The sequence below is a fragment of the Petromyzon marinus genome, unplaced genomic scaffold (genome assembly GCF_048934315.1).
Source record: "Petromyzon marinus isolate PM22_M1 ecotype Great Lakes invasive population unplaced genomic scaffold, UKy_Petmar_22M1.pri1.0 PM_Scaffold_6, whole genome shotgun sequence".
Lineage (NCBI taxonomy): Eukaryota > Metazoa > Chordata > Hyperoartia > Petromyzontiformes > Petromyzontidae > Petromyzon > Petromyzon marinus.
This window is the reverse complement of record NW_027423612.1, coordinates 1730956-1875134: the sequence shown is the minus strand read 5'-3', so window position 1 is coordinate 1875134 and position 144179 is coordinate 1730956.

The following is a 144179-nucleotide window of genomic DNA, read 5'->3' as shown; positions in this document are numbered from 1 at the left end:
AACCCTGTGGGAATCTCACTGATTAACACTGAACCCTATGGGAATCTCGCTGATTAACACTGAACCCTATGCGAGTCTCACTGATGAACACTGAACCCTATGGGAGTCTCACTGATTAACACTGAACCCTATGGGAGTCTCACTGATTAACACTGAACCCTATGGGAGTCTCACTGATTAACACTGAACCCTATGGGAGTCTCACTGATTAACACTGAACCCTATGGGAGTCTCACCAATTAATACTGAACCCTATGGGAGTCTCACTGATTAACACTGAACCCTGTGGGAATCTCACTGATTAACACTGAACCCTATGGGAATCTCGCTGATTAACACTGAACCCTATGCGAGTCTCACTGATTAACACTGAACCCTGTGGGAGTCTCACTGATTAACACCGAACCCTATGGGAGTCTCACTGATTAACACATGAACCCTGTGGGAGTCTCACTGATTAACACTGAACCCTATGGGAGTCTGACTGATTAACACTGAACCCTAAGGGAGTCTCACTGATTAACACCGAACCCTATGGGAGTCTCACTGATTAACACTGAACCCTATGGGAGTCTCATTGATTAACACCGAACCCTATGGGAGTCTCACTGATTAAAACTGGGCCCTGTGGGAGTCTCACTGATTAACACTGAACCCTGTGGGAGTCTCACTGATTAACACTGGACCCTGTGGGAGTCTTACTGATTAACACTGAACCCTGTGGGAGTCTCACTGATTAACACTGAACCCTATGGGAGTCTCACTGATTAACACTGAACCCTATGGGAGTCTCACTGATAAACACTGAACCCTGTGGGAGTCTCACTGATTAACACTGAACCCTATGGGAGTCTCACTGATTAACACTGAACCCTGTGGGAGTCTCACTGATTAACACTGAACCCTGTGGGAATTTCACTGATTAACACTGAACCCTGTGGTAGTCTCACTGATTAACAATGAACCCTATGGGAGTCTCACTGATTAACACTGAACCCTATGGGAGTCTCACCGATTAATACTGACCCAATGGGAGCCTCACTGATTAACACTGAACCCTGTGGGAGTCTCACTGATTAACACTGAACCCTATGGGAATCTCGCTGATTAACACTGAACCCTGTGGGAGTCTCACTGATTAACACTGAACCCTATGGGAGTCTCAATGATTAACACTGCACCCTGTGAGAGTCTCACTGATTAACACTGGACCCTATGGGAGTCTCACTGATTAACACTGAACCCTGTGGGAGTCTCACTGATTAAAACTGAACCCTATGGGAGTCTCACTGATTAACACAGAACCCTGTGGTTGTCTCACTGATTAACACTGAACCCTGTGGGAGTCTCACTGATGAACACTGAACCCTGTGGGAGTCTCACTGATTAACACTGAACCCTATGGGAGTCTCACTGATTAACACTGAACCCTATGGGAGTCTCACTGATGAACACTGAACCCTGTGGGAGTCTCACTGATTAACACTTAACCCTATGGGAGTCTCACTGATTAACACTGAACCCTATGGGAGTCTCACCAATTAATACTGAACCCTATGGGAGTCTCACTGATTAACACTGAACGCTGTGGGAATCTCACTGATTAACACTGAACCCTATGGGAATCTCGCTGATTAACACTGAACCCTGTGCGTGTCTCACTGATTAACACTGAACCCTATGCGAGTCTCACTGATTAACACTGAACCCTGTGGGAGTCTCACTGATTAACACTGAACCCTATGGGAGTCTCACTGATTAACACTGAACCCTGTGGGAGTCTCACTGATTAACACTGAACCCTGTGGGAGTCTCACTGATTAACACTGAACCCTATGGGAGTCTCACTGATTAACACTGAACCCTATGGGAGTCTCACCGATTAATACTGAACCCTATGGGAGTCTCACTGATTAACACTGAACCCTGTGGGAATCTCACTGATTAACACTGAACCCTATGGGAATCTCGCTGATTAACACTGAACCCTGTGCGTGTCTCACTGATTAACACTAAACCCTATGCGAGTCTCACTGATTAACACTGAACCCTGTGGGAGTCTCACTGATTAACACTGAACCCTATGGGAGTCTCACTGATTAACACTGAACCCTATGGGAGTCTCACTGATGAACACTGAACCCTGTGGGAGTCTCACTGATTAACACTGAGCCCTATGGGAGTCTCACTGATTAACATTGAACCCTATGGGAGTCTCACCAATTAATACTGAACCCTATGGGAGTCTCACTGATTAACACTGAACCCTGTGGGAATCTCACTGATTAACACTGAACCATATGGGAATCTCGCTGATTAACACTGAACCCTATGCGAGTCTCACTGATTAACACTGAACCCTGTGGGAGTCTCACTGATTAACACTGAACCCTATGGGAGTCTCACTGATTAACACTGAACCCTGTGGGAGTCTCACTGATTAACACTGAACCCTGTGGGAGTCTCACTGATTAACACTGAACCCTATGGGAGTCTCACTGATTAACACTGAACCCTATGGGAGTCTCACCGATTAATACTGAACCCTATGGGAGTCTCACTGATTAACACTGAACCCTGTGGGAATCTCACTGATTAACACTGAACCCTATGGGAATCTCGCTGATTAACACTGAACCCTGTGCGTGTCTCACTGATTAACACTGAACCCTATGCGAGTCTCACTGATTAACACTGAACCCTGTGGGAGTCTCACTGATTAACACTGAACCCTATGGGAGTCTCACTGATTAACACTGAACCCTGTGGGAGTCTCACTGATTAACACTGAACCCTGTGGGAGTCTCACTGATTAACACTGAACCCTATGGGAGTCTCACTGATTAACACAGAACCCTGTGGGTGTCTCACTGATTAACACTGAACCCTGTGGGAGTCTCACTGATTAACACTGAACCCTATGGGAGTCTCACTGATTTAGACTGAACCCTATGGGAGTCTCACTGATTAACAATGAACCCTGTGGGAGTGTCACTGATTAACACTGAACCCTGTGGGAGTCTCACTGATCAACACTGAACCCTATGGGAGTCTCACTGATTAACAATGAACCCTGTGGGAGTCCCACTGATTAACACTGAACCCTGTGGGAGTCTCACTGATTAACACTGAACCCTGTGGGAGTCTCACTGATTAACACTGAACCCTGTGGGAGTCTCACTGATTAACACCGAACCCTGTGGGAGTCTCACTGATTAACACTGAACCCTATGGGAGTCTCACTGATTAACACATGAACCCTGTGGGAGTCTCACTGATTAACACTGAACCCTATGGGAGTCTGACTGATTAACACTGAACCCTAAGGGAGTCTCACTGATTAACACCGAACCCTATGGGAGTCTCACTGAATAACACTGAACCCTATGGGAGTCTCACTGATTAACACTGAACCCTATGGGAGTCTCACCGATTAATACTGAACCCTATGGGAGTCTCACTGATTAACACTGAACCCTGTGGGAATCTCACTGATTAACACTGAACCCTATGGGAATCTCGCTGATTAACACTGAACCCTGTGCGTGTCTCACTGATTAACACTGAACCCTATGCGAGTCTCACTGATTAACACTGAACCCTGTGGGAGTCTCACTGATTAACACTGAACCCTATGGGAGTCTCACTGATTAACACTGAACCCTGTGGGAGTCTCACTGATTAACACTGAACCCTGTGGGAGTCTCACTGATTAACACTGAACCATATGGGAGTCTCACTGATTAACACAGAACCCTGTGGGTGTCTCACTGATTAACACTGAACCCTGTGGGAGTCTCACTGATTAACACTGAACCCTATGGGAGACTCACTGATTTAGACTGAACCCTATGGGAGTCTCACTGATTAACAATGAACCCTGTGGGAGTGTCACTGATAAACACTGAACCCTGTGGGAGTCTCAATGATTAACACTGAACCCTATGGGAGTCTCACTGATTAACAATGAACCCTGTGGGAGTCTCACTGATTAACACTGAACCCTATGGGAGTCTGACTGATCAACACTGAACCCTAAGGGAGTCTCACTGATTAACACCGAACCCTATGGGAGTCTCACTGATTAACACTGAACCCTATGGGAGTCTCATTGATTAACACCGAACCCTATGGGAGTCTCACTGATTAACACTGGGCCCTGTGGGAGTCTCACTGATTAACACTGAACCCTGTGGGAGTCTCACTGATTAACACTGGACCCTGTGGGAGTCTTACTTATTAACACTAAACCCTGTGGGAGTCTCACTGATTAACACTGAACCCTATGGGAGTCTCACTGATTAACACTGAACCCTGTGGGAATTTCACTGATTAACACTGAACCCTGTGGTAGTCTCACTGATTAACAATGAACCCTATGGGAGTCTCACTGATTAACACTGAACGCTATGGGAGTCTCACCGATTAATACTGACCCAATGGGAGTCTCACTGGTTAACACTGAACCCTGTGGGAGTCTCACTGATTAACACTGAACCCTATGGGAATCTCGCTGATTAACACTGAACCCTGTGGGAGTCTCACTGATTAACACTGAACCCTATGGGAGTCTCACTGATTAACACTGCACCCTGTGAGAGTCTCACTGATTAACACTGGACCCTATGGGAGTCTCACTGATTAACACTGAACCCTGTGGGAGTCTCACTGATTAACACATGAACCCTGTGGGAGTCTCACTGATTAACACTGAACCCTATGGGAGTCTCACTGATTAACACTGAACCCTATGGGAGTCTCACTGATTAACACCGAACCCTATGGGAGTCTCACTGATTAACACTGAACCCTATGGGAGTCTCACTGATTAACACCGAACCCTATGGGAGTCTCACTGATAAACACTGAACCCTATGGGAGTCTCACCGATTAATACTGAACCCTGTGGGATTTTCACTGATTAAAACTGAACCATGTGGGAGTCTCACTGATTAACACTGAACCCTGTGGGAGTCTCACTGATTAACACTGAACCCTATGGGAGTCCCACTGATTAACACTGAACCCTATGGGAGTCTCATTGATTAACACTGAACCCTGTGGGAGTCTCACTGATTAACACTGAACCCTGTGGGAGTCTCACTGATTAACACTGAACCCTGTGGGAGTCTCACTGATTAACACTGAACCCTGAGGGAGTCTCACTGATTAACACATGAACCCTGTGGGAGTCTCACTGATTAACACTGAATCCTATGGGAGTCTCACTGATTAACACTGAACCCTATGGGAGTCTCACTGATTAACACCGAACCCTATGGGAGTCTCACTGATTAACACTGAACCCTATGGGAGTTTCACTGATTAACACCGAACCCTATGGGAGTCTCACTGATTAACACTGAACCCTATGGGAGTCTCACCGATTAATACTGAACCCTGTGGGAGTCTCATTGATTAAAACTGAACCCTGTGGGAGTCTCACTGATTAACACTGAACCCTGTGGGAGTCTCACTGATTAACACTGAACCCTATGGGAGACTCACTGATTTAGACTGAACCCTATGGGAGTCTCACTGATTAACAATGAACCCTGTGGGAGTGTCACTGATAAACACTGAACCCTGTGGGAGTCTCAATGATTAACACTGAACCCTATGGGAGTCTCACTGATTAACAATGAACCCTGTGGGAGTCTCACTGATTAACACTGAACCCTATGGGAGTCTGACTGATCAACACTGAACCCTAAGGGAGTCTCACTGATTAACACCGAACCCTATGGGAGTCTCACTGATTAACACTGAACCCTATGGGAGTCTCATTGATTAACACCGAACCCTATGGGAGTCTCACTGATTAACACTGGGCCCTGTGGGAGTCTCACTGATTAACACTGAACCCTGTGGGAGTCTCACTGATTAACACTGGACCCTGTGGGAGTCTTACTTATTAACACTAAACCCTGTGGGAGTCTCACTGATTAACACTGAACCCTATGGGAGTCTCACTGATTAACACTGAACCCTGTGGGAATTTCACTGATTAACACTGAACCCTGTGGTAGTCTCACTGATTAACAATGAACCCTATGGGAGTCTCACTGATTAACACTGAACGCTATGGGAGTCTCACCGATTAATACTGACCCAATGGGAGTCTCACTGGTTAACACTGAACCCTGTGGGAGTCTCACTGATTAACACTGAACCCTATGGGAATCTCGCTGATTAACACTGAACCCTGTGGGAGTCTCACTGATTAACACTGAACCCTATGGGAGTCTCACTGATTAACACTGCACCCTGTGAGAGTCTCACTGATTAACACTGGACCCTATGGGAGTCTCACTGATTAACACTGAACCCTGTGGGAGTCTCACTGATTAACACATGAACCCTGTGGGAGTCTCACTGATTAACACTGAACCCTATGGGAGTCTCACTGATTAACACTGAACCCTATGGGAGTCTCACTGATTAACACCGAACCCTATGGGAGTCTCACTGATTAACACTGAACCCTATGGGAGTCTCACTGATTAACACCGAACCCTATGGGAGTCTCACTGATAAACACTGAACCCTATGGGAGTCTCACCGATTAATACTGAACCCTGTGGGATTTTCACTGATTAAAACTGAACCATGTGGGAGTCTCACTGATTAACACTGAACCCTGTGGGAGTCTCACTGATTAACACTGAACCCTATGGGAGTCCCACTGATTAACACTGAACCCTATGGGAGTCTCATTGATTAACACTGAACCCTGTGGGAGTCTCACTGATTAACACTGAACCCTGTGGGAGTCTCACTGATTAACACTGAACCCTGTGGGAGTCTCACTGATTAACACTGAACCCTGAGGGAGTCTCACTGATTAACACATGAACCCTGTGGGAGTCTCACTGATTAACACTGAACCCTATGGGAGTCTCACTGATTAACACCGAACCCTATGGGAGTCTCACTGATTAACACTGAACCCTATGGGAGTCTCACTGATTAACACCGAACCCTATGGGAGTCTCACTGATAAACACTGAACCCTATGGGAGTCTCACCGATTAATACTGAACCCTGTGGGATTTTCACTGATTAAAACTGAACCATGTGGGAGTCTCACTGATTAACACTGAACCCTGTGGGAGTCTCACTGATTAACACTGAACCCTATGGGAGTCCCACTGATTAACACTGAACCCTATGGGAGTCTCATTGATTAACACTGAACCCTGTGGGAGTCTCACTGATTAACACTGAACCCTGTGGGAGTCTCACTGATTAACACTGAACCCTGTGGGAGTCTCACTGATTAACACTGAACCCTGAGGGAGTCTCACTGATTAACACATGAACCCTGTGGGAGTCTCACTGATTAACACTGAACCCTATGGGAGTCTCACTGATTAACACCGAACCCTATGGGAGTCTCACTGATTAACACTGAACCCTATGGGAGTTTCACTGATTAACACCGAACCCTATGGGAGTCTCACTGATTAACACTGAACCCTATGGGAGTCTCACCGATTAATACTGAACCCTGTGGGAGTCTCATTGATTAAAACTGAACCCTGTGGGAGTCTCACTGATTAACACTGAACCCTGTGGGAGTCTCACTGATTAACACTGAACCCTATGGGAGTCTCACTGATTAACACTGAACCCTATGGGAGTCTCATTGGCTAACACTGAACCCTTTGGGAGTCTCACTGATTAACACTGAACCCTGTGGGAGTCTCACTGATAAACACTGAACCCTGTGGGAGTCTCACTGATGAACACTGAACCCTGTGGGAGTCTCACTGATTAACACTGAACCCTATGGGAGTCTCACTGATTAACACTGAACCCTATGGGAGTCTCACCAATTAATACTGAACCCTATGGGAGTCTCACTGATTAACACTGAACCCTGTGGGAATCTCACTGATTAACACTGAACCCTATGGGAATCTCGCTGATTAACACTGAACCCTATGCGAGTCTCACTGATTAACACTGAACCCTGTGGGAGTCTCACTGATTAACACCGAACCCTATGGGAGTCTCACTGATTAACACATGAACCCTGTGGGAGTCTCACTGATTAACACTGAACCCTATGGGAGTCTGACTGATTAACACTGAACCCTAAGGGAGTCTCACTGATTAACACCGAACCCTATGGGAGTCTCACTGATTAACACTGAACCCTATGGGAGTCTCATTGATTAACACCGAACCCTATGGGAGTCTCACTGATTAAAACTGGGCCCTGTGGGAGTCTCACTGATTAACACTGAACCCTGTGGGAGTCTCACTGATTAACACTGGACCCTGTGGGAGTCTTACTGATTAACACTGAACCCTGTGGGAGTCTCACTGATTAACACTGAACCCTATGGGAGTCTCACTGATTAACACTGAACCCTATGGGAGTCTCACTGATAAACACTGAACCCTGTGGAAGTCTCACTGATTAACACTGAACCCTATGGGAGTCTCACTGATTAACACTGAACCCTGTGGGAGTCTCACTGATTAACACTGAACCCTGTGGGAATTTCACTGATTAACACTGAACCCTGTGGTAGTCTCACTGATTAACAATGAACCCTATGGGAGTCTCACTGATTAACACTGAACCCTATGGGAGTCTCACCGATTAATACTGACCCAATGGGAGCCTCACTGATTAACACTGAACCCTGTGGGAGTCTCACTGATTAACACTGAACCCTATGGGAATCTCGCTGATTAACACTGAACCCTGTGGGAGTCTCACTGATTAACACTGAACCCTATGGGAGTCTCAATGATTAACACTGCACCCTGTGAGAGTCTCACTGATTAACACTGGACCCTATGGGAGTCTCACTGATTAACACTGAACCCTGTGGGAGTCTCACTGATTAAAACTGAACCCTATGGGAGTCTCACTGATTAACACAGAACCCTGTGGTTGTCTCACTGATTAACACTGAACCCTGTGGGAGTCTCACTGATGAACACTGAACCCTGTGGGAGTCTCACTGATTAACACTGAACCCTATGGGAGTCTCACTGATTAACACTGAACCCTATGGGAGTCTCACTGATGAACACTGAACCCTGTGGGAGTCTCACTGATTAACACTTAACCCTATGGGAGTCTCACTGATTAACACTGAACCCTATGGGAGTCTCACCAATTAATACTGAACCCTATGGGAGTCTCACTGATTAACACTGAACGCTGTGGGAATCTCACTGATTAACACTGAACCCTATGGGAATCTCGCTGATTAACACTGAACCCTGTGCGTGTCTCACTGATTAACACTGAACCCTATGCGAGTCTCACTGATTAACACTGAACCCTGTGGGAGTCTCACTGATTAACACTGAACCCTATGGGAGTCTCACTGATTAACACTGAACCCTGTGGGAGTCTCACTGATTAACACTGAACCCTGTGGGAGTCTCACTGATTAACACTGAACCCTATGGGAGTCTCACTGATTAACACTGAACCCTATGGGAGTCTCACCGATTAATACTGAACCCTATGGGAGTCTCACTGATTAACACTGAACCCTGTGGGAATCTCACTGATTAACACTGAACCCTATGGGAATCTCGCTGATTAACACTGAACCCTGTGCGTGTCTCACTGATTAACACTAAACCCTATGCGAGTCTCACTGATTAACACTGAACCCTGTGGGAGTCTCACTGATTAACACTGAACCCTATGGGAGTCTCACTGATTAACACTGAACCCTATGGGAGTCTCACTGATGAACACTGAACCCTGTGGGAGTCTCACTGATTAACACTGAGCCCTATGGGAGTCTCACTGATTAACATTGAACCCTATGGGAGTCTCACCAATTAATACTGAACCCTATGGGAGTCTCACTGATTAACACTGAACCCTGTGGGAATCTCACTGATTAACACTGAACCATATGGGAATCTCGCTGATTAACACTGAACCCTATGCGAGTCTCACTGATTAACACTGAACCCTGTGGGAGTCTCACTGATTAACACTGAACCCTATGGGAGTCTCACTGATTAACACTGAACCCTGTGGGAGTCTCACTGATTAACACTGAACCCTGTGGGAGTCTCACTGATTAACACTGAACCCTATGGGAGTCTCACTGATTAACACTGAACCCTATGGGAGTCTCACCGATTAATACTGAACCCTATGGGAGTCTCACTGATTAACACTGAACCCTGTGGGAATCTCACTGATTAACACTGAACCCTATGGGAATCTCGCTGATTAACACTGAACCCTGTGCGTGTCTCACTGATTAACACTGAACCCTATGCGAGTCTCACTGATTAACACTGAACCCTGTGGGAGTCTCACTGATTAACACTGAACCCTATGGGAGTCTCACTGATTAACACTGAACCCTGTGGGAGTCTCACTGATTAACACTGAACCCTGTGGGAGTCTCACTGATTAACACTGAACCCTATGGGAGTCTCACTGATTAACACAGAACCCTGTGGGTGTCTCACTGATTAACACTGAACCCTGTGGGAGTCTCACTGATTAACACTGAACCCTATGGGAGTCTCACTGATTTAGACTGAACCCTATGGGAGTCTCAATGATTAACAATGAACCCTGTGGGAGTGTCACTGATTAACACTGAACCCTGTGGGAGTCTCACTGATCAACACTGAACCCTATGGGAGTCTCACTGATTAACAATGAACCCTGTGGGAGTCCCACTGATTAACACTGAACCCTGTGGGAGTCTCACTGATTAACACTGAACCCTGTGGGAGTCTCACTGATTAACACTGAACCCTGTGGGAGTCTCACTGATTAACACCGAACCCTGTGGGAGTCTCACTGATTAACACTGAACCCTATGGGAGTCTCACTGATTAACACATGAACCCTGTGGGAGTCTCACTGATTAACACTGAACCCTATGGGAGTCTGACTGATTAACACTGAACCCTAAGGGAGTCTCACTGATTAACACCGAACCCTATGGGAGTCTCACTGAATAACACTGAACCCTATGGGAGTCTCACTGATTAACACTGAACCCTATGGGAGTCTCACCGATTAATACTGAACCCTATGGGAGTCTCACTGATTAACACTGAACCCTGTGGGAATCTCACTGATTAACACTGAACCCTATGGGAATCTCGCTGATTAACACTGAACCCTGTGCGTGTCTCACTGATTAACACTGAACCCTATGCGAGTCTCACTGATTAACACTGAACCCTGTGGGAGTCTCACTGATTAACACTGAACCCTATGGGAGTCTCACTGATTAACACTGAACCCTGTGGGAGTCTCACTGATTAACACTGAACCCTGTGGGAGTCTCACTGATTAACACTGAACCCTATGGGAGTCTCACTGATTAACACAGAACCCTGTGGGTGTCTCACTGATTAACACTGAACCCTGTGGGAGTCTCACTGATTAACACTGAACCCTATGGGAGACTCACTGATTTAGACTGAACCCTATGGGAGTCTCACTGATTAACAATGAACCCTGTGGGAGTGTCACTGATAAACACTGAACCCTGTGGGAGTCTCAATGATTAACACTGAACCCTATGGGAGTCTCACTGATTAACAATGAACCCTGTGGGAGTCTCACTGATTAACACTGAACCCTATGGGAGTCTGACTGATCAACACTGAACCCTAAGGGAGTCTCACTGATTAACACCGAACCCTATGGGAGTCTCACTGATTAACACTGAACCCTATGGGAGTCTCATTGATTAACACCGAACCCTATGGGAGTCTCACTGATTAACACTGGGCCCTGTGGGAGTCTCACTGATTAACACTGAACCCTGTGGGAGTCTCACTGATTAACACTGGACCCTGTGGGAGTCTTACTTATTAACACTAAACCCTGTGGGAGTCTCACTGATTAACACTGAACCCTATGGGAGTCTCAGTGATTAACACTGAACCCTGTGGGAATTTCACTGATTAACACTGAACCCTGTGGTAGTCTCACTGATTAACAATGAACCCTATGGGAGTCTCACTGATTAACACTGAACGCTATGGGAGTCTCACCGATTAATACTGACCCAATGGGAGTCTCACTGGTTAACACTGAACCCTGTGGGAGTCTCACTGATTAACACTGAACCCTATGGGAATCTCGCTGATTAACACTGAACCCTGTGGGAGTCTCACTGATTAACACTGAACCCTATGGGAGTCTCACTGATTAACACTGCACCCTGTGAGAGTCTCACTGATTAACACTGGACCCTATGGGAGTCTCACTGATTAACACTGAACCCTGTGGGAGTCTCACTGATTAACACATGAACCCTGTGGGAGTCTCACTGATTAACACTGAACCCTAGGGGAGTCTCACTGATTAACACTGAACCCTATGGGAGTCTCACTGATTAACACCGAACCCTATGGGAGTCTCACTGATTAACACTGAACCCTATGGGAGTCTCACTGATTAACACCGAACCCTATGGGAGTCTCACTGATAAACACTGAACCCTATGGGAGTCTCACCGATTAATACTGAACCCTGTGGGATTTTCACTGATTAAAACTGAACCATGTGGGAGTCTCACTGATTAACACTGAACCCTGTGGGAGTCTCACTGATTAACACTGAACCCTATGGGAGTCCCACTGATTAACACTGAACCCTATGGGAGTCTCATTGATTAACACTGAACCCTGTGGGAGTCTCACTGATTAACACTGAACCCTGTGGGAGTCTCACTGATTAACACTGAACCCTGTGGGAGTCTCACTGATTAACACTGAACCCTGAGGGAGTCTCACTGATTAACACATGAACCCTGTGGGAGTCTCACTGATTAACACTGAACCCTATGGGAGTCTCACTGATTAACACTGAACCCTATGGGAGTCTCACTGATTAACACCGAACCCTATGGGAGTCTCACTGATTAACACTGAACCCTATGGGAGTTTCACTGATTAACACCGAACCCTATGGGAGTCTCACTGATTAACACTGAACCCTATGGGAGTCTCACCGATTAATACTGAACCCTGTGGGAGTCTCATTGATTAAAACTGAACCCTGTGGGAGTCTCACTGATTAACACTGAACCCTGTGGGAGTCTCACTGATTAACACTGAACCCTATGGGAGTCTCACTGATTAACACTGAACCCTATGGGAGTCTCATTGGCTAACACTGAACCCTTTGGGAGTCTCACTGATTAACACTGAACCCTGTGGGAGTCTCACTGATTAACACTGAACCCTATGGGAGTCTCACCGATTAATACTGAACCCTGTGGGAGTCTCATTGATTAAAACTGAACCCTGTGGGAGTCTCACTGATTAACACTGAACCCTGTGGGAGTCTCATTGATTAACACTGAAACCCTGTGGGAGTCTCACTGATTAACACTGAACCTTATGGGAGTCTCAGTGATTAACACTGAACCCTGTGGGAGTCTCATTGATTAACACTGAAACCCTGTGGGAGTCTCACTGATTAACACTGAACCTTATGGGAGTCTCAGTGATTAACACTGAACCCTATGGGAGTCTCACTGATTAACACTGAACCCTATGGAAGTCTCACTGATTACCACTGAACCCTGTGGGAGTCTCACTGATTAACACTGAACCTTATGGGAGTCTCAGTGATTAACACTGAACCTTATGGGAGTCTCAGTGATTAACACTGAACCCTGTGGGAGTCTCACTGATTAACACTGAACCCTATGGGAGTCTCACTGATTAACACTGAACCCTGTGGGAGCCCCACTGATTAACACTGAACCCTATGGGAGTCTCACTGATTAACACTGAACACTGTGGGAGCCTCACTGATTAACACTGAACCCTATGGGAGTCTCACTGATTAACACTGAACCCGATGGGAGTCTCACTGATTAACACTGAACCCTATGGGAGTCTCACTGATTAACACTGAACCCTGTGGGAGTCTCACTGATTAACACTGAACCCTATGGGAGTCTCACTGATTAACACTGAACCCTATGGGAGAACGGAGACGAGAGACAGGGGAGTGGAGCCCTCACCTGCAGCGCGAGGCGTGTGGGCCCTGAGTTCCGTCCCGTCGCGATGCACTGGAACGTCGCGTTCTGCCCCGCGTTCACCTCCACGTTCCCCAACCGCAGGAAGTGGGGGGCCTTGTCTGTATGTGCGAGAGTGGGGGGGGGCAAGAGTTGGAGATGTGTGATCATCATCAGCCACAATTTATCCACTGCTGGACGAAGGCCTCCCTCAAGCCGTCGCCATGGTTCACGGTCCTGCGTTCCAACGATCCACCTGTAGTGTTGAGTCTATGGGTGGTAGTGTTGAGTTATTGTTAAATGAGAATCGCAGTTCCTATGATTACTGTTGTAAAATAGTTTTTTGAGCTTTTTTTTGGTGATTTCGAAAACATAGGGTTAATCTATCTTATGGTTGGTATTGTTTGACATGCATCACACTGGGATTTGAGCATACAGCGTTGTAATACTTTTTTTTAAGATTTGCTGGTTTATCCATCATCAACACCATCACCCATCATCAACACTCCGGTAATCAATAAATGTTCTTATGGAACATTCTTAATCTATAAGTAAATTAAATGTATATCCTTAGTTTTTTCGGTAAAGTCACGTTGAAAAAACTAAGAATATGAATTACTGCAGTCACGAAAGCTTTAAATCAAAATTTAAATTAAACGTAATTGAGGATTCAGGCTTTGCCTAGAAACAGGTTAGTAGGCCTCAAGCATTAGGCCTAACGGTTTAAACTTTAATTTGGCTACCCAACTAAGGTGTTTCAAAACTTAATTGCAGAGATCGATAGGTTGCAGATCTTCAGTCACCCCTAAATCTGTTAGTGCATTTTTAACTAATTTGAGGATTAATTCTCACGCCGCAGGCTTCGTCTATCGTCAGTGTGTGTGAGTGTGAGGTTGTCAGTGTGTGTGAGGTTGTCAGCCTGTGTGAGTGTGAGGTTGTGAGTGTGTGTGAGATTGTCAGCCTGTGTGAGTGTGAGGTTGTCAGTGTGTGAGTGTGAGGTTGTCAGTGCGTGAGTGTGAGGTTGTCAGTGTGTGTGAGATTGTCAGCCTGTGTGAGTGTGAGGTTGTCAGTGTGTGTGTGAGGTCTTTGCGTGGGAGCGGTTGGCACCACGCGGGCTAGGCCGCAGGCTTTCGGCCGTCTGCTCCCTTTGAGTCGCTGCGATTTTTTATTTTATTATTTTTAATCGTGATTTAGTGTGCCGTGTGTATAATGTGTACACGTGTGTATAATGTATGTGTGTAATGTGTACAAGTGTGTGTATAATGTATGTGTGTAATGTGTACAAGTGTGTGTATAATGTATGTGGTAATGTGTACAATTGTGTGTATTATGTATGTGTATAATGTGTACATGTGTGTTTAATGTGCGTATAATGTGTTCGTGTGTATATGTGTATCATGTGTATAAGTGTGTGTATAGGTCTATGTATAATATATGTGTGTATATGAAGTGTGTGTATATTGCGCACTGTGTTGGTGTGTACTGTTGAGAAGAGTTGAATGGACTTAGTGTGTCACTACCCAACCACGTGTCTCTCTCCCCGTGTCCCTCTCCTTGTGTCTGTGTCTCCCCGTGTCTCTCCTCGTGTCTGTGTCCTTGTGTCTCTCTCCAATAGTGTCTCTCCCCGTGTCTCTGTATCCTAGTTGTCTCTGTCTTTTTCCCGTGTCTCTCTCCCCGTGTATGTCTCCTAGTGTCTCTTTCCCGTGTCTCTCCTTGTGTTTCTCTCCCCGTGTCTCTCTCCCCTTGTGTCTCTTCCTCCAAACACGAACGATACAACACGACGTTCGGAGTGCAAAGTTGAGAGAGAGAGAAATGAGCATTTTCCCGGCAGGCGTAACTGGGTGGGGCCGTGGGCTTCCAGTTATTGTAGCGGCCTAGTGCGTGCTCCGTCCACTGCTACTGTTGAGAAGAGTTGAATGGACTTAGTGTGTCACTACCCAACCACGTGTCTCTCTCCCCGTGTCCCTCTCCTTGTGTCTGTGTCTCCCCGTGTCTCTCTCCTCGTGTCTGTGTCCTTGTGTCTCTCTCCAATAGTGTCTCTCCCCGTGTCTCTGTATCCTAGTTGTCTCTGTCTTTTTCCCGTGTCTCTCTCCCCGTGTCTCTCTCCCCGTGTATGTCTCCTAGTGTCTCTTTCCCGTGTCTCTCCTTGTGTTTCTCTCCCCGTGTCTCTCTCCCCTTGTGTCTCTTCCCCCAAACACTAACGATACAACACGACGTTCGGAGTGCAAAGTTGAGAGAGAAATGAGCATTTTCCCGGCAGGCGTAACTGGGTGGGGCCGTGGGCTTCCAGTTATTGTAGCGGCCTAGTGCGTGCTCCGTCCACTGCTACTGTTGAGAAGAGTTGAATGGACTTAGTGTGTCACTACCCAACCACGTGTCTCTCTCCCCGTGTCCCTCTCCTTGTGTCTGTGTCTCCCCGTGTCTCTCTCCTCGTGTCTGTGTCCTTGTGTCTCTTTCCAATAGTGTCTCTCCCCGTGTCTCTGTATCCTAGTTGTCTCTGTCTTTTTCCCGTGTCTCTCTCCCCGTGTCTCTCTCCCCGTGTATGTCTCCCCGTGTATGTCTCCTAGTGTCTCTTTCCCGTGTCTCTCCTTGTGTTTCTCTCCCCTTGTGTCTCTTCCCCCAAACACGAACGATACAACACGACGTTCGGAGTGCAAAGTTGAGAGAGAGAGAAATGAGCATTTTCCCGGCAGGCGTAACTGGGTGGGGCCGTGGGCTTCCAGTTATTGTAGCGGCCTAGTGCGTGCTCCGTCCACTGCTGCCCTGAGGGAAAGCCGCGCTCTCTCCACTTCTGCCCTGGGGCAGAGCCGTGCTCTGTCCACTGCTGCCCTGGGGTGGGGTCGTGCTCTCTCCGCTGCTGCCCTGAGGGAGAGCCGTGCTCTCTCCACTGCTGCCCTGAGGCAGGGCCGTGCCCCGTCCACTGCTGCCCGGAGGGAGCCCCGTGCTCTCCACTACTGGCTTGAGGGAGAGCCGCGCTATCTCCACCGCTGCCGTGAGGGAGCCAGACTCTCTCTCTCCTCTGCTGCCTTGAGGCAGGGTTGTGCTCCATCCACTGCTGCCCTGAGGGAGAGCCGTGCTCTGTCCACTGCTGCCCTGAGAGAGAGTCGCGCTCTCTCCACTGCTGCTGCCCCGAGATGTCGCGGGCGCTGCCCCAGAGCAAGGAGGTGCTGCTGCAGTCGTTCAACAAGCGGCTCAAGGACGACGTGCGCTCCATCCTGGACAACTTCACGGAGATCATTCGAGACGGCCGGGGGCTGTTAAACCCTAGCACATGGGCGAGAAGCCGTGCATGTGTGACGAGTGCGGCAAGACGTTTTTCTCACCCTCGGCCTACAAGTATATAATTTTCTATTTCCACTTGTGTGTAAATCTGTGTATACCCCGGATATTTTAGAGATGGCAATTCTCCTGCTGTGTATCCTACTGCTGTCCCTCCCGGCCATATCTAGTGCCACACTCAACTCTACAAACGGCTACCCTCGTTATTTTGCGTCAATACTTGTTGCTCGATTTGCCACTACACCTGCAAATGAAACAGCTTATAGACACTTCTACACTCCATCATTGTATCCTTTTAAACCCTATCTCTGTCCCATTACTTCACCAGCACTCCTTCCAAACTTCATTCTGCTCTTAAAAATAACACCATCTGCGAGCTGCTGCTATTCGTCCAAGGTTCGCCGCTCTTCATCCTTTCACAGAAAATACTTATGCAAACTGTTAATTCTACTTTTCTTATTCCTGGGTGGCATTGAGCTTCATCCTGGCCCAAATGAAAAGAGCTCGTATAATTCTGTAGATTTTTCTGGCAGGAAAGGTGTTGGTGTTCTACATGTCAACATCAGAGGGCTTGTGATTAAGTCAACTAAAATTAGAAGTGGCAAATCTTGACCCGGACATTTTTTGCCTAACAGAAACATTTCTCACTCCTGCCGTCAATGACTTGCAGATTTCGATTGAAAACTACAACCTTTTTCGGCTTGACCGAGGATCTAAAGGAGGTGGAATTGCCATCTATGTTCGTAACACTATTGCATGTTCACCAGCTCACTCCTTGTTTAAAAATTTTTGCTTTGAAGGTCTGGCTCTCAGAATAACTCTCACAAATAATCAACAGATATTGGTAGTGTGCTGCTATAGACCGCCTTGTGGGAAGGATGTTGAAGCTGCATCGGCACTGAGAGAGCTTTTTGGGGGCCTCCCTAAAGGTGAAATAATTTTAGTGGGTGATCTAAATTGGAATTGGCTAAACCCGTCAGCCGTGGCCACAAATTTTACAGATGAATTTAACTTGTTTCAATTAATAAATGTCCCCACAAGACCCAACCTAAAAAATCCGGGACAGTCAACTCTGCTTGACGTCCTATTGACAAATGCCCCTCACAATTTCGCACTGACTGGTGTTCTGGGTAATAACCTTAGTGATCACTCCTTCATTTTTGGTGTGAGATCATCAGCCAGACCCAAAGCCCCCCCTAAAATTGTTGAGAAGCACTCTTTGAGGCACTTCAGCACTCAGGCATTTACAAATGATGTGCTTCACTCGGATATTGATAACGTCTGTGATATCCCCAACCTGACTACGGCTTGGGAGACTTTCAGGTACACGTTTCTCCAAATTTTTAACAAACATGCTCCGTTGGTTAGATTTAAAACTAAAGGCAACCGCCCACCATCCTTTGATTACAAAGCTCATGAAAACTAGGGACAAGGCTTGGGCATGTGCTCAGAAAAGTAATTTGGTAAATGACTGGCTAGAATACAGGATTTTAAGGAATAGATGCGTAAAAAAAGTACGGCATGCAAAAAATGCCTATTTTTCCTCCACTCTCCTGGAATCACATGGAAATGCCAGGATTTTTTGGAAAACAATCAAATCTATCGAAAAGGCATCCAAAACAGAAAATCTGCCCGTTGAGCTTCACAGAAATGGGGAATATTTTTCAGATCCCAAAAAAATAGTTGACAATTTTAACCTTCATTTTTCTGAAGCTGGTAATTTTTTTGATAATGTATTGGGAGTCACCCCTGCTCCTGCAAATTCCTACACCCCTGTCCAAACATTAAACAAATTTAGTTTCCAACCAATCCACGAAAGTAATGTTCTGAAACAACTGTCCTACCTCAAAGGGTCCTCTACCGGAGCAGATAGTTTTCCCGTCTTTGCTCTACTAACTGTTGGTCACCTAATATACAAACCTATAGCCCATATTTTCAACCTGTCCATCAAAGAAGCATCAGTTCCTCTGGAATGGAAACATTCCTATGTCCGTCCACTTCACAAAGGGGGCCCTAAAGATGATCCCAATAACTACCGACCTATCTCAATTTTGTCCCCATTGATGAAAATTTTTGAAAAATTATTGAACTACCAAATTAGCAGTTTCCTGTCCACCAACAATCTACTACATCTAAAACAATCTGGGTTCCGGAAAAAATACAGCACCACATCTGCTGCATTAGACTCTTTGAATCAAATTTACAATAGCCTTGATAATAAGCAGTACTGTGCCTGTCTTTTTCTTGACCTGTCCAAAGCTTTTGATACAGTTGACCACAACACCCTGCTTAGTAAACTAAATTGCCTCGGTTTTTCCGAGAACACAGTACAATGGTTAAAAATTACCTCTTTTCTCGCACCCAAACTGTATTCACAGATGGTTGAGGTCAAACAGTGTTAAGATAACAAAAGGGGTTCCACAGGGTTCCATCCTCGGCCCCCTCTTGTTCTCTCTTTATGTCAATGACTTGGGCACTGAACTGGATCATTCCAGGGTAAATCTTTTTGCAGATGACACGATACTGATTACTGCTGGCCGCTCTCCGGATGACGTGATTGCTAAGCTCCAGGGTGATTTCAACAAACTACAACATCAGCTAGTTTCTCTTAAATTAGTCCTGAATACCTCCAAAACCAAGGTGCTATGCTTCTCTCCGGGACTAAAGCAGGAAGTTATTTTTCCCCAATTACATTCCTTGAATAATTATCAAATAGAGCAAGTCAAGATCTATAAGTATCTTGGGGTCATCCTGGATTCAAAACTTAGTTTTGAAGATCACATTGATTATATTGGTAAAAAGACAAAAAAAATTGGTTTTCTGTATCGACACAAGCACTGCTTCCCCCCAATGTTCCGTTTGGAATTGATAAAAGCTACCATACTGCCTCTACTTGACTACTGTGACATCGTGTATAAATCAGCCTCAAGTACTGTACTGAAGAAGCTTGATTCCATCTATCACTCGGCCTTAAGATTTGCATTGAACTGCCCATATAGGACTCACCACTGTGATCTCTACATTGGGTCAAACTTAACATCTCTTAATGTTCGACGGCTTGTGCACCAGATCTTATTTATTCACGATGTACTTACAAACAATTCCACAGACAACCTACTGGATCTCCTCTCTGTTTCAAAGAACAAATTTGACCTCAGGTCTTCGCTCATTTACCAGCTTCACATTCCCTATTGCCATACAAAAACTGGAGGAAGGGCCTTTGCTATTGATGCCCCCAGGGTCTGGAATGTTATTGCCAATAAACTGCAACTTGAATCACTACCTATGAGATCTTCACTCAAAACTGCTCTAGAGGAGTTGTACAACCCTAGCTGCCACTGCTATTCAGTGGCCTAAAATATGGCTCTAGATTTTGGTGTTATAATTTATTTATGTAGTTTATTGTTAAAAATTCGGTCACAGTCCCTATGATCACTATTACATTGGATTTATGGCTTTTATTTTAGTGATTTCGAAAAGTTTTTTTTTGGCCATGTTTTTGTTTATTGTAGTACGGAGTTAGACTGATGGCCTTAATCTTAGTTGTCTTGTGGTTGTTGTTGTTATTTGACTTGCATCCCACTGGGATTTTTGCACACAGCGTTGGTGTACGGTGCTATTTCAGGAATATTTTGATATTTTTTTCCTGTATTTTCTGTTTGCACAGTCACATAATCACTTTAAGATGTTTTCTTGTTCATGTTTTTTGTTTGTTGCGGTTGCACCCGATTCAAGAGCCGAATGGCTCACAGGGCTATACCAAATAAATGAACTATGAAATAAATGAACTATGAACTGTGGGAGTCTCACTGATTAACACTGAACCCTGTGGTAGTCTCACCAATTAACACTGAACCCTGTGGGAGTCTCATTGATTAACACTGAACCCTGTGGGAGTCTCACTGATTAACACTGAACCCTGTGGGAGTCTCACTGATTAACACTGAACGCTATGGGAGTCTTACTGATTAACACCGAACCCTTTGGGAGTCTCACTGATTAACACTGAACCCTATGGGAGTCTCACTGATTAACACTGAACCCTGTGGGAGTCTCACTGATTAACACTGAACTCTATGGGAGTCTCACTGTTTAACACTGAACCCTATGGGAGTCTCACTGATTAGCACTGAACCCTATGGGAGTCTCACTGATTAACACTGAACCCTGTGGGAGTCTCACTGATTAACACTGAACCCTGTGGGAGTCTCACTGATAACACTGAACCCTATGGGAGTCTCACTGATTAACACTGAACCCTATGGGAGTCTTACTGATTAACACTGAACCCTGTGGGAGTCTCACTAATTAACACTGAACCCTATGGGAGTCTCACTGATGAACACTGAACCCAATGGGGGTCTCAATGATTTACACTGAACACTATGGGAGTCTCACTGATTAGCACTGAACCCTATGGGAGTTTCACTGATTAACACTGAACCCTGTGGGAGTCTCACTGATTAACACTGAACCCTGTGGGAGTCTCACTGATTAACACTGAACCCTGTGGGAGTCTCACTGATTAACACTGAACCCTATGGGAGTCTCATTGATTAACACTGAACCCTATGGGAGTCTCACTGATTAACACATGAACCCTGTGGGAGTCTCACTGATTAACACTGAACCCTATGGGAGTCTCACTGATTAACACTGAACCCTATGGGAGTCTCACTGATTAACACTGAACCCTGTGGAAGTCTCACTGATTAACACTGAACCCTATGGGAGTCTCACTGATTAACACTGAACCCTATGCGAGTCTCACTGATTAACACTGAACCCTATGGGAGTCTCACTGATTAACACTGAACCCTATGGGAGTTTCACTGATTAACACTGAACCCTGTGGAAGTCTCACTGATTAACACTGAACCCTATGGGAGTCTCACTGATTAACACTGAACCCTATGCGAGTCTCACTGATTAACACTGAACCCTATGGGAGTCTCACTGATTAACACTGAATCCTATGGGAGTCTTGTGGGGGCTACCGTCCCCCGCCATCACTGAATTGTTGGGGCCGCTGCTCACCGACTCCCCCGTTCCACTCACACCGCTACCCCCCGGCTACTCCGTCAGGTCCAGACTAATGACCCCTAACGTCTCGCCCCCCTGTACCTCTGCCTGGGATGTAGACCGCGTTTGCATAGTTTAATTAGCGGCTCGTACGCTCCGCGCTTGCGATGCGTTACACTGCAAAGGCGGGGTGGGGCTGTAAGCGCGCTCACCAGTAAATCTCCGTCCCGCCCGTAAACAAACAGGCGCGGCGCGTGTTTCCCTCCCACCCGCGCTCCACGTGTGCCGACAATAACAAACACGCCCCTACCCTCTGCCCGTAAACAGACCAATCGCACACGAAGGGGTTGGAGCCGGGGGACGGGCGGGCGAGGTTTCTGCCGTGCGCGCGCCGCTGATTGGGGACGCTCGCTTGGCTCTGAGTTAAAGGTCCCGCTCAAACAGTCGCGCGAATACGCGCACGCTCGGCACTCTAACTCGCTATCTCGCGACCAGACCCGTGTGCGGGTGCGTGACCGCGGCACCGCCACCCAGGTACGCGATCGCTAAGCACTATGGTGGGCAATCGTGCGGGCACGTAAACACCACCCGCTTCGTCTCGAGGTGCACAGCCGCGCATACACGTAGACACCCAGCGCACACTGCCCTCCACTTCACGCTCCCAAAAGACCACGCAACACAGTTGTTTTTCCCCCCACTAGCGAATTTTATTTACCTGTGATGGTATGGTCAGTGGACGTTAACCTATCCCTCGGAGGTCTACGAGTCGATTTCCCCTACCGCTCGCCCCGCTCTCTATCCTGGATGTAAAACGGCTGAACTTACGCCTCTCTCACTCATACTTACTTCTCCCCGATGTACTGACCGCTGTGAGGGAATGAGGCGACGAGCCTGCCGATGCTGGAGTACGTCTCACGGACGTCTCGGATGGCTGACTCTCCTGCTCCCGGGACCGCGATGATCTTGAACCAGAAAAAACCCCCTTGCTACCCCGATCCCCCCCCTTTTTATCCTACCTACAACAAAGGAATGTTTGCTCTTTCAGACCCTTGGCCTCCCGTCCAATCAGGGGCTCGATTTCTCCCGCCCTTTCGATGTCCGGATCCCAGCTCAGATGACGTCGCCGCAGTGATCTCACCGACGTCCGCTCTCTGTTCTCCCGCTACCAGTCCACTGACCCGTGCATGTGTGAGGCTCCACTCGCGGTGGTTCGATGGCCCTTGCCGCGACCATGCAACTTTAATATCAGGTTGCGGCGCCGCAGTGCATGTCAGCTACAGGGGGGAGGATCGCCCAATTTCCCGGCCGCAGGAAACCATGAAGTTCGATCCCACTAGGGACTTCTGGACAAAAACCTATCAGCCGGGTGACCTCCCCTCCTGGCTCTACGTGGGGCGTGTGTACGTTCGTGTGTGTGGGGGGGGGGGGGGGGTGGTGAGGGTGCGCAGCGTCGGCGTCGACATCCCCCGGTGGCGGCTTTGCAGCGGTGGGCACGACCTCGGCAGAGTGGCCCTGCTGCAGCGGCCTCACGACTGTGCAGGGGCCAAAACGCGGACGTCTGAGAAGGCACCGGCCCCGGGAGAGTGGCGGGAAATCCGCGGCATAGGTGATGGCGCCGCGGTAGTGGGCGCGGTTCCGCTGGAGCGGCTCCACTGCGGCGGCACCACAGTCTCACTGATTAACACTGAACCCTATGGGAGTCTCACCGATTAACACTGAACCCTATTGGAGTCTCACTGATTAACACTGAACCCTATGGGAGTCTCACTGATTAACACTGAACCCTGTGGGAGTCTCACTGATTAACACTGAACCCTGTGGGAGTCTCACTGATTAACACTGAACCATGTGGGAGTCTCACTGATTAACACTGAAACCTATGGGAGTCTCACTGATTAACACTGAACCCTATGGGAGTCTCACTGATTAACACTGAACCCTGTGGGAGTCTCAGTGATTAACACTGAACCCTGAGGGAGTCTCACTGATTAACACTGAACACTGTGGGAGTCTCACTGATTAACACTGAACCCTATGGGAGTCTCACAGATTAACACTGAACCCTGTGGGAGTCTCACTGATTAACACTGAACCCTATGGGAGTCTCACTGATTAACACTGAACCCTATGGGACTCTCACTGATTAACACTGAACCCTATGGGAGTCTCACAGATTAACACTGAACCCTGTGGGAGTCTCACTGATTAACACTGAACCCTATGGAAGTCTCACTGATTAACACTGAACCCTATGGGAGTCTCACTGATTAACACTTAACCCTATGGGAGTCTCACCGATTAACACTGAACCCTATTGGAGTCTCATTGATTAACACTGAACCCTATGGGAGTCTCACTGATTAACACTGAACCCTGTGGGAGTCTCACTGATTAACACTGAACCCTGTGGGAGTCTCACTGATTAACACTGAACCATGTGGGAGTCTCACTGATTAACACTGAAACCTATGGGAGTCTCACTGATTAACACTGAACCCTATGGGAGTCTCACTGATTAACACTGAACCCTGTGGGAGTCTCAGTGATTAAGACTGAACCCTGAGGGAGTCTCACTGATTAACACTGAACACTGTGGGAGTCTCACTGATTAACACTGAACCCTATGGGAGTCTCACAGATTAACACTGAACCCTGTGGGAGTCTCACTGATTAACACTGAACCCTATGGGAGTCTCACTGATTAACACTGAACCCTATGGGAGTCTCACAGATTAACACTGAACCCTGTGGGAGTCTCACTGATTAACACTGAACCCTATGGGAGTCTCACTGATTAACACTGAACCCTATGGGAGTCTCACTGATTAACACTTAACCCTATGGGAGTCTCACTGATTAACACTGAACCCTGAGGGAGTCTCACTGATTAACACTGAACCCTATAGGAGTCTCACTGATTAACACTTAACCCTATGAGAGTCTCACTGATTAACACTGAACCCTGTGGGAGTCTCACTGATTAACAATTAACCCTGTGGGACACTCACTGATTAACAATGAACCATGTGGGAGTCTCACTGATTAACACTGAACCCTATGGGAGTCTCACTGATTAACACTGAACCCTGTGGGAGTCTCACTGATTAACACTGAACCCTGTGGGAGTCTCACTGATTAACACTGAACCATGTGGGAGTCTCACTGATTAACACTGAAACCTATGGGAGTCTCACTGATTAACACTGAACCCTATGGGAGTCTCACTGATTAACACTGAACCCTGTGGGAGTCTCAGTGATTAACACTGAACCCTGAGGGAGTCTCACTGATTAACACTGAACACTGTGGGAGTCTCACTGATTAACACTGAACACTGTGGGATTCTCACTGATTAACACTGAACCCTGTGGGAGTCTCACTGATTAACACTGAACCCTATGGGAGTCTCACTGATTAACACTGAACCCTATGGGAGTCTCACTGATTAACACTGAACCCTATGGGAGTCTCACAGATTAACACTGAACCCTGTGGGAGTCTCACTGATTAACACTGAACCCTATGGGAGTCTCACTGATTAACACTGAACCCTATGGGAGTCTCACTGATTAACACTTAACCCTATGGGAGTCTCACTGATTAACACTGAACCCTGAGGGAGTCTCACTGATTAACACTGAACCCTATAGGAGTCTCACTGATTAACACTGAACCCTATGGGAATTTCACTGATTAACACTGAACCCTGTGGGAGTCTCACTGATTAACAATTGACCCTGTGGGACACTCACTGATTAACAATGAACCATGTGGGAGTCTCACTGATTAACACTGAACCCCATGGGAGTCTCACTGATTCACACTGAACCCTGTGGGAGTCTCACTGATTAACACTGAACCCTGTGGGAGTCTCACTGATTAACACTGAACCCTGTGGGAGTCTCACTGATTAACACTGAACCATGTGGGAGTCTCACTGATTAACACTGAACCCTGTCGGAATCTCACTGATTAATACTGGACCCTGTGCGAGTCTCACTGATTAACACTGAACCCTGTGGGAGTCTCACTGATTAACACTGAACCCTATGGGAATTTCACTGATTAACACTGAACCCTGTGGTAGTCTCACTGATTAACACTGAACCCTATGGGAGTCTCACTAATTAACACTGAACCCTATGGGAGTCTCACCGATTAATACTGACCCAATGGGAGTCTCACTGATTAACACTGAACCCTGTGGGAGTCTCACTGATTAACACTGAAACCTATGGGAATCTCGCTGATTAACACTGAACCCTGTGGGAGTCTCACTGATTAACACTGAACCCTATGGGAGTCTCACTGATTAACACTGAACCCTGTGAGAGTCTCACTGATTAACACTGGACCCTATGGGAGTCTCACTGATTAACACTGAACACTGTGGGAGTCTCACTGATTAACACTGAACCCTATGGGAGTCTCACTGATTAACACAGAACCCTGTGGGTGTCTCACTGATTAACACTGAACCCTGTGGGAGTCTCACTGATTAACACTGAACCCTATGGGAGTCTCACTGATTAACACTGAACCCTATGGGAGTCTCACTGATTAACACTGAACCCTATGGGAGTCTCCCTGATTAACACTGAACCCTATGGGAGTCTCACTGATTAAAACTGAACCCTATGGGAGTCTCACTGATTAACACCGAACCCAATGAGAGTCTCAGTGATTTACACTGAACACTATGGGAGTCTCACTGATTAACACTGCACCCTGTGGGAATCTCACTGATTAACACTGAACCCTGTTGGAGTCTCACTGATTAATACTGAACCCTGTTGGAGTCTCACTGATTAACACTGAACCCTATGGGAGTCTCATTGATTAACACTGAACCCTATGGGAGTCTCACTGATTAACACATGAACCCTGTGGGAGTCTCACTGATTAACACTGAATCCTATGGGAGTCTCACTGATTAACACTGAACCCTATGGGAGTCTCACTGATTAACACCGAACCCTATGAGAGTCTCACTGATTAACATTGAACCCTATGGGAGTCTCACCGATTAATACTGAACCCTGTGGGAGTCTCATTGATTAAAACTGAACCCTGTGGGAGTCTCACTGATTAACACTGAACCCTGTGGGAGTCTCACTGATTAACACGGAACCCTATGGGAGTCTCACTGATTAACACTGAACCCTATGGGAGTCTCATTGATTAACACTGAACCCTGTGGGAGTCTCACTGATTAACACTGAACCCTGTGGGAGTCTCACTGATTAACACTGAACCCTATGGGAGTCTCACTGATTAACACTGAACCCTATGGGAGTCTCACTGATAAACACTGAACCCTGTGGGAGTCTCACTGATTAACACTGAACCCTATGGGAGTCTCACTGATTAACACTGAACCCTATGGGAGTCTCACTGATTAACACTGAACCCTATGGGAGTCTCACAGATTAACACTGAACCCTGTGGGAGTCTCACTGATTAACACTGAACCCTATGGGAGTCTCACTGATTAACACTGAACCCTATGGGAGTCTCACTGATTAACACTTAACCCTATGGGAGTCTCACTGATTAACACTGAACCCTGAGGGAGTCTCACTGATTAACACTGAACCCTATAGGAGTCTCACTGATTAACACTGAACCCTATGGGAATTTCACTGATTAACACTGAACCCTGTGGGAGTCTCACTGATTAACAATTGACCCTGTGGGACACTCACTGATTAACAATGAACCATGTGGGAGTCTCACTGATTAACACTGAACCCCATGGGAGTCTCACTGATTCACACTGAACCCTGTGGGAGTCTCACTGATTAACACTGAACCCTGTGGGAGTCTCACTGATTAACACTGAACCCTGTGGGAGTCTCACTGATTAACACTGAACCATGTGGGAGTCTCACTGATTAACACTGAACCCTGTCGGAATCTCACTGATTAATACTGGACCCTGTGCGAGTCTCACTGATTAACACTGAACCCTGTGGGAGTCTCACTGATTAACACTGAACCCTATGGGAATTTCACTGATTAACACTGAACCCTGTGGTAGTCTCACTGATTAACACTGAACCCTATGGGAGTCTCACTAATTAACACTGAACCCTATGGGAGTCTCACCGATTAATACTGACCCAATGGGAGTCTCACTGATTAACACTGAACCCTGTGGGAGTCTCACTGATTAACACTGAAACCTATGGGAATCTCGCTGATTAACACTGAACCCTGTGGGAGTCTCACTGATTAACACTGAACCCTATGGGAGTCTCACTGATTAACACTGAACCCTGTGAGAGTCTCACTGATTAACACTGGACCCTATGGGAGTCTCACTGATTAACACTGAACACTGTGGGAGTCTCACTGATTAACACTGAACCCTATGGGAGTCTCACTGATTAACACAGAACCCTGTGGGTGTCTCACTGATTAACACTGAACCCTGTGGGAGTCTCACTGATTAACACTGAACCCTATGGGAGTCTCACTGATTAACACTGAACCCTATGGGAGTCTCACTGATTAACACTGAACCCTATGGGAGTCTCCCTGATTAACACTGAACCCTATGGGAGTCTCACTGATTAAAACTGAACCCTATGGGAGTCTCACTGATTAACACCGAACCCAATGAGAGTCTCAGTGATTTACACTGAACACTATGGGAGTCTCACTGATTAACACTGCACCCTGTGGGAATCTCACTGATTAACACTGAACCCTGTTGGAGTCTCACTGATTAATACTGAACCCTGTTGGAGTCTCACTGATTAACACTGAACCCTATGGGAGTCTCATTGATTAACACTGAACCCTATGGGAGTCTCACTGATTAACACATGAACCCTGTGGGAGTCTCACTGATTAACACTGAATCCTATGGGAGTCTCACTGATTAACACTGAACCCTATGGGAGTCTCACTGATTAACACCGAACCCTATGAGAGTCTCACTGATTAACATTGAACCCTATGGGAGTCTCACCGATTAATACTGAACCCTGTGGGAGTCTCATTGATTAAAACTGAACCCTGTGGGAGTCTCACTGATTAACACTGAACCCTATGGGAGTCTCACTGATTAACACTGAACCCTATGGGAGTCTCATTGATTAACACTGAACCCTGTGGGAGTCTCACTGATTAACACTGAACCCTGTGGGAGTCTCACTGATTAACACTGAACCCTATGGGAGTCTCACTGATTAACACTGAACCCTATGGGAGTCTCACTGATAAACACTGAACCCTGTGGGAGTCTCACTGATTAACACTGAACCCTATGGGAGTCTCACTGATTAACACTGAACCCTATGGGAGTCTCACTGATTAACAATGAACCCTATGGGAGTCTCACTGATTAACACTGAACCCTGTGGGAGCCCCACTGATTAACACTGAACCCTATGGGAGTCTCACTGATTAACACTGAACACTGTGAAAGCCCCACTGATTAACACTGAACCCTATGGGAGTCTCACTGATTAACACTGAACCCGATGGCAGTCTCACTGATTAACACTGAACCCTATGGGAGTCTCTCCGATGAACACTGAACCCTGTGGGAGTCTCACTGATTAACACTGAACCCTATGGGAGTCTCACTGATTAACACTGAACCCTATGGGAGTCTCACCGATTAATACTGAACCCTATGGGAGTCTCACTGATTAACACTGAACCCTGTGGGAATCTCACTGATTAACACTGAACCCTATGGGAATCTCGCTGATTAACACTGAACCCTGTGCGTGTCTCACTGATTAACACTGAACCCTATGCGAGTCTCACTGATTAACACTGAACCCTGTGGGAGTCTCACTGATTAACACTGAACCCTGTGGGAGTCTCACTGATTAACACTGAACCCTGTGGGAGTCTCACTGATTAACACTGAACCCTAAGGGAGTCTCACTGATTAACACAGAACCCTGTGGGTGTCTCACTGATTAACACTGAACCCTGTGGGAGTCTCACTGATTAACACTGAACCCTATGGGAGTCTCACTGATTTACACTGAATCCTATGGGAGTCTCACTGATTAACAATGAACCCTGTGGGAGTGTCACTGATTAACACTGAACCCTGTGGGAGTCTCACTGATGAACACTGAACCCTATGGGAGTCTCACTTATTAAGAATGAACCCTGTGGGAGTCTCACTGATTAACACTGAACCCTGTGGGAGTCTAACTGATTAACACTGAACCCTGTGGGAGTCTCACTGATTAACACTGAACCCTATGGGAGTCTCACTGATTAACACTGAACCCTATGGGAGTCTCACTGATTAACACTGAACCCTATGGGAGTCTCCCTGATTAACACTGAACCCTATGGGAGTCTCACTGATTAAAACTGAACCCTATGGGAGTCTCACTGATTAAAACTGAACCCTATGGGAGTCTCACTGATTAACACCGAACCCAATGGGAGTCTCAGTGATTTACACTGAATACTATGGGAGTCTCACTGATTAACACTGAACCCTGTGGGAATCTCACTGATTAACACTGAACCCTGTTGGAGTCTCACTGATTAATACTGAACCCTGTTGGAGTCTCACTGATTAACACTGAACCCTATGGGAGTCTCATTGATTAACACTGAACCCTATGGGAGTCTCACTGATTAACACATGAACCCTGTGGGAGTCTCACTGATTAACACATGAACCCTGTGGGAGTCTCACTGATTAACACTGAACCCTATGGGGGTCTCACTGATTAACACTGAACCCTATGGGAGTCTCACTGATTAACACCGAACCCTATGGGAGTCTCACTGATTAACACTGAACCCTGTGGGAGTCTCACTGATTAACATTGAACCCTGTGGGAGTCTCACTGATTAACACTGAACCCTGTGGGAGTCTCACTGATTAACACTGAACCCTGTGGGAGTCTCATTGATTAACACTGAAACCCTGTGGGAGTCTCACTGATTAACACTGAACCTTATGGGAGTCTCAGTGATTAACACTGAACCCTATGGGAGTCTCACTGATTAACACTGAACCCGATGGCAGTCTCACTGATTAACACTGAACCCTATGGGAGTCTCTCTGATGAACACTGAACCCTGTGGGAGTCTCACTGATTAACACTGAACCCTGTGGGAATCTCACTGATTAACACTGAACCCTATGGGAATCTCGCTGATTAACACTGAACCCTGTGCGTGTCTCACTGATTAACACTGAACCCTATGCGAGTCTCACTGATTAACACTGAACCCTGTGGGAGTCTCACTGATTAACACTGAACCCTGTGGGAGTCTCACTGATTAACACTGAACCCTGTGGGAGTCTCACTGATTAACACTGAACCCTAAGGGAGTCTCACTGATTAACACAGAACCCTGTGGGTGTCTCACTGATTAACACTGAACCCTGTGGGAGTCTCACTGATTAACACTGAACCCTATGGGAGTCTCACTGATTTACACTGAATCCTATGGGAGTCTCACTGATTAACAATGAACCCTGTGGGAGTGTCACTGATTAACACTGAACCCTGTGGGAGTCTCACTGATTAACACTGAACCCTATGGGAGTCTCACTTATTAAGAATGAACCCTGTGGGAGTCTCACTGATTAACACTGAACCCTGTGGGAGTCTAACTGATTAACACTGAACCCTGTGGGAGTCTCACTGATTAACACTGAACCCTATGGGAGTCTCACTGATTAACACTGAACCCTATGGGAGTCTCACTGATTAACACTGAACCCTATGGGAGTCTCCCTGATTAACACTGAACCCTATGGGAGTCTCACTGATTAAAACTGAACCCTATGCGAGTCTCACTGATTAAAACTGAACCCTATGGGAGTCTCACTGATTAACACCGAACCCAATGGGAGTCTCAGTGATTTACACTGAACACTATGGGAGTCTCACTGAGTAACACTGAACCCTGTGGGAATCTCACTGATTAACACTGAACCCTGTTGGAGTCTCACTGATTAATACTGAACCCTGTTGGAGTCTCACTGATTAACACTGAACCCTATGGGAGTCTCATTGATTAACACTGAACCCTATGGGAGTCTCACTGATTAACACATGAACCCTGTGGGAGTCTCACTGATTAACACATGAACCCTGTGGGAGTCTCACTGATTAACACTGAACCCTATGGGGGTCTCACTGATTAACACTGAACCCTATGGGAGTCTCACTGATTAACACCGAACCCTATGGGAGTCTCACTGATTAACACTGAACCCTGTGGGAGTCTCACTGATTAACACTGAACCCTGTGGGAGTCTCACTGATTAACACTGAACCCTGTGGGAGTCTCACTGATTAACACTGAACCCTGTGGGAGTCTCATTGATTAACACTGAAACCCTGTGGGAGTCTCACTGATTAACACTGAACCTTATGGGAGTCTCAGTGATTAACACTGAACCCTATGGGAGTCTCACTGATTAACACTGAACCCTATGGAAGTCCCACTGATTACCACTGGACCCTGTTGGAGTCTCACTGATTAACACTGAACCCTGTGGGAGTCTCACTGATTAACAATGAACCCTATGGGAGTCTCACTGATTAACACTGAACCCTGTGGGAGCCCCACTGATTAACACTGAACCCTATGGGAGTCTCACTGATTAACACTGAACACTGTGAAAGCCCCACTGATTAACACTGAACCCTATGGGAGTCTCACTGATTAACACTGAACCCGATGGCAGTCTCACTGATTAACACTGAACCCTATGGGAATCTCTCTGATGAACACTGAACCCTGTGGGAGTCTCACTGATTAACACTGAACCCTATGGGAGTCTCACTGATTAACACTGAACCCTATGGGAGTCTCACCGATTAATACTGAACCCTATGGGAGTCTCACTGATTAACACTGAACCCTATGGGAATCTCGCTGATTAACACTGAACCCTGTGCATGTCTCACTGATTAACACTGAACCCTATTCGAGTCTCACTGATTAACACTGAACCCTGTGGGAGTCTCACTGATTAACACTGAACCCTGTGGGAGTCTCACTGATTAACACTGAACCCTGTGGGAGTCTCACTGATTAACACTGAACCCTGTGGGAGTCTCACTGATTAACACTGAACCCTATGGGAGTCTCACTGATTAACACAGAACCCTGTGGGTGTCTCACTGATTAACACTGAACCCTGTGGGAGTCTCACTGATTAACACTGAACCCTATGGGAGTCTCACTGATTTACACTGAATCCTATGGGAGTCTCACTGATTAACAATGAACCCTGTGGGAGTGTCACTGATTAACACTGAACCCTGTGGGAGTCTCACTGATTAACACTGAACCCTATGGGAGTCACACTGATTAAGAATGAACCCTGTGGGAGTCTCACTGATTAACACTGAACCCTGTGGGAGTCTAACTGATTAACACTGAACCCTGTGGGAGTCTCACTGATTAACACTGAACCCTATGGGAGTCTCACTGATTAACACTGAACCCTATGGGAGTCTCACTGATTAACACTGAACCCTATGGGAGTCTCCCTGATTAACACTGAACCCTATGGGAGTCTCACTGATTAAAACTGAACCCTATGGGAGTCTCACTGATTAAAACTGAACCCTATGGGAGTCTCACTGATTAACACCGAACCCAATGGGAGTCTCAGTGATTTACACTGAACACTATGGGAGTCTCACTGATTAACACATGAACCCTGTGGGAGTCTCACTGATTAACACATGAACCCTGTGGGAGTCTCACTGATTAACACTGAACCCTATGGGGGTCTCACTGATTAACACTGAACCCTATGGGAGTCTCACTGATTAACACCGAACCCTATGGGAGTCTCACTGATTAACACTGAACCCTATGGGAGTCTCACTGATTAACACCGAACCCTATGGGAGTCTCACTGATTAACACTGAACCCTAAGGGAGTCTCACCGATTAATACTGAACCCTGTGGGAGTCTCATTGATTAAAACTGAACCCTGTGGGAGTCTCACTGATTAACACTGAACCCTGTGGGAGTCTCACTGATTAACACTGAACCCTGTGGGAGTCTCACTGATTAACACTGAACCCTGTGGGAGTCTCACTGATTAACACTGAACCCTGTGGGAGTCTCACTGATTAACACTGAACCCTATGGGAGTCTCACTGATTAACACAGAACCCTGTGGGTGTCTCACTGATTAACACTGAACCCTGTGGGAGTCTCACTGATTAACACTGAACCCTATGGGAGTCTCACTGATTTACACTGAATCCTATGGGAGTCTCACTGATTAACAATGAACCCTGTGGGAGTGTCACTGATTAACACTGAACCCTGTGGGAGTCTCACTGATTAACACTGAACCCTATGGGAGTCACACTGATTAAGAATGAACCCTGTGGGAGTCTCACTGATTAACACTGAACCCTGTGGGAGTCTAACTGATTAACACTGAACCCTGTGGGAGTCTCACTGATTAACACTGAACCCTATGGGAGTCTCACTGATTAACACTGAACCCTATGGGAGTCTCACTGATTAACACTGAACCCTATGGGAGTCTCCCTGATTAACACTGAACCCTATGGGAGTCTCACTGATTAAAACTGAACCCTATGGGAGTCTCACTGATTAAAACTGAACCCTATGGGAGTCTCACTGATTAACACCGAACCCAATGGGAGTCTCAGTGATTTACACTGAACACTATGGGAGTCTCACTGATTAACACATGAACCCTGTGGGAGTCTCACTGATTAACACATGAACCCTGTGGGAGTCTCACTGATTAACACTGAACCCTATGGGGGTCTCACTGATTAACACTGAACCCTATGGGAGTCTCACTGATTAACACCGAACCCTATGGGAGTCTCACTGATTAACACTGAACCCTATGGGAGTCTCACTGATTAACACCGAACCCTATGGGAGTCTCACTGATTAACACTGAACCCTAAGGGAGTCTCACCGATTAATACTGAACCCTGTGGGAGTCTCATTGATTAAAACTGAACCCTGTGGGAGTCTCACTGATTAACACTGAACCCTGTGGGAGTCTCACTGATTAACACAGAACCCTATGGGAGTCTCACTGATTAACACTGAACCCTATGGGAGTCTCACTGATTAACACATGAACCCTGTGGGAGTCTCACTGATTAACACTGAATCCTATGGGAGTCTCACTGATTAACACTGAACCCTATGGGAGTCTCACTGATTAACACCGAACCCTATGGGAGTCTCACTGATTAACACTGAACCCTATGGGAGTCTCACTGATTAACACCGAACCCTATGGGAGTCTCACTGATTAACATTGAACCCTATGGGAGTCTCACCGATTAACACTGAACCCTATGGGAGTCTCACCGATTAATACTGAACCCTGTGGGAGTCTCATTGATTAAAACTGAAATCCTGTGGGAGTCTCACTGATTAACACTGAACCCTGTGGGAGTCTCACTGATTAACACTGAACCCTATGGGAGTCTCACTGATTAACACTGAACCCTATGGGAGTCTCATTGATTAACACTGAACCCTATGGGAGTCTCACCGATTAATACTGAACTCTGTGGGAGTCTCATTGATTAAAACTGAACCCTGTGGGAGTCTCACTGATTAACACTGAACCCTGTGGGAGTCTCACTGATTAACACTGAACCCTATGGGAGTCTCACTGATTAACACTGAACCCTATGGGAGTCTCATTGATTAACACTGAACCCTGTGGGAGTCTCACTGATTAACAATGAACCCTGTGGGAGTCTCACTGATTAACACTGAACCCTGTGGGAGTCTCACTGATTAACACTGAACCCTGTGGGAGTCTCACTGATTAACACTGAACCCTGTGGGAGTCTCACTGATTAACACTGAACCCTAAGGGAGTCTCACTGATTAACACAGAACCCTGTGGGTGTCTCACTGATTAACACTGAACCCTGTGGGAGTCTCACTGATTAACACTGAACCCTATGGGAGTCTCACTGATTTACACTGAATCCTATGGGAGTCTCACTGATTAACAATGAACCCTGTGGGAGTGTCACTGATTAACACTGAACCCTGTGGGAGTCTCACTGATTAACACTGAACCCTATGGGAGTCTCACTTATTAAGAATTAACCCTGTGGGAGTCTCACTGATTAACACTGAACCCTGTGGGAGTCTAACTGATTAACACTGAACCCTGTGGGAGTCTCACTGATTAACACTGAACCCTATGGGAGTCTCACTGATTAACACTGAACCCTATGGGAGTCTCACTGATTAACACTGAACCCTATGGGAGTCTCCCTGATTAACACTGAACCCTATGGGAGTCTCACTGATTAAAACTGAACCCGATGGGAGTCTCACTGATTAAAACTGAACCCTATGGGAGTCTCACTGATTAACACCGAACCCAATGGGAGTCTCAGTGATTTACACTGAACACTATGGGAGTCTCACTGATTAACACTGAACCCTGTGGGAATCTCACTGATTAACACTGAACCCTGTTGGAGTCTCACTGATTAATACTGAACCCTGTTGGAGTCTCACTGATTAACACTGGACCCTATGGGAGTCTCATTGATTAACACTGAACCCTATGGGAGTCTCACTGATTAACACATGAACCCTGTGGGAGTCTCACTGATTAACACATGAACCCTGTGGGAGTCTCACTGATTAACACTGAACCCTATGGGGGTCTCACTGATTAACACTGAACCCTATGGGAGTCTCACTGATTAACACCGAACCCTATGGGAGTCTCACTGATTAACACTGAACCCTGTGGGAGTCTCACTGATTAACACTGAACCCTGTGGGAGTCTCACTGATTAACACTGAACCCTGTGGGAGTCTCACTGATTAACACTGAACCCTGTGGGAGTCTCATTGATTAACACTGAAACCCTGTGGGAGTCTCACTGATTAACACTGAACCTTATGGGAGTCTCAGTGATTAACACTGAACCCTATGGGAGTCTCACTGATTAACACTGAACCCGATGGCAGTCTCACTGATTAACACTGAACCCTATGGGAGTCTCTCTGATGAACACTGAACCCTGTGGGAGTCTCACTGATTAACACTGAACCCTGTGGGAATCTCACTGATTAACACTGAACCCTATGGGAATCTCGCTGATTAACACTGAACCCTGTGCGTGTCTCACTGATTAACACTGAACCCTATGCGAGTCTCACTGATTAACACTGAACCCTGTGGGAGTCTCACTGATTAACACTGAACCCTGTGGGAGTCTCACTGATTAACACTGAACCCTGTGGGAGTCTCACTGATTAACACTGAACCCTAAGGGAGTCTCACTGATTAACACAGAACCCTGTGGGTGTCTCACTGATTAACACTGAACCCTGTGGGAGTCTCACTGATTAACACTGAACCCTATGGGAGTCTCACTGATTTACACTGAATCCTATGGGAGTCTCACTGATTAACAATGAACCCTGTGGGAGTGTCACTAATTAATACTGAACCCTGTGGGAGTCTCACTGATTAACACTGAACCCTATGGGAGTCTCACTTATTAAGAATGAACCCTGTGGGAGTCTCACTGATTAACACTGAACCCTGTGGGAGTCTAACTGATTAACACTGAACCCTGTGGGAGTCTCACTGATTAACACTGAACCCTATGGGAGTCTCACTGATTAACACTGAACCCTATGGGAGTCTCACTGATTAACACTGAACCCTATGGGAGTCTCCCTGATTAACACTGAACCCTATGGGAGTCTCACTGATTAAAACTGAACCCTATGCGAGTCTCACTGATTAAAACTGAACCCTATGGGAGTCTCACTGATTAACACCGAACCCAATGGGAGTCTCAGTGATTTACACTGAACACTATGGGAGTCTCACTGAGTAACACTGAACCCTGTGGGAATCTCACTGATTAACACTGAACCCTGTTGGAGTCTCACTGATTAATACTGAACCCTGTTGGAGTCTCACTGATTAACACTGAACCCTATGGGAGTCTCATTGATTAACACTGAACCCTATGGGAGTCTCACTGATTAACACATGAACCCTGTGGGAGTCTCACTGATTAACACATGAACCCTGTGGGAGTCTCACTGATTAACACTGAACCCTATGGGGGTCTCACTGATTAACACTGAACCCTATGGGAGTCTCACTGATTAACACTGAACCCTGTGGGAGTCTCACTGATTAACACTGAACCTTATGGGAGTCTCAGTGATTAACACTGAACCCTATGGGAGTCTCACTGATTAACACTGAACCCTATGGAAGTCCCACTGATTACCACTGGACCCTGTTGGAGTCTCACTGATTAACACTGAACCCTGTGGGAGCCCCACTGATTAACACTGAACCCTATGGGAGTCTCACTGATTAAAACTGAACCCTATGGGAGTCTCACTGATTAACACCGAACCCAATGGGAGTCTCAGTGATTTACACTGAACACTATGGGAGTCTCACTGATTAACACATGAACCCTGTGGGAGTCTCACTGATTAACACATGAACCCTGTGGGAGTCTCACTGATTAACACTGAACCCTATGGGGGTCTCACTGATTAACACTGAACCCTATGGGAGTCTCACTGATTAACACCGAACCCTATGGGAGTCTCACTGATTAACACTGAACCCTATGGGAGTCTCACTGATTAACACCGAACCCTATGGGAGTCTCACTGATTAACACTGAACCCTATGGGAGTCTCACCGATTAATACTGAACCCTGTGGGAGTCTCATTGATTAAAACTGAACCCTGTGGGAGTCTCACTGATTAACACTGAACCCTGTGGGAGTCTCACTGATTAACACTGAACCCTATGGGAGTCTCACTGATTAACACTGAACCCTATGGGAGTCTCACTGATTAACACATGAACCCTGTGGGAGTCTCACTGATTAACACTGAATCCTATGGGAGTCTCACTGATTAACACTGAACCCTATGGGAGTCTCACTGATTAACACCGAACCCTATGGGAGTCTCACTGATTAACACTGAACCCTATGGGAGTCTCACTGATTAACACCGAACCCTATGGGAGTCTCACTGATTAACATTGAACCCTATGGGAGTCTCACCGATTAACACTGAACCCTATGGGAGTCTCACCGATTAATACTGAACCCTGTGGGAGTCTCATTGATTAAAACTGAAATCCTGTGGGAGTCTCACTGATTAACACTGAACCCTGTGGGAGTCTCACTGATTAACACTGAACCCTATGGGAGTCTCACTGATTAACACTGAACCCTATGGGAGTCTCATTGATTAACACTGAACCCTATGGGAGTCTCACCGATTAATACTGAACTCTGTGGGAGTCTCATTGATTAAAACTGAACCCTGTGGGAGTCTCACTGATTAACACTGAACCCTGTGGGAGTCTCACTGATTAACACTGAACCCTATGGGAGTCTCACTGATTAACACTGAACCCTATGGGAGTCTCATTGATTAACACTGAACCCTGTGGGAGTCTCACTGATTAACAATGAACCCTGTGGGAGTCTCACTGATTAACACTGAACCCTGTGGGAGTCTCACTGATTAACACTGAACCCTGAGGGAGTCTCACTGATTAACACATGAACCCTGTGGGAGTCTCACTGATTAACACTGAACCCTATGGGAGTCTCACTGATTAACACTGAACCCTATGGGAGTCTCACTGATTAACACCGAACCCTATGGGAGTCTCACTGATTAACACTGAACCCTATGGGAGTCTCACTGATTAACACCGAACCCTATGGGAGTCTCACTGAATAACACTGAACCCTATGGGAGTCTCACCGATTAATACTGAACCCTGTGGGAGTCTCATTGATTAAAACTGAACCCTGTGGGAGTCTCACTGATTAACACTGAACCCTGTGGGAGTCTCACTGATTAACACTGAACCCTGTGGGAGTATCACTGATTAACACTGAACCCTGTGGGAGTCTCACTGATTAACACTGAACCCTATGGGAGTCTCACTGATTAACCCTGAACCCTATGGGAGTCTCACCGATTAATACTGAACCCTATGGGAGTCTCACTGATTAACACTGAACCCTGTGGGAAGCTCACTGATTAACACTGAACCCTATTGGAATCTCGCTGATTAACACTGAACCCTGTGCGTGTCTCACTGATTAACACTGAACCCTATGCGAGTCTCACTGATTAACACTGAACCCTGTGGGAGTCTCACTGATTAACACTGAACCCTGTGGGAGTCTCACTGATTAACACTGAACCCTGTGGGAGTCTCACTGATTAACACTGAACCCTATGGGAGTCTCACTGATTAACACAGAACCCTGTGGGTGTCTCACTGATTAACACTGACCCCTGTGGGAGTCTCACTGATTAACACTGAACCCTATGGGAGTCTCACTGATTTACACTGAACCCTATGGGAGTCTCACTGATTAACAATGAACCCTGTGGGAGTGTCACTGATTAACACTGAACCCTCTGGGAGTCTCACTGATTAACACTGAACCCTATGCGAGTCTCACTGATTAAGAATGAACCCTGTGGGAGTCTCACTGATTAACACTGAACCCTGTGGGAGTCTCACTGATTAACACTGAACCCTGTGGGAGTCTCACTGATTAACACTGAACCCTGTGGGAGTCTCACTGATTAACACCGAACCCTGTGGGAGTCTCACTGATTAACACTGAACCCTATGGGAGTCTCACTGATTAACACATGAACCCTGTGGGAGTCTCACTGATTAACACTGAACCCTATGGGAGTCTGACTGATTAACACTGAACCCTATGGGAGTCTCACTGATTAACACTGAACCCTATGGGAGTCTCACTGATAAACACTGAACCCTGTGGGAGTCTCACTGATTAACACTGAACCCTATGGGAGTCTCACTGATTAACACTGAACCCTGTGGGAGTCTCACTGATTAACACTGAAACCTGTGGGAATTTCACTGATTAACACTGAACCCTGTGGTAGTCTCACTGATTAACACTGAACCCTAAGGGAGTCTCACTGATTAACACTGAACCCTATGGGAGTTTCACCGATTAATACTGACCCAATGGGAGTCTCACTGATTAAAACTGAACCCTATGGGAGTCTCACTGATTAAAACTGAACCCTATGGGAGTCTCACTGATTAACACCGAACCCAATGGGAGTCTCAGTGATTTACACTGAACACTATGGGAGTCTCACTGATTAACACTGAACCCTGTGGTAATCTCACTGATTAACACTGAACCCTGTTGGAGTCTCACTGATTAATACTGAACCCTGTTGGAGTCTCACTGATTAACACTGAACCCTATGGGAGTCTCATTGATTAACACTGAACCCTATGGGAGTCTCACTGATTAACACATGATCCCTGTGGGAGTCTCACTGATTAACACATGAACCCTGTGGGAGTCTCACTGATTAACACTGAACCCTATGGGGGTCTCACTGATTAACACTGAACCCTATGGTAGTCTCACTGATTAACACCGAACCCTATGGGAGTCTCACTGATTAACACTGAACCCTATGGGAGTCTCACTGATTAACACCGAACCCTATGGGAGTCTCACTGATTAACACTAAACCCTATGGGAGTCTCACCGATTAATACTGAACCCTGTGGGAGTCTCATTGATTAAAACTGAACCCTGTGGGAGTCTCACTGATTAACACTGAACCCTGTGGGAGTCTCACTGATTAACACTGAACCCTATGGGAGTCTCACTGATTAACACTGAACCCTATGGGAGTCTCATTGATTAACACTGAACCCTGTGGGAGTCTTACTGATTAACAATGAACCCTGTGGGAGTCTCACTGATTAACACTGAACCCTGTGGGAGTCTCACTGATTAACACTGGACCCTGAGGGAGTCTCACTGATTAACACATGAACCCTGTGGGAGTCTCACTGATTAACACTGAACCCTATGGGAGTCTCACTGATTAACACTGAACCCTATGGGAGTCTCACTGATTAACACCAAACCCTATGGGAGTCTCACTGATTAACACTGAACCCTATGGGAGTCTCACTGATTAACACCGAACCCTATGGGAGTCTCACCGATTAATACTGACCCAATGGGAGTCTCACTGATTAAAACTGAACCCTATGGGAGTCTCACTGATTAAAACTGAACCCTATGGGAGTCTCACTGATTAACACCGAACCCAATGGGAGTCTCAGTGATTTACACTGAACACTATGGGAGTCTCACTGATTAACACTGAACCCTGTGGTAATCTCACTGATTAACACTGAACCCTGTTGGAGTCTCACTGATTAATACTGAACCCTGTTGGAGTCTCACTGATTAACACTGAACCCTATGGGAGTCTCATTGATTAACACTGAACCCTATGGGAGTCTCACTGATTAACACATGAACCCTGTGGGAGTCTCACTGATTAACACATGAACCCTGTGGGAGTCTCACTGATTAACACTGAACCCTATGGGGGTCTCACTGATTAACACTGAACCCTATGGGAGTCTCACTGATTAACACCGAACCCTATGGGAGTCTCACTGATTAACACTGAACCCTATGGGAGTCTCACTGATTAACACCGAACCCTATGGGAGTCTCACTGATTAACACTAAACCCTATGGGAGTCTCACCGATTAATACTGAACCCTGTGGGAGTCTCATTGATTAAAACTGAACCCTGTGGGAGTCTCACTGATTAACACTGAACCCTGTGGGAGTCTCACTGATTAACACTGAACCCTATGGGAGTCTCATTGATTAACACTGAACCCTATGGGAGTCTCATTGATTAACACTGAACCCTGTGGGAGTCTTACTGATTAACAATGAACCCTGTGGGAGTCTCACTGATTAACACTGAACCCTGTGGGAGTCTCACTGATTAACACTGGACCCTGAGGGAGTCTCACTGATTAACACATGAACCCTGTGGGAGTCTCACTGATTAACACTGAACCCTATGGGAGTCTCACTGATTAACACTGAACCCTATGGGATTCTCACTGATTAACACCGAACCCTATGGGAGTCTCACTGATTAACACTGAACCCTATGGGAGTCTCACTGATTAACACCGAACCCTATGGGAGTCTCACTGATTAACACTGAACCCTATGGGAGTCTCACCGATTAATACTGAACCCTGTGGGAGTCTAATTGATTAAAACTGAACCCTGTGGGAGTCTCACTGATTAACACTGAACCCTGTGGGAGTCTCACTGATTAACACTGAACCCTGTGGGAGTATCACTGATTAACACTGAACCCTGTGGGAGTCTCACTGATTAACACTGAACCCTATGGGAGTCTCACTGATTAACCCTGAACCCTATGGGAGTCTCACCGATTAATACTGAACCCTATGGGAGTCTCACTGATTAACACTGAACCCTGTGGGAACCTCACTGATTAACACTGAACCCTATGGGAATCTCGCTGATTAACACTGAACCCTGTGCGTGTCTCACTGATTAACACTGAACCCTATGCGAGTCTCACTGATTAACACTGAACCCTGTGGGAGTCTCACTGATTAACACTGAACCCTATGGGAGTCTCACTGATTAACACAGAACCCTGTGGGTGTCTCACTGATTAACACTGACCCCTGTGGGAGTCTCACTGATTAACACTGAACCCTATGGGAGTCTCACTGATTTACACTGAACCCTATGGGAGTCTCACTGATTAACAATGAACCCTGTGGGAGTGTCACTGATTAACACTGAACCCTCTGGGAGTCTCACTGATTAACACTGAACCCTATGCGAGTCTCACTGATTAAGAATGAACCCTGTGGGAGTCTCACTGATTAACACTGAACCCTGTGGGAGTCTCACTGATTAACACTGAACCCTGTGGGAGTCTCACTGATTAACACTGAACCCTGTGGGAGTCTCACTGATTAACACCGAACCCTGTGGGAGTCTCACTGATTAACACTGAACCCTATGGGAGTCTCACTGATTAACACATGAACCCTGTGGGAGTCTCACTGATTAACACTGAACCCTATGGGAGTCTGACTGATTAACACTGAACCCTATGGGAGTCTCACTGATTAACACTGAACCCTATGGGAGTCTCACTGATAAACACTGAACCCTGTGGGAGTCTCACTGATTAACACTGAACCCTATGGGAGTCTCACTGATTAACACTGAACCCTGTGGGAGTCTCACTGATTAACACTGAAACCTGTGGGAATTTCACTGATTAACACTGAACCCTGTGGTAGTCTCACTGATTAACACTGAACCCTAAGGGAGTCTCACTGATTAACACTGAACCCTATGGGAGTTTCACCGATTAATACTGACCCAATGGGAGTCTCACTGATTAAAACTGAACCCTATGGGAGTCTCACTGATTAAAACTGAACCCTATGGGAGTCTCACTGATTAACACCGAACCCAATGGGAGTCTCAGTGATTTACACTGAACACTATGGGAGTCTCACTGATTAACACTGAACCCTGTGGTAATCTCACTGATTAACACTGAACCCTGTTGGAGTCTCACTGATTAATACTGAACCCTGTTGGAGTCTCACTGATTAACACTGAACCCTATGGGAGTCTCATTGATTAACACTGAACCCTATGGGAGTCTCACTGATTAACACATGATCCCTGTGGGAGTCTCACTGATTAACACATGAACCCTGTGGGAGTCTCACTGATTAACACTGAACCCTATGGGGGTCTCACTGATTAACACTGAACCCTATGGTAGTCTCACTGATTAACACCGAACCCTATGGGAGTCTCACTGATTAACACTGAACCCTATGGGAGTCTCACTGATTAACACCGAACCCTATGGGAGTCTCACTGATTAACACTAAACCCTATGGGAGTCTCACCGATTAATACTGAACCCTGTGGGAGTCTCATTGATTAAAACTGAACCCTGTGGGAGTCTCACTGATTAACACTGAACCCTGTGGGAGTCTCACTGATTAACACTGAACCCTATGGGAGTCTCACTGATTAACACTGAACCCTATGGGAGTCTCATTGATTAACACTGAACCCTGTGGGAGTCTTACTGATTAACAATGAACCCTGTGGGAGTCTCACTGATTAACACTGAACCCTGTGGGAGTCTCACTGATTAACACTGGACCCTGAGGGAGTCTCACTGATTAACACATGAACCCTGTGGGAGTCTCACTGATTAACACTGAACCCTATGGGAGTCTCACTGATTAACACTGAACCCTATGGGAGTCTCACTGATTAACACCAAACCCTATGGGAGTCTCACTGATTAACACTGAACCCTATGGGAGTCTCACTGATTAACACCGAACCCTATGGGAGTCTCACCGATTAATACTGACCCAATGGGAGTCTCACTGATTAAAACTGAACCCTATGGGAGTCTCACTGATTAAAACTGAACCCTATGGGAGTCTCACTGATTAACACCGAACCCAATGGGAGTCTCAGTGATTTACACTGAACACTATGGGAGTCTCACTGATTAACACTGAACCCTGTGGTAATCTCACTGATTAACACTGAACCCTGTTGGAGTCTCACTGATTAATACTGAACCCTGTTGGAGTCTCACTGATTAACACTGAACCCTATGGGAGTCTCATTGATTAACACTGAACCCTATGGGAGTCTCACTGATTAACACATGAACCCTGTGGGAGTCTCACTGATTAACACATGAACCCTGTGGGAGTCTCACTGATTAACACTGAACCCTATGGGGGTCTCACTGATTAACACTGAACCCTATGGGAGTCTCACTGATTAACACCGAACCCTATGGGAGTCTCACTGATTAACACTGAACCCTATGGGAGTCTCACTGATTAACACCGAACCCTATGGGAGTCTCACTGATTAACACTAAACCCTATGGGAGTCTCACCGATTAATACTGAACCCTGTGGGAGTCTCATTGATTAAAACTGAACCCTGTGGGAGTCTCACTGATTAACACTGAACCCTGTGGGAGTCTCACTGATTAACACTGAACCCTATGGGAGTCTCATTGATTAACACTGAACCCTATGGGAGTCTCATTGATTAACACTGAACCCTGTGGGAGTCTTACTGATTAACAATGAACCCTGTGGGAGTCTCACTGATTAACACTGAACCCTGTGGGAGTCTCACTGATTAACACTGGACCCTGAGGGAGTCTCACTGATTAACACATGAACCCTGTGGGAGTCTCACTGATTAACACTGAACCCTATGGGAGTCTCACTGATTAACACTGAACCCTATGGGATTCTCACTGATTAACACCGAACCCTATGGGAGTCTCACTGATTAACACTGAACCCTATGGGAGTCTCACTGATTAACACCGAACCCTATGGGAGTCTCACTGATTAACACTGAACCCTATGGGAGTCTCACCGATTAATACTGAACCCTGTGGGAGTCTAATTGATTAAAACTGAACCCTGTGGGAGTCTCACTGATTAACACTGAACCCTGTGGGAGTCTCACTGATTAACACTGAACCCTGTGGGAGTATCACTGATTAACACTGAACCCTGTGGGAGTCTCACTGATTAACACTGAACCCTATGGGAGTCTCACTGATTAACCCTGAACCCTATGGGAGTCTCACCGATTAATACTGAACCCTATGGGAGTCTCACTGATTAACACTGAACCCTGTGGGAACCTCACTGATTAACACTGAACCCTATGGGAATCTCGCTGATTAACACTGAACCCTGTGCGTGTCTCACTGATTAACACTGAACCCTATGCGAGTCTCACTGATTAACACTGAACCCTGTGGGAGTCTCACTGATTAACACTGAACCCTGTGGGAGTCTCACTGATTAACACTGAACCCTGTGGGAGTCTCACTGATTAACACTGAACCCTATGGGAGTCTCACTGATTAACACAGAACCCTGTGGGTGTCTCACTGATTAACACTGAACCCTGTGGGAGTCTCACTGATTAACACTGAACCCTATGGGAGTCTCACTGATTTACACTGAACCCTATGGGAGTCTCACTGATTAACAATGAACCCTGTGGGAGTGTCACTGATTAACACTGAACCCTGTGGGAGTCTCACTGATTAACATTGAACCCTATGGGAGTCTCACTGATTAAGAATGAACCCTGTGGGAGTCTCACTGATTAACACTGAACCCTGTGGGAGTCTCACTGATTAACACTGAACCCTGTGGGAGTCTCACTGATTAACACTGAACCCTGTGGGAGTCTCACTGATTAACACCGAACCCTGTGGGAGTCTCACTGATTAACACTGAACCCTATGGGAGTCTCACTGATTAACACATGAACCCTGTGGGAGTCTCACTGATTAACACTGAACCCTATGGGAGTCTGACTGATTAACACTGAACCCTATGGGAGTCTCACTGATTAACACTGAACCCTATGGGAGTCTCACTGATAAACACTGAACCCTGTGGGAGTCTCACTGATTAACACTGAACCCTATGGGAGTCTCACTGATTAACACTGAACCCTGTGGGAGTCTCACTGATTAACACTGAAACCTGTGGGAATTTCACTGATTAACACTGAACCCTGTGGTAGTCTCACTGATTAACACTGAACCCTAAGGGAGTCTCACTGATTAACACTGAACCCTATGGGAGTCTCACCGATTAATACTGACCCAATGGGAGTCTCACTGATTAACACTGAACCCTGTGGGAGTCTCACTGATTAACACTGAACCCTATGGGAATCTCGCTGATTAACACTGAACCCTGTGGGAGTCTCACTGATTAACACTGAACCCTGTGCGAGTCTCACTGATTAACACTGAACCCTATGGGAGTCTCACTGATTAACACAGAACCCTGTGGGTGTCTCACTGATTAACACTGAACCCTGTGGGAGTCTCACTGATTAACACTGAACCCTATGGGAGTCTCACTGATTAACACTGAACCCTATGGGAGTCTCACTTATTAACACTGAACCCTATGGGAGTCTCACTGATTAACACTGAACCCTATGGGAGTCTCACTGATTAAAACTGAACCCTATGGGAGTCTCACTGATTAAAACTGAACCCTATGGGAGTCTCACTGATTAACACCGAACCCAATGGGAGTCTCAGTGATTTACACTGAACACTATGGGAGTCTCACTGATTAACACTGAACCCTGTGGGAATCTCACTGATTAACACTGAACCCTGTGGGAGTCTCACTGATTAACACTGAACCCTGTTGGAGTCTCACTGATTAACACTGAACCCTATGGGAGTCTCATTGATTAACACTGAACCCTATGGAAGTCTCACTGATTAACACATGAACCCTGTGGGAGTCTCACTGATTAACACTGAACCCTATGGGAGTCTCACTGACTAACACTGAACCCTATGGGAGTCTCACTGATTAACATCGAACCCTATGGGAGTCTCACTGATTAACACTGAACCCTATGGGGGGGCTCACTGATTAACAACGAACCCTATGGGAGTCTCACTGATTAACACTGAACCCTATGGGAGTCTCACCGATTAATACTGAACCCTGTGGGAGTCTCATTGATTAAAACTGAACCCTGTGGGAGTCTCACTGATAAACACTGAACCCTGTGGGAGTCTCACTGATTAACACTGAACCCTGTGGGAGTCTCACTGATTAACACTGAACCCTATGGGAATCTCGCTGATTAACACTGAACCCTGTGGGAGTCTCACTGATTAACACTGAACCCTGTGCGAGTCTCACTGATTAACACTGAACCCTATGGGAGTCTCACTGATTAACACAGAACCCTGTGGGTGTCTCACTGATTAACACTGAACCCTGTGGGAGTCTCACTGATTAACACTGAACCCTATGGGAGTCTCACTGATTAACACTGAACCCTATGGGAGTCTCACTTATTAACACTGAACCCTATGGGAGTCTCACTGATTAACACTGAACCCTATGGGAGTCTCACTGATTAAAACTGAACCCTATGGGAGTCTCACTGATTAAAACTGAACCCTATGGGAGTCTCACTGATTAACACCGAACCCAATGGGAGTCTCAGTGATTTACACTGAACACTATGGGAGTCTCACTGATTAACACTGAACCCTGTGGGAATCTCACTGATTAACACTGAACCCTGTGGGAGTCTCACTGATTAACACTGAACCCTGTTGGAGTCTCACTGATTAACACTGAACCCTATGGGAGTCTCATTGATTAACACTGAACCCTATGGAAGTCTCACTGATTAACACATGAACCCTGTGGGAGTCTCACTGATTAACACTGAACCCTATGGGAGTCTCACTGACTAACACTGAACCCTATGGGAGTCTCACTGATTAACATCGAACCCTATGGGAGTCTCACTGATTAACACTGAACCCTATGGGGGGGCTCACTGATTAACAACGAACCCTATGGGAGTCTCACTGATTAACACTGAACCCTATGGGAGTCTCACCGATTAATACTGAACCCTGTGGGAGTCTCATTGATTAAAACTGAACCCTGTGGGAGTCTCACTGATAAACACTGAACCCTGTGGGAGTCTCACTGATTAACACTGAACCCTATGGGAGTCTCACTGATTAACACTGAACCCTGTGGGAGTCTCACTGATTAACACTGAAACCTGTGGGAATTTCACTGATTAACACTGAACCCTGTGGTAGTCTCACTGATTAACACTGAACCCTAAGGGAGTCTCACTGATTAACACTGAACCCTATGGGAGTCTCACCGATTAATACTGACCCAATGGGAGTCTCACTGATTAAAACTGAACCCTATGGGAGTCTCACTGATTAAAACTGAACCCTATGGGAGTCTCACTGATTAACACCGAACCCAATGGGAGTCTCAGTGATTTACACTGAACACTATGGGAGTCTCACTGATTAACACTGAACCCTGTGGTAATCTCACTGATTAACACTGAACCCTGTTGGAGTCTCACTGATTAATACTGAACCCTGTTGGAGTCTCACTGATTAACACTGAACCCTATGGGAGTCTCATTGATTAACACTGAACCCTATGGGAGTCTCACTGATTAACACATGAACCCTGTGGGAGTCTCACTGATTAACACATGAACCCTGTGGGAGTCTCACTGATTAACACTGAACCCTATGGGGGTCTCACTGATTAACACTGAACCCTATGGTAGTCTCACTGATTAACACCGAACCCTATGGGAGTCTCACTGATTAACACCGAACCCTATGGGAGTCTCACTGATTAACACTAAACCCTATGGGAGTCTCACCGATTAATACTGAACCCTGTGGGAGTCTCATTGATTAAAACTGAACCCTGTGGGAGTCTCACTGATTAACACTGAACCCTGTGGGAGTCTCACTGATTAACACTGAACCCTATGGGAGTCTCACTGATTAACACTGAACCCTATGGGAGTCTCATTGATTAACACTGAACCCTGTGGGAGTCTTACTGATTAACAATGAACCCTGTGGGAGTCTCACTGATTAACACTGAACCCTGTGGGAGTCTCACTGATTAACACTGGACCCTGAGGGAGTCTCACTGATTAACACATGAACCCTGTGGGAGTCTCACTGATTAACACTGAACCCTATGGGAGTCTCACTGATTAACACTGAACCCTATGGGAGTCTCACTGATTAACACCGAACCCTATGGGAGTCTCACTGATTAACACTGAACCCTATGGGAGTCTCACTGATTAACACCGAACCCTATGGGAGTCTCACCGATTAATACTGACCCAATGGGAGTCTCACTGATTAAAACTGAACCCTATGGGAGTCTCACTGATTAAAACTGAACCCTATGGGAGTCTCACTGATTAACACCGAACCCAATGGGAGTCTCAGTGATTTACACTGAACACTATGGGAGTCTCACTGATTAACACTGAACCCTGTGGTAATCTCACTGATTAACACTGAACCCTGTTGGAGGCTCACTGATTAATACTGAACCCTGTTGGAGTCTCACTGATTAACACTGAACCCTATGGGAGTCTCATTGATTAACACTGAACCCTATGGGAGTCTCACTGATTAACACATGCACCCTGTGGGAGTCTCACTGATTAACACATGAACCCTGTGGGAGTCTCACTGATTAACACTGAACCCTATGGGGGTCTCACTGATTAACACTGAACCCTATGGGAGTCTCACTGATTAACACCGAACCCTATGGGAGTCTCACTGATTAACACTGAACCCTATGGGAGTCTCACTGATTAACACCGAACCCTATGGGAGTCTCACTGATTAACACTAAACCCTATGAGAGTCTCACCGATTAATACTGAACCCTGTGGGAGTCTCATTGATTAAAACTGAACCCTGTGGGAGTCTCACTGATTAACACTGAACCCTGTGGGAGTCTCACTGATTAACACTGAACCCTATGGGAGTCTCACTGATTAACACTGAACCCTATGGGAGTCTCATTGATTAACACTGAACCCTGTGGGAGTCTTACTGATTAACAATGAACCCTGTGGGAGTCTCACTGATTAACACTGAACCCTGTGGGAGTCTCACTGATTAACACTGGACCCTGAGGGAGTCTCACTGATTAACACATGAACCCTGTGGGAGTCTCACTGATTAACACTGAACCCTATGGGAGTCTCACTGATTAACACTGAACCCTATGGGAGTCTCACTGATTAACACCGAACCCTATGGGAGTCTCACTGATTAACACTGAACCCTATGGGAGTCTCACTGATTAACACCGAACCCTATGGGAGTCTCACTGATTAACACTGAACCCTATGGGAGTCTCACCGATTAATACTGAACCCTGTGGGAGTCTAATTGATTAAAACTGAACCCTGTGGGAGTCTCACTGATTAACACTGAACCCTGTGGGAGTCTCACTGATTAACACTGAACCCTGTGGGAGTATCACTGATTAACACTGAACCCTGTGGGAGTCTCACTGATTAACACTGAACCCTATGGGAGTCTCACTGATTAACCCTGAACCCTATGGGAGTCTCACCGATTAATACTGAACCCTATGGGAGTCTCACTGATTAACACTGAACCCTGTGGGAACCTCACTGATTAAAACTGAACCCTATGGGAATCTCGCTGATTAACACTGAACCCTGTGCGTGTCTCACTGATTAACACTGAACCCTATGCGAGTCTCACTGATTAACACTGAACCCTGTGGGAGTCTCACTGATTAACACTGAACCCTGTGGGAGTCTCACTGATTAACACTGAACCCTGTGGGAGTCTCACTGATTAACACTGAACCCTATGGGAGTCTCACTGATTAACACAGAACCCTGTGGGTGTCTCACTGATTAACACTGAACCCTGTGGGAGTCTCACTGATTAACACTGAACCCTATGGGAGTCTCACTGATTTACACTGAACCCTATGGGAGTCTCACTGATTAACAATGAACCCTGTGGGAGTGTCACTGATTAACACTGAACCCTGTGGGAGTCTCACTGATTAACACTGAACCCTATGGGAGTCTCACTGATTAACACTGAACCCTGTGGGAGTATCACTGATTAACACCGAACCCTGTGGGAGTCTCACTGATTAACACTGAACCCTATGGGAGTCTCACTGATTAACACATGAACCCTGTGGGAGTCTCACTGATTAACACTGAACCCTATGGGAGTCTGACTGATTAACACTGAACCCTATGGGAGTCTCACTGATTAACACTGAACCCTATGGGAGTCTCACTGATAAACACTGAACCCTGTGGGAGTCTCACTGATTAACACTGAACCCTATGGGAGTCTCACTGATTAACAATGAACCCTGTGGGAGTGTCACTGATTAACACTGAACCCTGTGGGAGTCTCACTGATTAACACTGAACCCTATGGGAGTCTCACTGATTAACACTGAACCCTGTGGGAGTATCACTGATTAACACCGAACCCTGTGGGAGTCTCACTGATTAACACTGAACCCTATGGGAGTCTCACTGATTAACACATGAACCCTGTGGGAGTCTCACTGATTAACACTGAACCCTATGGGAGTCTGACTGATTAACACTGAACCCTATGGGAGTCTCACTGATTAACACTGAACCCTATGGGAGTCTCACTGATAAACACTGAACCCTGTGGGAGTCTCACTGATTAACACTGAACCCTATGGGAGTCTCACTGATTAACACTGAACCCTGTGGGAGTCTCACTGATTAACACTGAAACCTGTGGGAATTTCACTGATTAACACTGAACCCTGTGGTAGCCTCACTGATTAACACTGAACCCTAAGGGAGTCTCACTGATTAACACTGAACCCTATGGGAGTCTCACCGATTAATACTGACCCAATGGGAGTCTCACTGATTAACACTGAACCCTGTGGGAGTCTCACTGATTAACACTGAACCCTATGGGAATCTCGCTGATTAACACTGAACCCTGTGGGAGTCTCACTGATTAACACTGAACCCTGTGCGAGTCTCACTGATTAACACTGAACCCTATGGGAGTCTCACTGATTAACACAGAACCCTGTGGGTGTCTCACTGATTAACACTGAACCCTGTGGGAGTCTCACTGATTAACACTGAACCCTATGGGAGTCTCACTGATTAACACTGAACCCTATGGGAGTCTCACTTATTAACACTGAACCCTATGGGAGTCTCACTGATTAACACTGAACCCTATGGGAGTCTCACTGATTAAAACTGAACCCTATGGGAGTCTCACTGATTAAAACTGAACCCTATGGGAGTCTCACTGATTAACACCGAACCCAATGGGAGTCTCAGTGATTTACACTGAACACTATGGGAGTCTCACTGATTAACACTGAACCCTGTGGGAATCTCACTGATTAACACTGAACCCTGTGGGAGTCTCACTGATTAACACTGAACCCTGTTGGAGTCTCACTGATTAACACTGAACCCTATGGGAGTCTCATTGATTAACACTGAACCCTATGGAAGTCTCACTGATTAACACATGAACCCTGTGGGAGTCTCACTGATTAACACTGAACCCTATGGGAGTCTCACTGACTAACACTGAACCCTATGGGAGTCTCACTGATTAACATCGAACCCTATGGGAGTCTCACTGATTAACACTGAACCCTATGGGGGGGCTCACTGATTAACAACAAACCCTATGGGAGTCTCACTGATTAACACTGCACCCTATGGGAGTCTCACCGATTAATACTGAACCCTGTGGGAGTCTCATTGATTAAAACTGAACCCTGTGGGAGTCTCACTGATTAACACTGAACCCTGTGGGAGTCTCACTGATTAACACAGAACCCTATAGGAGTCTCACTGATTAACACTGAACCCTATGGGAGTCTCATTGATTAACACTGAACCCTGTGGGAGTCTCACTGATTAACACTGAAGCCTGAGGGAGTCTCACTGATTAACACATGAACCCTGTGGGAGTCTCACTGATTAACCCTGAACCCTATGGGAGTCTCACCGATTAATACTGAACCCTGTGGGAGTCTCACTGATTAACACTGAACCCTATGGGAGTCTCACTGATTAACACTGAACCCTGTGGGAGTCTCACTGATTAACACTGAAACCTGTGGGAATTTCACTGATTAACACTGAACCCTGTGGTAGTCTCACTGATTAACACTGAACCCTAAGGGAGTCTCACTGATTAACACTGAACCCTATGGGAGTCTCACCGATTAATACTGACCCAATGGGAGTCTCACTGATTAACACTGAACCCTGTGGGAGTCTCACTGATTAACACTGAACCCTATGGGAATCTCGCTGATTAACACTGAACCCTGTGGGAGTCTCACTGATTAACACTGAACCCTGTGGGAGTCTCACTGATTAACACTGAACCCTATGGGAGTCTCACTGATTAACACAGAACCCTGTGGGTGTCTCACTGATTAACACTGAACCCTATGGGAGTCTCACTGATTAAAACTGAACCCTATGGGAGTCTCACTGATTAAAACTGAACCCTATGGGAGTCTCACTGATTAACACCGAACCCAATGGGAGTCTCAGTGATTTACACTGAACACTATGGGAGTCTCACTGATTAACACTGAACCCTGTGGGAATCTCACTGATTAACACTGAACCCTGTGGGAGTCTCACTGATTAACACTGAACCCTGTTGGAGTCTCACTGATTAACACTGAACCCTATGGGAGTCTCATTGATTAACACTGAACCCTATGGGAGTCTCACTGATTAACACATGAACCCTGTTGGAGTCTCACTGATTAACACTGAACCCTATGGGAGTCTCACTGACTAACACTGAACCCTATGGGAGTCTCACTGATTAACATCGAACCCTATGGGAGTCTCACTGATTAACACTGAACCCTATGGGAGTCTCACTGATTAACAACGAACCCTATGGGAGTCTCACTGATTAACACTGAACCCTATGGGAGTCTCACCGATTAATACTGAACCCTGTGGGAGTCTCATTGATTAAAACTGAACCCTGTGGGAGTCTCACTGATTAACACTGAACCCTGTGGGAGTCTCACTGATTAACACTGAACCCTAAGGGAGTCTCACTGATTAACACTGAACCCTATGGGAGTCTCATTGATTAACACTGAACCCTGTGGGAGTCTCACTGATTAACACTGAACCCTGAGGGAGTCTCACTGATTAACACATGAACCCTGTGGGAGTCTCACTGATTAACACTGAACCCTATGGGAGTCTCACTGATTAACACTGAACCCTATGGGAGTCTCACTGATTAACACCGAACCCTATGGGAGACTCATTGATTAACACTGAACCCTATGGGAGTCTCACTGATTAACACCGAACCCTATGGGAGTCTCACTGATTAACACTGAACCCTATGGGAGTCTCACTGATTAACACTGAACCCTGTGGGAGTCTCACTGATTAACACTGAAACCTGTGGGAATTTCACTGATTAACACTGAACCCTGTGGTAGTCTCACTGATTAACACTGAACCCTAAGGGAGTCTCACTGATTAACACTGAACCCTATGGGAGTCTCACCGATTAATACTGACCCAATGGGAGTCTCACTGATTAACATCGAACCCTATGGGAGTCTCACTGATTAACACTGAACCCTATGGGAGTCTCACTGATTAACAACGAACCCTATGGGAGTCTCACTGATTAACACTGAACCCTATGGGAGTCTCACCGATTAATACTGATCCCTGTGGGAGTCTCATTGATTAAAACTGAACCCTGTGGGAGTCTCACTGATTAACACTGAACCCTGTGGGAGTCTCACTGATTAACACTGAACCCTATGGGAGTCTCACTGATTAACACCGAACCCTATGGGAGTCTCACTGATTAACACTGAACCCTATGGGAGTCTCACTGATTAACACTGAACCCTGTGGGAGTCTCACTGATTAACACTGAAACCTGTGGGAATTTCACTGATTAACACTGAACCCTGTGGTAGTCTCACTGATTAACACTGAACCCTAAGGGAGTCTCACTGATTAACACTGAACCCTATGGGAGTCTCACCGATTAATACTGACCCAATGGGAGTCTCACTGATTAACACTGAACCCTGTGGGAGTCTCACTGATTAACACTGAACCCTATGAGAGTCTCACTGATTAACACTGAACCCTGTGGGAGTCTCACTGATTAACACTGAACCCTATGGGAGTCTCACTGATTAACACAGAACCCTGTGGGTGTCTCACTGATTAACACTGAACCCTGTGGGAGTCTCACTGATTAACACTGAACCCTATGGGAGTCTCACTGATTAACACTGAACCCTATGGGAGTCTCACTGATTAACACTGAACCCTATGGGAGTCTCACTGATTAACACTGAACCCTATGGGAGTCTCACTGATTAAAACTGAACCCTATGGGAGTCTCACTGATTAAAACTGAACCCTATGGGAGTCTCACTGATTAAAACCGAACCCAATGGGAGTCTCAGTGATTAACACTGAACCCTGTGGGAGTCTCACTGATTAACACTGAACCCTGTGGGAATCTCACTGATTAACACTGAACCCTGTGGGAGTCTCACTGATTAACACTGAACCCTGTTGGAGTCTCACTGATTAACACTGAACCCTATGGGAGTCTCACTGATTAACATCGAACCCTATGGAAGTCTCACTGATTAACACTGAACCCTGTGGGAGTATCACTGATTAACAACGAACCCTATGGGAGTCTCACTGATTAACACTGAACCCTATGGGAGTCTCACCGATTAACACTGAACCCTTTGGGAGTCTCATTGATTAACACTGAACCCTATGGGAGTCTCACTGATTAACACATGAACCCTATGGGAGTCTCACTAATTAACACTGAACCTTATGGGAGTCTCACTGATAAACACTGAACCCTATGGGAGTCTCACTGATTAACATCGAACCCTATGGGAGTCTCACTGATTAACACTGAACCCTATGGGAGTCTCACTGATTAACACTGAACCCTATGGGAGTCTCACTGATTAACACTGAACCCTATGGGAGTCTCACTGATTAAAACTGAACCCTATGGGAGTCTCACTGATTAAAACTGAACCCTATGGGAGTCTCACTGATTAAAACCGAACCCAATGGGAGTCTCAGTGATTTACACTGAACACTATGGGAGTCTCACTGATTAACACTGAACCCTGTGGGAATCTCACTGATTAACACTGAACCCTGTGGGAGTCTCACTGATTAACACTGAACCCTGTTGGAGTCTCACTGATTAACACTGAACCCTATGGGAGTCTCACTGATTAACATCGAACCCTGTGGGTGTCTCACTGATTAACACTGAACCCTATGGGAGTCTCACTGATTAACAACGAACCCTATGGGAGTCTCACTGATTAACACTGAACCCTATGGGAGTCTCACCGATTAACACTGAACCCTTTGGGAGTCTCATTGATTAACACTGAACCCTATGGGAGTCTCACTGATTAACACATGAACCCTGTGGGAGTCTCACTGATTAACACTGAACCTTATGGGAGTCTCACTGATTAACACTGAACCCAATGGGAGTCTCAGTGATTTACACTGAACACTATGGGAGTCTCACTGATTAACACTGAACCCTATGGGAGTCTCACTGATTAACAACGAACCCTATGGGAGTCTCACTGATTAACACTGAACCCTATGGGAGTCTCACCGATTAATACTGATCTCTGTGGGAGTCTCATTGATTAAAACTGAACCCTGTGGGAGTCTCACTGATTAACACTGAACCCTGTGGGAGTCTCACTGATTAACACTGAACCCTATGGGAGTCTCACTGATTAACACCGAACCCTATGGGAGTCTCACTGATTAACACTGAACCCTGTGGGAGTCTCACTGATTAACACTGAAACCTGTGGGAATTTCACTGATTAACACTGAACCCTGTGGTAGTCTCACTGATTAACACTGAACCCTAAGGGAGTCTCACTGATTAACACTGAACCCTATGGGAGTCTCACCGATTAATACTGACCCAATGGGAGTCTCACTGATTAACACTGAACCCTGTGGGAGTCTCACTGATTAACACTGAACCCTATGGGAGTCTCACTGATTAACACTGAACCCTGTGGGAGTCTCACTGATTAACACTGAACCCTATGGGAGTCTCACTGATTAACACAGAACCCTGTGGGTGTCTCACTGATTAACACTGAACCCTGTGGGAGTCTCACTGATTAACACTGAACCCTATGGGAGTCTCACTGATTAACACTGAACCCTATGGGAGTCTCACTGATTAACACTGAACCCTATGGGAGTCTCACTGATTAACACTGAACCCTATGGGAGTGTCACTGATTAAAACTGAACCCTATGGGAGTCTCACTGATTAAAACTGAACCCTATGGGAGTCTCACTGATTAAAACCGAACCCAATGGGAGTCTCAGTGATTTACACTGAACACTATGGGAGTCTCACTGATTAACACTGAACCCTGTGGGAATCTCACTGATTAACACTGAACCCTGTGGGAGTCTCACTGATTAACACTGAACCCTGTTGGAGTCTCACTGATTAACACTGAACCCTATGGGAGTCTCACTGATTAACATCAAACCCTATGGAAGTCTCACTGATTAACACTGAACCCTATGGGAGTCTCACTGATTAACAACGAACCCTATGGGAGTCTCACTGATTAACACTGAACCCTATGGGAGTCTCACCGATTAACACTGAACCCTTTGGGAGTCTCATTGATTAACACTGAACCCTATGGGAGTCTCACTGATTAACACATGAACCCTGTGGGAGTCTCACTAATTAACACTGAACCTTATGGGAGTCTCACTGATTAACACGGAACCCTATGGGAGTCTCACTGATTAACATCGAACCCTATGGGAGTCTCACTGATTAACACTGAACCCTATGGGAGTCTCACTGATTAACAACGAACCCTATGGGAGTCTCACTGATTAACACTGAACCCTATGGGAGTCTCACCGATTAATACTGAACCCTGTGGGAGTCTCATTGATTAAAACTGAACCCTGTGGGAGTCTCACTGATTAACACTGAACCCTGTGGGAGTCTCACTGATTAACACTGAACCCTATAGGAGTCTCACTGATTAACACTGAACCCTATGGGAGTCTCATTGATTAACACTGAACCCTGTGGGAGTCTCACTGATTAACACTGAACCCTGAGGGAGTCTCACTGATTAACACATGAACCCTGTGGGAGTCTCACAGATTAACACTGAACCCTATGGGAGTCTCACTGATTAACACTGAACCCTATGGGAGTCTCACTGATTAACACCGAACCCTATGGGAGACTCATTGATTAACACTGAACCCTATGGGAGTCTCACTGATTAACACCGAACCCTATGGGAGTCTCACTGATTAACACTGAACCCTATGGGAGTCTCACTGATTAACACTGAACCCTGTGGGAGTCTCACTGATTAACACTGAACCCTAAGGGAGTCTCACTGATTAACACTGAACCCTATGGGAGTCTCACCGATTAATACTGACCCAATGGGAGTCTCACTGATTAACACTGAACCCTGTGGGAGTCTCACTGATTAACACTGAACCCTATGGGAGTCTCACTGATTAACACTGAACCCTGTGGGAGTCTCACTGATTAACACTGAACCCTATGGGAGTCTCACTGATTAACACAGAACCCTGTGGGTGTCTCACTAATTAACACTGAACCCTGTGGGAGTCTCACTGATTAACACTGAACCCTATGGGAGTCTCACTGATTAACACTGAACCCTATGGGAGTCTCACTGATTAACACTGAACCCTGTGGGAGTCTCACTGATTAACACTGAACCCTATGGGAGTCTCACTGATTAAAACTGAACCCTATGGGAGTCTCACTGATTAAAACTGAACCCTATGGGAGTCTCACTGATTAAAACCGAACCCAATGGGAGTCTCAGTGATTTACACTGAACACTATGGGAGTCTCACTGATTAACACTGAACCCTGTGGGAATCTCACTGATTAACACTGAACCCTGTGGGAGTCTCACTGATTAACACTGAACCCTGTTGGAGTCTCACTGATTAACACTGAACCCTTTGGGAGTCTCATTGATTAACACTGAACCCTATGGGAGTCTCACTGATTAACACATGAACCCTGTGGGAGTCTCACTGATTAACACTGAACCTTATGGGAGTCTCACTGATTAACACTGAACCCTATGGGAGTCTCACTGATTAACATCGGACCCTATGGGAGTCTCACTGATTAACACTGAACCCTATGGGAGTCTCACTGAATAACAACGGACCCTATGGGAGTCTCACTGATTAACACAGAACCCTGTGGGTGTCTCACTGATTAACACTGAACCCTGTGGGAGTCTCACTGATTAACACTGAACCCTATGGGAGTCTCACTGATTAACACTGAACCCTATGGGAGTCTCACTGATTAACACTGAACCCTATGGGAGTCTCACTGATTAACACTGAACCCTATGGGAGTCTCACTGATTAAAACTGAACCCTATGGGAGTCTCACTGATTAAAACTGAACCCTATGGGAGTCTCACTGATTAACACCGAACCCAATGGGAGTCTCAGTAATTTACACTGAACACTATGGGAGTCTCACTGATTAACACTGAACCCTGTGGGAATCTCACTGATTAACACTGAACCCTGTGGGAGTCTCACTGATTAACACTGAACCCTGTTGGAATCTCACTGATTAACACTGAACCCTTTGGGAGTCTCATTGATTAACACTGAACCCTATGGGAGTCTCACTGATTAACACATGAACCCTGTGGGAGTCTCACTGATTAACACTGAACCCTATGGGAGTCTCACTGATTAACACTGAACCCTATGGGAGTCTCACTGATTAACATCGAACCCTATGGGAGTCTCACTGATTAACACTGAACCCTATGGGAGTCTCACTGATTACCAACGAACCCTATGGGAGTCTCACTGATTAACACCGAACCCTATGGGAGTCTCACCGATAAATACTGAACCCTGTGGGAGTCTCATTGATTAAAACTGAACCCTGTGGGAGTCTCACTGATTAACACTGAACCCTGTGGGAGTCTCACTGATTAACACTGAACCCTATAGGAGTCTCACTGATTAACACTGAACCCTATGGGAGTCTCATTGATTAACACTGAACCCTGTGGGAGTCTCACTGATTAACACTGAACCCTGTGGGAGTCTCACTGATTAACACTGAACCCTGTGGGAATCTCACTGATTAACACTGAACCCTGAGGGAGTCTTACTGATTAACACATGAACCCTGTGGGAGTCTCACTGATTAACACTGAACCCTATGGGAGTCTCACTGATTAACACTGAACCCTATGGGAGTCTCACTGATTAACACCGAACCCCATGGGAGTCTCATTGATTAACACTGAACCCTATGGGAGTCTCACTGATTAACACCAAACCCTATGGGAGTCTCACTGATTAACACTGGGCCCTGTGGGAGTCTCACTGATTAACAATGAACCCTGTGGGAGTCTCACTGATTAACACTGGACCCTGTGGGAGTCTCACTGATTAACACTGAACCCTGTGGGAGTCTCACTGATTAACACTGAACCCTATGGGAGTCTCACTGATAAACACTGAACCCTGTGGGAGTCTCACTGATTAACACGAACCCTATGGGAGTCTCACTGATTACCACTGAACCCTGTGGGAGTCTCACTGATTAACACTGAACCCTGTGGGAATTTCACTGATTAACACTGAACCCTGTGGTAGTCTCATTGATTAACACTGAACCCTATGGGAGTCTCACTGATTAACACTGAACCCTATGGGAGTCTCACCGATTAATACTGACCCAATGGGAGTCTCACTGATTAACACTGAACCCTGTGGGAGTCTCACTGATTAACACTGAACCCGATGGGAGTCTCACTGATTAACACTGAACCCTATGGGAGTCTCACTGATTAACACTGAACCCTATGGGAGTCTCACTGATTAAAACTGAACCCTATGGGAGTCTCACTGATTAACACCGAACCCAATGGGAGTCTCAGTGATTTACACTGAACACTATGGGAGTCTCACTGATTAACACTGAACCCTGTGGGAATCTCACTGATTAACACTGAACCCTGTGGGAGTATCACTGATTAACAGTGAACCCTGTTGGAGTCTCACTGATTCACACTGAACCCTTTGGGAGTCTCATTGATTAACACTGAACCCTATGGGAGTCTCACTGATTAACACATGAACCCTGTGGGAGTCTCACTGATTAACACTGAACCCTATGGGAGTCTCACTGATTAACACTGAACCCTATGGGAGTCTCACTGATTAACATCGAACCCTATGGGAGTCTCACTGATTAACACTGAACCCTATGGGAGTCTCACTGATTAACAACGAACCCTATGGGAGTCTCACTGATTAACACTGAACCCTATGGGAGTCTCACCGATTAATACTGAACCCTGTGGGAGTCTCATTGATTAAAACTGAACCCTGTGGGAGTCTCACTGATTAACACTGAACCCTGTGGGAGTCTCACTGATTAACACTGAACCCTATAGGAGTCTCACTGATTAACACTGAACCCTATGGGAGTCTCATTGATTAACACTGAACCCTGTGGGAGTCTCACTGATTAACACTGAACCCTGTGGGAGTCTCACTGATTAACACTGAACCCTGTGGGAGTCTCACTGATTAACACTGAACCCTATGGGAGTCTCACTGATTAACACAGAACCCTGTGGGTGTCTCACTAATTAACACTGAACCCTGTGGGAGTCTCACTGATTAACACTGAACCCTATGGGAGTCTCACTGATTAACACTGAACCCTATGGGAGTCTCACTGATTAACACTGAACCCTGTGGGAGTCTCACTGATTAACACTGAACCCTATGGGAGTCTCACTGATTAAAACTGAACCCTATGGGAGTCTCACTGATTAAAACTGAACCCTATGGGAGTCTCACTGATTAAAACCGAACCCAATGGGAGTCTCAGTGATTTACACTGAACACTATGGGAGTCTCACTGATTAACACTGAACCCTGTGGGAATCTCACTGATTAACACTGAACCCTGTGGGAGTCTCACTGATTAACACTGAACCCTGTTGGAGTCTCACTGATTAACACTGAACCCTTTGGGAGTCTCATTGATTAACACTGAACCCTATGGGAGTCTCACTGATTAACACATGAACCCTGTGGGAGTCTCACTGATTAACACTGAACCTTATGGGAGTCTCACTGATTAACACTGAACCCTATGGGAGTCTCACTGATTAACATCGAACCCTATGGGAGTCTCACTGATTAACACTGAACCCTATGGGAGTCTCACTGAATAACAACGGACCCTATGGGAGTCTCACTGATTAACACAGAACCCTGTGGGTGTCTCACTGATTAACACTGAACCCTGTGGGAGTCTCACTGATTAACACTGAACCCTATGGGAGTCTCACTGATTAACACTGAACCCTATGGGAGTCTCACTGATTAACACTGAACCCTATGGGAGTCTCACTGATTAACACTGAACCCTATGGGAGTCTCACTGATTAAAACTGAACCCTATGGGAGTCTCACTGATTAAAACTGAACCCTATGGGAGTCTCACTGATTAACACCGAACCCAATGGGAGTCTCAGTAATTTACACTGAACACTATGGGAGTCTCACTGATTAACACTGAACCCTGTGGGAATCTCACTGATTAACACTGAACCCTGTGGGAGTCTCACTGATTAACACTGAACCCTGTTGGAATCTCACTGATTAACACTGAACCCTTTGGGAGTCTCATTGATTAACACTGAACCCTATGGGAGTCTCACTGATTAACACATGAACCCTGTGGGAGTCTCACTGATTAACACTGAACCCTATGGGAGTCTCACTGATTAACACTGAACCCTATGGGAGTCTCACTGATTAACATCGAACCCTATGGGAGTCTCACTGATTAACACTGAACCCTATGGGAGTCTCACTGATTAACAACGAACCCTATGGGAGTCTCACTGATTAACACCGAACCCTATGGGAGTCTCACCGATAAATACTGAACCCTGTGGGAGTCTCATTGATTAAAACTGAACCCTGTGGGAGTCTCACTGATTAACACTGAACCCTGTGGGAGTCTCACTGATTAACACTGAACCCTATAGGAGTCTCACTGATTAACACTGAACCCTATGGGAGTCTCATTGATTAACACTGAACCCTGTGGGAGTCTCACTGATTAACACTGAACCCTGTGGGAGTCTCACTGATTAACACTGAACCCTGTGGGAATCTCACTGATTAACACTGAACCCTGAGGGAGTCTTACTGATTAACACATGAACCCTGTGGGAGTCTCACTGATTAACACTGAACCCTATGGGAGTCTCACTGATTAACACTGAACCCTATGGGAGTCTCACTGATTAACACCGAACCCCATGGGAGTCTCATTGATTAACACTGAACCCTATGGGAGTCTCACTGATTAACACCAAACCCTATGGGAGTCTCACTGATTAACACTGGGCCCTGTGGGAGTCTCACTGATTAACAATGAACCCTGTGGGAGTCTCACTGATTAACACTGGACCCTGTGGGAGTCTCACTGATTAACACTGAACCCTGTGGGAGTCTCACTGATTAACACTGAACCCTATGGGAGTCTCACTGATAAACACTGAACCCTGTGGGAGTCTCACTGATTAACACGAACCCTATGGGAGTCTCACTGATTACCACTGAACCCTGTGGGAGTCTCACTGATTAACACTGAACCCTGTGGGAATTTCACTGATTAACACTGAACCCTGTGGTAGTCTCATTGATTAACACTGAACCCTATGGGAGTCTCACTGATTAACACTGAACCCTATGGGAGTCTCACCGATTAATACTGACCCAATGGGAGTCTCACTGATTAACACTGAACCCTGTGGGAGTATCACTGATTAACAGTGAACCCTGTTGGAGTCTCACTGATTCACACTGAACCCTTTGGGAGTCTCATTGATTAACACTGAACCCTATGGGAGTCTCACTGATTAAAACTGAACCCTATGGGAGTCTCACTGATTAACACCGAACCCAATGGGAGTCTCAGTGATTTACACTGAACACTATGGGAGTCTCACTGATTAACACTGAACCCTGTGGGAATCTCACTGATTAACACTGAACCCTGTGGGAGTATCACTGATTAACAGTGAACCCTGTTGGAGTCTCACTGATTCACACTGAACCCTTTGGGAGTCTCATTGATTAACACTGAACCCTATGGGAGTCTCACTGATTAACACATGAACCCTGTGGGAGTCTCACTGATTAACACTGAACCCTATGGGAGTCTCACTGATTAACACTGAACCCTATGGGAGTCTCACTGATTAACATCGAACCCTATGGGAGTCTCACTGATTAACACTGAACCCTATGGGAGTCTCACTGATTAACAACGAACCCTATGGGAGTCTCACTGATTAACACTGAACCCTATGGGAGTCTCACCGATTAATACTGAACCCTGTGGGAGTCTCATTGATTAAAACTGAACCCTGTGGGAGTCTCACTGATTAACACTGAACCCTGTGGGAGTCTCACTGATTAACACTGAACCCTATAGGAGTCTCACTGATTAACACTGAACCCTATGGGAGTCTCATTGATTAACATTGAACCCTGTGGGAGTCTCACTGATTAACACTGAACCCTGTGGGAGTCTCACTGATTAACACTGAACCCTGTGGGAGTCTGACTGATTAATACTGAACCCTGAGGGAGTCTCACTGATTAACACATGAACCCTGTGGGAGTCTCACTGATTAACACTGAACCCTATGGGAGTCTCACTGATTAACACTGAACCCTATGGGAGTCTCACTGATTAACACTGAACCCTATTGGAGTCTCATTGATTAACACTGAACCCTATGGGAGTCTCACTGATTAACACCGAACCCTATGGGAGTCTCACTGATTAACACTGAACCCTATGGGAGTCTCAATGATTAACACCGAACCCTATGGGAGTCTCACTGATTAACACTGGGCCCTGTGGGAGTCTCACTGATTAACACTGAACCCTGTGGGAGTCTCACTGATTAACACTGGACCCTGTGGGAGTCTCACTGATTAACACTGAACCCTGTGGGAATCTCACTGATTAACACTGAACCCTGTGGGAGTCTCACTGATTAACACTGAACCCTGTTGGAGTCTCACTGATTAAAACTGAACCCTTTGGGAGTCTCATTGATTAACACTGAACCCTATGGGAGTCTCACTGATTAACACATGAACCCTGTGGGAGTCTCACTGATTAACACTGGACCCTGTGGGAGTCTCACTGATTAACACTGAACCCTGTGGGAATCTCACTGATTAACACTGAACCCTGTGGGAGTCTCACTGATTAACACTGAACCCTGTTGGAGTCTCACTGATTAACACTGAACCCTTTGGGAGTCTCATTGATTAACACTGAACCCTATGGGAGTCTCATTGATTAACACTGAACCCTATGGGAGTTTCACTGATTAACACATGAACCCTGTGGGAGTCTCATTGATTAACACTGAACCCTATGGGAGTCTCACTGATTAACATCAAACCCTATGGGAGTCTCACTGATTAACACTGAACCCTATGGGAGTCTCACTGATTAACAACAGACCCTATGGGAGTCTCACTGAATAACACAGAACCCTGTGGGTGTCTCACTGATTAACACTGAACCCTGTGGGAGTCTCACTGATTAACACTGAACCCTATGGGAGTCTCACTGATTAACACTGAACCCTATGGGAGTCTCACTGATTAACACTGAACCCTATGGGAGTCTCACTGATTAACACTGAACGCTATGGGAGTCTCACTGATTAAAACTGAACCCTATGGGAGTCTCACTGATTAAAACTGAACCCTATGGGAGTCTCACTGATTAACACCGAACCCAATGGGAGTCTCAGTGATTTACACTGAACACTATGGGAGTCTCACTGATTAACACTGAACCCTGTGGGAATCTCACTGATTAACACTGAACTCTGTGGGAGTCTCACTGATTAACACTGAACCCTGTTGGAGTCTCACTGATTAACACTGAACCCTTTGGGAGTCTCATTGATTAACACTGAACCCTATGGGAGTCTCACTGATTAACACATGAACCCTGTGGGAGTCTCACTGATTAACACTGAACCCTGTGGGAGTCTCACTGATTAACACTGAACCCTATAGGAGTCTCACTGATTAACACTGAACCCTATGGGAGTCTCAATGATTAACACTGAACCCTGTGGGAGTCTCACTGATTAACACTGAACCCTGTGGGAGTCTCACTGATTAACACTGAACCCTGTGGGAGTCTCACTGATTAACACTGAACCCTGAGGGAGTCTCACTGATTAACACATGAACCCTGTGGGAGTCTCACTGATTAACACTGAACCCTATGGGAGTCTCACTGATTAACACTGAACCCTATGGGAGTCTCACTGATTAACACCGAACCCTATGGGAGTCTCATTGATTAACACTGAACCCTATGGGAGTCTCACTGATTAACACCGAACCCTATGGGAGTCTCACTGATTAACACTGAACCCTATGGGAGTCTCATTGATTAACACCAAACCCTATGGGAGTCTCACTGATTAACACTGGGCCCTGTGGGAGTCTCACTGATTAACACTGAACCCTGTGGGAGTCTCACTGATTAACACTGGACCCTGTGGGAGTCTCACTGATTAACACTGAACCCTGTGGGAATCTCACTGATTAACACTGAACCCTGTGGGAGTCTCACTGATTAACACTGAACCCTGTTGGAGTCTCACTGATTAACACTGAACCCTTTGGGAGTCTCATTGATTAACACTGAACCCTATGGGAGTCTCACTGATTAACACATGAACCCTGTGGGAGTCTCACTGATTAACACTGGACCCTGTGGGAATCTCACTGATTAACACTGAACCCTTTGGGAGTCTCATTGATTAACACTGAACCCTATGGGAGTCTCATTGATTAACACTGAACCCTATGGGAGTCTCACTGATTAACACATGAACCCTGTGGGAGTCTCACTGATTAACACTGAACCCTGTGGGAGTCTCACTGATTAACACTGAACCCTATAGGAGTCTCACTGATTAACACTGAACCCTATGGGAGTCTCATTGATTAACACTGAACCCTGTGGGAGTCTCACTGATTAACACTGAACCCTGTGGGAGTCTCACTGATTAACACTGAACCCTGTGGGAGTCTCACTGATTAACACTGAACCCTGAGGGAGTCTCACTGATTAACACATGAACCCTGTGGGAGTCTCACTGATTAACACTGAACCCTATGGGAGTCTCACTGATTAACACTGAACCCTATGGGAGTCTCACTGATTAACACCGAACCCTATGGGAGTCTCATTGATTAACACTGAACCCTATGGGAGTCTCACTGATTATCACCAAACCCTATGGGAGTCTCACTGATTAACACTGAACCCTATGGGAGTCTCATTGATTAACACCGAACCCTATGGGAGTCTCACTGATTAACACTGGGCCCTGTGGGAGTCTCACTGATTAACACTGAACCCTGTGGGAGTCTCACTGATTAACACTGGACCCTGTGGGAGTCTCACTGATTAACACTGAACCCTGTGGGAATCTCACTGATTAACACTGAACCCTGTGGGAGTCTCACTGATTAACACTGAACCCTGTTGGAGTCTCACTGATTAACACTGAACCCTTTGGGAGTCTCATTGATTAACACTGAACCCTATGGGAGTCTCACTGATTAACACATGAACCCTGTGGGAGTCTCACTGATTAACACTGGACCCTGTGGGAATCTCACTGATTAACACTGAACCCTGTGGGAATCTCACTGATTAACACTGAACCCTGTGGGAGTCTCACTGATTAACACTGAACCCTGTTGGAGTCTCACTGATTAACACTGAACCCTTTGGGAGTCTCATTGATTAACACTGAACCCTATGGGAGTCTCATTGATTAACACTGAACCCTATGGGAGTCTCACTGATTAACACATGAACCCTGTGGGAGTCTCACTGATTAACACTGAACCCTATGGGAGTCTCACTGATTAACACATGAACCCTGTGGGAGTCTCACTGATTAACACTGAACCCTGTGGGAGCCTCACTGATTAACACTGAACCCTATAGGAGTCTCACTGATTAACACTGAACCCTATGGGAGTCTCATTGATTAACACTGAACCCTGTGGGAGTCTCACTGATTAACACTGAACCCTGTGGGAGTCTCACTGATTAACACTGAACCCTGTGGGAGTCTCACTGATTAACACTGAACCCTGTGGGAGTCTCACTGATTAACACATGAACCCTGTGGGAGTCTCACTGATTAACACTGAACCCTATGGGAGTCTCACTGATTAACACTGAACCCTATGGGAGTCTCACTGATTAACACCGAACCCTATGGGAGTCTCATTGATTAACACTGAACCCTATGGGAGTCTCACTGATTAACACCGAACCCTATGGGAGTCTCACTGATTAACACTGAACCCTATGGGAGTCTCATTGATTAACACAGAACCCTATGGGAGTCTCACTGATTAACACTGGGCCCTGTGGGAGTCTCACTGATTAACACTGAACCCTGTGGGAGTCTCACTGATTAACACTGGACCCTGTGGGAGTCTCACTGATTAACACTGAACCCTGTGGGAATCTCACTGATTAACACTGAACCCTGTGGGAGTCTCACTGATTAACACTGAACCCTGTTGGAGTCTCACTGATTAACACTGAACCCTTTGGGAGTCTCATTGACTAACACTGAACCCTATGGGAGTCTCACTGATTAACACATGAACCCTGTGGGAGTCTCACTGATTAACACTGGACCCTGTGGGAGTCTCACTGATTAACACTGAACCCTGTGGGAATCTCACTGATTAACACTGAACCCTGTGGGAGTCTCACTGATTAACACTGAACCCTGTTGGAGTCTCACTGATTAACACTGAACCCTTTGGGAGTCTCATTGATTAACACTGAACCCTATGGGAGTCTCATTGATTAAAACTGAACCCTATGGGAGTCTCACTGATTAACACATGAACCCTGTGGGAGTCTCACTGATTAACACTGAACCCTATGGGAGTCTCACTGATTAACATCAAACCTTATGGGAGTCTCACTGATTAACACTGAACCCTATGGGAGTCTCACTGATTAACAACGGACCCTATGGGAGTCTCACTGAATAACACAGAACCCTGTGGGTGGCTCACTGATTAACACTGAACCCGGTGGGAGTCTCACTGATTAACACTGAACCCTATGGGAGTCTCACTGATTAACACTGAACCCTATGGGAGTCTCACTGATTAACACTGAACCCTATGGGAGTCTCACTGATTAACACTGAACGCTATGGGAGTCTCACTGATTAAAACTGAACCCTATGGGAGTCTCACTGATTAAAACTGAACCCTATGGGAGTCTCACTGATTAACACCGAACCCAATGGGAGTCTCAGTGATTTACACTGAACACTATGGGAGTCTCACTGATTAACACTGAACCCTGTGGGAATCTCACTGATTAACACTGAACTCTGTGGGAGTCTCACTGATTAACACTGAACCCTGTTGGAGTCTCACTGATTAACACTGAACCCTTTGGGAGTCTCATTGATTAACACTGAACCCTATGGGAGTCTCACTGATTAACACATGAACCCTGTGGGAGTCTCAATGATTAACACTGAACCCTATGGGAGTCTCACTGATTAACACTGAACCCTATGGGAGTCTCACTGATTAACATCGAACCCTATGGGAGTCTCACTGATTAACACTGAACCCTATGGGAGTCTCACTGATTAACAACGAACCCTATGGGAGTCTCACTGATTAATACCGAACCCTATGGGAGTCTCACCGATAAATACTGAACCCTGTGGGAGTCTCATTGATTAAAACTGAACCCTGTGGGAGTCTCACTGATTAACACTGAACCCTGTGGGAGTCTCACTGATTAACACTGAACCCTATAGGAGTCTCAATGATTAACACTGAACCCTATGGGAGTCTCATTGATTAACACTGAACCCTGTGGGAGTCTCACTGATTTACACTGAACCCTGTGGGAGTCTCACTGATTAACACTGAACCCTGTGGGAGTCTCACTGATTAACACTAAACCCTGAGGGAGTCTCACTGATTAACACATGAACCCTGTGGGAGTCTCACTGATTAACACTGAACCCTATGGGAGTCTCACTGATTAACACTGAACCCTATGGGAGTCTCACTGATTAACACCGAACCCTATGGGAGTCTCATTGATTAACACTGAACCCTATGGGAGTCCCACTGATTAACACCGAACCCTATGGGAGTCTCACTGATTAACACTGAACCCTATGGGAGTCTCATTGATTAACACCGAACCCTATGGGAGTCTCTCTGATTAACACTGGGCCCTGTGGGAGTCTCACTGATTAACACTGAACCCTGTGGGAGTCTCACTGATTAACACTGGACCCTGTGGGAGTCTCACTGATTAACACTGAACCCTGTGGGAGTCTCACTGATTAACACTGAACCCTATGGGAGTCTCACTGATAAACACTGAACCCTGTGGGAGTCTCACTGATTAACACTGAACCCTATGGAAGTCTCATTGATTAACACTGAACCCTATGGGAGTCTCACTGATTAACACATGAACCCTGTGGGAGTCTCACTGATTAACACTGAACCCTATGGGAGTCTCACTGATTAACACATGAACCCTGTGGGAGTCTCACTGATTAACACTGAACCCTGTGGGAGCCTCACTGATTAACACTGAACCCTATAGGAGTCTCACTGATTAACACTGAACCCTATGGGAGTCTCATTGATTAACACTGAACCCTGTGGGAGTCTCACTGATTAACACTGAACCCTGTGGGAGTCTCACTGATTAACACTGAACCCTGTGGGAGTCTCACTGATTAACACTGAACCCTGTGGGAGTCTCACTGATTAACACATGAACCCTGTGGGAGTCTCACTGATTAACACTGAACCCTATGGGAGTCTCACTGATTAACACTGAACCCTATGGGAGTCTCACTGATTAACACCGAACCCTATGGGAGTCTCATTGATTAACACTGAACCCTATGGGAGTCTCACTGATTAACACCGAACCCTATGGGAGTCTCACTGATTAACACTGAACCCTATGGGAGTCTCATTGATTAACACAGAACCCTATGGGAGTCTCACTGATTAACACTGGGCCCTGTGGGAGTCTCACTGATTAACACTGAACCCTGTGGGAGTCTCACTGATTAACACTGGACCCTGTGGGAGTCTCACTGATTAACACTGAACCCTGTGGGAATCTCACTGATTAACACTGAACCCTGTGGGAGTCTCACTGATTAACACTGAACCCTGTTGGAGTCTCACTGATTAACACTGAACCCTTTGGGAGTCTCATTGACTAACACTGAACCCTATGGGAGTCTCACTGATTAACACATGAACCCTGTGGGAGTCTCACTGATTAACACTGGACCCTGTGGGAGTCTCACTGATTAACACTGAACCCTGTGGGAATCTCACTGATTAACACTGAACCCTGTGGGAGTCTCACTGATTAACACTGAACCCTGTTGGAGTCTCACTGATTAACACTGAACCCTTTGGGAGTCTCATTGATTAACACTGAACCCTATGGGAGTCTCATTGATTAAAACTGAACCCTATGGGAGTCTCACTGATTAACACATGAACCCTGTGGGAGTCTCACTGATTAACACTGAACCCTATGGGAGTCTCACTGATTAACATCAAACCTTATGGGAGTCTCACTGATTAACACTGAACCCTATGGGAGTCTCACTGATTAACAACGGACCCTATGGGAGTCTCACTGAATAACACAGAACCCTGTGGGTGGCTCACTGATTAACACTGAACCCGGTGGGAGTCTCACTGATTAACACTGAACCCTATGGGAGTCTCACTGATTAACACTGAACCCTATGGGAGTCTCACTGATTAACACTGAACCCTATGGGAGTCTCACTGATTAACACTGAACGCTATGGGAGTCTCACTGATTAAAACTGAACCCTATGGGAGTCTCACTGATTAAAACTGAACCCTATGGGAGTCTCACTGATTAACACCGAACCCAATGGGAGTCTCAGTGATTTACACTGAACACTATGGGAGTCTCACTGATTAACACTGAACCCTGTGGGAATCTCACTGATTAACACTGAACTCTGTGGGAGTCTCACTGATTAACACTGAACCCTGTTGGAGTCTCACTGATTAACACTGAACCCTTTGGGAGTCTCATTGATTAACACTGAACCCTATGGGAGTCTCACTGATTAACACATGAACCCTGTGGGAGTCTCAATGATTAACACTGAACCCTATGGGAGTCTCACTGATTAACACTGAACCCTATGGGAGTCTCACTGATTAACATCGAACCCTATGGGAGTCTCACTGATTAACACTGAACCCTATGGGAGTCTCACTGATTAACAACGAACCCTATGGGAGTCTCACTGATTAATACCGAACCCTATGGGAGTCTCACCGATAAATACTGAACCCTGTGGGAGTCTCATTGATTAAAACTGAACCCTGTGGGAGTCTCACTGATTAACACTGAACCCTGTGGGAGTCTCACTGATTAACAATGAACCCTATAGGAGTCTCACTGATTAACACTGAACCCTATGGGAGTCTCATTGATTAACACTGAACCCTGTGGGAGTCTCACTGATTTACACTGAACCCTGTGGGAGTCTCACTGATTAACACTGAACCCTGTGGGAGTCTCACTGATTAACACTAAACCCTGAGGGAGTCTCACTGATTAACACATGAACCCTGTGGGAGTCTCACTGATTAACACTGAACCCTATGGGAGTCTCACTGATTAACACTGAACCCTATGGGAGTCTCACTGATTAACACCGAACCCTATGGGAGTCTCATTGATTAACACTGAACCCTATGGGAGTCCCACTGATTAACACCGAACCCTATGGGAGTCTCACTGATTAACACTGAACCCTATGGGAGTCTCATTGATTAACACTGAACCCTATGGGAGTCTCTCTGATTAACACTGGGCCCTGTGGGAGTCTCACTGATTAACACTGAACCCTGTGGGAGTCTCACTGATTAACACTGGACCCTGTGGGAGTCTCACTGATTAACACTGAACCCTGTGGGAGTCTCACTGATTAACACTGAACCCTATGGGAGTCTCACTGATAAACACTGAACCCTGTGGGAGTCTCACTGATTAACACTGAACCCTATGGGAGTCTCACTGATTAACACTGAACCCTGTGGGAGTCTCACTGATTAACACTGAACCCTGTGGGAATTTCACTGATTAACACTGAACCCTGTGGTAGTCTCACTGATTAACACTGAACCCTATGGGAGTCTCACTGATTAACACTGAACCCTATGGGAGTCTCACCGATTAATACTGACCCAATGGGAGTCTCACTGATTAACACTGAACCCTGTGGGAGTCTCACTGATTAACACTGAACCCGATGGGAGTCTCACTGATTAACACTGAACCCTATGGGAGTCTCACTGATTAACACTGAACCCTATGGGAGTCTCACTGATTAAAACTGAACCCTATGGGAGTCTCACTGATTAAAACTGAACCCTATGGGCGTCTCACTGATTAACACCGAACCCAATGGGAGTCTCAGTGATTTACACTGAACACTATGGGAGTCTCACTGATTAACACTGAACCCTGTGGGAATCTCACTGATTAACACTGAACCCTGTGGGAGTCTCACTGATTAACACTGAACCCTGTTGGAGTCTCACTGATTAACACTGAACCCTTTGGGAGTCTCATTGATTAACACTGAACCCTATGGGAGTCTCACTGATTAACACATGAACCCTGTGGGAGTCTCACTGATTAACACTGAACCCTATGGGAGTCTCACTGATTAACACTGAACCCTATGGGAGTCTCACTGATTAACATCGAACCCTATGGGAGTCTCACTGATTAACACTGAACCCTATGGGAGTCTCACTGATTAACAACGAACCCTATGGGAGTCTCACTGATTAACACTGAACCCTATGGGAGTCTCACCGATTAATACTGAACCCTGTGGGAGTCTCATTGATTAAAACTGAACCCTGTGGGAGTCTCACTGATTAACACTGAACCTGTGGGAGTCTCACTGATTAACACTGAACCCTATAGGATTCTCACTGATTAACACTGAACCCTATGAGAGTCTCATTGATTAACACTGAACCCTGTGGGAGTCTCACTGATTAACACTGAACCCTGTGGGAGTCTCACTGATTAACACTGAACCCTGTGGGAGTCTCACTGATTAACACTGAACCCTGAGGGAGTCTCACTGATTAACACATGAACCCTGTGGGAGTCTCACTGATTAACACTGAACCCTATGGGAGTCTCACTGATTAACACTGAACCCTATGGGAGTCTCACTGATTAACACCGAACCCTATGGGAGTCTCATTGATTAACACTGAACCCTATGGGAGTCTCACTGATTAACACCGAACCCTATGGGAGTCTCACTGATTAACACTGAACCCTATGGGAGTCTCATTGATTAACACTGGGCCCTGTGGGAGTCTCACTGATTAACACTGAACCCTGTGGGAGTCTCACTGATTAACACTGGACCCTGTGGGAGTCTCACTGATTAACACTGAACCCTATGGGAATCTCACTGATTAACACATGAACCCTGTGGGAGTCTCACTGATTAACACTGAACCCTGTGGGAGTCTCACTGATTAACACTGAACCCTATAGGAGTCTCACTGATTAACACTGAACCCTATGGGAGTCTCATTGATTAACACTGAACCCTGTGGGAGTCTCACTGATTAACACTGAACCCTGTGGGAGTCTCACTGATTAACACTGAACCCTGTGGGAGTCTCACTGATTAACACTGAACCCTGAGGGAGTCTCACTGATTAACACATGAACCCTGTGGGAGTCTCACTGATTAACACTGAACCCTATGGGAGTCTCACTGATTAACACTGAACCCTATGGGAGTCTCACTGATTAACACCGAACCCTATGGGAGTCTCATTGATTAACACTGAACCCTATGGGAGTCTCACTGATTAACACCGAACCCTATGGGAGTCTCACTGATTAACACTGAACCCTATGGGAGTCTCATTGATTAACACCGAACCCTATGGGAGTCTCACTGATTAACACTGGGCCCTGTGGGAGTCTCACTGATTAACACTGAACCCTGTGGGAGTCTCACTGATTAACACTGGACCCTGTGGGAGTCTCACTGATTAACACTGAACCCTGTGGGAATCTCACTGATTAACACTGAACCCTGTGGGAGTCTCACTGATTAACACTGAACCCTGTTGGAGTCTCACTGATTAACACTGAACCCTTTGGGAGTCTCATTGATTAACACTGAACCCTATGGGAGTCTCACTCATTAAGACATGAACCCTGTGGGAGTCTCACTGATTAACACTGGACCCTGTGGGAATCTCACTGATTAACACTGAACCCTGTGGGAATCTCACTGATTAACACTGAACCCTGTGGGAGTCTCACTGATTAACACTGAACCCTGTTGGAGTCTCACTGATTAACACTGAACCCTTTGGGAGTCTCATTGATTAACACTGAACCCTATGGGAGTCTCATTGATTAACACTGAACCCTATGGGAGTCTCACTGATTAACACATGAACCCTGTGGGAGTCTCACTGATTAACACTGAACCCTATGGGAGTCTCACTGATTAACACATGAACCCTGTGGGAGTCTCACTGATTAACACTGAACCCTGTGGGAGTCTCACTGATTAACACTGAACCCTATAGGAGTCTCACTGATTAACACTGAACCCTATGGGAGTCTCATTGATTAACACTGAACCCTGTGGGAGTCTCACTTATTAACACTGAACCCTGTGGGAGTCTCACTGATTAACACTGAACCCTGTGGGAGTCTCACTGATTAACACTGAACCCTGTGGGAGTCTCACTGATTAACACATGAACCCTGTGGGAGTCTCACTGATTAAAACTGAACCCTATGGGAGTCTCACTGATTAACACTGAACCCTATGGGAGTCTCACTGATTAACACCGAACCCTATGGGAGTCTCATTGATTAACACTGAACCCTATGGGAGTCTCACTGATTAACACCGAACCCTATGGGAGTCTCACTGATTAACACTGAACCCTATGGGAGTCTCATTGATTAACACCGAACCCTATGGGAGTCTCACTGATTAACACTGGGCCCTGTGGGAGTCTCACTGATTAACACTGAACCCTGTGGGAGTCTCACTGATTAACACTGGACCCTGTGGGAGTCTCACTGATTAACACTGAACCCTATGGGAGTCTCACTGATTAACACATGAACCCTGTGGGAGTCTCACTGATTAACACTGAACCCTGTGGGAGTCTCACTGATTAACACTGAACCCTATAGGAGTCTCACTGATTAACACTGAACCCTATGGGAGTCTCATTGATTAACACTGAACCCTGTGGGAGTCTCACTGATTAACACTGAACCCTGTGGGAGTCTCACTGATTAACACTGAACCCTGTGGGAGTCTCACTGATTAACACTGAACCCTGAGGGAGTCTCACTGATTAACACATGAACCCTGTGGGAGTCTCACTGATTAACACTGAATCCTATGGGAGTCTCACTGATTAACACTGAACCCTATGGGAGTCTCACTGATTAACACCGAACCCTATGGGAGTCTCATTGATTAACACTGAACCCTATGGGAGTCTCACTGATTAACACCGAACCCTATGGGAGTCTCACTGATTAACACTGAACCCTATGGGAGTCTCATTGATTAACACCGAACCCTATGGGAGTCTCACTGATTAACACTGGGCCCTGTGGGAGTCTCACTGATTAACACTGAACCCTGTGGGAGTCTCACTGATTAACACTGGACCCTGTGGGAGTCTCACTGATTAACACTGAACCCTGTGGGAATCTCACTGATTAACACTGAACCCTGTGGGAGTCTCACTGATTAACACTGAACCCTGTTGGAGTCTCACTGATTAACACTGAACCCTTTGGGAGTCTCATTGATTAACACTGAACCCTATGGGAGTCTCACTCATTAACACATGAACCCTGTGGGAGTCTCACTGATTAACACTGGACCCTGTGGGAATCTCACTGATTAACACTGAACCCTGTGGGAATCTCACTGATTAACACTGAACCCTGTGGGAGTCTCACTGATTAACACTGAACCCTGTTGGAGTCTCACTGATTAACACTGAACCCTTTGGGAGTCTCATTGATTAACACTGAACCCTATGGGAGTCTCATTGATTAACACTGAACCCTATGGGAGTCTCATTGATTAACACTGAACCCTATGGGAGTCTCTCTGATTAACACTGGGCCCTGTGGGAGTCTCACTGATTAACACTGAACCCTGTGGGAGTCTCACTGATTAACACTGGACCCTGTGGGAGTCTCACTGATTAACACTGAACCCTGTGGGAGTCTCACTGATTAACACTGAACCCTATGGGAGTCTCACTGATAAACACTGAACCCTGTGGGAGTCTCACTGATTAACACTGAACCCTATGGGAGTCTCACTGATTAACACTGAACCCTGTGGGAGTCTCACTGATTAACACTGAACCCTGTGGGAATTTCACTGATTAACACTGAACCCTGTGGTAGTCTCACTGATTAACACTGAACCCTATGGGAGTCTCACTGATTAACACTGAACCCTATGGGAGTCTCACCGATTAATACTGACCCAATGGGAGTCTCACTGATTAACACTGAACCCTGTGGGAGTCTCACTGATTAACACTGAACCCGATGGGAGTCTCACTGATTAACACTGAACCCTATGGGAGTCTCACTGATTAACACTGAACCCTATGGGAGTCTCACTGATTAAAAGTGAACCCTATGGGAGTCTCACTGATTAAAACTGAACCCTATGGGCGTCTCACTGATTAACACCGAACCCAATGGGAGTCTCAGTGATTTACACTGAACACTATGGGAGTCTCACTGATTAACACTGAACCCTGTGGGAATCTCACTGATTAACACTGAACCCTGTGGGAGTCTCACTGATTAACACTGAACCCTGTTGGAGTCTCACTGATTAACACTGAACCCTTTGGGAGTCTCATTGATTAACACTGAACCCTATGGGAGTCTCACTGATTAACACATGAACCCTGTGGGAGTCTCACTGATTAACACTGAACCCTATGGGAGTCTCACTGATTAACACTGAACCCTATGGGAGTCTCACTGATTAACATCGAACCCTATGGGAGTCTCACTGATTAACACTGAACCCTATGGGAGTCTCACTGATTAACAACGAACCCTATGGGAGTCTCACTGATTAACACTGAACCCTATGGGAGTCTCACCGATTAATACTGAACCCTGTGGGAGTCTCATTGATTAAAACTGAACCCTGTGGGAGTCTCACTGATTAACACTGAACCTGTGGGAGTCTCACTGATTAACACTGAACCCTATAGGATTCTCACTGATTAACACTGAACCCTATGAGAGTCTCATTGATTAACACTGAACCCTGTGGGAGTCTCACTGATTAACACTGAACCCTGTGGGAGTCTCACTGATTAACACTGAACCCTGTGGGAGTCTCACTGATTAACACTGAACCCTGTGGGAGTCTCACTGATTAACACTGAACCCTGAGGGAGTCTCACTGATTAACACATGAACCCTGTGGGAGTCTCACTGATTAACACTGAACCCTATGGGAGTCTCACTGATTAACACTGAACCCTATGGGAGTCTCACTGATTAACACCGAACCCTATGGGAGTCTCATTGATTAACACTGAACCCTATGGGAGTCTCACTGATTAACACCGAACCCTATGGGAGTCTCACTGATTAACACTGAACCCTATGGGAGTCTCATTGATTAACACTGGGCCCTGTGGGAGTCTCACTGATTAACACTGAACCCTGTGGGAGTCTCACTGATTAACACTGGACCCTGTGGGAGTCTCACTGATTAACACTGAACCCTATGGGAATCTCACTGATTAACACATGAACCCTGTGGGAGTCTCACTGATTAACACTGAACCCTGTGGGAGTCTCACTGATTAACACTGAACCCTATAGGAGTCTCACTGATTAACACTGAACCCTATGGGAGTCTCATTGATTAACACTGAACCCTGTGGGAGTCTCACTGATTAACACTGAACCCTGTGGGAGTCTCACTGATTAACACTGAACCCTGTGGGAGTCTCACTGATTAACACTGAACCCTGAGGGAGTCTCACTGATTAACACATGAACCCTGTGGGAGTCTCACTGATTAACACTGAACCCTATGGGAGTCTCACTGATTAACACTGAACCCTATGGGAGTCTCACTGATTAACACCAAACCCTATGGGAGTCTCATTGATTAACACTGAACCCTATGGGAGTCTCACTGATTAACACCGAACCCTATGGGAGTCTCACTGATTAACACTGAACCCTATGGGAGTCTCATTGATTAACACCGAACCCTATGGGAGTCTCACTGATTAACACTGGGCCCTGTGGGAGTCTCACTGATTAACACTGAACCCTGTGGGAGTCTCACTGATTAACACTGGACCCTGTGGGAGTCTCACTGATTAACACTGAACCCTGTGGGAATCTCACTGATTAACACTGAACCCTGTGGGAGTCTCACTGATTAACACTGAACCCTGTTGGAGTCTCACTGATTAACACTGAACCCTTTGGGAGTCTCATTGATTAACACTGAACCCTATGGGAGTCTCACTCATTAAGACATGAACCCTGTGGGAGTCTCACTGATTAACACTGGACCCTGTGGGAATCTCACTGATTAACACTGAACCCTGTGGGAATCTCACTGATTAACACTGAACCCTGTGGGAGTCTCACTGATTAACACTGAACCCTGTTGGAGTCTCACTGATTAACACTGAACCCTTTGGGAGTCTCATTGATTAACACTGAACCCTATGGGAGTCTCATTGATTAACACTGAACCCTATGGGAGTCTCACTGATTAACACATGAACCCTGTGGGAGTCTCACTGATTAACACTGAACCCTATGGGAGTCTCACTGATTAACACATGAACCCTGTGGGAGTCTCACTGATTAACACTGAACCCTGTGGGAGTCTCACTGATTAACACTGAACCCTATAGGAGTCTCACTGATTAACACTGAACCCTATGGGAGTCTCATTGATTAACACTGAACCCTGTGGGAGTCTCACTTATTAACACTGAACCCTGTGGGAGTCTCACTGATTAACACTGAACCCTGTGGGAGTCTCACTGATTAACACTGAACCCTGTGGGAGTCTCACTGATTAACACATGAACCCTGTGGGAGTCTCACTGATTAACACTGAACCCTATGGGAGTCTCACTGATTAACACTGAACCCTATGGGAGTCTCACTGATTAACACCGAACCCTATGGGAGTCTCATTGATTAACACTGAACCCTATGGGAGTCTCACTGATTAACACCGAACCCTATGGGAGTCTCACTGATTAACACTGAACCCTATGGGAGTCTCATTGATTAACACCGAACCCTATGGGAGTCTCACTGATTAACACTGGGCCCTGTGGGAGTCTCACTGATTAACACTGAACCCTATGGGAGTCTCACTGATTAACACTGGACCCTGTGGGAGTCTCACTGATTAACACTGAACCCTATGGGAGTCTCACTGATTAACACATGAACCCTGTGGGAGTCTCACTGATTAACACTGAACCCTGTGGGAGTCTCACTGATTAACACTGAACCCTATAGGAGTCTCACTGATTAACACTGAACCCTATGGGAGTCTCATTGATTAACACTGAACCCTGTGGGAGTCTCACTGATTAACACTGAACCCTGTGGGAGTCTCACTGATTAACACTGAACCCTGTGGGAGTCTCACTGATTAACACTGAACCCTGAGGGAGTCTCACTGATTAACACATGAACCCTGTGGGAGTCTCACTGATTAACACTGAATCCTATGGGAGTCTCACTGATTAACACTGAACCCTATGGGAGTCTCACTGATTAACACCGAACCCTATGGGAGTCTCATTGATTAACACTGAACCCTATGGGAGTCTCACTGATTAACACCGAACCCTATGGGAGTCTCACTGATTAACACTGAACCCTATGGGAGTCTCATTGATTAACACCGAACCCTATGGGAGTCTCACTGATTAACACTGGGCCCTGTGGGAGTCTCACTGATTAACACTGAACCCTGTGGGAGTCTCACTGATTAACACTGGACCCTGTGGGAGTCTCACTGATTAACACTGAACCCTGTGGGAATCTCACTGATTAACACTGAACCCTGTGGGAGTCTCACTGATTAACACTGAACCCTGTTGGAGTCTCACTGATTAACACTGAACCCTTTGGGAGTCTCATTGATTAACACTGAACCCTATGGGAGTCTCACTCATTAACACATGAACCCTGTGGGAGTCTCACTGATTAACACTGGACCCTGTGGGAATCTCACTGATTAACACTGAACCCTGTGGGAATCTCACTGATTAACACTGAACCCTGTGGGAGTCTCACTGATTAACACTGAACCCTGTTGGAGTCTCACTGATTAACACTGAACCCTTTGGGAGTCTCATTGATTAACACTGAACCCTATGGGAGTCTCATTGATTAACACTGAACCCTATGGGAGTCTCACTGATTAACACATGAACCCTGTGGGAGTCTCACTGATTAACACTGAACCCTATGGGAGTCTCACTGATTAACACATGAACCCTGTGGGAGTCTCACTGATTAACACTGAACCCTGTGGGAGTCTCACTGATTAACACTGAACCCTATAGGAGTCTCACTGATTAACACTGAACCCTATGGGAGTCTCATTGATTAACACTGAACCCTGTGGGAGTCTCACTGATTAACACTGAACCCTGTGGGAGTCTCACTGATTAACACTGAACCCTGTGGGAGTCTCACTGATTAACACTGAACCCTGTGGGAGTCTCACTGATTAACACATGAACCCTGTGGGAGTCTCACTGATTAACACTGAACCCTATGGGAGTCTCACTGATTAACACTGAACCCTATGGGAGTCTCACTGATTAACACCGAACCCTATGGGAGTCTCATTGATTAACACTGAACCCTATGGGAGTCTCACTGATTAACACCGAACCCTATGGGAGTCTCACTGATTAACACTGAACCCTATGGGAGTCTCATTGATTAACACAGAACCCTATGGGAGTCTCACTGATTAACACTGGGCCCTGTGGGAGTCTCACTGATTAACACTGAACCCTGTGGGAGTCTCACTGATTAACACTGGACCCTGTGGGAGTCTCACTGATTAACACTGAACCCTGTGGGAATCTCACTGATTAACACTGAACCCTGTGGGAGTCTCACTGATTAACACTGAACCCTGTTGGAGTCTCACTGATTAACACTGAACCCTTTGGGAGTCTCATTGATTAACACTGAACCCTATGGGAGTCTCACTGATTAACACATGAACCCTGTGGGAGTCTCACTGATTAACACTGGACCCTGTGGGAGTCTCACTGATTAACACTGAACCCTGTGGGAATCTCACTGATTAACACTGAACCCTGTGGGAGTCTCACTGATTAACACTGAACCCTGTTGGAGTCTCACTGATTAACACTGAACCCTTTGGGAGTCTCATTGATTAACACTGAACCCTATGGGAGTCTCATTGATTAAAACTGAACCCTATGGGAGTCTCACTGATTAACACATGAACCCTGTGGGAGTCTCACTGATTAACACTGAACCCTATGGGAGTCTCACTGATTAACATCAAACCCTATGGGAGTCTCACTGATTAACACTGAACCCTATGGGAGTCTCACTGATTAACAACGGACCCTATGGGAGTCTCACTGAATAACACAGAACCCTGTGGGTGTCTCACTGATTAACACTGAACCCGGTGGGAGTCTCACTGATTAACACTGAACCCTATGGGAGTCTCACTGATTAACACTGAACCCTATGGGAGTCTCACTGATTAACACTGAACCCTATGGGAGTCTCACTGATTAACACTGAACGCTATGGGAGTCTCACTGATTAAAACTGAACCCTATGGGAGTCTCACTGATTAAAACTGAACCCTATGGGAGTCTCACTGATTAACACCGAACCCAATGGGAGTCTCAGTGATTTACACTGAACACTATGGGAGTCTCACTGATTAACACTGAACCCTGTGGGAATCTCACTGATTAACACTGAACTCTGTGGGAGTCTCACTGATTAACACTGAACCCTGTTGGAGTCTCACTGATTAACACTGAACCCTTTGGGAGTCTCATTGATTAACACTGAACCCTATGGGAGTCTCACTGATTAACACATGAACCCTGTGGGAGTCTCAATGATTAACACTGAACCCTATGGGAGTCTCACTGATTAACACTGAACCCTATGGGAGTCTCACTGATTAACATCGAACCCTATGGGAGTCTCACTGATTAACACTGAACCCTATGGGAGTCTCACTGATTAACAACGAACCCTATGGGAGTCTCACTGATTAACACCGAACCCTATGGGAGTCTCACCGATAAATACTGAACCCTGTGGGAGTCTCATTGATTAAAACTGAACCCTGTGGGAGTCTCACTGATTAACACTGAACCCTGTGGGAGTCTCACTGATTAACACTGAACCCTATAGGAGTCTCACTGATTAACACTGAACCCTATGGGAGTCTCATTGATTAACACTGAACCCTGTGGGAGTCTCACTGATTAACACTGAACCCTGTGGGAGTCTCACTGATTAACACTGAACCCTGTGGGAGTCTCACTGATTAACACTGAACCCTGAGGGAGTCTCACTGATTAACACATGAACCCTGTGGGAGTCTCACTGATTAACACTGAACCCTATGGGAGTCTCACTGATTAACACTGAACCCTATGGGAGTCTCACTGATTAACACCGAACCCTATGGGAGTCTCATTGATTAACACTGAACCCTATGGGAGTCCCACTGATTAACACCGAACCCTATGGGAGTCTCACTGATTAACACTGAACCCTATGGGAGTCTCATTGATTAACACAGAACCCTATGGGAGTCTCACTGATTAACACTGGGCCCTGTGGGAGTCTCACTGATTAACACTGAACCCTGTGGGAGTCTCACTGATTAACACTGGACCCTGTGGGAGTCTCACTGATTAACACTGAACCCTGTGGGAGTCTCACTGATTAACACTGAACCCTATGGGAGTCTCACTGATAAACACTGAACCCTGTGGGAGTCTCACTGATTAACACTGAACCCTATGGGAGTCTCACTGATTAACACTGAACCCTGTGGGAGTCTCACTGATTAATACTGAACCCTGTGGGAATTTCACTGATTAACACTGAACCCTGTGGTAGTCTCACTGATTAACACTGAACCCTATGGGAGTCTCACTGATTAACACTGAACCCTATGGGAGTCTCACCGATTAATACTGACCCAATGGGAGTCTCACTGATTAACACTGAACCCTGTGGGAGTCTCACTGATTAACACTGAACCCGATGGGAGTCTCACTGATTAACACTGAACCCTATGGGAGTCTCACTGATTAACACTGAACCCTATGGGAGTCTCACTGATTAAAACTGAACCCTATGGGAGTCTCACTGATTAAAACTGAACCCTATGGGAGTCTCACTGATTAACACCGAACCCAATGGGAGTCTCAGTGATTTACACTGAACACTATGGGAGTCTCACTGATTAACACTGAACCCTGTGGGAATCTCACTGATTAACACTGAACCCTGTGGGAGTCTCACTGATTAACACTGAACCCTGTTGGAGTCTCACTGATTAACACTGAACCCTTTGGGAGTCTCATTGATTAACACTGAACCCTATGGGAGTCTCACTGATTAACACATGAACCCTGTGGGAGTCTCACTGATTAACACTGAACCCTATGGGAGTCTCACTGATTAACACTGAACCCTATGGGAGTCTCACTGATTAACATCGAACCCTATGGGAGTCTCACTGATTAACACTGAACCCTATGGGAGTCTCACTGATTAACAACGAACCCTATGGGAGTCTCACTGATTAACACTGAACCCTATGGGAGTCTCACCGATTAATACTGAACCCTGTGGGAGTCTCATTGATTAAAACTGAACCCTGTGGGAGTCTCACTGATTAACACTGAACCTGTGGGAGTCTCACTGATTAACACTGAACCCTATAGGAGTCTCACTGATTAACACTGAACCCTATGGGAGTCTCATTGATTAACACTGAACCCTGTGGGAGTCTCACTGATTAACCCTGAACCCTGTGGGAGTCTCACTGATTAACACTGAACCCTGTGGGAGTCTCACTGATTAACACTGAACCCTGAGGGAGTCTCACTGATTAACACATGAACCCTGTGGGAGTCTCACTGATTAACACTGAACCCTATGGGAGTCTCACTGATTAACACTGAACCCTATGGGAGTCTCACTGATTAACACCGAACCCTATGGGAGTCTCATTGATTAACACTGAACCCTATGGGAGTCTCACTGATTAACACATGAACCCTGTGGGAGTCTCACTGATTAACACTGAACCCTATGGGAGTCTCACTGATTAACACTGAACCCTATGGGAGTCTCACTGATTAACATCGAACCCTATGGGAGTCTCACTGATTAACACTGAACCCTATGGGAGTCTCGCTGATTAACAACGAACCCTATGGGAGTCTCACTGATTAACACTGAACCCTATGGGAGTCTCACCGATTAATACTGAACCCTGTGGGAGTCTCATTGATTAAAACTGAACCCTGTGGGAGTCTCACTGATTAACACTGAACCTGTGGGAGTCTCACTGATTAACACTGAACCCTATAGGAGTCTCACTGATTAACACTGAACCCTATGGGAGTCTCATTGATTAACACTGAACCCTGTGGGAGTCTCACTGATTAACACTGAACCCTGTGGGAGTCTCACTGATTAACACTGAACCCTGTGGGAGTCTCACTGATTAACACTGAACCCTGAGGGAGTCTCACTGATTAACACATGAACCCTGTGGGAGTCTCACTGATTAACACTGAACCCTATGGGAGTCTCACTGATTAACACTGAACCCTATGGGAGTCTCACTGATTAACACCGAACCCTATGGGAGTCTCATTGATTAACACTGAACCCTATGGGAGTCTCACTGATTAACACATGAACCCTGTGGGAGTCTCACTGATTAACACTGAACCCTATGGGAGTCTCACTGATTAACACTGAACCCTATGGGAGTCTCACTGATTAACATCGAACCCTATGGGAGTCTCACTGATTAACACTGAACCCTATGGGAGTCTCACTGATTAACAACGAACCCTATGGGAGTCTCACTGATTAACAACGAACCCTATGGGAGTCTCACTGATTAACACTGAACCCTATGGGAGTCTCACCGATTAATACTGAACCCTGTGGGAGTCTCATTGATTAAAACTGAACCCTGTGGGAGTCTCACTGATTAACACTGAACCTGTGGGAGTCTCACTGATTAACACTGAACCCTATAGGAGTCTCACTGATTAACACTGAACCCTATGGGAGTCTCATTGATTAACACTGAACCCTGTGGGAGTCTCACTGATTAACACTGAACCCTGAGGGAGTCTCACTGATTAACACATGAACCCTGTGGGAGTCTCACTGATTAACACTGAACCCTATGGGAGTCTCATTGATTAACACTGAACCCTGTGGGAGTCTCACTGATTAACACTGAACCCTGAGGGAGTCTCACTGATTAACACATGAACCCTGTGGGAGTCTCACTGATTAACACTGAACCCTATGGGAGTCTCACTGATTAACAACGAACCCTATGGGAGTCTCACTGATTAACACTGAACCCTATGGGAGTCTCACCGATTAATACTGAACCCTGTGGGAGTCTCATTGATTAAAACTGAACCCTGTGGGAGTCTCACTGATTAACACTGAACCTGTGGGAGTCTCACTGATTAACACTGAACCCTATAGGAGTCTCACTGATTAACACTGAACCCTATGGGAGTCTCATTGATTAACACTGAACCCTGTGGGAGTCTCACTGATTAACACTGAACCCTGTGGGAGTCTCACTGATTAACACTGAACCCTGTGGGAGTCTCACTGATTAACACTGAACCCTGAGGGAGTCTCACTGATTAACACATGAACCCTGTGGGAGTCTCACTGATTAACACTGAACCCTATGGGAGTCTCACTGATTAACACTGAACCCTATGGGAGTCTCACTGATTAACACCGAACCCTATGGGAGTCTCATTGATTAACACTGAACCCTATGGGAGTCTCACTGATTAACACATGAACCCTGTGGGAGTCTCACTGATTAACACTGAACCCTATGGGAGTCTCACTGATTAACACTGAACCCTATGGGAGTCTCATTGATTAACACAGAACCCTATGGGAGTCTCACTGATTAACACTGGGCCCTGTGGGAGTCTCACTGATTAACACTGAACCCTGTGGGAGTCTCACTGATTAACACTGGACCCTGTGGGAGTCTCACTGATTAACACTGAACCCTGTGGGAGTCTCACTGATTAACACTGAACCCTATGGGAGTCTCACTGATAAACACTGAACCCTGTGGGAGTCTCACTGATTAACACTGAACCCTATGGGAGTCTCACTGATTAACACTGAACCCTGTGGGAGTCTCACTGATTAATACTGAACCCTGTGGGAATTTCACTGATTAACACTGAACCCTGTGGTAGTCTCACTGATTAACACTGAACCCTATGGGAGTCTCACTGATTAACACTGAACCCTATGGGAGTCTCACCGATTAATACTGACCCAATGGGAGTCTCACTGATTAACACTGAACCCTGTGGGAGTCTCACTGATTAACACTGAACCCGATGGGAGTCTCACTGATTAACACTGAACCCTATGGGAGTCTCACTGATTAACACTGAACCCTATGGGAGTCTCACTGATTAAAACTGAACCCTATGGGAGTCTCACTGATTAAAACTGAACCCTATGGGAGTCTCACTGATTAACACCGAACCCAATGGGAGTCTCAGTGATTTACACTGAACACTATGGGAGTCTCACTGATTAACACTGAACCCTGTGGGAATCTCACTGATTAACACTGAACCCTGTGGGAGTCTCACTGATTAACACTGAACCCTGTTGGAGTCTCACTGATTAACACTGAACCCTTTGGGAGTCTCATTGATTAACACTGAACCCTATGGGAGTCTCACTGATTAACACATGAACCCTGTGGGAGTCTCACTGATTAACACTGAACCCTATGGGAGTCTCACTGATTAACACTGAACCCTATGGGAGTCTCACTGATTAACATCGAACCCTATGGGAGTCTCACTGATTAACACTGAACCCTATGGGAGTCTCACTGATTAACAACGAACCCTATGGGAGTCTCACTGATTAACACTGAACCCTATGGGAGTCTCACCGATTAATACTGAACCCTGTGGGAGTCTCATTGATTAAAACTGAACCCTGTGGGAGTCTCACTGATTAACACTGAACCTGTGGGAGTCTCACTGATTAACACTGAACCCTATAGGAGTCTCACTGATTAACACTGAACCCTATGGGAGTCTCATTGATTAACACTGAACCCTGTGGGAGTCTCACTGATTAACCCTGAACCCTGTGGGAGTCTCACTGATTAACACTGAACCCTGTGGGAGTCTCACTGATTAACACTGAACCCTGAGGGAGTCTCACTGATTAACACATGAACCCTGTGGGAGTCTCACTGATTAACACTGAACCCTATGGGAGTCTCACTGATTAACACTGAACCCTATGGGAGTCTCACTGATTAACACCGAACCCTATGGGAGTCTCATTGATTAACACTGAACCCTATGGGAGTCTCACTGATTAACACATGAACCCTGTGGGAGTCTCACTGATTAACACTGAACCCTATGGGAGTCTCACTGATTAACACTGAACCCTATGGGAGTCTCACTGATTAACATCGAACCCTATGGGAGTCTCACTGATTAACACTGAACCCTATGGGAGTCTCGCTGATTAACAACGAACCCTATGGGAGTCTCACTGATTAACACTGAACCCTATGGGAGTCTCACCGATTAATACTGAACCCTGTGGGAGTCTCATTGATTAAAACTGAACCCTGTGGGAGTCTCACTGATTAACACTGAACCTGTGGGAGTCTCACTGATTAACACTGAACCCTATAGGAGTCTCACTGATTAACACTGAACCCTATGGGAGTCTCATTGATTAACACTGAACCCTGTGGGAGTCTCACTGATTAACACTGAACCCTGTGGGAGTCTCACTGATTAACACTGAACCCTGTGGGAGTCTCACTGATTAACACTGAACCCTGAGGGAGTCTCACTGATTAACACATGAACCCTGTGGGAGTCTCACTGATTAACACTGAACCCTATGGGAGTCTCACTGATTAACACTGAACCCTATGGGAGTCTCACTGATTAACACCGAACCCTATGGGAGTCTCATTGATTAACACTGAACCCTATGGGAGTCTCACTGATTAACACATGAACCCTGTGGGAGTCTCACTGATTAACACTGAACCCTATGGGAGTCTCACTGATTAACACTGAACCCTATGGGAGTCTCACTGATTAACATCGAACCCTATGGGAGTCTCACTGATTAACACTGAACCCTATGGGAGTCTCACTGATTAACAACGAACCCTATGGGAGTCTCACTGATTAACAACGAACCCTATGGGAGTCTCACTGATTAACACTGAACCCTATGGGAGTCTCACCGATTAATACTGAACCCTGTGGGAGTCTCATTGATTAAAACTGAACCCTGTGGGAGTCTCACTGATTAACACTGAACCTGTGGGAGTCTCACTGATTAACACTGAACCCTATAGGAGTCTCACTGATTAACACTGAACCCTATGGGAGTCTCATTGATTAACACTGAACCCTGTGGGAGTCTCACTGATTAACACTGAACCCTGAGGGAGTCTCACTGATTAACACATGAACCCTGTGGGAGTCTCACTGATTAACACTGAACCCTATGGGAGTCTCATTGATTAACACTGAACCCTGTGGGAGTCTCACTGATTAACACTGAACCCTGAGGGAGTCTCACTGATTAACACATGAACCCTGTGGGAGTCTCACTGATTAACACTGAACCCTATGGGAGTCTCACTGATTAACAACGAACCCTATGGGAGTCTCACTGATTAACACTGAACCCTATGGGAGTCTCACCGATTAATACTGAACCCTGTGGGAGTCTCATTGATTAAAACTGAACCCTGTGGGAGTCTCACTGATTAACACTGAACCTGTGGGAGTCTCACTGATTAACACTGAACCCTATAGGAGTCTCACTGATTAACACTGAACCCTATGGGAGTCTCATTGATTAACACTGAACCCTGTGGGAGTCTCACTGATTAACACTGAACCCTGTGGGAGTCTCACTGATTAACACTGAACCCTGTGGGAGTCTCACTGATTAACACTGAACCCTGAGGGAGTCTCACTGATTAACACATGAACCCTGTGGGAGTCTCACTGATTAACACTGAACCCTATGGGAGTCTCACTGATTAACACTGAACCCTATGGGAGTCTCACTGATTAACACCGAACCCTATGGGAGTCTCATTGATTAACACTGAACCCTATGGGAGTCTCACTGATTAACACATGAACCCTGTGGGAGTCTCACTGATTAACACTGAACCCTATGGGAGTCTCACTGATTAACACTGAACCCTATGGGAGTCTCACTGATTAACATCGAACCCTATGGGAGTCTCACTGATTAACACTGAACCCTATGGGAGTCTCACTGATTAACAACGAACCCTATGGGAGTCTCACTGATTAACAACGAACCCTATGGGAGTCTCACTGATTAACACTGAACCCTATGGGAGTCTCACCGATTAATACTGAACCCTGTGGGAGTCTCATTGATTAAAACTGAACCCTGTGGGAGTCTCACTGATTAACACTGAACCTGTGGGAGTCTCACTGATTAACACTGAACCCTATAGGAGTCTCACTGATTAACACTGAACCCTATGGGAGTCTCATTGATTAACACTGAACCCTGTGGGAGTCTCACTGATTAACACTGAACCCTGTGGGAGTCTCACTGATTAACACTGAACCCTGTGGGAGTCTCACTGATTAACACTGAACCCTGAGGGAGTCTCACTGATTAACACATGAACCCTGTGGGAGTCTCACTGATTAACACTGAACCCTATGGGAGTCTCACTGATTAACACTGAACCCTATGGGAGTCTCACTGATTAACACCGAACCCTATGGGAGTCTCATTGATTAACACTGAACCCTATGGGAGTCTCACTGATTAACACCGAACCCTATGGGAGTCTCACTGATTAACACTGAACCCTATGTGAGTCTCATTGATTAACACCGAACCCTATGGGAGTCTCACTGATTAACACTGGGCCCTGTGGGAGTCTCACTGATTAATACTGAACCCTGTGGGAGTCTCACTGATTAACACTGGACCCTGTGGGAGTCTCACTGATTAACACTGAACCCTGTGGGAATCTCACTGATTAACACTGAACCCTGTGGGAGTCTCACTGATTAACACTGAACCCTGTTGGAGTCTCACTGATTAACACTGAACCCTTTGGGAGTCTCATTGATTAACACTGAACCCTATGGGAGTCTCACTGATTAACACATGAACCCTGTGGGAGTCTCACTGATTAACACTGGACCCTGTGGGAGTCTCACTGATTAACACTGAACCCTGTGGGAATCTCACTGATTAACACTGAACCCTGTGGGAGTCTCACTGATTAACACTGAACCCTGTTGGAGTCTCACTGATTAACACTGAACCCTTTGGGAGTCTCATTGATTAACACTGAACCCTATGGGAGTCTCATTGATTAACACTGAACCCTATGGGAGTCTCACTGATTAACACATGAACCCTGTGGGAGTCTCACTGATTAACACTGAACCCTATGGGAGTCTCACTGATTAACATCAAACCCTATGGGAGTCTCACTGATTAACACTGAACCCTATGGGAGTCTCACTGATTAACAACGGACCCTATGGGAGTCTCACTGATTAACACTGAACCCTATGGGAGTCTCACTGATTAACACTGAACCCTATGGGAGTCTCACTGATTAACACTGAACCCTATGGGAGTCTCACTGATTAACACTGAACGCTATGGGAGTCTCACTGATTAAAACTGAACCCTATGGGAGTCTCACTGATGAAAACTGAACCCTATGGGAGTCTCACTGATTAACACCGAACCCAATGGGAGTCTCAGTGATTTACACTGAACACTATGGGAGTCTCACTGATTAACACTGAACCCTGTTGGAGTCTCACTGATTAACACTGAACCCTTTGGGAGTCTCATTGATTAACACTGAACCCTGTGGGAGTCTCACTGATTAACACTGAACCCTGTGGGAGTCTCACTGATTAACACTGAACCCTATGGGAGTCTCACTGATTAACACTGAACCCTATGGGAGTCTCACTGATTAACATCGAACCCTATGGGAGTCTCTCTGATTAACACTGAACCCTATGGGAGTCTCACTGATTAACAACGAACCCTATGGGAGTCTCACTGATTAACACCGAACCCTATGGGAGTCTCACCGATAAATACTGAACCCTGTGGGAGTCTCATTGATTAAAACTGAACCCTGTGGGAGTCTCACTGATTAACACTGAACCCTGTGGGAGTCTCACTGATTAACACTGAACCCTATAGGAGTCTCACTGATTAACACTGAACCCTATGGGAGTCTCACTGATTAACAACGGACCCTATGGGAGTCTCACTGATTAACACTGAACCCTATGGGAGTCTCACTGATTAACACTGAACCCTATGGGAGTCTCACTGATTAACACTGAACCCTATGGGAGTCTCACTGATTAACACTGAACGCTATGGGAGTCTCACTGATTAAAACTGAACCCTATGGGAGTCTCACTGATGAAAACTGAACCCTATGGGAGTCTCACTGATTAACACCGAACCCAATGGGAGTCTCAGTGATTTACACTGAACACTATGGGAGTCTCACTGATTAACACTGAACCCTGTTGGAGTCTCACTGATTAACACTGAACCCTTTGGGAGTCTCATTGATTAACACTGAACCCTGTGGGAGTCTCACTGATTAACACTGAACCCTGTGGGAGTCTCACTGATTAACACTGAACCCTATGGGAGTCTCACTGATTAACACTGAACCCTATGGGAGTCTCACTGATTAACATCGAACCCTATGGGAGTCTCACTGATTAACACTGAACCCTATGGGAGTCTCACTGATTAACAACGAACCCTATGGGAGTCTCACTGATTAACACCGAACCCTATGGGAGTCTCACCGATAAATACTGAACCCTGTGGGAGTCTCATTGATTAAAACTGAACCCTGTGGGAGTCTCACTGATTAACACTGAACCCTGTGGGAGTCTCACTGATTAACACTGAACCCTATAGGAGTCTCACTGATTAACACTGAACCCTATGGGAGTCTCATTGATTAACACTGAACCCTGTGGGAGTCTCACTGATTAACACTGAACCCTGTGGGAGTCTCACTGATTAACACTGAACCCTGTGGGAGTCTCACTGAATAACACTGAACCCTGAGGGAGTCTCACTGATTAACACATGAACCCTGTGGGAGTCTCACTGATTAACACTGAACTCTATGGGAGTCTCACTGATTAACACTGAACCCTATGGGAGTCTCATTGATTAACACTGAACCCTGTGGGAGTCTCACTGATTAACACTGAACCCTGTGGGAGTCTCACTGATTAACACTGAACCCTGTGGGAGTCTCACTGAATAACACTGAACCCTGAGGGAGTCTCACTGATTAACACATGAACCCTGTGGGAGTCTCACTGATTAACACTGAACTCTATGGGAGTCTCACTGATTAACACTGAACCCTATGGGAGTCTCACTGATTAACACCGAACCCTATGGGAGTCTCACTGATTAACACTGAACCCTATGGGAGTCTCACTGATTAACACTGAAACCTATGGGAGTCTCATTGAATAAAAGTGAACCCTGTGGGAGTCTCACCGATTAACACTGAACCCTGAGGGACTCTCACTGATTAACACTGAACCCTGTGGGAGTCTCACTGATTAACACTGAACCCTGTTGGAGTCTCACTGATTAACACTGAACCCTTTGGGAGTCTCATTGATTAACACTGAACCCTATGGGAGTCTCATTGATTAACACTGAACCCTATGGGAGTCTCACTGATTAACACATGAACCCTGTGGGAGTCTCACTGATTAACACTGAACCCTATGGGAGTCTCACTGATTAACATCAAACCCTATGGGAGTCTCACTGATTAACACTGAACCCTATGGGAGTCTCACTGATTAACAACGGACCCTATGGGAGTCTCACTGATTAACACTGAACCCTATGGGAGTCTCACTGATTAACACTGAACCCTATGGGAGTCTCACTGATTAACACTGAACCCTATGGGAGTCTCACTGATTAACACTGAACGCTATGGGAGTCTCACTGATTAAAACTGAACCCTATGGGAGTCTCACTGATTAAAACTGAACCCTATGGGAGTCTCACTGATTAACACCAAACCCAATGGGAATCTCAGTGATTTACACTGAACACTATGGGAGTCTCACTGATTAACACTGAACCCTGTGGGAAACTCACTGATTAACACTGAACCCTGTGGGAGTCTCACTGATTAACACTGAACCCTGTTGGAGTCTCACTGATTAACACTGAACCCTTTGGGAGTCTCATTGATTAACACTGAACCCTGTGGGAGTCTCACTGATTAACACTGAACCCTGTGGGAGTCTCACTGATTAACACTGAACCCTATGGGAGTCTCACTGATTAACACTGAACCCTATGGGAGTCTCACTGATTAACATCGAACCCTATGGGAGTCTCACTGATTAACACTGAACCCTATGGGAGTCTCACTGATTAACAACGAACCCTATGGGAGTCTCACTGATTAACACCGAACCCTATGGGAGTCTCACCGATAAATACTGAACCCTGTGGGAGTCTCATTGATTAAAACTGAACCCTGTGGGAGTCTCACTGATTAACACTGAACCCTGTGGGAGTCTCACTGATTAACACTGAACCCTATAGGAGTCTCACTGATTAACATTGAACCCTATGGGAGTCTCATTGATTAACACTGAACCCTGTGGGAGTCTCACTGATTAACACTGAACCCTGTGGGAGTCTCACTGATTAACACTGAACCCTGTGGGAGTCTCACTGAATAACACTGAACCCTGAGGGAGTCTCACTGATTAACACATGAACCCTGTGGGAGTCTCACTGATTAACACTGAACTCTATGGGAGTCTCACTGATTAACACTGAACCCTAATGGAGTCTCACTGATTAACACCGAACCCTATGGGAGTCTCATTGATTAACACTGAACCCTATGGGAGTCTCACTGATTAACACCGAACCCTATGGGAGTCTCACTGATTAACACTGAACCCTATGGGAGTCTCATTGATTAACACCGAACCCTATGGGAGTCTCACTGATTAACACTGGGCCCTGTGGGAGTCTCACTGATTAACACTGAACCCTGTGGGAGTCTCACTGATTAACACTGGACCCTGTGGGAGTCTCACTGATTAACACTGAACCCTGTGGGAATCTCACTGATTAACACTGAACCCTGTGGGAGTCTCACTGATTAACACTGAACCCTGTTGGAGTCTCACTGATTAACACTGAACCCTTTGGGAGTCTCATTGATTAACACTGAACCCTATGGGAGTCTCACTGATTAACACTGAACCCTGTGGGAGTCTCACTGATTAACACTGGACCCTGTGGGAGTCTCACTGATTAACACTGAACCCTGTGGGAATCTCACTGATTAACACTGAACCCTGTGGGAGTCTCACTGATTAACACTGAACCCTGTTGGAGTCTCACTGATTAACACTGAACCCTTTGGGAGTCTCATTGATTAACACTGAACCCTATGGGAGTCTCATTGATTAACACTGAACCCTATGGGAGTCTCACTGATTAACACTGAACCCTGTGGGAGTCTCACTGATTAACACTGAACCCTGTGGAAATTTCACTGATTAACACTGAACCCTGTGGTAGTCTCACTGATTAACACTGAACCCTATGGGAGTCTCACTGATTAACACTGAACCCTATGGGAGTCTCACCGATTAATACTGACCCAATGGGAGTCTCACTGATTAACACTGAACCCTGTGGGAGTCTCACTGATTAACACTGAACCCAATGGGAGTCTCACTGATTAACACTGAACCCTATGGGAGTCTCACTGATTAACACTGAACCCTATGGGAGTCTCACTGATTAAAACTGAACCCTATGGGAGTCTCACTGATTAAAACTGAACCCTATGGGAGTCTCACTGATTAACACCGAACCCAATGGGAGTCTCAGTGATTTACACTGAACACTATGGGAGTCTCACTGATTAACACTGAACCCTGTGGGAATCTCACTGATTAACATTGAACCCTGTGGGAGTCTCACTGATTAACACTGAACCCTGTTGGAGTCTCACTGATTAACACTGAACCCTTTGGGAGTCTCATTGATTAACACTGAACCCTATGGGAGTCTCACTAATTAACACATGAACCCTGTGGGAGTCTCACTGATTAACACTGAACCCTATGGGAGTCTCACTGATTAACACTGAACCCTGTGGGAGTCTCACTGATTAACACTGAACCCTATGGGAGTCTCACTGATTAACACTGAACCCTGTGGGAGTTTCACTGATTAACACTGAACCCTGTGGGAATTTCACTGATTAACACTGAACCCTGTGGTAGTCTCACTGATTAACACTGAACCCTATGGGAGTCTCACTGATTAACACTGAACCCTATGGGAGTCTCGCCGATTAATACTGAACCCTATGGGAGTCTCATTGATTAACACCGAACCCTATGGGAGTCTCACTGATTAACACTGGGCCCTGTGGGAGTCTCACTGATTAACACTGAACCCTGTTGGAGTCTCACTGATTACCACTGGACCCTGTGGGAGTCTCACTGATTAACACTGAACCCTGTGGGAGTCTCACTGATTAACACTGAACCCTATGGGAGTCTCACTGATAAACACTGAACCCTGTGGGAGTCTCACTGATTAACACTGAACCCTATGGGAGTCTCACTGATTAACACTGAACCCTGTGGGAGTCTCACTGATTAACACTGAACCCTGTGGGAATTTCACTGATTAATACTGAACCCTGTGGTAGTCTCACTGATTAACACTGAACCCTATGGGAGTCTCACTGATTAACACTGAACCCTATGGGAGTCTCACCGATTAATACTGACCCAATGGGAGTCTCACTGATTAACACTGAACCCTATGGGAGTCTCACTGATAAACACTGAACCCTGTGGGAGTCTCACTGATTAACACTGAACCCTATGGGAGTCTCACTGATTAACACTGAACCCTGTGGGAGTCTCACTGATTAACACTGAACCCTATGGGAGTCTCACTGATTAACACTGAACCCTGTGGGAGTCTCACTGATTAACACTGAACCCTATGGGAGTCTCACTGATTAACACTGAACCCTGTGGGAGTCTCACTGATTAACACTGAACCCTATGGGAGTCTCACTGATTAACACTGAACCCTGTGGGAGTCTCACTGATTAACACTGAACCCTGTTGGAGTCTCACTGATTAACACTGAACCCTTTGGGAGTCTCAATGATTAACACTGAACCCTATGGGAGTCTCACTGATTAACACATGAACCCTGTGGGAGTCTCACTGATTAACACTGAACCCTATGGGAGTCTCACTGATGAAAACTGAACCCTATGGGAGTCTCACTGATTAACACTGAACCCTGTTGGAGTCTCACTGATTAACACTGAACCCTTTGGGAGTCTCAATGATTAACACTGAACCCTATGGGAGTCTCACTGATTAACAAATGAACCCTGTGGGAGTCTCACTGATTAACACTGAACCCTATGGGAGTCTCACTGATTAACACTGAACCCTATGGGAGTCTCACCGATTAATACTGAACCCTATGGGAGTCTCATTGATTAACACCGAACCCTATGGGAGTCTCACTGATTAACACTGGGCCCTGTGGGAGTCTCACTGATTAACACTGAACCCTGTTGGAGTCTCACTGATTACCACTGGACCCTGTGGGAGTCTCACTGATTAACACTGAACCCTGTGGGAGTCTCACTGATTAACACTGAACCCTATGGGAGTCTCACTGATAAACACTGAACCCTGTGGGAGTCTCACTGATTAACACTGAACCCTATGGGAGTCTCACTGATTAACACTGAACCCTGTGGGAGTCTCACTGATTAACACTGAACCCTGTGGGAATTTCACTGATTAATACTGAACCCTGTGGTAGTCTCACTGATTAACACTGAACCCTATGGGAGTCTCACTGATTAACACTGAACCCTATGGGAGTCTCACCGATTAATACTGACCCAATGGGAGTCTCACTGATTAACACTGAACCCTATGGGAGTCTCACTGATAAACACTGAACCCTGTGGGAGTCTCACTGATTAACACTGAACCCTATGGGAGTCTCACTGATTAACACTGAACCCTGTGGGAGTCTCACTGATTAACACTGAACCCTATGGGAGTCTCACTGATTAACACTGAACCCTGTGGGAGTCTCACTGATTAACACTGAACCCTATGGGAGTCTCACTGATTAACACTGAACCCTGTGGGAGTCTCACTGATTAACACTGAACCCTATGGGAGTCTCACTGATTAACACTGAACCCTGTGGGAGTCTCACTGATTAACACTGAACCCTGTTGGAGTCTCACTGATTAACACTGAACCCTTTGGGAGTCTCAATGATTAACACTGAACCCTATGGGAGTCTCACTGATTAACACATGAACCCTGTGGGAGTCTCACTGATTAACACTGAACCCTATGGGAGTCTCACTGATGAAAACTGAACCCTATGGGAGTCTCACTGATTAACACCGAACCCAATGGGAGTCTCAGTGATTTACACTGAACACTATGGGAGTCTCACTGATTAACACTGAACCCTGTGGGAATCTCACTGATTAACACTGAACCCTGTGGGAGTCTCACTGATTAACACTGAACCCTGTTGGAGTCTCACTGATTAACACTGAACCCTTTGGGAGTCTCATTGATTAACACTGAACCCTGTGGGAGTCTCACTGATTAACACTGAACCCTATGGGAGTCTCATTGATTAACACCGAACCCTATGGGAGTCTCACTGATTAACACTGGGCCCTGTGGGAGTCTCACTGATTAACACTGAACCCTGTGGGAGTCTCACTGATTAACACTGGACCCTGTGGGAGTCTCACTGATTAACACTGAACCCTGTTGGAGTCTCACTGATTAACACTGAACCCTTTGGGAGTCTCAATGATTAACACTGAACCCTATGGGAGTCTCACTGATTAACACATGAACCCTGTGAGAGTCTCACTGATTAACACTGAACCCTATGGGAGTCTCACTGATTAACACTGAACCCTATGGGAGTCTCACTGATTAACATCGAACCCTATGGGAGTCTCACTGATTAACACTGAACCCTATGGGAGTCTCACTGATTAACAACGAACCCTATGGGAGTCTCACTGATTAACATTGAACCCTATGGGAGTCTCACCGATTAATACTGACCCAATGGGAGTCTCACTGATTAACACTGAACCCTGTGGGAGTCTCACTGATTAACACTGAACCCAATGGGAGTCTCACTGATTAACACTGAACCCTATGGGAGTCTCACTGATTAACACTGAACCCTATGGGAGTCTCACTGATTAAAACTGAACCCTATGGGAGTCTCACTGATTAAAACTGAACCCTATGGGAGTCTCACTGATTAACACCGAAACCAAGGGAGTCTCAGTGATTTACACTGAACACTATGGGAGTCTCACTGATTAACACTGAACCCTGTGGGAATCTCACTGATTAACACTGAACCCTGTGGGAGTCTCACTGATTAACACTGAACCCTGTTGGAGTCTCACTGATTAACACTGAACCCTTTGGGAGTCTCATTGATTAACACTGAACCCTATGGGAGTCTCACTGATTAACACATGAACCCTGTGGGAGTCTCACTGATTAACACTGAACCCTATGGGAGTCTCACTGATTAACACTGAACCCTATGGGAGTCTCACTGATTAACATCGAACCCTATGGGAGTCTCACTGATTAACACCGAACCCTATGGGAGTCTCACTGATTAACACTGAACCCTATGGGAGTCTCACTGATTAACAACGAACCCTATGGGAGTCTCACTGATTAACACTGAACCCTATGGGAGTCTCACCGATTAATACTGAACCCTGTGGGAGTCTCATTGATTAAAACTGAACCCTGTGGGAGTCTCACTGATTAACACTGAACCCTGTGGGAGTCTCACTGATTAACACTGAACCCTATAGGAGTCTCACTGATTAACACTGAACCCTATGGGAGTCTCATTGATTAACACTGAACCCTGTGGGAGTCTCACTGATTAACACTGAACCCTGTGGGAGTCTCACTGATTAACACTGAACCCGATGGGAGTCTCACCGATTAACACTGAACCCTGAGGGAGTCTCACTGATTAACACATGAACCCTGTGGGAGTCTCACTGATTAACACTGAACACTATGGGAGTCTCACTGATTAACACCGAACCCTATGGGAGTCTCATTGATTAACACTGGACCCTATGGGAGTCTCACTGATTAACACCGAACCCTATGGGAGTCTCACTGATTAACACTGAACCCTATGGGAGTCTCATTGATTAACACCGAACCCTATGGGAGTCTCACTGATTAATACTGGGCCCTGTGGGAGTCTCACTGATTAACACTGAACCCTGTGGGAGTCTCACTGATTAACACTGGACCCTGTGGGAGTCTCACTGATTAACACTGAACCCTGTGGGAGTCTCACTGATTAACACTGAACCCTATGGGAGTCTCACTGATAAACACTGAACCCTGTGGTAGTCTCACTGATTAACACTGAACCCTATGGGAGTCTCACTGATTAACACTGAACCCTATGGGAGTCTCACCGATTAATACTGACCCAATGGGAGTCTCACTGATTAACACTGAACCCTGTGGGAGTCTCACTGATTAACACTGAACCCTATGGGAGTCTCACTGATTAAAACTGAACCCTATGGGAGTCTCACTGATTAAAACTGAACACTATGGGAGTCTCACTGATTAACACCGAACCAAATGGGAGTCTCAGTGATTTACACTGAACACTATGGGAGTCTCACTGATTAACACTGAACCCTGTGGGAATCTCACTGATTAACACTGAACCCTGTGGGAGTCTCACTGATTAACACTGAACCCTATGGGAGTCTCACTGATGAACACTGAACCCTATGGGAGTCTCACTGATTAACATCGAACCCTATGGGAGTCTCACTGATTAACACTGAACCCTATGGGAGTCTCACTGATTAACAACGAACCCTATGGGAGTCTCACTGATTAACACTGAACCCTATGGAGAGTCTCACCGATTAATACTGAACCCTGTGGGAGTCTCATTGATTAACACTGAACCCTGTGGGAGTCTCACTGATTAACACTGAACCCTGTGGGAGTCTCACTGATTAACACTGAACCCTATGGGAGTCTCACTGATTAACACTGAACCCTATGGGAGTCTCACTGATTAACATCGAACCCTATGGGAGTCTCACTGATTAACACTGAACCCTATGGGAGTCTCACTGATTAACAACGAACCCTATGGGAGTCTCACTGATTAACACTGAACCCTATGGGAGTCTCACCGATTAATACTGAACCCTGTGGGAGTCTCATTGATTAAAACTGAACCCTGTGGGAGTCTCACTGATTAACACTGAACCCTGTGGGAGTCTCACTGATTAACACTGAACCCTATAGGAGTCTCACTGATTAACACTGAACCCTATGGGAGTCTCATTGATTAACACTGAACCCTGTGGGAGTCTCACTGATTAACACTGAACCCTGTGGGAGTCTCACTGATTAACACTGAACCCAATGGGAGTCTCACCGATTAACACTGAACCCTGAGGGAGTCTCACTGATTAACACATGAACCCTGTGGGAGTCTCACTGATTAACACTGAACCCTATGGGAGTCTCACTGATTAACACCGAACCCTATGGGAGTCTCATTGATTAACACTGGACCCTATGGGAGTCTCACTGATTAACACCGAACCCTATGGGAGTCTCACTTATTAACACTGAACCCTATGGGAGTCTCATTGATTAACACCGAACCCTATGGGAGTCTCACTGATTAACACTGGGCCCTGTGGGAGTCTCACTGATTAACACTGAACCCTGTGGGAGTCTCACTGATTAACACTGGACCCTGTGGGAGTCTCACTGATTAACACTGAACCCTGTGGGAGTCTCACTGATTAACACTGAACCCTATGGGAGTCTCACTGATAAACACTGAACCCTGTGGTAGTCTCACTGATTAACACTGAACCCTATGGGAGTCTCACTGATTAACACTGAACCCTATGGGAGTCTCACCGATTAATACTGACCCAATGGGAGTCTCACTGATTAACACTGAACCCTGTGGGAGTCTCACTGATTAACACTGAACCCGATGGGAGTCTCACTGATTAAATCTGAACCCTGTGGGAGTCTCACTGATGAACACTGAACCCTGTGGGAGTCTCACTGATTAACACTGAACCCTGTGAGAGTCTCACTGATTAACACTGGACCCTATGGGAGTCTCACTGATTAACACTGAACCCTGTGGGAGTCTCACTGATTAACACTGAACCCTATGGGAGTCTCACTGATTAACACAGAACCCTGTGGGTGTCTCACTGATTAACACTGAACCCTGTGGGAGTCTCACTGATTAACACTGAACGCTATGGGAGTCTCACTGATTAACACTGAACCCTATGGGAGTCTCACTGATTAACACAGAACCCTGTGGGTGTCTCACTGATTAACACTGAACCCTGTGGGAGTCTCACTGATTAACACTGAACGCTATGGGAGTCTCACTGATTAACACTGAACCCTATGGGAGTCTCACTGATTAACACTGAACCCTATGGGAGTCTCACTGATTAACACTGAACCCTATGGGAGTCTCACTGATTAAAACTGAACCCTATGGGAGTCTCACTGATTAAAACTGAACCCTATGGGAGTCTCACTGATTAACACCAAACCCAATGGGAGTCTCAGTGATTTACACTGAACACTATGGGAGTCTCACTGATTAACACATGAACCCTGTGGGAATCTCACTGATTAACACTGAACCCTGTGGGAGTCTCACTGATTAACACTGAACCCTATGGGAGTCTCACTGATGAACACTGAACCCTATGGGAGTCTCACTGATTAACATCGAACCCTATGGGAGTCTCACTGATTAACACTGAACCCTATGGGAGTCTCACTGATTAACAACGAACCCTATGGGAGTCTCACTGATTAACACTGAACCCTATGGAGAGTCTCACCGATTAATACTGAACCCTGTGGGAGTCTCATTGATTAACACTGAACCCTGTGGGAGTCTCACTGATTAACACTGAACCCTGTGGGAGTCTCACTGATTAACACTGAACCCTATGGGAGTCTCACTGATTAACACTGAACCCTATGGGAGTCTCACTGATTAACATCGAACCCTATGGGAGTCTCACTGATTAACACTGAACCCTATGGGAGTCTCACTGATTAACAACGAACCCTATGGGAGTCTCACTGATTAACACTGAACCCTATGGGAGTCTCACCGATTAATACTGAACCCTGTGGGAGTCTCATTGATTAAAACTGAACCCTGTGGGAGTCTCACTGATTAACACTGAACCCTGTGGGAGTCTCACTGATTAACACTGAACCCTATAGGAGTCTCACTGATTAACACTGAACCCTATGGGAGTCTCATTGATTAACACTGAACCCTGTGGGAGTCTCACTGATTAACACTGAACCCTGTGGGAGTCTCACTGATTAACACTGAACCCAATGGGAGTCTCACCGATTAACACTGAACCCTGAGGGAGTCTCACTGATTAACACATGAACCCTGTGGGAGTCTCACTGATTAACACTGAACCCTATGGGAGTCTCACTGATTAACACCGAACCCTATGGGAGTCTCATTGATTAACACTGGACCCTATGGGAGTCTCACTGATTAACACCGAACCCTATGGGAGTCTCACTGATTAACACTGAACCCTATGGGAGTCTCATTGATTAACACCGAACCCTATGGGAGTCTCACTGATTAACACTGGGCCCTGTGGGAGTCTCACTGATTAACACTGAACCCTGTGGGAGTCTCACTGATTAACACTGGACCCTGTGGGAGTCTCACTGATTAACACTGAACCCTGTGGGAGTCTCACTGATTAACACTGAACCCTATGGGAGTCTCACTGATAAACACTGAACCCTGTGGTAGTCTCACTGATTAACACTGAACCCTATGGGAGTCTCACTGATTAACACTGAACCCTATGGGAGTCTCACCGATTAATACTGACCCAATGGGAGTCTCACTGATTAACACTGAACCCTGTGGGAGTCTCACTGATTAACACTGAACCCGATGGGAGTCTCACTGATTAAATCTGAACCCTGTGGGAGTCTCACTGATGAACACTGAACCCTGTGGGAGTCTCACTGATTAACACTGAACCCTGTGAGAGTCTCACTGATTAACACTGGACCCTATGGGAGTCTCACTGATTAACACTGAACCCTGTGGGAGTCTCACTGATTAACACTGAACCCTATGGGAGTCTCACTGATTAACACAGAACCCTGTGGGTGTCTCACTGATTAACACTGAACCCTGTGGGAGTCTCACTGATTAACACTGAACGCTATGGGAGTCTCACTGATTAACACTGAACCCTATGGGAGTCTCACTGATTAACACAGAACCCTGTGGGTGTCTCACTGATTAACACTGAACCCTGTGGGAGTCTCACTGATTAACACTGAACGCTATGGGAGTCTCACTGATTAACACTGAACCCTATGGGAGTCTCACTGATTAACACTGAACCCTATGGGAGTCTCACTGATTAACACTGAACCCTATGGGAGTCTCACTGATTAAAACTGAACCCTATGGGAGTCTCACTGATTAAAACTGAACCCTATGGGAGTCTCACTGATTAACACCAAACCCAATGGGAGTCTCAGTGATTTACACTGAACACTATGGGAGTCTCACTGATTAACACATGAACCCTGTGGGAATCTCACTGATTAACACTGAACCCTGTGGGAGTCTCACTGATTAACACTGAACCCTATGGGAGTCTCACTGATGAACACTGAACCCTATGGGAGTCTCACTGATTAACATCGAACCCTATGGGAGTCTCACTGATTAACACTGAACCCTATGGGAGTCTCACTGATTAACAACGAACCCTATGGGAGTCTCACTGATTAACACTGAACCCTATGGAGAGTCTCACCGATTAATACTGAACCCTGTGGGAGTCTCATTGATTAACACTGAACCCTGTGGGAGTCTCACTGATTAACACTGAACCCTGTGGGAGTCTCACTGATTAACACTGAACCCTATGGGAGTCTCACTGATTAACACTGAACCCTATGGGAGTCTCACTGATTAACATCGAACCCTATGGGAGTCTCACTGATTAACACTGAACCCTATGGGAGTCTCACTGATTAACAACGAACCCTATGGGAGTCTCACTGATTAACACTGAACCCTATGGGAGTCTCACCGATTAATACTGAACCCTGTGGGAGTCTCATTGATTAAAACTGAACCCTGTGGGAGTCTCACTGATTAACACTGAACCCTGTGGGAGTCTCACTGATTAACACTGAACCCTATAGGAGTCTCACTGATTAACACTGAACCCTATGGGAGTCTCATTGATTAACACTGAACCCTGTGGGAGTCTCACTGATTAACACTGAACCCTGTGGGAGTCTCACTGATTAACACTGAACCCAATGGGAGTCTCACCGATTAACACTGAACCCTGAGGGAGTCTCACTGATTAACACATGAACCCTGTGGGAGTCTCACTGATTAACACTGAACCCTATGGGAGTCTCACTGATTAACACCGAACCCTATGGGAGTCTCATTGATTAACACTGGACCCTATGGGAGTCTCACTGATTAACACCGAACCCTATGGGAGTCTCACTGATTAACACTGAACCCTATGGGAGTCTCATTGATTAACACCGAACCCTATGGGAGTCTCACTGATTAACACTGGGCCCTGTGGGAGTCTCACTGATTAACACTGAACCCTGTGGGAGTCTCACTGATTAACACTGGACCCTGTGGGAGTCTCACTGATTAACACTGAACCCTGTGGGAGTCTCACTGATTAACACTGAACCCTATGGGAGTCTCACTGATAAACACTGAACCCTGTGGTAGTCTCACTGATTAACACTGAACCCTATGGGAGTCTCACTGATTAACACTGAACCCTATGGGAGTCTCACCGATTAATACTGACCCAATGGGAGTCTCACTGATTAACACTGAACCCTGTGGGAGTCTCACTGATTAACACTGAACCCGATGGGAGTCTCACTGATTAAATCTGAACCCTGTGGGAGTCTCACTGATGAACACTGAACCCTGTGGGAGTCTCACTGATTAACACTGAACCCTGTGAGAGTCTCACTGATTAACACTGGACCCTATGGGAGTCTCACTGATTAACACTGAACCCTGTGGGAGTCTCACTGATTAACACTGAACCCTATGGGAGTCTCACTGATTAACACAGAACCCTGTGGGTGTCTCACTGATTAACACTGAACCCTGTGGGAGTCTCACTGATTAACACTGAACGCTATGGGAGTCTCACTGATTAACACTGAACCCTATGGGAGTCTCACTGATTAACACAGAACCCTGTGGGTGTCTCACTGATTAACACTGAACCCTGTGGGAGTCTCACTGATTAACACTGAACGCTATGGGAGTCTCACTGATTAACACTGAACCCTATGGGAGTCTCACTGATTAACACTGAACCCTATGGGAGTCTCACTGATTAACACTGAACCCTATGGGAGTCTCACTGATTAAAACTGAACCCTATGGGAGTCTCACTGATTAAAACTGAACCCTATGGGAGTCTCACTGATTAACACCAAACCCAATGGGAGTCTCAGTGATTTACACTGAACACTATGGGAGTCTCACTGATTAACACATGAACCCTGTGGGAGTCTCACTGATTAACACTGAACCCTATGGGAGTCTCACTGATTAAAACTGAACCCTATGGGAGTCTCACTGATTAACATCGAACCCTATGGGAGTCTCACTGATTAACACTGAACCCTATGGGAGTCTCACTGATTAACAACGAACCCTATGGGAGTCTCACTGATTAACACTGAACCCTATGGGAGTCTCACCGATTAATACTGAACCCTGTGGGAGTCTCATTGATTAAAACTGAACCCTGTGGGAGTCTCACTGATTAACACTGAACCCTGTGGGAGTCTCACTGATTAACACTGAACCCTATAGGAGTCTCACTGATTAACACTGAAGCCTATGGGAGTCTCATTGATTAACACTGAACCCTGTGGGAGTCTCACTGATTAACACTGAACCCTGTGGGAGTCTCACTGATTAACACTGAACCCGATGGGAGTCTCACCGATTAACACTGAACCCTGAGGGAGTCTCACTGATTAACACATGAAACCTGTGGGAGTCTCACTGATTAACACTGAACCCTATGGGAGTCTCACTGATTAACACCGAACCCTATGGGAGTCTCATTGATTAACACTGGACCCTATGGGAGTCTCACTGATTAACACCGAACCCTATGGGAGTCTCAAAGATTAACACTGAACCCTATGGGAGTCTCATTGATTAACACCGAACCCTATGGGAGTCTCACTGATTAACACTGGGCCCTGTGGGAGTCTCACTGATTAACACTGAACCCTGTGGGAGTCTCACTGATTAACACATGAACCCTGTGGGAGTCTCACTGATTAACACTGAACCCTATGGGAGTCTCACTGATTAACACTGAACCCTATGGGAGTCTCACTGATTAACATCGAACCCTATGGGAGTCTCACTGATTAACACTGAACCCTATGGGAGTCTCACTGATTAACAACGAACCCTATGGGAGTCTCACTGATTAACACTGAACCCTATGGGAGTCTCACCGATTAATACTGAACCCTGTGGGAGTCTCATTGATTAAAACTGAACCCTGTGGGAGTCTCACTGATTAACACTGAACCCTGTGGGAGTCTCACTGATTAACACTGAACCCTATAGGAGTCTCACTGATTAACACTGAACCCTATGGGAGTCTCATTGATTAACACTGAACCCTGTGGGAGTCTCACTGATTAACACTGAACCCTGTGGGAGTCTCACTGATTAACACTGAACCCGATGGGAGTCTCACCGATTAACACTGAACCCTGAGGAAGTCTCACTGATTAACACATGAACCCTGTGGGAGTCTCACTGATTAACACTGAACCCTATGGGAGTCTCACTGATTAACACCGAACCCTATGGGAGTCTCATTGATTAACACTGGACCCTATGGGAGTCTCACTGATTAACACCGAACCCTATGGGAGTCTCACTGATTAACACTGAACCCTATGGGAGTCTCATTGATTAACACCGAACCCTATGGGAGTCTCACTGATTAACACTGGGCCCTGTGGGAGTCTCACTGATTAACACTGAACCCTGTGGGAGTCTCACTGATAAACACTGGACCCTGTGGGAGTCTTACTGATTAACACTGAACCCTGTGGGAGTCTCACTGATTAACACTGAACCCTATGGGAGCCTCACTGATAAACACTGAACCCTGTGGTAGTCTCACTGATTAACACTGAACCCTATGGGAGTCTCACTGATTAACACTGAACCCTATGGGAGTCTCACCGATTAATACTGACCCAATGGGAGTCTCACTGATTAACACTGAACCCTGTGGGAGTCTCACTGATTAACACTGAACCCGATGGGATTCTCACTGATTAAATCTGAACCCTGTGGGAGTCTCACTGATGAACACTGAACCCTGTGGGAGTCTCACTGATTAACACTGAACCCTGTGAGAGTCTCACTGATTAACACTGGACCCTATGGGAGTCTCACTGATTAACACTGAACCCTGTGGGAGTCTCACTGATTAACACTGAACCCTATGGGAGTCTCACTGATTAACACAGAACCCTGTGGGTGTCTCACTGATTAACACTGAACCCTGTGGGAGTCTCACTGATTAACACTGAACGCTATGGGAGTCTCATTGATTAACACTGAACCCTGTGGGAGTCTCACTGATTAACACTGAACCCTGTGGGAGTCTCACTGATTAACACTGAACCCGATGGGAGTCTCACCGATTAACACTGAACCCTGAGGGAGTCTCCCTGATTAACACATGAACCCTGTGGGAGTCTCACTGATTAACACTGAACCCTATGGGAGTCTCACTGATTAACACCGAACCCTATGGGAGTCTCATTGATTAACACTGGACCCTATGGGAGTCTCACTGATTAACACCGAACCCTATGGGAGTCTCACTGATTAACACTGAACCCTATGGGAGTCTCATTGATTAACACCGAACCCTATGGGAGTCTCACTGATTAACACTGGGCCCTGTGGGAGTCTCACTGATTAACACTGAACCCTGTGGGAGTCTCACTGATAAACACTGGACCCTGTGGGAGTCTTACTGATTAACACTGAACCCTGTGGGAGTCTCACTGATTAACACTGAACCCTATGGGAGCCTCACTGATAAACACTGAACCCTGTGGTAGTCTCACTGATTAACACTGAACCCTATGGGAGTCTCACTGATTAACACTGAACCCTATGGGAGTCTCACCGATTAATACTGACCCAATGGGAGTCTCACTGATTAACACTGAACCCTGTGGGAGTCTCACTGATTAACACTGAACCCGATGGGATTCTCACTGATTAAATCTGAACCCTGTGGGAGTCTCACTGATGAACACTGAACCCTGTGGGAGTCTCACTGATTAACACTGAACCCTGTGAGAGTCTCACTGATTAACACTGGACCCTATGGGAGTCTCACTGATTAACACTGAACCCTGTGGGAGTCTCACTGATTAACACTGAACCCTATGGGAGTCTCACTGATTAACACAGAACCCTGTGGGTGTCTCACTGATTAACACTGAACCCTGTGGGAGTCTCACTGATTAACACTGAACGCTATGGGAGTCTCACTGATTAACACTGAACCCTATGGGAGTCTCACTGATTAACACTGAACCCTATGGGAGTCTCACTGATTAACACTGAACCCTATGGGAGTCTCACTGATTAAAACTGAACCCTATGGGAGTCTCACTGATTAAAACTGAACCCTATGGGAGTCTCACTGATTAACACCAAACCCAATGGGAGTCTCAGTGATTTACACTGAACACTATGGGAGTCTCACTGATTAACACTGAACCCTGTTGGAGTCTCACTGATTAACACTGAACCCTATGGGAGTCTCATTGATTAACACTGAACCATATGGGAGTCTCACTGATTAACACCGAACCCTATGGGAGTCTCACTGATTAACACTGAACCCTATGGGAGTCTCACTGATTAACACCAAACCCTATGGGAGTCTCACTGATTAACACTGAACCCTATGGGAGTCTCACCGATTAATACTGAACCCTGTGGGAGTCTCATTGATTAAAACTGAACCCTGTGGGAGTCTCACTGATTAACACTGAACCCTGTGGGAGTCTCACTGATTAACACTGAACCCTATGGGAGTCTCACTGATTAAAAACGAACCCTATGGGAGTCTCACTGATTAACACTGAACCCTATTGGAGTCTCACCGATTAATACTGAACCCTGTGGGAGTCTCATTGATTAAAACTGAACCCTGTGGGAGTCTCACTGATTAACACTGAACCCTGTGGGAGTCTCACTGATTAACACTGAACCCTATAGGAGTCTCACTGATTAACACTGAACCCTATGGGAGTCTCATTGATTAACACTGAACCCTGTGGGAGTCTCACTGATTAACACTGAACCCTGTGGGAGTCTCACTGATTAACACTGAACCCGATGGGAGTCTCACCGATTAACACTGAACCCTGAGGGAGTCTCACTGATTAACACATGAACCCTGTGGGAGTCTCACTGATTAACACTGAACCCTATGGGAGTCTCACTGATTAACACCGAACCCTATGGGAGTCTCATTGATTAACACTGGACCCTATGGGAGTCTCACTGATTAACACCGAACCCTATGGGAGTCTCACTGATTAACACTGAACCCTATGGGAGTCTCATTGATTAACACCGAACCCTATGGGAGTCTCACTGATTAACACTGGGCCCTGTGGGAGTCTCACTGCTTAACACTGAACCCTGTGGGAGTCTCACTGATAAACACTGGACCCTGTGGGAGTCTTACTGATTAACACTGAACCCTGTGGGAGTCTCACTGATTAACACTGAACCCTATGGGAGCCTCACTGATAAACACTGAACCCTGTGGTAGTCTCACTGATTAACACTGAACCCTATGGGAGTCTCACTGATTAACACTGAACCCTATGGGAGTCTCACCGATTAATACTGACCCAATGGGAGTCTCACTGATTAACACTGAACCCTCTGGGAGTCTCACTGATTAACACTGAACCCGATGGGATTCTCACTGATTAAATCTGAATCCTGTGGGAGTCTCACTGATGAACACTGAACCCTGTGGGAGTCTCACTGATTAACACTGAACCCTGTGAGAGTCTCACTGATTAACACTGGACCCTATGGGAGTCTCACTGATTAACACTGAACCCTGTGGGAGTCTCACTGATTAACACTGAACCCTATGGGAGTCTCACTGATTAACACAGAACCCTGTGGGTGTCTCACTGATTAACACTGAACCCTGTGGGAGTCTCACTGATTAACACTGAACGCTATGGGAGTCTCACTGATTAACACTGAACCCTATGGGAGTCTCACTGATTAACACTGAACCCTATGGGAGTCTCACTGATTAACACTGAACCCTATGGGAGTCTCACTGATTAAAACTGAACCCTATGGGAGTCTCACTGATTAAAACTGAACCCTATGGGAGTCTCACTGATTAACACCAAACCCAATGGGAGTCTCAGTGATTTACACTGAACACTATGGGAGTCTCACTGATTAACACTGAACCCTGTTGGAGTCTCACTGATTAACACTGAACCCTATGGGAGTCTCATTGATTAACACTGAACCATATGGGAGTCTCACTGATTAACACCGAACCCTATGGGAGTCTCACTGATTAACACTGAACCCTATGGGAGTCTCACTGATTAACACCAAACCCTATGGGAGTCTCACTGATTAACACTGAACCCTATGGGAGTCTCACCGATTAATACTGAACCCTGTGGGAGTCTCATTGATTAAAACTGAACCCTGTGGGAGTCTCACTGATTAACACTGAACCCTGTGGGAGTCTCACTGATTAACACTGAACCCTATGGGATTCTCACTGATTAACACCGAACCCTATGGGAGTCTCACTGATTAACACTGAACCCTATGGGAGTCTCACTGATTAACACCGAACCCTATGGGAGTCTCACTGATTAACACTGAACCCTATGGGAGTCTCACCGATTAATACTGAACCCTGTGGGAGTCTCATTGATTAAAACTGAACCCTGTGGGAGTCTCACTGATTAACACTGAACCCTATGGGAGTCTCATTGATTAACACTGAACCCTGTGGGAGTCTCACTGATTAACACTGAACCCTGTGGGAGTCTCACTGATTAACACTGAACCCTGTGGGAGTCTCACTGATTAACACTGAACCCTGAGGGAGTCTCACTGATTAACACATGAACCCTGTGGGAGTCTCACTGATTAACACTGAACCCTATGGGAGTCTCACTGATTAACACTGAACCCTATGGGAGTCTCACTGATTAACACCGAACCCTATGGGAGTCTCACTGATTAACACTGAACCCTATGGGAGTCTCACTGATTAAAACTGAACCCTATGGGAGTCTCACTGATTAACACCAAACCCAATGGGAGTCTCAGTGATTTACACTGAACCCTATGGGAGTCTCACTGATTAACACTGAACCCTATGGGAGTCTCACTGATTAACACCGAACCCTATGGGAGTCTCACTGATTAACACTGAACCCTATGGGAGTCTCACCGATTAATACTGAACCCTGTGGGAGTCTCATTGATTAAAACTGAACCCTGTGGGAGTCTCACTGATTAACACTGAACCCTATGGGAGTCTCATTGATTAACACTGAACCCTGTGGGAGTCTCACTGATTAACACTGAACCCTGTGGGAGTCTCACTGATTAACACTGAACCCTGTGGGAGTCTCACTGATTAACACTGAACCCTGAGGGAGTCTCACTGATTAACACATGAACCCTGTGGGAGTCTCACTGATTAACACTGAACCCTATGGGAGTCTCACTGATTAACACTGAACCCTATGGGAGTCTCACTGATTAACACCGAACCCTATGGGAGTCTCACTGATTAACACTGAACCCTATGGGAGTCTCACTGATTAAAACTGAACCCTATGGGAGTCTCACTGATTAACACTAAACCCAATGGGAGTCTCAGTGATTTACACTGAACACTAAGGGAGTCTCACTGATTAACACTGAACCCTGTTGGAGTCTCACTGATTAACACTGAACCCTATGGGAGTCTCATTGATTAACACTGAACCCTATGGGAGTCTCACTGATTAACACCGAACCCTATGGGAGTCTCACTGATTAACACTGAACCCTATGGGAGTCTCACTGATTAACACCAAACCCTATGGGAGTCTCACTGATTAACACTGAACCCTATGGGAGTCTCACCGATTAATACTGAACCCTGTGGGAGTCTCATTGATTAAAACTGAACCCTGTGGGAGTCTCACTGATTAACACTGAACCCTGTGGGAGTCTCACTGATTAACACTGAACCCTATGGGAGTCTCACTGATTAACACCGAACCCTATGGGAGTCTCACTGATTAACACTGAACCCTATGGGAGTCTCACTGATTAACACCGAACCCTATGGGAGTCTCACTGATTAACACTGAACCCTATGGGAGTCTCACCGATTAATACTGAACCCTGTGGGAGTCTCATTGATTAAAACTGAACCCTGTGGGAGTCTCACTGATTAACACTGAACCCTATGGGAGTCTCATTGATTAACACTGAACCCTGTGGGAGTCTCACTGATTAACACTGAACCCTGTGGGAGTCTCACTTATTAACACTGAACCCTGTGGGAGTCTCACTGATTAACACTGAACCCTGAGGGAGTCTCACTGATTAACACTGAACCCTATGGGAGTCTCACTGATTAACACCGAACCCTATGGGAGTCTCACTGATTAACACTGGACCCTGTGGGAGTCTCACTGATTAACACTGAACCCTGTGGGAGTCTCACTGATTAACACTGAACCCTATGGGAGTCTCACTGATAAACACTGAACCCTGTGGTAGTCTCACTGATTAACAGTGAACCCTATGGGAGTCTCACTGATTAACACTGAACCCTATGGGAGTCTCACCGATTAATACTGACCCAATGGGAGTCTCACTGATTAACACTGAACCCTGTGGGAGTCTCACTGATTAACACTGAACCCGATGGGAGTCTCACTGATTAAATCTGAACCCTGTGGGAGTCTCACTAATGAACACTGAACCCTGTGGGAGTCTCACTGATTAACACTGAACCCTGTGAGAGTCTCACTGATTAACACTGGACCCTATGGGAGTCTCACTGATTAACACTGAACCCTGTGGGAGTCTCACTGATTAACACTGAACACTATGGGAGTCTCACTGATTAACACAGAACCCTGTGGGTGTCTCACTGATTAACACTGAACCCTGTGGGAGTCTCACTGATTAACACTGAACCCTATGGGAGTCTCACTGATTAACACTGAACCCTATGGGAGTCTCACTGATTAACACTGAACCCTATGGGAGTCTCACTGATTAAAACTGAACCCTATGGGAGTCTCACTGATTAAAACTGAACCCTATGGGAGTCTCACTGATTAACACCAAACCCAATGGGAGTCTCAGTGATTTACACTGAACACTATGGGAGTCTCACTGATTAACACTGAACCCTGTTGGAGTCTCACTGATTAACACTGAACCCTATGGGAGTCTCATTGATTAACACTGAACCATATGGGAGTCTCATTGATTAACACCGAACCCTATGGGAGTCTCACTGATTAACACTGAACCCTATGGGAGTCTCACTGATTAACACCAAACCCTATGGGAGTCTCACTGATTAACACTGAACCCTATGGGAGTCTCACCGATTAATACTGAACCCTGTGGGAGTCTCATTGATTAAAACTGAACCCTGTGGGAGTCTCACTGATTAACACTGAACCCTGTGGGAGTCTCACTGATTAACACTGAACCCTATGGGAGTCTCACTGATTAACACCGAACCCTATGGGAGTCTCACTGATTAACACTGAACCCTATGGGAGTCTCACTGATTAACACCGAACCCTATGGGAGTCTCACTGATTAACACTGAACCCTATGGGAGTCTCACCGATTAATACTGAACCCTGTGGGAGTCTCATTGATTAAAACTGAACCCTGTGGGAGTCTCACTGATTAACACTGAACCCTATGGGAGTCTCATTGATTAACACTGAACCCTGTGGGAGTCTCACTGATTAACACTGAACCCTGTGGGAGTCTCACTGATTAACACTGAACCCTGTGTGAGTCTCACTGATTAACACTGAACCCTGAGGGAGTCTCACTGATTAACACATGAACCCTGTGGGAGTCTCACTGATTAACACTGAACCCTATGGGAGTCTCACTGATTAACACCGAACCCTATGGGAGTCTCACTGATTAACACCGAACCCTATGGGAGTCTCACTGATTAACACTGAACCCTATGGGAGTCTCACTGATTAAAACTGAACCCTATGGGTCTCACTGATTAACACCAAACCCAATGGGAGTCTCAGTGATTTACACTGAACACTATGGGAGTCTCACTGATTAACACTGAACCCTGTTGGAGTCTCACTGATTAACACTGAACCCTATGGGAGTCTCATTGATTAACACTGAACCCTATGGGAGTCTCACTGATTAACACCGAACCCTATGGGAGTCTCACTGATTAACACTGAACCCTATGGGAGTCTCACTGATTAACACCAAACCCTATGGGAGTCTCACTGATTAACACTGAACCCTATGGGAGTCTCACCGATTAATACTGAACCCTGTGGGAGTCTCATTGATTAAAACTGAACCCTGTGGGAGTCTCACTGATTAACACTGAACCCTGTGGGAGTCTCACTGATTAACACTGAACCCTATGGGAGTCTCACTGATTAACACCGAACCCTATGGGAGTCTCACTGATTTACACTGAACCCTATGGGAGTCCCACCGATTAATACTGAACCCTGTGGGAGTCTCATTGATTAAAACTGAACCCTGTGGGAGTCTCACTGATTAACACTGAACCCTATGGGAGTCTCATTGATTAACACTGAACCCTGTGGGAGTCTCACTGATTAACACTGAACCCTGTGGGAGTCTCACTGATTAACACTGAACCCTGTGGGAGTCTCACTGATTAACACTGAACCCTGAGGGAGTCTCACTGATTAACACATGAACCCTGTGGGAGTCTCACTGATTAACACTGAACCCTATGGGAGTCTCACTGATTAACACTGAACCCTATGGGAGTCTCACTGATTAACACCGAACCCTATGGGAGTCTCACTGATTAACACTGAACCCTATGGGAGTCTCACTGATTAACACCGAACCCTATGGGAGTCTCACTGATTAACACTGAACCCTATGGGAGTCTCATTGATTGACACCGAACCCTATGGGAGTCTCACTGATTAACACTGGGCCCTGTGGGAGTCTCACTGATCAACACTGAACCCTGTGGGAGTCTCACTGATTAACACTGGACCCTGTGGGAGTCTCACTGATTAACACTGAACCCTGTGGAAGTCTCACTGATTAACACTGAACCCTATGGGAGTCTCACTGATTAACACTGAACCCTATGGGAGTCTCACTGAAAAACACTGAACCCTGTGGGAGTCTCACTGATTAACACTGGGCCCTGTGGGAGTCTCACTGATTAACACTGAACCCTGTGGGAGTCTCACTGATTAACACTGGACCATGTGGGAGTCTCACTGATTAACACTGAACCCTGTGGAAGTCTCACTGATTAACACTGAACCCTATGGGAGTCTCACTGATTAACACTGAACCCTATGGGAGTCTCATTGATTAAAACTGAACCCTGTGGGAGTCTCACTGATTAACACTGAACCCTGTGGGAGTCTCACTGATTAACACTGAACCCTATGGGAGTGTCACTGATTAACACCGAACCCTATGGGAGTCTCACTGATTAACACTGAACCCTATGGGAGTCTCACTGATTAACACCGAACCCTATGGGAGTCTCACTGATTAACACTGAACCCTATGGGAGTCTCACCGATTAATACTGAACCCTGTGGGAGCCTCATTGATTAAAACTGAACCCTGTGGGAGTCTCACTGATTAACACTGAACCCTATGGGAGTCTCATTGATTAACACTGAACCCTGTGGGAGTCTCACTGATTAACACTGAACCCTGTGGGAGTCTCACTGATTAACACTGAACCCTGTGGGAGTCTCACTGATTAACACTGAACCCTGAGGGAGTCTCACTGATTAACACATGAACCCTGTGGGAGTCTCACTGATTAACACTGAACCTTATGGGAGTCTCACTGATTAACACTGAACCCTATGGGAGTCTCACTGATGAACACCGAACCCTATGGGAGTCTCACTGATTAACACTGAACCCTATGGGAGTCTCACTGATTAACACCGAACCCTATGGGAGTCTCACTGATTAACACTGAACCCTATGGGAGTCTCATTGATTGACACCGAACCCTATGGGAGTCTCACTGATTAACACTGGGCCCTGTGAGAGTCTCACTGATTAACACTGAACCCTGTGGGAGTCTCACTGATTAACACTGCACCCTGTGGGAGTCTCACTGATTAACACTGAACCCTGTGGAAGTCTCACTGATTAACACTGAACCCTATGGGAGTCTCACTGATTAACACTGAACCCTATGGGAGTCTCACTGATAAACACTGAACCCTGTGGGAGTCTCACTGATTAACACTGAACCCTATGGGAGTCTCACTGATTAACACTGAACCCTATGGGAGTCTCACCGATTAATACTGAACCCTGTGGGAGTCTCATTGATTAAAACTGAACCCTGTGGGAGTCTCACTGTTTAACACTGAACCCTATGGGAGTCTCATTGATTAACACTGAACCCTGTGGGAGTCTCACTGATTAACACTGAACCCTGTGGGAGTCTCACTGATTAACACTGAACCCTGAGGGAGTCTCACTGATTAACACATGAACCCTGTGGGAGTCTCACCGATTAACAGTGAACCCTATGGGAGTCTCACTGATTAACACTGAACCCTATGGGAGTCTCACTGATTAACACCGAACCCTATGGGAGTCTCACTGATTAACACTGAACCCTATGGGAGTCTCACTGATTAACACTGAACCCTGAGGGAGTCTCACTGATTAACACATGAACCCTGTGGGAGTCTCACTGATTAACACTGAACCCTATGGGAGTCTCACTGATTAACACTGAACCCTATGGGAGTCTCACTGATTAACACTGAACCCTATGGGAGTCTCACTGATTAACACCGAACCCTATTGGAGTCTCACTGATTAACACTGAACCCTATGGGAGTCTCATTGATTGACACTGAACCCTATGGGAGTCTCACTGATTAAAACTGAACCCTATGGGAGTCTCACTGATTAACACTGAACCCTATGGGAGTCTCACTGATAAACACTGAACCCTGTGGGAGTCTCACTGATTAACACTGGGCCCTGTGGGAGTCTCACTGATTAACACTGAACCCTGTGGGAGTCTCACTGATTAAGACTGGACCCTGTGGGAGTCTCACTGATTAACACTGAACCCTGTGGAAGTCTCACTGATTAACACTGAACCCTATGGGAGTCTCACTGATTAACACTGAACCCTATGGGAGTCTCACTGATAAACACTGAACCCTGTGGGAGTCTCACTGATTAACACTGAACCCTGTGGGAGTCTCATTGATTAAAACTGAACCCTGTGGGAGTCTCACTGTTTAACACTGAACCATATGGGAGTCTCATTGATTAACACTGAACCCTGTGGGAGTCTCACTGATTAACACTGAACCCTGTGGGAGTCTCACTGATTAACACTGAACCCTGTGGGAGTCTCACTGATTAACACTGAACCCTGAGGGAGTCTCACTGATTAACACATGAACCCTGTGGGAGTCTCACTGATTAACACTGAACCCTATGGGAGTCTCACTGATTAACACTGAACCCTATGGGAGTCTCACTGATTAACACCGAACCCTATGGGAGTCTCACTGATTAACACTGAACCCTATGGGAGTCTCACTGATTAACACTGAACCCTGAGGGAGTCTCACTGATTAACACATGAACCCTGTGGGAGTCTCACTGATTAACACTGAACCCTATGGGAGTCTCACTGATTAACACTGAAACCTATGGGAGTCTCACTGATTAACACCGAACCCTATGGGAGTCTCACTGATTAACACTGAACCCTATGGGAGTCTCACTGATTAACACCGAACCCTATTGGAGTCTCACTGATTAACACTGAACCCTATGGGAGTCTCATTGATTGACACCGAACCCTATGGGAGTCTCACTGATTAACACTGGGCCCTGTGGGAGTCTCACTGATTAACACTGAACCCTGTGGGAGTCTCAATGATTAACACTGGACCCTGTGGGAGTCTCACTGATTAACACTGAACCCTGTGGAAGTCTCACTGATTAACACTGAACCCTATGGGAGTCTCACTGATTAACACTGAACCCTATGGGAGTCTCACTGATAAACACTGAACCCTGTGGGAGTCTCACTGATTAACACTGGGCCCTGTGGGAGTCTCACTGATTAACACTGAACCCTGTGGGAGTCTCACTGATTAACACTGGACCCTGTGGGAGTCTCACTGATTAACACTGAACCCTGTGGAAGTCTCACTGATTAACACTGAACCCTATGGGAGTCTCACTGATTAACACTGAACCCTATGGGAGTCTCACTGATAAACACTGAACCCTGTGGGAGTCTCACTGATTAACACTGAACCCTATGGGAGTCTCAATGATTAACACCGAACCCTATGGGAGTCTCACTGATTAACACTGAACCCTATGGGAGTCTCACCGATTAATACTGAACCCTGTGGGAGTCTCATTGATTAAAACTGAACCCTGTGGGAGTCTCACTGTTTAACACTGAACCCTATGGGAGTCTCATTGATTAACACTGAACCCTGTGGGAGTCTCACTGATTAACACTGAACCCTGTGGGAGTCTCACTGATTAACACTGAACCCTGTGGGAGTCTCACTGATTAACACTGAACCCTGAGGGAGTCTCACTGATTAACACATGAACCCTGTGGGAGTCCCACTGATTAACACTGAACCCTATGGGAGTCTCACTGATTAACACTGAACCCTATGAGAGTCTCACTGATTAACACCGAACCCTATGGGAGTCTCACTGATTAACACTGAACCCTATGGGAGTCTCGCTGATTAACACTGAACCCTGAGGGAGTCTCACTGATTAACACATGAACCATGTGGGAGTCTCACTGATTAACACTGAACCCTATGGGAGTCTCACTGATTAACACTGAACCCTATGGGAGTCTCACTGATTAACACCGAACCCTATGGGAGTCTCACTGATTAACACTGAACCCTATGGGAGCTCACTGATTAACACCGAACCCTATTGGAGTCTCACTGATTAACACTGAACCCTATGAGAGTCTCATTGATTGACACCGAACCCTATGGGAGTCTCACTGATTAACACTGGGCCCTGTGGGAGTCTCACTGATTAACACTGAACCCTGTGGGAGTCTCACTGATTAACACTGGACCCTGTGGGAGTCTCACTGATTAACACTGAACCCTGTGGAAGTCTCACTGATTAACACTGAACCCTATGGGAGTCTCACTGATTAACACTGAACCTTATGGGAGTCTCACTGATAAACACTGAACCATGTGGGAGTCTCACTGATTAACACTGAACCCTATGGGAGTCTCACTGATTAACACTGAACCCTGTGGGAGTCTCACTGATTAACACTGAACCCTGTGGGAGTCTCACTGATTATCACCGAACCCAATGGGAGTCTCAGTGATTTACACTGAACACTATGGGAGTCTCACTGATTAACACTGAACCCTGTGGGAATCTCAATGATTAACACTGAATGCTGTTGGAATCTCACTGATTAACACTGAACACTGTTAGAGTCTCACTGATTAACACTGAACCCTGTGGGACTCTCACTGATTAACACTGAACCCTATGGGAGTCTCACTGATAAACACTGAACCCTGTGGGAGTCTCACTGATTAACACTGAACCCTATGGGAGTCTCACTGATTAACACTGAACCCTGTGGGAGTCTCACTGATTAACACTGAACCCTGTGGGAATTTCACTGATTAACATTGAACCCTGTGGTAGTCTCACTGATTAACACTGACCCCTATGGGAGTCTCACTGATTAACACTGAACCCTATGGGAGTCTCACTGATTAACACTGAACCCTATAGGAGTCTCCCTGATTAACACTGAACCCTATGGGAGTCTCACTGATTAAAACTGAATCCTATGGGAGTCTTACTGATTAAAACTGAACCCTATGGGAGTCTCACTGATTAACACCGAACCCAATGGGAGTCTCAGTGATTTACACTGAACACTATGGGAGTCTCACTGATTAACACTGAACCCTGTGGGAATCTCACTGATTAACACTGAACCCTGTTGGAGTCTCACTGATTAATACTGAACCCTGTTGGTGTCTCACTGATTAACACATGAACCCTGTGGGAGTCTCACTGATTAACACAGAACCCTATGGGAGTCTCACTGATTAACACTGAACCCTATGGGAGTCTCACTGATTAACACCGAACCCTATGGGAGTCTCACTGATTAACACTGAACCCTATGGGAGTCTCACTGATTAACACCGAACCCTATGGGAGTCTCACTGATTAACACTGAACCCTATGGGAGTCTCACCGATTAATACTGAACCCTGTGGGAGTCTTATTGATTAAAACTGAACCCTGTGGGAGTCTCACTGATTAACACTGAACCCTGTGGGAGTCTCACTGATTAACACTGAACCCTATGGGAGTCTCACTGATTAACACTGAACCCTATGGGAGTCTCATTGATTAACACTGAACCCTGTGGGAGTCTCACTGATTAACACTGAACCCTGTGGGAGTCTCACTGATTAACACTGAACCCTGTGGGAGTCTCACTGATTAACACTGAACCCTATGGGAGTCTCACTGATTAACACTGAACCCTGTGGGAGTCTCACTGATTAACACTGAACCCTATGGGAGTCTCACTGATTAACACTGAACTCTATGGGAGTCTCACTGATTAACACCGAACCCTATGGGAGTCTCATTGATTAACACTGAACCCTATGGGAGTCTCACTGATTAACACCGAACCCTATGGGAGTCTCACTGATTAACACTGAACCCTATGGGAGTCTCACCGATTAATACTGAACCCTGTGGGAGTCTCTTTGATTAAAACTGAACCCTGTGGGAGTCTCACTGATTAACACTGAACCCTGTGGGAGTCTCACTGATTAACACTGCACCCTGTGGGAGTCTCACTGATTAACACTGAAACCTGTGGGAGTCTCACTGATTAACACTGAACCCTGTGGGAGTCTCATTGATTAACACTGAAACCCTGTGGGAGTCTCACTGATTAACACTGAACCTTATGGGAGTCTCAGTGATTAACACTGAACCCTATGGGAGTCTCACTGATTAACACTGAACCCTATGGAAGTCTCACTGATTACCACTGAACCCTGTGGGAGTCTCACTGATTAACACTGAACCCTGTGGGAGTCTCACTGATTAACACTGAACCCTGTGGGAGTCTCACTGATTAACAATGAACCCTATGGGAGTCTCACTGATTAACACTGAACACTGTGGGAGCCCCACTGATTAACACTGAACCCTATGGGAGTCTCACTGATTAACACTGAACCCGATGGGAGTCTCACTGATGAACACTGAACCCTAAGGGAGTCTCACTGATTAACACTGAACCCTATGGGAGTCTCACCGATTAATACTGAACCCTATGGGAGTCTCATTGATTAACACTGAACCCTGTGGGAATACCACTGATTAACACAGAACCCTATGGGAATCTCGCTGATTAACACTGAACCCTGTGCGTGTCTCACTGATTAACACTGAACCCTGTGGGAGTCTCACTGATTAACACTGAACCCTGAGGGAGTCTCACTGATTAACACTGAACCCTGTGGGATTCTCACTGATTAACACTGAACCCTATGGGAGTCTCACTGATTAACGCAGAACCCTGTGGGTGTCTCACTGATTAACACTGAACCCTGTGGGAGTCTCACTGATTAACACTGAACCCTATGGGAGTCTCACTGATTTACACTGAACCCTATGGGAGTCTCACTGATTAACAATGAACCCTGTGGGAGTGTCAATGATTAACACTGAACCCTGTGGGAGTCTCACTGATTAACACTGAACCCTATGGGAGTCTCACTGATTAAGAATGAACCCTGTGGGAGTCTCACTGATTAACACTGAACCCTGTGGGAGTCTCACTGATTAACACTGAACCCTGTGGGAGTCTCTCTGATTAACACTGAACCCTGTGGGAGTCTCACTGATTAACACTGAACCCTATGGGAGTCTCACTGATTAACACATGAACCCTGTGGGAGTCTCACTGATTAACACTGAACCCTATGGGAGTCTGACTGATTAACACTGAACCCTGTGGTAGTCTCACTGATTAACACTGAACCCTATGGGAGTCTCACTGATAAACACTGAACCCTGTGGGAGTCTCACTGATTAACACTGAACCCTATGGGAGTCTCACTGATTAACACTGAACCCAGTGGGAGTCTCAATGATTAACACTGAACCCTAAGGGAGTCTCACTGATTAACACTGAACCCTATGGGAGTCTCACCGATTAATACTGACCCAATGGGAGTCTCACTGATTAACACTGAACCCTGTGGGAGTCTCACTAATTAACACTGAACCCTATGGGAATCTCGCTGATTAACACTGAACCCTGTGGGAGTCTCACTGATTAACACTGAACCCTATGGGAGTCTCACTGATTAACACTGAACCCTGTGAGAGTCTCACTGATTAACACTGGACCCTATGGGAGTCTCACTGATTAACACTGAACCCTGTGGGAGTCTCACTGATTAACACTGAACCCTATGGGAGTCTCACTGATTAACACAGAACCCTGTGGGTGTCTCACTGATTAACACTGAACCCTGTGGGAGTCTCACTGATTAACACTGAACCCTATGGGAGTCTCACTGATCAACACTGAACCCTATGGAGTCTCACTGATTAAAACTGAACCCTATGGGAGTCTCACTGATTAAAACTGAACCCTATGGGAGTCTCACTGATTAACACTGAACCCTATGGGAGTCTCACTGATTAACACTGAACCCTATGGGAGTCTAACTGATTAACACTGAACCCTATGGGAGTCTCACTGATTAAAACTGAACCCTATGGGAGTCTCACTGATTAAAACTGAACCCTATGGGAGTCTCACTGATTAACACCGAACCCAATGGGAGTCTCAGTGATTTACACTGAACACTATGGGAGTCTCACTGATTAACACTGAACCCTGTGGGAATCTCACTGATTAACACTGAACCCTGTGGGAGTCTCACTGATTAACACTGAACCCTGTTGGAGTCTCACTGATTAACACTGAACCCTATGGGAGTCTCATTGATTAACACTGAACCCTATGGGAGTCTCACTGATTAACACATGAACCCTGTGGGAATCTCACTGATTAACACTGAACCCTATGGGAGTCTCACTGATTAACACTGAACCCTATGGGAGTCTCACTGTTTAACATCGAACCCTATGGGAGTCTCACTGATTAACACTGAACCCTATTGTAGTCTCACTGATTAACACTGAACCCTATGGGAGTTGCACTGATAAACACTGAACCCTGTGGGAGTCTCACTGATTAACACTGAACCCTATGGGAGTCTCACTGATTAACACTGAACCCTGTGGGAGTCTCACTGATTAACACTGAAACCTGTGGGAATTTCACTGATTAACACTGAACCCTGTGGTAGTCTCACTGATTAACACTGAACCCTAAGGGAGTCTCACTGATTAACACTGAACGCTATGGGAGTCTCACCGATTAATACTGACCCAATGGGAGTCTCACTGATTAACACTGAACCCTGTGGGAGTCTCACTGATTAACACTGAACCCTATGGGAATCTCGCTGATTAACACTGAACCCTGTGGGAGTCTCACTGATTAACACTGAACCCTATGGGAGTCTCACTGATTAACACTGAACCCTGTGAGAGTCTCACTGATTAACACTGGACCCTATGGGAGTCTCACTGATTAACACTGAACCCTGTGGGAGTCTCACTGATTAACACTGAACCCTGTGAGAGTCTCACTGATTAACACTGGACCCTATGGGAGTCTCACTGATTAACACTGAACCCTGTGGGAGTCTCACTGATTAACACTGAACCCTATGGGAGTCTCACTGATTAACACAGAACCCTGTGGGTGTCTCACTGATTAACACTGAACCCTGTGGGAGTCTCACTGATTAACACTGAACCCTATGGGAGTCTCACTGATTAACACTGAACCCTATGGGAGTCTCACTGATTAACACTGAACCCTGTGGGAGTCTCACTGATTAACACTGAACCCTATGGGAGTCTCACTGATTAACACTGAACCCTATGGGAGTCTCACTGATTAACATCGAACCCTATGGGAGTCTCACTGATTAACACTGAACCCTATGGGAGTCTCACTGATTAACACTGAACCCTATGGGAGTCTCACTGATAAACACTGAACCCTGTGGGAGTCTCACTGATTAACACTGAACCCTATGGGATTCTCACTGATTAACACTGAACCCTGTGGGAGTCTCAATGATTAACACTGAAACCTGTGGGAATTTCACTGATTAACATTGAACCCTGTGGTAGTCTCACTGATTAACACTGAACCCTAAGGGAGTCTCACTGATTAACACTGAACCCTATGGGAGTCTCACCGATTAATACTGACCCAATGGGAGTCTCACTGATTAACACTGAACCCTGTGGGAGTCTCACTGATTAACACTGAACCCTATGGGAATCTCGCTGATTAACACTGAACCCTGTGGGAGTCTCACTGATTAACACTGAACCCTATGGGAGTCTCACTGATTAACACTGAACCCTGTGAGAGTCTCACTGATTAACACTGGACCCTATGGGAGTCTCACTGATTAACACTGAACCCTGTGGGAGTCTCACTGATTAACACTGAACCCTATGGGAGTCTCACTGATTAACACAGAACCCTGTGGGTGTCTCACTGATTAACACTGAACCCTGTGGGAGTCTCAATGATTAACACTGAACCCTATGGGAGTCTCACTGATTAACACTGAACCCTAAGGGAGTCTCACTGATTAACACTGAACGCTATGGGAGTCTCACCGATTAATACTGACCCAATGGGAGTCTCACTGATTAACACTGAACCCTGTGGGAGTCTCACTGATTAACACTGAACCCTATGGGAGTCTCACTGATTAACACCGAACCCAATGGGAGTCTCAGTGATTTACACTGAACACTATGGGAGTCTCACTGATTAACACTGAACCCTGTGGGAATCTCACTGATTAACACTGAACCCTGTGGGAGTCTCACTGATTAACACTGAACCCTGTTGGAGTCTCACTGATTAACACTGAACCCTATGGGAGTCTCATTGATTAACACTGAACCCTATGGGAGTCTCACTGATTAACACATGAACCTTGTGGGAGTCTCACTGATTAACACTAAACCCTTTGGGAGTCTTATTGATTAACACTGAACCCTATGGGAGTCTCACTGATTAACACATGAACCCTATGGGAGTCTCACTGATTAACACTGAACCCTATGGGAGTCTCACTGATTAACACTGAACCCTATGGGAGTCTCACTGATAAACACTGAACCCTGTGGGAGTCTCACTGATTAACACTGAACACTGTGGGAGCCCCACTGATTAACACTGAACCCTATGGGAGTCTCACTGATTAACACTGAACCCGATGGGAGTCTCACTGATTAACACTGAACCCTAAGGGAGTCTCACTGATTAACACTGAACCCTGTGCGTGTCTCACTGATTAACACTGAACCCTGTGGGAATCTCACTGATTAACACAGAACCCTATGGGAATCTCGCTGATTAACACTGAACCCTGTGCGTGTCTCACTGATTAACACTGAACCCTGTGGGAGTCTCACTGATTAAGACTGAACCCTGAGGGAGTCTCACTGATTAACACTGAACCCTGTGGGATTCTCACTGATTAACACTGAACCCTATGGGAGTCTCACTGATTAACGCAGAACCCTGTGGGTGTCTCACTGATTAACACTGAACCCTGTGGGAGTCTCACTGATTAACACTGAACCCTATGGGAGTCTCACTGATTTACACTGAACCCTATGGGAGTCTCACTGATTAACAATGAACCCTGTGGGAGTGTCAATGATTAACACTGAACCCTGTGGGAGTCTCACTGATTAACACTGAACCCTATGGGAGTCTCACTGATTAAGAATGAACCCTGTGGGAGTCTCACTGATTAACACTGAACCCTATGGGAGTCTCACTGATTAACACTGAACCCTGTGGGAGTCTCAGTGATTAACACTGAACCCTGTGGGAGTCTCACTGATTAACACTGAACCCTATGGGAGTCTCACTGATTAACACATGAACCCTGTGGGAGTCTCACTGATTAACACTGAACCCTTTGGGAGTCTGACTGATTAACACTGAACCCTGTGGTAGTCTCACTGATTAACACTGAACCCTATGGGAGTCTCACTGATAAACACTGAACCCTGTGGGAGTCTCACTGATTAACACTGAACCCTATGGGAGTCTCACTGATTAACACTGAACCCAGTCGGAGTCTCACTGATTAACACTGAACCCTAAGGGAGTCTCACTGATTAACACTGAACCCTATGGGAGTCTCACCGATTAATACTGACCCAATGGGAGTCTCACTGATTAACACTGAACCCTGTGGGAGTCTCCCTGATTAACACTGAACCCTATGGGAATCTCGCTGATTAACACTGAACCCTGTGGGAGTCTCACTGATTAACACTGAACCCTATGGGAGTCTCACTGATTAACACTGAACCCTGTGAGAGTCTCACTGATTAACACTGGACCCTATGGGAGTCTCACTGATTAACACTGAACCCTGTGGGAGTCTCACTGATTAACACTGAACCTTAAGGGAGTCTCACTGATTAACACTGAACCCTAAGGGAGTCTCACTGATTAACACTGAACGCTTTGGGAGTCTCACCGATTAATACTGACCCAATGGGAGTCTCACTGATTAACACTGAACCCTGTGGGAGTCTCACTGATTACCACTGAACCCTATGGGAATCTCGCTGATTAACACTGAACCCTGTGGGAGTCTCACTGATTAACACTGAACCCTATGGGAGTCTCACTGATTAACACTGAACCCTGTGAGAGTCTCACTGATTAACACTGGACCCTATGGGAGTCTCACTGATTAACACTGAACCCTGAGGGAGTCTCACTGATTAACACTGAACCCTATGGGAGTCTCACTGATAAACACTGAACCCTATGGGAGTCTCACTGATTAACACTGAACCCTATGGGAGTCTCACTGATTAACACTGAACCCTGTGGGAGTCTCACTGATTAACACTGAAACCTGTGGGAATTTCACTGATTAACACTGAACCCTGTGGTAGTCTCACTGATTAACACTGAACCCTAAGGGAGTCTCACTGATTAACACTGAACGCTATGGGAGTCTCACAGATTAATACTGACCCAATGGGAGTCTCACTGATTAACACTGAACCCTAAGGGAGTCTCACTGATTAACACTGAACCCTGTGAGAGTCTCACTGATTAACACAGGACCCTATGGGAGTCTCACTGATTAACACTGAACCCTGTGGGAGTCTCACTGATTAACACTGAACCCTATGGGAGTCTCACTGATTAACACTGAACCCTGTGAGAGTCTCACTGATTAACACTGGACCCTATGGGAGTCTCACTGATTAACACTGAACCCTGTGGGAGTCTCACTGATTAACACTGAACCCTATGGGAGTCTCACTGATTAACACTGAACCCTAAGGGAGTCTCACTGATTAACACTGAACGCTATGGGAGTCTCACCGATTAATACTGACCCAATGGGAGTCTCACTGATTAACACTGAACCCTATGGGAATCTCGCTGATTAACACTGAACCCTGTGGGAGTCCCACTGATTAACACTGAACCCTATGGGAGTCTCACTGATTAACACTGAACCCTGTGAGAGTCTCACTGATTAACACTGGACCCTGTGGGAGTCTCACTGATTAACACTGAACCCTGTGGGAGTCTCAATGATTAACACTGAACCCTATGGGAGTCTCACTGATAAACACTGAACCCTGTGGGAGTCTCACTGATTAACACTGAACCCTATGGGAGTCTCACTGATTAACACTGAACCCTGTGGGAGTCTCACTGATTAACACTGAAACCTGTGGGAATTTCACTGATTAACACTGAACCCTGTGGTAGTCTCACTGATTAACACTGAACCCTAAGGGAGTCTCACTGATTAACACTGAACGCTATGGGAGTCTCACCGATTAATACTGACCCAATGGGAGTCTCACTGATTAACACTGAACCCTGTGGGAGTCTCACTGATTAACACTGAACCCTATGGGAATCTCGCTGATTAACACTGAACCCTGTGGGAGTCTCACTGATTAACACTGAACCCTATGGGAGTCTCACTGATTAACACTGAACCCTGTGAGAGTCTCACTGATTAACACTGGACCCTATGGGAGTCTCACTGATTAACACTGAACCCTGTGGGAGTCTCACTGATTAACACTGAACCCTATGGGAGTCTCACTGATTAACACAGAACCCTGTGGGTGTCTCACTGATTAACACTGAACCCTGTGGGAGTCTCACTGATTAACACTGAACCCTATGGGAGTCTCACTGATTAACACTGAACCCTATGGGAGTCTCACTGATTAACACTGAACCCTGTGGGAGTCTCACTGATTAACACTGAACCCTATGGGAGTCTCACTGATTAACACTGAACCCTATGGGAGTCTCACTGATTAACATCGAACCCTATGGGAGTCTCACTGATTAACACTGAACCCTATGGGAGTCTCACTGATTAACACTGAACCCTATGGGAGTCTCACTGATAAACACTGAACCCTGTGGGAGTCTGACTGATTAACACTGAACCCTATGGGATTCTCACTGATTAACACTGACCCCTGTGGGAGTCTCAATGATTAACACTGAAACCTGTGGGAATTTCACTGATTAACATTGAACCCTGTGGTAGTCTCACTGATTAACACTGAACCCTAAGGGAGTCTCACTGATTAACACTGAACCCTATGGGAGTCTCACCGATTAACACTGGACCCTATGGGAGTCTCACTGATTAACACTGAACCCTGAGGGAGTCTCACTGATTAACACTGAACCCTATGGGAGTCTCACTGATAAACACTGAACCCTGTGGGAGTCTCACTGATTAACACTGAACCCTATGGGAGTCTCACTGATTAACACTGAACCCTGTGGGAGTCTCACTGATTAACACTGAAACCTATGGGAGTCTCACTGATTAACACTGAACCCTGTGGTAGTCTCACTGATTAACACTGAACCCTATGGGAGTCTCACTGATTAACACAGAACCCTGTGGGTGTCTCACTGATTAACACTGAACCCTGTGGGAGTCTCACTGATTAACACTGAACCCTAAGGGAGTCTCACTGATTAACACTGAACCCTATGGGAGTCTCACCGATTAATACTGACCCAATGGGAGTCTCACTGATTAACACTGAACCCTGTGGGAGTCTCCCTGATTAAAACTGAACCCTATGGGAGTCTCACTGATTAAAACTGAACCCTATGGGAGTCTCACTGATTAACACCGAACCCAATGGGAGTCTCAGTGATTTACACTGAACACTATGGGAGTTTCACTGATTAACACTGAACCCTGTGGGAATCTCACTGATTAACACTGAACCCTGTGGGAGTCTCAATGATTAACACTGAACCCTGTTGGAGTCTCACTGATTAACACTGAACCCTATGGGAGTCTCATTGATTAACACTGAACCCTATGGGAGTCTCACTGATTAACACATGAACCTTGTGGGAGTCTCACTGATTAACACTGAACCCTTTGGGAGTCTCATTGATTAACACTGAACCCTATGGGAGTCTCACTGATTAACACATGAACCCTATGGGAGTCTCACTGATTAACACTGAACCCTATGGGAGTCTCACTGATTAACACTGAACCCTATGGGAGTCTCACTGATAAACACTGAACCCTGTGGGAGTCTCACTGATTAACACTGAACCCTATGGGAGTCTCACTGATTAACACTGAACCCTGTGGGAGTCTCACTGATTAACACTGAAACCTGTGGGAATTTCACTGATTAACACTGAACCCTGTGGTAGTCTCACTGATTAACACTGAACCCTAAGGGAGTCTCATTGATTAACACTGAACCCTATGGGAGTCTCACCGATTAATACTGACCCAATGGGAGTCTCACTGATTAACACTGAACCCTGTGGGAGTCTCACTGATTAACACTGGACCCTATGGGAGTCTCACTGATTAACACTGAACCCTGTGGGAGTCTCACTGATTAACACTGAACCCTATGGGAGTCTCACTGATTAACACAGAACCCTGTGGGTGTCTCACTGATTAACACTGAACCCTGTGGGAGTCTCACTGATTAACACTGAACCCTATGGGAGTCTCACTGATTAACACTGAACCCTATGGGAGTCTCACTGATTAACACTGAACCCTGTGGGAGTCTCACTGATTAACACTGAACCCTATGGGAGTCTCACTGATTAACACTGAACCCTATGGGAGTCTCACTGATTAACACTGAACCCTATGGGAGTCTCACTGATTAACACTGAACCCTATGGGAGTCTCACTGATAAACACTGAACCCTGTGGGAGTCTCACTGATTAACACTGAACCCTAAGGGAGTCTCACTGATTAACACTGAAACCTGTGGGAATTTCACTGATTAACACTGAACCCTGTGGTAGTCTCACTGATTAACACTGAACCCTAAGGGAGTCTCACTGATTAAAACTGAACCCTATGGGAGTCTCACTGATTAACACTGAACCCTATGGGAGTCTCACTGATTAACACTGAACCCTATGGGAGTCTCACTGATTAAAACTGAACCCTATGGGAGTCTCACTGATTAAAACTGAACCCTATGGGAGTCTCACTGATTAACACCGAACCCAATGGGAGTCTCAGTGATTTACACTGAACACTATGGGAGTCTCACTGATTAACACTGAACCCTGTGGGAATCTCACTGATTAACACTGAACCCTGTGGGAGTCTCACTGATTAACACTGAACCCTATGGGAGTCTCACTGATAAACACTGAACCCTGTGGGAGTCTCACTGATTAACACTGAACCCTATGGGATTCTCACTGATTAACACTGAACCCTGTGGGAGTCTCAATGATTAACACTGAAACCTGTGGGAATTTCACTGATTAACATTGAACCCTGTGGTAGTCTCACTGATTAACACTGAACCCTAAGGGAGTCTCACTGATTAACACTGAACCCTATGGGAGTCTCACCGATTAACACTGGACCCTATGGGAGTCTCACTAATTAACACTGAACCCTGAGGGAGTCTCACTGATTAACACTGAACCCTATGGGAGTCTCACTGATAAACACTGAACCCTGTGGGAGTCTCACTGATTAACACTGAACCCTATGGGAGTCTCACTGATTAACACTGAACCCTGTGGGAGTCTCACTGATTAACACTGAAACCTATGGGAGTCTCACTGATTAACACTGAACCCTGTGGTAGTCTCACTGATTAACACTGAACCCTATGGGAGTCTCACTGATTAACACAGAACCCTGTGGGTGTCTCACTGATTAACACTGAACCCTGTGGGAGTCTCACTGATTAACACTGAACCCTAAGGGAGTCTCACTGATTAACACTGAACCCTATGGGAGTCTCACCGATTAATACTGACCCAATGGGAGTCTCACTGATTAACACTGAACCCTGTGGGAGTCTCCCTGATTAAAACTGAACCCTATGGGAGTCTCACTGATTAAAACTGAACCCTATGGGAGTCTCACTGATTAACACCGAACCCAATGGGAGTCTCAGTGATTTACACTGAACACTATGGGAGTTTCACTGATTAACACTGAACCCTGTGGGAATCTCACTGATTAACACTGAACCCTGTGGGAGTCTCACTGATTAACACTGAACCCTGTTGGAGTCTCACTGATTAACACTGAACCCTATGGGAGTCTCATTGATTAACACTGAACCCTATGGGAGTCTCACTGATTAACACATGAACCTTGTGGGAGTCTCACTGATTAACACTGAACCCTTTGGGAGTCTCATTGATTAACACTGAACCCTATGGGAGTCTCACTGATTAACACATGAACCCTATGGGAGTCTCACTGATTAACACTGAACCCTATGGGAGTCTCACTGATTAACACTGAACCCTGTGGGAGTCTCACTGATTAACACTGAAACCTGTGGGAATTTCACTGATTAACACTGAACCCTGTGGTAGTCTCACTGATTAACACTGAACCCTAAGGGAGTCTCACTGATTAACACTGAACCCTATGGGAGTCTCACCGATTAATACTGACCCAATGGGAGTCTCACTGATTAACACTGAACCCTGTGGGAGTCTCACTGATTAACACTGGACCCTATGGGAGTCTCACTGATTAACACTGAACCCTGTGGGAGTCTCACTGATTAACACTGAACCCTATGGGAGTCTCACTGATTAACACAGAACCCTGTGGGTGTCTCACTGATTAACACTGAACCCTGTGGGAGTCTCACTGATTAACACTGAACCCTATGGGAGTCTCACTGATTAACACTGAACCCTATGGGAGTCTCACTGATTAACACTGAACCCTGTGGGAGTCTCACTGATTAACACTGAACCCTATGGGAGTCTCACTGATTAACACTGAACCCTATGGGAGTCTCACTGATTAACATCGAACCCTATGGGAGTCTCACTGATTAACACTGAACCCTATGGGAGTCTCACTGATTAACACTGAACCCTATGGGAGTCTCACTGATAAACACTGAACCCTGTGGGAGTCTCACTGATTAACACTGAACCCTAAGGGAGTCTCACTGATTAACACTGAAACCTGTGGGAATTTCACTGATTAACACTGAACCCTGTGGTAGTCTCACTGATTAAAACTGAACCCTATGGGAGTCTCACCGATTAATACTGACCCAATGGGAGTCTCACTGATTAACACTGAACCCTGTGGGTGTCTCACTGATTAACACTGAACCCTGTGGGAGTCTCAATGATTAACACTGAACCCTAGGGGAGTCTCACTGATTAACACTGAACCCTATGGGAGTCTCACTGATTAACACTGAACCCTATGGGAGTCTCACTGATTAACACTGAACCCTATGGGAGTCTCACTGATTAAAACTGAACCCTATGGGAGTCTCACTGATTAAAACTGAACCCTATGGGAGTCTCACTGATTAACACCGAACCCAATGGGAGTCTCAGTGATTTACACTGAACACTATGGGAGTCTCACTGATTAACACTGAACCCTGTGGGAATCTCACTGATTAACACTGAACCCTGTGGGAGTCTCACTGATTAACACTGAACCCTGTTGGAGTCTCACTGATTAACACTGAACCCTATGGGAGTCTCATTGATTAACACTGAACCCTATGGGAGTCTCACTGATTAACACAGAACCCTGTGGGTGTCTCACTGATTAAAACTGAACCCTGTGGGAGTCTCACTGATTAACACTGAACCCTAAGGGAGTCTCACTGATTAACACTGAACCCTATGGGAGTCTCAACGATTAATACTGACCCAATGGGAGTCTCACTGATTAACACTGAACCCTGTGGGAGTCTCCCTGATTAAAACTGAACCCTATGGGAGTCTCACTGATTAAAACTGAACCCTATGGGAGTCTCACTGATTAACACCGAACCCAATGGGAGTCTCAGTGATTTACACTGAACACTATGGGAGTTTCACTGATTAACACTGAACCCTGTGGGAATCTCACTGATTAACACTGAACCCTGTGGGAGTCTCACTGATTAACACTGAACCCTGTTGGAGTCTCACTGATTAACACTGAACCCTATGGGAGTCTCATTGATTAACACTGAACCCTATGGGAGTCTCACTGATTAACACATGAACCTTGTGGGAGTCTCACTGATTAACACTGAACCCTTTGGGAGTCTCATTGATTAACACTGAACCCTATGGGAGTCTCACTGATTAACACATGAACCCTATGGGAGTCTCACTGATTAACACTGAACCCTATGGGAGTCTCACTGATTAACACTGAACCCTATGGGAGTCTCACTGATAAACACTGAACCCTGTGGGAGTCTCACTGATTAACACTGAACCCTATGGGAGTCTCACTGATTAACACTGAACCCTGTGGGAGTCTCACTGATTAACACTGAAACCTGTGGGAATTTCACTGATTAACACTGAACCCTGTGGTAGTCTCACTGATTAACACTGAACCCTAAGGGAGTCTCACTGATTAACACTGAACCCTATGGGAGTCTCACCGATTAATACTGACCCAATGGGAGTCTCACTGATTAACACTGAACCCTGTGGGAGTCTCACTGATTAACACTGGACCCTATGGGAGTCTCACTGATTAACACTGAACCCTGTGGGAGTCTCACTGATTAACACTGAACCCTATGGGAGTCTCACTGATTAACACAGAACCCTGTGGGTGTCTCACTGATTAACACTGAACCCTGTGGGAGTCTCACTGATTAACACTGAACCCTATGGGAGTCTCACTGATTAACACTGAACCCTATGGGAGTCTCACTGATTAACACTGAACCCTGTGGGAGTCTCACTGATTAACACTGAACCATATGGGAGTCTCACTGATTAACACTGAACCCTATGGGAGTCTCACTGATTAACATCGAACCCTATGGGAGTCTCACTGATTAATACTGAACCCTATGGGAGTCTCACTGATTAACACTGAACCCTATGGGAGTCTCACTGATAAACACTGAACCCTGTGGGAGTCTCACTGATTAACACTGAACCCTAAGGGAGTCTCACTGATTAACACTGAAACCTGTGGGAATTTCACTGATTAACACTGAACCCTGTGGTAGTCTCACTGATTAACACTGAACCCTAAGGGAGTCTCACTGATTAAAACTGAACCCTATGGGAGTCTCACCGATTAATACTGACCCAATGGGAGTCTCACTGATTAACACTGAACCCTGTGGGTGTCTCACTGATTAACACTGAACCCTGTGGGAGTCTCAATGATTAACACACGAACCCTAGGGGAGTCTCACTGATTAAAACTGAACCCTATGGGAGTCTCACTGATTAAAACTGAACCCTATGGGAGTCTCACTGATTAACACCGAACCCAATGGGAGTCTCAGTGATTTACACTGAACACTATGGGAGTCTCACTGATTAACACTGAACCCTGTGGGAATCTCACTGATTAACACTGAACCCTGTGGGAGTCTCACTGATTAACACTGAACCCTGTTGGAGTCTCACTGATTAACACTGAACCCTATGGGAGTCTCATTGATTAACACTGAACCCTATGGGAGTCTCACTGATTAACACATGAACTTTGTGGGAGTCTCACTGATTAACACTGAACCCTATGGGAGTCTCATTGATTAACACTGAACCCTATGGGAGTCTCACTGATTAACACATGAACCTTGTGGGAGTCTCACTGATTAACACTGAACCCTTTGGGAGTCTCATTGATTAACACTGAACCCTATGGGAGTCTCACTGATTAACACATGAACCCTATGGGAGTCTCACTGATTAACACTGAACCCTATGGGAGTCTCACTGATTAACACTGAACCCTATGGGAGTCTCACTGATAAACACTGAACCCTGTGGGAGTCTCACTGATTAACACTGAACCCTATGGGAGTCTCACTGATTAACACTGAACCCTGTGGGAGTCTCACTGATTAACACTGAAACCTGTGGGAATATCACTGATTAACACTGAACCCTGTGGTAGTCTCACTGATTAACACTGAACCCTAAGGGAGTCTCACTGATTAACACTGAACCCTATGGGAGTCTCACCGATTAATACTGACCCAATGGGAGTCTCACTGATTAACACTGAACCCTGTGGGAGTCTCACTGATTAACACTGGACCCTATGGGAGTCTCACTGATTAACACTGAACCCTGTGGGAGTCTCACTGATTAACACTGAACCCTATGGGAGTCTCACTGATTAACACAGAACCCTGTGGGTGTCTCACTGATTAACACTGAACCCTGTGGGAGTCTCACTGATTAACACTGAACCCTATGGGAGTCTCACTGATTAACACTGAACCCTATGGGAGTCTCACTGATTAACACTGAACCCTGTGGGAGTCTCACTGATTAACACTGAACCCTATGGGAGTCTCACTGATTAACACTGAACCCTATGGGAGTCTCACTGATTAACATCGAACCCTATGGGAGTCTCACTGATTAACACTGAACCCTATGGGAGTCTCACTGATTAACACTGAACCCTATGGGAGTCTCACTGATAAACACTGAACCCTGTGGGAGTCTCACTGATTAACACTGAACCTAAGGGAGTCTCACTGATTAACACTGAAACCTGTGGGAATTTCACTGATTAACACTGAACCCTGTGGTAGTCTCACTGATTAACACTGAACCCTAAGGGAGTCTCACTGATTAAAACTGAACCCTATGGGAGTCTCACCGATTAATACTGACCCAATGGGAGTCTCACTGATTAACACTGAACCCTGTGGGTGTCTCACTGATTAACACTGAACCCTGTGGGAGTCTCAATGATTAACACTGAACCCTAGGGGAGTCTCACTGATTAACACTGAACCCTATGGGAGTCTCACTGATTAACACTGAACCCTATGGGAGTCTCACTGATTAACACTGAACCCTATGGGAGTCTCACTGATTAAAACTGAACCCTATGGGAGTCTCACTGATTAAAACTGAACCCTATGGGAGTCTCACTGATTAACACCGAACCCAATGGGAGTCTCAGTGATTTACACTGAACACTATGGGAGTCTCACTGATTAACACTGAACCCTGTGGGAATCTCACTGATTAACACTGAACCCTGTGGGAGTCTCACTGATTAACACTGAACCCTGTTGGAGTCTCACTGATTAACACTGAACCCTATGGGAGTCTCATTGATTAACACTGAACCCTATGGGAGTCTCACTGATTAACACATGAACCTTGTGGGAGTCTCACTGATTAACACTGAACCCTATGGGAGTCTCATTGATTAACACTGAACCCTATGGGAGTCTCACTGATTAACACATGAACCCTATGGGAGTCTCACTGATTAACACTGAACCCTATGGGAGTCTCACTGATTAACACTGAACCCTATGGGAGTCTCACTGATTAACACTGAACCCTATGGGAGTCTCACCGATTAATACTGACCCAATGGGAGTCTCACTGATTAACACTGAACACTGTGGGAGTCTCACTGATTAACACTGGACCCTATGGGAGTCTCACTGATTAACACTGAACCCTGTGGGAGTCTCACTGATTAACACTGAACCCTATGGGAGTCTCACTGATTAACACAGAACCCTGTGGGTGTCTCACTGTTTAACACTGAACCCTGTGGGAGTCTCACTGATTAACACTGAACCCTATGGGAGTCTCACTGATTAACACTGAACCCTATGGGAGTCTCACTGATTAACACTGAACCCTGTGGGAGTCTCACTGATTAACACTGAACCCTATGGGAGTCTCACTGATTAACACTGAACCCTATGGGAGTCTCACTGATTAACATTGAACCCTATGGGAGTCTCACTGATAAACACTGAACCCTGTGGGAGTCTCACTGATTAACACTGAACCCTATGGGAGTCTCACTGATTAACACTGAACCCTGTGGGAGTCTCACTGATTAACACTGAAACCTGTGGGAATTTCACTGATTAACACTGAACCCTGTGGTAGTCTCACTGATTAACACTGAACCCTAAGGGAGTCTCACTGATTAACACTGAACCCTATGGGAGTCTCACCGATTAATACTGACCCAATGGGAGTCTCACTGATTAACACTGAACCCTGTGGGAGTCTCACTGATTAACACTGGACCCTATGGGAGTCTCACTGATTAACACTGAACCCTGTGGGAGTCTCACTGATTAACACTGAACCCTATGGGAGTCTCACTGATTAACACAGAACCCTGTGGGTGTCTCACTGATTAACACTGAACCCTGTGGGAGTCTCACTGATTAACACTGAACCCTATGGGAGTCTCACTGATTAACACTGAACCCTATGGGAGTCTCACTGATTAACACTGAACCCTGTGGGATTCTCACTGATTAACACTGAACCCTATGGGAGTCTCACTGATTAACACTGAACCCTATGGGAGTCTCACTGATTAACATCGAACCCTATGGGAGTCTCACTGATTAACACTGAACCCTATGGGAGTCTCACTGATTAACACTGAACCCTATGGGAGTCTCACTGATAAACACTGAACCCTGTGGGAGTCTCACTGATTAACACTGAACCCTAAGGGAGTCTCACTGATTAACACTGAAACCTGTGGGAATTTCACTGATTAACACTGAACCCTGTGGTAGTCTCACTGATTAACACTGAACCCTAAGGGAGTCTCACTGATTAAAACTGAACCCTATGGGAGTCTCACCGATTAATACTGACCCAATCGGAGTCTCACTGATTAACACTGAACCCTGTGGGTGCCTCACTGATTAACACTGAACCCTGTGGGAGTCTCAATGATTAACACTGAACCCTAGGGGAGTCTCACTGATTAAAACTGAACCCTATGGGAGTCTCACTGATTAAAACTGAACCCTATGGGAGTCTCACTGATTAACACCGAACCCAATGGGAGTCTCAGTGATTTACACTGAACACTATGGGAGTCTCACTGATTAACACTGAACCCTGTGGGAATCTCACTGATTAACACTGAACCCTGTGGGAGTCTCACTGATTAACACTGAACCCTGTTGGAGTCTCACTGATTAACACTGAACCCTATGGGAGTCTCATTGATTAACACTGAACCCTATGGGAGTCTCACTGATTAACACATGAACTTTGTGGGAGTCTCACTGATTAACACTGAACCCTATGGGAGTCTCATTGATTAACACTGAACCCTATGGGAGTCTCACTGATTAACACATGAACCTTGTGGGAGTCTCACTGATTAACACTGAACCCTTTGGGAGTCTCATTGATTAACACTGAACCCTATGGGAGTCTCACTGATTAACACATGAACCCTATGGGAGTCTCACTGATTAACACTGAACCCTATGGGAGTCTCACTGATTAACACTGAACCCTATGGGAGTCTCACTGATAAACACTGAACCCTGTGGGAGTCTCACTGATTAACACTGAACCCTATGGGAGTCTCACTGATTAACACTGAACCCTGTGGGAGTCTCACTGATTAACACTGAAACCTGTGGGAATTTCACTGATTAACACTGAACCCTGTGGTAGTCTCACTGATTAACACTGAACCCTAAGGGAGTCTCACTGATTAACACTGAACCCTATGGGAGTCTCACCGATTAATACTGACCCAATGGGAGTCTCACTGATTAACACTGAACCCTGTGGGAGTCTCACTGATTAACACTGGACCCTATGGGAGTCTCACTGATTAACACTGAACCCTGTGGGAGTCTCACTGATTAACACTGAACCCTATGGGAGTCTCACTGATTAACACAGAACCCTGTGGGTGTCTCACTGATTAACACTGAACCCTGTGGGAGTCTCACTGATTAACACTGAACCCTATGGGAGTCTCACTGATTAACACTGAACCCTATGGGAGTCTCACTGATTAACACTGAACCCTGTGGGAGTCTCACTGATTAACACTGAACCCTATGGGAGTCTCACTGATTAACACTGAACCCTATGGGAGTCTCACTGATTAACATCGAACCCTATGGGAGTCTCACTGATTAACACTGAACCCTATGGGAGTCTCACTGATTAACACTGAACCCTATGGGAGTCTCACTGATAAACACTGAACCCTGTGGGAGTCTCACTGATTAACACTGAACCCTAAGGGAGTCTCACTGATTAACACTGAAACCTGTGGGAATTTCACTGATTAACACTGAACCCTGTGGTAGTCTCACTGATTAACACTGAACCCTAAGGGAGTCTCACTGATTAAAACTGAACCCTATGGGAGTCTCACCGATTAATACTGACCCAATGGGAGTCTCACTGATTAACACTGAACCCTGTGGGTGTCTCACTGATTAACACTGAACCC